The sequence below is a fragment of the Cinclus cinclus genome, chromosome 8 (genome assembly GCF_963662255.1).
Source record: "Cinclus cinclus chromosome 8, bCinCin1.1, whole genome shotgun sequence".
Taxonomy (NCBI): domain Eukaryota; kingdom Metazoa; phylum Chordata; class Aves; order Passeriformes; family Cinclidae; genus Cinclus; species Cinclus cinclus.
The window spans coordinates 22,537,367-22,676,492 of record NC_085053.1 but is presented as its reverse complement, the minus strand read 5'-3'; the positions used below and the strand labels follow the sequence as shown (position 1 = coordinate 22,676,492).

General features: G+C 46.1%; 7 protein-coding genes across 18 annotated transcripts; 4 read left to right on the top strand and 3 right to left on the bottom strand.

Annotated features, from left to right (window-relative positions):
• Nucleotides 1-22,577: 22,577 nt before the first annotated feature.
• On the bottom strand, nucleotides 22,578-37,145 carry CMPK1 (cytidine/uridine monophosphate kinase 1). Of its 2 annotated transcripts, XM_062497618.1 has the most exons (6): nucleotides 36,989-37,145; nucleotides 28,108-28,254; nucleotides 27,065-27,217; nucleotides 25,538-25,614; nucleotides 25,354-25,450; nucleotides 22,578-24,874 (listed from the first exon to the last, which is right to left on the bottom strand). In XM_062497618.1, the coding sequence occupies exons 1-6, from the start codon at nucleotides 37,061-37,063 to the stop codon at nucleotides 24,833-24,835; spliced, it is 591 nt and encodes a 196-aa protein (XP_062353602.1). In that variant the 5' UTR covers nucleotides 37,064-37,145; the 3' UTR covers nucleotides 22,578-24,832. The 2 variants fall into 2 exon arrangements, with proteins under 2 accessions (XP_062353602.1, XP_062353603.1); XM_062497619.1 differs by lacking the exon at nucleotides 28,108-28,254.
• A 620-nt stretch (nucleotides 37,146-37,765) lies between these two features.
• STIL (STIL centriolar assembly protein) lies at nucleotides 37,766-56,525 on the top strand. Its single transcript, XM_062497925.1, has 16 exons — nucleotides 37,766-37,851; nucleotides 38,906-39,013; nucleotides 39,364-39,479; nucleotides 39,609-39,796; nucleotides 40,801-41,048; nucleotides 41,861-41,944; nucleotides 42,059-42,145; nucleotides 43,756-43,903; nucleotides 45,042-45,151; nucleotides 45,952-46,066; nucleotides 46,841-47,893; nucleotides 49,188-49,353; nucleotides 50,094-50,319; nucleotides 52,172-52,364; nucleotides 52,958-53,211; nucleotides 55,031-56,525. Exons 2-16 carry the CDS (start codon nucleotides 38,922-38,924, stop codon nucleotides 55,839-55,841), a joined length of 3,891 nt encoding a protein of 1,296 aa, XP_062353909.1. The 5' UTR covers nucleotides 37,766-37,851; nucleotides 38,906-38,921; the 3' UTR covers nucleotides 55,842-56,525.
• Nucleotides 56,526-59,885: 3,360 nt separating this feature from the next.
• TAL1 (TAL bHLH transcription factor 1, erythroid differentiation factor) lies at nucleotides 59,886-69,855 on the top strand. Of its 3 annotated transcripts, XM_062497688.1 has the most exons (6): nucleotides 59,886-60,028; nucleotides 61,372-61,521; nucleotides 61,727-61,931; nucleotides 62,689-63,117; nucleotides 63,981-64,072; nucleotides 68,376-69,855. In XM_062497688.1, exons 3-6 carry the CDS (start codon nucleotides 61,900-61,902, stop codon nucleotides 68,792-68,794), a joined length of 972 nt encoding a protein of 323 aa, XP_062353672.1. In that variant the 5' UTR covers nucleotides 59,886-60,028; nucleotides 61,372-61,521; nucleotides 61,727-61,899; the 3' UTR covers nucleotides 68,795-69,855. The 3 variants fall into 3 exon arrangements, with proteins under 3 accessions (XP_062353672.1, XP_062353675.1, XP_062353674.1); XM_062497691.1 differs by lacking the exon at nucleotides 61,727-61,931; XM_062497690.1 differs by lacking the exons at nucleotides 61,372-61,521; nucleotides 61,727-61,931 and having other exon boundaries at nucleotides 59,901-60,028.
• Nucleotides 69,856-83,679: 13,824 nt separating this feature from the next.
• On the top strand, nucleotides 83,680-110,422 carry PDZK1IP1 (PDZK1 interacting protein 1). Of its 7 annotated transcripts, XR_009933370.1 has the most exons (8): nucleotides 83,680-83,948; nucleotides 84,710-85,298; nucleotides 85,363-85,441; nucleotides 89,121-89,229; nucleotides 91,106-91,204; nucleotides 91,749-91,915; nucleotides 94,275-94,387; nucleotides 94,739-95,258. XR_009933370.1 is itself a non-coding variant. In XM_062496994.1 (6 exons), the coding sequence occupies exons 2-6, from the start codon at nucleotides 84,939-84,941 to the stop codon at nucleotides 91,819-91,821; spliced, it is 720 nt and encodes a 239-aa protein (XP_062352978.1). In that variant the 5' UTR covers nucleotides 83,683-83,948; nucleotides 84,710-84,938; the 3' UTR covers nucleotides 91,822-92,331. The 7 variants fall into 7 exon arrangements, 3 of the variants coding, with proteins under 3 accessions (XP_062352978.1, XP_062352980.1, XP_062352979.1); XR_009933369.1 differs by lacking the exons at nucleotides 94,275-94,387; nucleotides 94,739-95,258 and adding an exon at nucleotides 110,202-110,422; XR_009933371.1 differs by lacking the exons at nucleotides 94,275-94,387; nucleotides 94,739-95,258 and adding an exon at nucleotides 104,598-104,616.
• LOC134046487 (cytochrome P450 4B1-like) lies at nucleotides 98,004-104,761 on the bottom strand. Of its 3 annotated transcripts, none has more exons than XM_062496992.1 (12): nucleotides 104,486-104,761; nucleotides 103,544-103,658; nucleotides 102,793-102,837; nucleotides 102,581-102,708; nucleotides 102,030-102,154; nucleotides 101,784-101,935; nucleotides 101,473-101,579; nucleotides 101,118-101,308; nucleotides 100,689-100,822; nucleotides 100,235-100,299; nucleotides 99,468-99,550; nucleotides 98,004-98,771 (listed from the first exon to the last, which is right to left on the bottom strand). In XM_062496992.1, exons 1-12 carry the CDS (start codon nucleotides 104,696-104,698, stop codon nucleotides 98,603-98,605), a joined length of 1,527 nt encoding a protein of 508 aa, XP_062352976.1. In that variant the 5' UTR covers nucleotides 104,699-104,761; the 3' UTR covers nucleotides 98,004-98,602. The 3 variants fall into 3 exon arrangements, with proteins under 3 accessions (XP_062352976.1, XP_062352977.1, XP_062352974.1); XM_062496993.1 differs by having other exon boundaries at nucleotides 104,492-104,761; XM_062496990.1 differs by having other exon boundaries at nucleotides 103,544-103,685; nucleotides 104,513-104,761.
• Nucleotides 110,423-110,816: 394 nt separating the features above from the next.
• LOC134046637 (cytochrome P450 4B1-like) lies at nucleotides 110,817-122,100 on the bottom strand. Its single transcript, XM_062497298.1, has 12 exons — nucleotides 121,921-122,100; nucleotides 117,892-118,036; nucleotides 117,188-117,232; nucleotides 116,536-116,663; nucleotides 114,904-115,028; nucleotides 114,637-114,788; nucleotides 113,969-114,075; nucleotides 113,286-113,476; nucleotides 112,704-112,837; nucleotides 112,492-112,556; nucleotides 112,203-112,285; nucleotides 110,817-111,552 (listed from the first exon to the last, which is right to left on the bottom strand). The coding sequence occupies exons 1-12, from the start codon at nucleotides 122,098-122,100 to the stop codon at nucleotides 111,384-111,386; spliced, it is 1,524 nt and encodes a 507-aa protein (XP_062353282.1). The 3' UTR covers nucleotides 110,817-111,383.
• An 826-nt stretch (nucleotides 122,101-122,926) lies between these two features.
• On the top strand, nucleotides 122,927-137,081 carry EFCAB14 (EF-hand calcium binding domain 14). Its single transcript, XM_062497540.1, has 11 exons — nucleotides 122,927-123,259; nucleotides 124,217-124,365; nucleotides 127,406-127,551; nucleotides 129,164-129,262; nucleotides 131,023-131,133; nucleotides 131,955-132,035; nucleotides 132,918-133,109; nucleotides 133,787-133,867; nucleotides 134,708-134,819; nucleotides 135,620-135,751; nucleotides 136,579-137,081. Exons 1-11 carry the CDS (start codon nucleotides 123,084-123,086, stop codon nucleotides 136,752-136,754), a joined length of 1,455 nt encoding a protein of 484 aa, XP_062353524.1. The 5' UTR covers nucleotides 122,927-123,083; the 3' UTR covers nucleotides 136,755-137,081.
• Nucleotides 137,082-139,126: the final 2,045 nt, after the last annotated feature.

The following is a 139,126-nucleotide window of genomic DNA, read 5'->3' as shown; positions in this document are numbered from 1 at the left end:
ATTTACACTGTGGAACAACGTGCCTGCTCCCACCATCCCACTGTACCCCATACTGAAACTGGAGATAAGTTTCATCACCTCAGAGGTGTGTACAAGGGTCCTCCCATTAATCTGTCCATCTAAAACAGCACATGAAGATGCCTGATGTCAGCAGTGTTTATTGAATCACACCCAAACATCTGGGCCAGGACTCTGGTAAACAACAGGAAAACACAGCAAGGAACCTCTGCCAGCCTACAGCAACAGCAGCAGAGCAGAAAGCAGCAGTCACATCCCCACCAGCCCTGGGCTTCACGTGTCACTGATTGACTCAAGTTTTAATTATGCCCCAATATCTCCATGTCTCCCAAAACACAAAGCTTACAGCCAGGCAGTTCCTGCCAGCCAAAATTTCATAAAGAGCAGCAAGTGACTAAGACAGCCCAACCTTCAAGTCAGATGCTAACAGCTTTGGACAAGTGTGGGATTTTTACACCCCTATCTGCAGGAAAATCTGATGTTTAGTGCCCTGACTGTGAGCAGGTCACTCTTAAACCCCTGAACATCCCAGGGAAAAAAAAAAAAAAAAAAAAAAAAAAAAAAAAAAGCAGAAAAAGAAAAAAGCGCCTGAGGGGAATTGTACTGGCTCTAATCCCTTCTGCCATTCTGCATATTCATGGAACATTGTCATAACACATCAGCAGGACAAAAGGTCTGTCGGCACCTCCTCCTCATTCCTTTGATAAACCACGAGACAAATGCTGAGTAAACACTTGGAATCCATTCACTGCACTATTCTCATCGGGATGAGAAAGGGCTCCTCTTTCTTGCAGGCCCAGAGCTGCTCAGCCTAATAAAGTACGGCCCACGGCCTGTGAAAAGAGAGGCCTATGGATGATGAAAACATGGATTATCTCATTTCACCCTCCTTGTATCAGACCCTGTTCACATTCTGAGTGCACTTGGTCTGACACGCAATTACACACATAAAAATAATAATAAAATCTTTTAAAAATTAAAAAAGCCAACTGAAGGGGGTGTTTAACAAGTGGGGGGAACTGTCCATGAAATTTCACAGATGACCTTTTCCTAACGGGAAAGTAATTTCTGTCCCAGCCATCACCAAGAGTTCTCGTTGATACCATGATTCCCCTGAATATTGCAGTTGGTGGGAGAAGAGACAATACTCAGGACAAGGCTTTGCAGGTCACTGTGGCCTGATTGACACTGGCACTGAGCACCCAGGAATGGCTCCCTGGCCATGTTGCTACCTCAGCTCTCTGCCTGGCAGTGGGAGCAGGCAAAGAGCCCCATTCTCCTCACACACCTGGAAATCAGGAGTACTGAGGTCAGACAAGCACCTGGAGAAAGAGGAATGACTTCTGTGCCCGAGGAGGGATAAAAGCACCTCGGTGCTTCGGGATCTCCAGGTGAAAACCACAGTGCCAGCCAAGCAGGCTGGGGCATGAGGTGTCCTGTGGTGGAAGACAAACTCCAGTCTGGAGTCCCTTCAGTCAAGCTTGGACCCCACGAGAGTCAAGAGCAGGCTGGTGAGACTGGGAGAAGCACAGCAACTTCAGCCTTTTTTCCATACCCCACAGGTAGACAGAGAGACCAAAGACTCAATGCCAGATAATTAATAATAGTCCTAAAATCAGCATAAAAATCCTCCTTACCTTTAGCCATTCAGTGACCTGACCCAGTTATGCAGGACATCGATGACCAAAGTTGACCCCAAGTGCTTTCCAACACCTACAGCTGCCTCCTCTGTTGCCCAGGTTTCCAGAGGCTGAGCTAAAAAAGCCTACAATAAAACAAATAAAATAATTTAATAACCTAAAACAGAACAAGAAACTGGTTCTTTTGAAAGCGATCATCTGAAATAAATATTTTCTATTTAAATATGGTCCTTTATTTAAGAACACGAGCAATTTTCAAAGGGAAAATAAAATTCAGAGATGGTACATGGGGAGCAAACACACTTAGTGCAATTGTGCCCATAATGAAAAACAAGACATAGTTATGAATTACTGCCAAATTATGACGAAACAATAAATAGACTGCTGATTAACTAGGGTCTCTTTGTTAAATAAATGGCTCATAATCCTGTCCACTAACTGCAGGGTGAGTATGTAAATAGTGTATTCAATGCTTTTGTCTCTGGAAAATCCTTAAGTTCACCCTTTAAGTCTCAAAACAACCAGTAAAAAGCACAAGCAGTTGTTCCTCGACCTGGCACATTAGCCGCGAACGTCGCTATTCAAATATTTGCGTTTTACAAGGTGTTTGTTACAAAACCTCCCGGAGAACTCAGGGCAGTCTCCAGGCGCTCGCTCCAGCCCGGCCAGGCAGGCGATGCTGGCTGTTTGTGCTCCCTGAGAGGGTGACTCGTCTCCCCAAGCAATCGAGCAGCAAAAAACAAGTGTGAAACTTGCAGGGCTTCCAAGAGGCTGCTTGCTCTGCTGCCCGACAGCAATTTCTGGGCTAAACGGCTTTTGCACGTGTGACAGCCACATTTCTCTGCCTGGGATGGGTGACGAGCAGGCTGCTGCCTGCCACCTACAAACACCTTCACCTAACCTGCAGAGCAGTAGTGCTTCGTTAAAATTTTGGGCTAATGCAGTGATTTCCTTTTTTAGATCATGCTTTTATTTCCCCAGCTGTTGCATTATTTAAAAAAAAAAATTAATTCAGCAATGCTGTTAAGCCCAGATCCTCTGAGATTACTTAGGCAAATAACTCCCATTCACATCCAAATGATCTCAGGCATCTTTGGGATATGAGCCCCAGAGAACTCATCACTTGATATCTCTCACACACCCAAGTCTCCAGGCAGTTTCTCTGACTGCCCAGCAGTGGCTCCAGCCTGCAGGACCTTGGGGCTCTGAACTCAATCCCGTGCGATAAACATTGGTTCCGAGCATGCCGAGATGCTGAGCAGTCTCCCTCTGCTCATGCAGCCACAGGTACCCAACACCCTCAGCTCCCTTCTCCACAAGTTGCACCAAGCTGGGGAACAGGTCAGTTTTGCAGAGCAACAGAAACAACCCTCAGCCTGTTCTGGGCAGCTTCCCAGGGACTCTCCTGTGCTTTGCACCCAGCCCCATGGCTCTTGCAGTAGGTTCCCCAGGGCTGGGATGTGGGCAGTGCTGCTACAAATGAGTTTTATTTAAAGCCCAAGCCAGGGATACTCTGTACTTCGCAGAGTAGGAGGCTTTGTGCATCTTACATTTGAACCCATTAACTCTGTTGCCCCTGAGAGCTGCTGGACCCTGGGGAAGAGCCAGAATTGGGCCCCAAAGATTGATGGGGAGTTTTTCCATCGATTCCTGCAGAAACAGCTTTGGTACCTATGGCATCCTGTCAGCAGCACTCAGGTTAGAGCATCCAGCCTTAAATCGACAGCGTTCCTCTCCAAACCCAATAAGCAATTGTGGGATTCATTAATAGGGCTTGTCAAAATCAATTGGGGTTAAACACCTTTAGCTACAATAACAGTCATCTGACCCCGGGCTCCAGAAACTGCCAGGCTCAGAGGAACCCCGAGGGGTTATTCCTGGCTTCCCATTGCTTTGAGACAGATAAAAGAGCAGACGATGCAGAGCTGGGTAATCCATTCAGCCCATCCCAGCCATGCACTGAAGTGACAGCTCCCAGAGTTTCTGCAGAGCTGGCTCCTCCTGGGAATTGTGTGTGCAGGGACCAATTTGTTCAACAAAACCTGGGCAACCAGAGTTTTCTTAAATTCAATTGCCTGAAGGAGAAGGCAAATAGCATTTAAGCGGAGGAAAGTGCATTAAAACCACATCTTTGATACAATGGCTGATACACCCCATGCTGCCAACGCCTGAAATGATAATATTTTTTTTCTTAAATAAATAGCTCAGCAGCAGGATCCCAGCCTCCCCCAGCATAGGGAGGCTTCACACTGCAGCAGCCACATTTCCAGCCCTCCAGGCCAAACTGCTGCTACGCTTCCCCTCCTTGCTGGACTCATTACTGAGGGTGCACTGGTTCAGGAGGGACCAACAGTGGTGCTCGTGCTGTGCTGAGGATCCACAGATCCAGAAGGCACTTCCAGCTTATGCTTCCCCACCAGTCCCCAGGAGCAACATGTAGGAACACCAGACGGTATGGACACCCTTCCCAGGTTGGTACAAAGGTCCCTTCCTGCTCATGTGAACTCTCTGCCTTTAGAGACCTACCAGAAACTTGACACAGAGGAAGGCCAAGCAGGGTGAGTCAGGAACAGAAATAAATATTCAGGATTTGGGGCACTTGCATAACCCAGTGAGCTTCTTGTTCTTTCTCCAGTTGTGAGGTGCACCACCATATCCTACCCCTCCTTGGCAGCTTTTCATCTGTGCCTTCCTCCCTTCTGTACCTGGGCACTGTCTATGACCATGGGGAGACCTCAGGAGAGGCTCCTTGGAGTCCTGAGACACCTGAGCTAGACAGAAACAACACAGGGAAAAGGTCTGTCATGGTGCACAGACAGGAGGCTCCACGGCTGTTGTACCTTAGAGAAGAAGCTGACTTTATACTCAAGCACATCATGTGATATTTGAATAAAATCAAGTGTGTAATGAGGGATTTCAAATTGTCCTATCTCTGCCTCAGAATTTTTGTCAAACTGTGACAGTCAAAGAAAAGCACCCCTTGCCTCCATAAACTTCAGAGGAATCTACTTTAAAGCCTTCCTCCCTGAAGACTTCAGTTTCTGCTGCTTACAGGGAATCCTGACAAGGTTGTCTCCTCTCACACTAGACAGGTATTTTAACTTCTTGCCTTGGGACCAAAAATCCAATGCCAAGCTGGAAATATGCAATACAGTGAGCAAACAATTAACCCAACATTCCCAAACAAGCATGTGTGTGGGGAGACGGAGGGCTGAGGTGAAACCTGAGCAGTAGAAATGCAGGGAATGATACCAGAGAATACCAGTAGGGAAAACAGGAAAGATACAACTAAATAAAATCTTCCCTACAAGACCAGGGAAGGGTTCCATCTGCAAGGGTTGTCACATCATGGGCACCTCTGTTGTTACCAAAAAATCAGCTCCAGATTTCACCCGAGCCACTTTCTGCCGTGAGCCCAACCCCATCCAGCTGAGATCAGGCACCCACGTGTGGGATTCCAGCACATGAAACTTTCACTCTTGTAAAGTTATTATGGTAAGAGAAAAAGAAACTTGTCAGAGGAATCTTCAAAGGAGGGATTGGTTGCGATTCATCAGAAAAAGCAGGAGAGGGAAACCTGGAGAATCTCAGCAGTGAAGGTGCCTGCCTGACCCCAGGGAGCAGCAATGTTCTGTGCCCCTGAAGGGTGGGACACAGCCAGGACCACCCATGTACACATTGAGGGCTGTTAGTTGCCTGCAAGCCCAAAGAAAACTTCTAAAAAATATAAATCCCAAGATATCCCTGCACCTAGAGTAATCTTGCCTGCAATATGCTTCAGGAACATCTGAAGTTGCTACAGGAGGGCTTTACCACCCGCCCAGAGCACACGTGTGCTGCTGGAAATCAAAGGCTGCAACCAGTGATACAGCAGATGGAATCATTCTGCTGGGATGGCTTAGTTCCCCAGGTGACATCAGCATGAGTCAGGCTTCAGGCAGCATCCCTTGGATGCTCCCAAATGTGTAGATAGGGGCAGACAGGGTAGAGCACCATCTCCAGGGTGCTCTTCTCCTGCCCATCCTTGGGGTGCAGGAAGAGGGCAGCTCCAGAGCTTGGTCCTCTCCTTCTGGGTCTACACAAGCACAGATGAAGAACTGCTGTCCTTATCTTTTTCCTGAGTCACTGCAGCAGGAGAAGCACACCCCCCTGCAAGGGAAGAAAGGAGCTGGGGGATACCAGGTAAAGGGGATAACAACCACAGGTGGGACAGATGCCAGCTCCCCACGTGTCATATTTTATAAAACAGAAGTGAGTCCTCACTGTCCAATGCATTTTTGGTGCCAGCTGCAAGACTCCTTTGCAGGAAAATCAACCTGCACCTTCACTTGGGTTCTGTTCTACCAAAACCCCAAAAATATTAACTGTGAAAGGAAATTCAGAGAAAACTGGAGGGCTCTGCATTGCTCCACTCTAAGCAGATTCCACTTTCTAAAGAAAATCCAAACCAACTGTCATCAGCCAGGGGGCACAGTGTCCCTCAGAGCAGTGGCTGGTGCCACATAGGAGGCATTCAGTCTAAATTAACTCTCCCCCTAATACCTGAGCAAACATTTTCAGCTTGAGACTTAATATCCCTGGACATGCCTGCTGTCTCCCAGGTGAATCCCCAGATAAACAAGGTCAGCTCAGCCCTAACACGGCTGTAAAAAGCTGTCAGTCAGCCCAGGAGATCTGGTTGCAAGGTCAAACCAGTTCTGAAGGTTGCTGGGGCCAAACCTGGCCTGTCACTCATTTTAAGTGCAGGAAGGTTTGTTTTCTCATTACCATGTCAGGTATTCCAAATTTAGGATTAGCTGTCAGCTGCCACAGCATTGTACTTTCAAAAAAAATAAATAAATAAATAAATAAACACATGTACACACACATCCTTGGCCCTAAATAAATCTGTGAGCTGAGCCTCCCTGCAGCTGGGAGGTGAAAAGAAACCTGTCCTTCAGGAAAAGGGAAAGGGGACTTTCCCACACATTGTGACAGATTCTGGCACAAAAGAACACCCCAAGCACAGAGAAACATCCTTCAGTTAAAACACCCAGTTGAATAAAGGCATCTCCACTGCTGAAAAGCCTCCTTATCCAGCAGATGAGGAGAAAGGCAGGGCACCCTCTGTTTCAAGGTTGAACATATGGAAGCTGTCCCAAGCCAGCTGCAGCAGAACAGTTTTATACAGGATGAGTCCTTGGTGCCACGTGCGAGATGAACACATCATCTTCCCCACATATCTCCAACTATTTTAGAGTGGGTAGCAGTTTGCATCCCTTCTCCCAGCTGCACATCCCTTGTGATCAGATGAAGCTCTGGGAACAAGATCCAAACCAAAGAAGCTGCCAGAGTCCAATCCAGCCTTGTCTTGGTCCTCCCACTGCCCTTGTGGTACCAGCAGCACAGCACAGGTACAACACTCACAGCCTGGGGGATGAAAGGGAATCTACAGACCTGGCAATGAGGGAAAAAGCCTCCCTGGTGCTCCCCTACCCACAACACTGTTTAAGGGGAAAAGTTGTCTGTGTGGGGTAGGTATTATGGAAATAATTCCACAGGGGAAGATATATTGAAGAGGCTCTTAAGGCAACTTTTCCCTTTCAGAAAAGCCCCAACTTCTACCATAAAACTCACTTGAGTTTCTGCCTCTCACCAGATCCTGCATTAATTTGCATCAGGGACGCTGTCTGCAGCTGAAGAGGAGGAAAATATTTCAGGCTGTGTCTCAGGAGGGGAGGATGGGGAGCAGGGAGTTGGTCCAGCCTCTCAGAAAGAAAAAGCAAAGATAAATAAACTCCTCACAGGAGGAATTACCAGACTGTGCACAAAGAGGCAAACCTGAAGAGACTTGTGCCAGGAATGCTTGGAGTGAGACAAGCTGATGACTGACAGCAGCACCCTCCCTCCGCAGCAGGCTGTGGCAAAGAGCAGGAGAGGTGGGTTCATCTCAGCCCCTGGTGTCGCCACACATCAGTGGAGGTTTGATGTCTTAGTCCCCAGCTTGCATTTGCATGTTCCAGCCATCCATGAAAACTAAGGAACCAGGCGGCCTTGGATGCGATACCACAAAGAGACATCAACCCTCACCCCCACACCAGTCAGATGCAGCAGAGATGTCCCAAACCCCACTGAAAAGCCAACCTGTGTCCCAAGGGTGGTGGAGGGGATAGGTTGCCTCTTTGGGGCACACATCTTTGCTCCCCAAGGCTGTCAAAAGACCCTCTTCACCTCTAGTTGTGCTAGTAAGTACTTATGCCAACACATCCATGACTGAGGATTGGTCAGCAGGATGATTTATGCAAAGAGATCATCTGAATGATGGAATATTAATATACAACTCTGCAAAGCCTTGGCTCCCAAAGCAGAACCAGACTGAGAAGTCACCATCCCAAATGCCTGCAGCTCCAGGCTACAGTTCACTGCCACACCCCCAAAAGGGATTCGTTTTTAACCCAGACCATTTGGGTATCCAGCTAAACACTCAGCCTTATAAAACACAACCACACAGCCTAAGGGATGGGGAACTAAGGCATAGCCAGAAGAGCAACTGGGCCAGGAAAAGCTGATTTTCCACCAAAGTGAGTGAATCATCTGTGACTTCAGCAAAATTGAGTTGACACCATCTGCTGCCCATCCTGGAGCAAACTTCTAAAATGATATCTCATGGCGAAGGAAACCTCCAGAAAGCAAAGACAACAAAAGCCTGTGGAATGCCAAGGGTGATCATCCATCACCTGCAGGGCTATGGCATTTCCCCAAGAATCTTCTCTTCCATGCTGGCCCTCAGAGGGATATCCCACAGCCAGTTAACAATATCCTAATTTGCAATTTTTATGTTCTTTCCATTTTCAAGGCACATTAATTTCAAAACAAAGACACAAGACACTGTCCTTAAACATCCCCAATATTTCAAGTTCAACTTAGTTTCAACATCCCTAAAATTGTGCTTTTTCAACAATTAAACAATTCATCTTTTTCAGATCCACTCAGGACCTCATCTAGATACACATTAATCTTCCTAATTTCAAAGCCAAGGAGAAAATAGGCATTTCTTTCCCCTGGTCCTACAAAACAATACTGTTACAGTATTTGCCACCACTTCCAACCCAGGCTATTAATGCATTCAGACACTAGGTTTTCCTCATGCTGCAACTCAACCTAAAAGACCTGATTCTCAGTCTCATCCCATTACATCATGCTCTCAACATCCTAAAAAACAAACAAACAAAAGGAAAAAAGAAAAACCCTCCAAACAAACCCCAACTTGGACACCTAATCAAAAATCTGCTTCTTGCTGCTGGCCTCAGAGAGGTCTCAGGAGCTGGTGTCTCTGCTGGGGATCAATGCATCCACTGAAGAAGGGGCATGATCCATTCATTCACCCATTCCTTTACTCCTGACCTTACTCATTCCTACACCATCTTGAAAGTAGGTGCTGCCCCCTCCTCTTCTTTCCTCACCTCACCACTCTTCAGGGGTTGCATCTGAATCAAGATCCACTCTCCAGCAATTGCTGGAGCTGGTCTGATATGCTGCAGTGGTAGAGAAGCTTTGGCCCAACACCAGCTCTCTTCCCTTTCCCCAGATGTCATTCCCATTCTGGAGCAGAGCATGATGGATATTTTCACCACTATCAACACAGACAACGTACAATGCAACACAAATACTCTCATGGTTTACAGGGCATCTTCCTTCCCTCTCCTCCTGCCTTGCCTGCTTGAATGCAGAGATGGCCAACAACTATTAAACACATCAATGTAAATGTTAGTAGATTCCTTCTAATAGGAAACAAAAATGTTTTGAGCAAAGCTAATTGGCGGGAAATAAGGTCATTCCAATATTTCAGCGGGGGGTTATAAATCTCATGGTTCCTGCCTCCTTCAGCATTAAGGTTTTACAGATGTTGCTGTCAGAAGGAGAAGAATGATTTCAGATGCTTGTTTTCACTGTACATGAAAAAAAAGGAAGGGCATAAATGTGTGCAGCAAATTGCTGGGCAAGTTCTCTCTACAAGAGAAAAAACTACACAAATCTCAGACAACAAAATATAGAAAATCTGTATTGGGACTCCTAAAAATCTTACAACAATGCAAAATGTTCAACACACTGACAACTGGCAAAACTTTAACACATAATTCAAGCCAGCCAGTTACACTGACTGCCAAATTGCTTGTTCCAGTCTTCTGCTGCTTTTTTACTCTTCTGCACCACCAAATATTCATTGTACAGGGAAGGATTCTCTAGACCCAAAACAAGAATGTGAACCATTCCTTTTTTTCCTGAGCTAGAATAGGAGGATTAGAAGGCTCAAAATGGCCAATAGAGAGGAGAGCTGTTTTCTTGAAAAGCTAGACCTAGACCCAAATTCAAATGCTAAGAGGGCAGGGAGAAGGAAGAAAGCTTATATTAAGTATAAGATGATGATTAGGGAAGAAAAGGAGATTTGATGGCTGTCTCCAAGCTGTCTTGCCAGGGTAGTTCATCATTTGCATCATTGCATGGGAAATATCCATGAAAGGGGCTGGCTCAGCTCCTTTCCCCTGGCATAGAGTGGCTGATGAGTTCTGGGGAGCACCCAGACAGCTCCAGAACTGGGGTGAATCTCCCCACCCCAGCCCCATGCTGACACCCCAAGGTATGTGCTGTACACAGTGTGATTTCTTAGGAAACTATTCCCCAAGCAAAAAGGTCTTGATAATTAGAGGATAAAAAAAAAATAGCAAGACCTACAAAAATAAAGCTCTCAGCTGCACAACCAATTTGCTTCCTGGAAAAACAGAGGGAGAAAGGAGAGGACCACAGACAAGGTTGATTCCTGCAGGAAGGTGCCTGTTGAGTTCCTCATCATTGTTTTAGTTGGGATAGTGTGGGCATTACATGGGACAATGCTCTGGCTCCCACTTAGCACCACCACAAGATCTGGGTTACATCCCCAATCAAGCAGGTGTCCACCCTGCCAGCAGTGCCTGCACCCAGCATCCAAGCCAGGCACCTGCCAAAGGGGGACCTGAGGGGGCTCTGCATGTCCACATCCAAAACTGCCACCACAAAAGCCAAGGGAGCTGAAGTCCTGATGGGGACACAAACACAAAAGCGCACAGCTTTGCTCAGCTTTAACTCAACGAGCCAATTTAGCTTTCACAGGTGTCACCATCACACATTGCAGTGTGTTAAAGTGACCTTTTTTTCCTTTTTTCCACCAAAGCACAATCCACTCATTCTCCTTCAGCTTCACTTCCTTTAACTCCTCGACACCATCCAAAGGAGGGGAGGGCTCTGCACCCTCCATGCCCAGCATCCCCAGTGGTCTCCTTGGGGCTCAGTGGCTTCCCCTTCAAGGCATCAGGTTTGGGCTCCAAATACACCCATCTCAAGTCAAGGGACCAGGACCTCTCACAAGAGGCATTTGGGATGCTTTTATTTTTCCAATTCAACAGAAACTGTGACTCTCCTGCTAAGAAGCCTGGAGCCCACTCTGAAGACTATGGGTCTGTTCCAGATTTACACTGTTTTTCCTTAAGCTCAAAGATCACCACTGAGCTGTCTCTCATTCTGCTTTTGGCACTTTCTGCCATTTTAAAATGCAATCCTACTCCCTCCCCCAAAATAAACCAACATATCCAGATCAGCTCCTTTCACATTCCCAGGACAGCAGTACAACTTCTTCAACCATGGTGGGATTACACTTTGGATATGATTTCCACTAGACACAAGTGGCACCGCTTAAAAAAAACAATAGTCCAAGCCAGAAATAAGCTGCAGGGACAGAAGAAGAGAAGTCCAGTATCTCTCTTACTCAAGTAGAGGGATTCATGTTTCCCTCAGAAACCAGGCAACCACCGTATATGAAGAAGCAGCTATGCATCCATATCAAAACTCTCAACATGGCTGGACCTCAGGGGCTATATTCATGTCTTCATTTTCTATCTCATGGCTACTCTACAGGACCCATGAGCAGGGTTATGTTTAGGCCAGCTGGACCTGGGACTGATACCTGCATCTGGAGAAGATAAGGATGCTGAGATGGCCCATGTCAGGATTAGCCTGTTTTATCACAGAGGTCAGCGTGGCACCCCCAGGCATGCCTGGGGGACAGGTCAGCACCTCCTGGGCCATGGGCTCAGGAAAGCCAGTGAGAAGGAGACACCCCAGCAACTCCAGGCAGGACATGGCCCCAGCCCCGTGCAGGGGGGTGGCACAGCTGCCAGGTGTGCACTCCAGGGTGCCCAGTTTGGGAAGGCTCCCCCACTCTGGCTGTAAATACCAGCCCTGACCACAGGATCCCAGCGGCTCCCTGCGTTCTTCCAGCAGATGTGCCAAGACAAGCTGAAGTGAGGCTCCGTAATCAGAGGTTTGTTGATCTCCTGGGACCAGTGAAAGCCCAGACTGGGGACTGAACCGCTGACTCGAGCACACAAGCAACCAAACTCTGTGAGGGCCACAAGCAACTGTGAAATGATTTAGGAGATGAGACCTTGAATTTGCCAATTATTTATCTTCTTGATGACTCAGACAAGCAGTTTTACTGTCCAATCCTTAGGGGAAGACATATGGAACTAATCAGGCTACGCCAAAATAAAAAAGAAAAAGATCAAATTAACATAATATAAATGGAACGACGCACACAATACCAAACCTGATTTTTCCTTCCAAATAGGCACTGTATCTGAGATGCTTGTTCTTGCTCATTTATAATTCTTTAGCTTTTAAAGGGCAATACATGGCAGCAGAAGTAATTTTTGCAAGAACAAAACAATCTCTTCACAAAGAAAGGCAATAGCTGTTTATTCAGCCGGCCCCTCCTATTCATGACATTACCATCTGAATATAAGAATGTCATTGAAAATAATAAACCAAGACATTTTAGTGATAACTTAGAAAGACAGTAATTTCAGTAATAAACCAGCCAATATGAGCAAGGTTTCATGCTAATAGGAACCATGAGTTTGTTCCCTGTTAATGCAGGCTAAGGAGGAGGCAAGATGCTTTGATACTTTAATGTTGGCTGGGACATGTGAAGACTTTTACCTTTTGTGCCCCAGAATCTTTGGCAAAGTCTCTTCAGTTCAGTTATCAGGAGCCTAGACGCTTAGTTCCTACTGAGGTCCACATTTTGGGATCTTGTAGAATTTGAGACCTGTGATGGGACACAGTGATATCCAGAGCCTCACCCTTTCCCAGCCAGGATCTATGGTATATAAATCTCTAGTTTCAAAAGTGTACATGCAGATAAAAATTAAAACTTCCCTTAAAAATTATAGATGTTGATGAAACTTCATTTTGGGGGAGAGAGATTCAAGTTACCAACCACATAAAAACAACATGCTTAGGAACAGAACTATTACACCCAGCTTCAGAAAGAATATAGATAAAGTTGAGCCAGCTTAAAGCAGACTCAGCCCAGCCAGCTCCTCTAAAGCCTTGTATCCCTTCCCAGCACAGGTGACTCAAATCCCCCCTCCCACCAGCATCACCCCTCCCTGGGACCTCGAGGCTTGACTTTGAGCCAGAGGCTCCTGCTTGCCTGCCTATTTCACTGCTTCCTCCTCAACACAGCCACCCAGATAACATCAACTCAAGGTGATTATGTCCTTCCCAGGCCAGCAAACCAGATTTTCTGAATGACCTGCCCAGATCACTTCTCATCAGCCTCATGCACTGGCTGGTGCCAGAGCTCTTCCTCTACACAAATCACCAGGTATTGTCCTGGAGCCAGACAGTTTTCCCTCCTTGTGTTCACAGAAAGACTGAGAATTTCATTGCTGGAGCCATTCATTTCACCCACGCTCCAATGATTTGTGTCCCCACCCCATCATCAGGTCACTCAAACTTGCCCTTCCCCTGTGCTCTTCCTGTTTGCCCTCTCTTCTCCACTGCACTTTGATTGACACAGTTAAAGATGGCCCTGACAAGTAGACTGGAGTCTGGGGCCAAAAAGGGAAAAGACCACACTTAGCAGGGAAAGGTACCTGCTGTGAGAGCTTATTTCATCCCTGTCAGAGGGATTATGTTTCACCTGGGATATATCATCTCCCCATTACATCAGCCTAATTCTCTCAAGACAGGCCTCAGCAGAGAACATCCCAGTGCTGGTCCATCCCCAAAAGCTTCCTGGAAGCTGCTGGTGCGTTTGTTACTTATGATGGGTATTTCAAGCAGTTTCATGGTTATGTTTCCTATCAGGGAGCAGCAAGAGCCAAATTACTGCCTGCCTCCCCCTTATCCACCCCAGAGCCATGGTGTCAGCCGTAAGGAGAGGGGTGACCCTCAGGGTTCCTGTCACCCACAGAGTGTGGGAGACCAGCAGCCACCCCGGGTGTCTGTCATTCCTCCCCTCCCTGCCAACAGCTGCCCACCCTGAGACACCACAGTGGCCTCAACAACAGGTCTGTTCATAGGACTGCAAGCCTTCCCACCTGCCCCACTTTAACTTAAACAAAGCTATCATCAAGAATGCACCTTCATTGGAGTCACAAGGCAGAGACCAGGTAAATTCCACAGAGCAAGTGACAGCCCACCTTAAAACAGAGCCACAGCCTCATGCAACATCCCAGACTCTTTCCTTTTAATAAAGAGAGACAATCAGCATTCAGGCTGACTTAAAAGATTGAGCAGAATGATGACAGCTCCCATTTCGGGGAGAAAGGCAGAGGGAGAAAGGATTTGGTTTCAGACTAAACCCTTGCAGCAGGCTCCCATCAACACACACCCAAGGTCACACGTGGGAGGCAGCTTATTTAAAATAATAGGAGAGCCTGGGGCTTTATTTACCTCCAGAAAGGCTTTTTAACTCTGCTAGTGGTGACTTCATCCCCAGGGACCTTGTGGGAAGCTGGAAATGTCACCCCTAAAGAAGCAGGTTTTGGGGACCAATATCTGTGTGAGGGGATGGGGTGAACAGAGCCCAGACAAGGGTCCCATGTCCTCCTGGACCCCCACCTGATGAACCCGTTCCCCAGACAGGGTTTCACACCTACAATACACAGCCCAGTACTGCTTGTCCACAGGTGCCCTGTCCCCTACACGGGGCAGGGTCAGGCTGACTGCCAGCAGCAGAATTCCTCCCTTCCACAGACCCACTAGACACAGTCATGTTTTAATGGACACCCAATTTTAGGCACACAAAGAATCCACCTCCTCTGCTCGCACCATCACAAGACAAAAGCACAAAAGCTCAAGGCCAGGAGTTTTCTGGGGAGCAGAGGGTCTGTCACTGCAGCAAGGCACAGCAACAGCCAGCAGGTCCACAGCAGCAGCTCAGCACTGGGACAAACAGTTCTCATTTGTCTCATGCCTCTGAGGTGTTACAAACATCTTTTTGCAGCAGGAAAGGGAAAATGGCATCAGCTGTACAGGAAACAGAGAACAGGACCAGTGGATCATGGCTGTTCTGCCTCACCTCTGTCACCTGCAGAGGAGGGGTCAGGGCTTACTCATGCAGCTCAATTAGCCTATTACTTAGAGCTGGCTCTGACATAAAATCAGCCAAAAAGTACACACCCCTCAGCATCACACATGCTGCTGATCGGTGGGCAGAGAAGATCAGGCAGACCTTACTAGCAGTCTGATAAACCAGGGCAGCTCCTCCAGCACGCAAGGTTCACTGACTTGCTACAGGTGTGTGATAACTCATTTAACCTTCAGAGTTCCTTTCACTTGTTATGCTCTACCGATTTTCTCCATTTAAATTTAAAGCCTACAGTAGAGGGACATTAAGGGAAGTTTTTCCACTGAATAGAGCTAGCTATGCTTCCTTAAAGCTTTCAATACTAGAGTCAGAGGGAGTAGGATAGGATTTTTTTCCCCCTTGAAATAATGCTCCAAGAGATGACACAGAAATCTGAGTCCACTTAAAAAGAGAAAAAAAAAAAAATCCCAAACCACCTTTCCTACTATCTATGGTTATTGAAAAGAAAGAATATATATATATATCAAACAACCAAAACCAAGCTTCAGATTACTTCTAACTGGATTTCATGCTCCCTGAGTGCCCGGCAGGCTTTCCAGTCACAAAGGTTTTGCAGCACCCAAGTCCCTTCCTTTAAGTAACTCCTCAGCAACTTAAGAGCTTTGGGGCATTTACTGGTGGGGAAAAGGGACCGAGAGCATGGGAAAGACCTGAGCTTGATAGGGAACTCTGCCTAAGGGATCCCAAAGTTTTGGGGCTCCAGTGACCATTCTACCTCCAATAATGCCCTATGAAAAGGGAGCTCCTCAGCCAAACGTCCTTGGCAGTGGTCAAAAACAGCCCAGCACCTTCCCCTCACACAGCCCAAAGGACCCAGCAACTTTACCCCTGAGCAAACGAATGCAGCAGCAACAACCAAACCGAGAGCTCTCACCTCTGCTCCTTCCCCGGATCCCAAAGCTGGGGCTGCAGGACCAGAGCTTTCCTCACTGTGTGGGATATCCTCTCAGCAATTCCACACTGACTTCTAGGGAGCAGCAGGAGCCCAGTTAGTAAATGCTGTCCTCACCCATCTGGGCTGGGTTCGCTGCTGGAACCAATTAGAACAATTAGCAGCACATCAGCGCCTGTGCTAAGGACTCTCACGTGTGGGTATTTGCCTAAGACCTTTCCTCGCCCGTCAGCATCTCCTCTGCTTTTTGTGGGGGCTCTTATCTCCCCACTTTTACCCCTTTCCCCCAGACCTCACATTGTTAAGGGACTGGGCAGTTCAGCGAGGGTACAGCGGCATAGATAAGGCAGGAATTAATGAATTGCTCATGGTGGAAGAATAACAACCGAGGTAATCAAGGGTCTTCATACGCCTCCTCCAACCTTCACGAGCTGCTGTGGTGACCCTGTGCCTGCTCAGACAGCAGAAACTTACTCGCTCTCCCAAAGAGACCCAAAATCTCCTTTATCTGGAGTAGTTTCTATCACAGTGTCAGTTAATGGATGCACCATTTTCCCCTAATTTTTGAAATTAAGGCCATGAGTTTTAATTACTATTATTAATGTTAATGTCACCTGTGCTTTATCATATTAATTATATGATATTCTTAACTTTTAAAAACATATTAATTAACTGATATTTTTAACTTTTAAAAACAGATGTAATCTGAAATAAAATTATCTATTCTTATTCTGCAGTGCAGATAGACTTCAGCAGGCTGGACATGGCTGCTGACAGATATCACGTCCTTCAAGGACAATGGGACATCCAAGCTAGTTTTGGTTCTCAGACTCTGCCCACAACTATGAAAAATTGTTCTTGAGGCACTTCTCTACCAGCTTCAGGGTCCTCTGAAAATTACATTGATGAATTTCCCAGAAAAAAAACCCTTTCCTCTCAGTCCTTTGGAAAAACAGCAGGATTAACATCCTGACTTAAGCACACCTGGACTAACTTTGAAGGCAAATTATTCCCAGTTCCTTGAAGAGATGCAGTGCATTCTCCTAAACCCTAGTAAGCCTCCCCTTCTTAAAGGACCTTGTCCTGTTAACTGTGGTGAGCTAGGAGCCAGTCTGGCCAAATTTGAGCAGTTGCTCTTTGCAAGGGCTATTTCTCCTTTTGCCAGACATGAATGATGTACTTCTGGCAAATTTGAGAGTCCCTCTCTTTGTACATTGATCTCCCTGTCTGTAATACAGGCTGCTTAGAAAATGGGAACACATATAAGCAGAGAAGAATAGATCTGCCACAAAGGGGCTACATATTCCTTAGTGCTGAGCCCCCAGCAGTGCTGCTCTGCTGTCTATCTGAGAAGTGTCACAAGACCCAGATGTCACTGGAACAGCAGAGATGTTGAGCCTACCCAGGGGATGGCTGCTGGTACCAGTCCTGCTCATGCCCCACAGCCAGAATAACTGGCCATGACCCAGCACAAACTGTTGTCAAAACAAAGTGTAACCCTGCTGGCATCTCCACACTTTTCATTACTGCCCAGCACCAGCCAAGATGCCAACACCATTCTGTCTCTTCCCATTCCCCTACCCTGAGGTCTTCTGGGGAAGCGTGGGCTTGTTATTGCTGAAGGATACTCAGGTAGCTTCTGCACAGCCATGCCTGAAGAGTAAACTAGTCCGTGCTTTTCCATCAGACTCATTTGGAAGGAATAACAGGATAGAAGGGCAACTAGAAGATTTTGACAAAAACCATCAATCAAAAGACAAAGCAATTAAGGTTTTGACTGTATTGCTACTGTCTTTTCTATCTAAAATTTTCCTGTGGAAGGAAATCAGATGCAATGCACCAGTGAAAGGGAATCAGGTGCTCACCATTCAGCTCTTCTCAGAGCTTCACTTTCAGTGTCCCCTCTGCCATCCCAGGGTAGACCTCACATCTGAGGCACTCTGGGATGGACAGACTCAAATACTTCTCTGCCATGGTACCAGGTATCAAACTTCTTTACTAGTGGCAAAGTCTCACTTAAGATTACTTCCAAAAGCTACCTTTTGGTCCATGCATGTCACAAATGTAGTTGCACAGAGCAGTTGAAATATTAAGTTATCTCCAGTAGTTGTCCTCATTAGACACAACTGAATAAAGTGACTACAAAAAAAAAAAAAAAAGAGGCATGGCAATGACTGTTGTTAAGTTACCAACATAGCAGATCCATCTCAGTGCAACAAAAAACTAATCAAAATATCCATTTCTTTATGAGGATTTAAAAAAAAAAAAAAAGTTAAGCCGTTAAAAATAGTCAGGCTTTTAAACTAAAATCAGGTCTTTCAATATAGGGGCAGTACTTCGCATCCCATGAATGCCACTTCCAAGCTGCATCCTGCTCTCCGCGAGCCTTGCACCCCTCCTTGTGGTGCACCGAAGCAACTGTCGCCTGAGCAAAATCCTCACTGCTGTGCTTTGGCTCCCAAAAAAGAACACAGAGACATCCATCATCTCTGGCACCAAGCACCACCTTCTTCCATGTTGTGAACGTCTTCGAGCTAGAGGTATAAACAACTTCTGCTTCTTACTAGAAGTCAACTCTAAGCACACGTTTCAAACATCATTAAACTGGAGGGAGTAGAAATGTGTGACATATTGAAACAGTTTCACTTCTCAATCTTAATGTTTGTTTAAAGGTTACTTTTGGATGAAAGCTGGTTAGAGAATAAATAACAGATGCTGAAAGCATCCATTATGTATTTTTGCAATTAGCAGAAAATCTTGGTACTTTTCTTAAAGAACACACATAATTTTGTGGGATGTTTATTGCTGGAAGCAATCTACTCTTACTGGCAAGAGCAGCACCCAAGAGCCCAGGGAAGCTTCACAAGGAGTCACACATAGTAAGCCAAAAGCAATGCTTGCTTCAGGAACAGCACTTAAACCCCTGTGCTTGCTGTTGCAAGGAAGTGGTCAGATGCGCTTTTTTTTCACAGAAAATTTTAAATTAGAAATAACATGGTGAAATTATCCCTGTTTCTTTTCCACAGATATTTTGATTACCCAGCAAAAAAAAGTGGTTCCTGATTATACTTTCATTTGAAAAATGCACCCAGGATGTTTCATGCTATTGTTGTCTTCTATGCCCAAAGGGCTTCTTCCATGGCCCAGCTACCACCTCCCCACTTGGGGTATTGAGGTACTGCTATACCTTGGGAACTCTTGTGCATGCATCATGCATGGCCTAAGGAAGCCACTACAGCTCCCAGAAAGTATCTCACTCTCATAAAAATCTGTGTGTGTGGAATATGAGGTGGAGCAGCAGCTTTAACTGTGCCAGTCCTCCCTCTCCCTGATGATTTCCATCACATCCAAATGAAGCTGGAGCAGGTATTCAGAAAGAACAGAGGTATTTGAGTTAGAACATATTACAGACCTCAGCACACTTGGTGACCATAGCTGGGAACTTCAGGAGGTTCTGGTTTAAGACAACAGTAGTAATGCCCTGAACAGAAACCTAAAGAGCTGCCCTCTGCTCAGTCAGGAGAGAGGACCAGCAGATAATACATCCTTCATACACACTGATGGATCCTCATAGTCCTGAACACCTCCACCATTGATTAAACTTTAATCCTAAGATTTGATCTAATTCTATCCCCAAACCTTTTTTTTTTATACCTCTTGGCACTAAATGAAAGTGCATGCTAAGAACACAAAAGTTGTCCAAGATACCATTTTGACTTACCATATCCAGCCCATCACACTTTGGTAGTCACACAGCAGTCTGTGCCATTTGTTACCACACAGAAACAGCATTGTGCTAAAAAGCCCTCCAGAGTAAAACAGATAATATCTTTTGGGATAGTGCCTTGTATTTTTAAAGAGTTGTTTGGCTGCAGCAGTTATTACAAGAAACTAAACTAAACCCTCCTATTTGCAAATTGGATAGAAAAAGCACAACTCCAACTGGTATTTGGTTTAGGACTGAAGGGTTCACACAGTGCTTAAGAAGCATTTTAGACAAAAGCAAACTTTCTGCCAAACATTTGAGGAGGAAGAGAAAATTTCTGCTTTGCTGTCTGAATGCAGTTATGACCCAGGATGACAAAACTGCTTGGCATTGCTACCCAGGGAGCAATACACTGTGTCTCACACTTCACATGCAAGGCTTATGTTGCCTTCATCCTGACCAGTTTAGTCTCTACAGTGCTATCCTGAAGAAAAAATTCTCTCCACATCCCCTGGCATTAAAGGTGGCAGACTCAATGAGGGGAGATGAGGAGCTTGTAGGCAGGGAGTGCTTTTGCATTGATTTCTATACAGCACAACCATGAAATAGCTGGAGCCCACAAGCATTGCTGCCCTCTAGAACAGATATTTAACTAAAGCTGAAGTTTTACAAGTGAAGCAGAATTCACTGAGCTTCTCTCAGCATCTTTCCTCCCTTCTTCAACCATCTCTTGCCTGCATTGATGCACAGCTGTTCACTGCTGGTTTAACACCTGGTGACTGAGGTTTTCTCATGCAACTGCTACTAAGCACTGTGCTGAAGCAAGGCAGACACAGCTGATCTGACTCACAGGAGAAAAGAGTAGAGCTACTACACAGAGATTTCCTGTAGCTGGGGAAAAAATGCAATGTGCTTTATGTCAGTTTTGTAACATATTGTAACATACCAAGTTCATCTCAGAAACAGGTTCAGATTGCTCCAGATGAAGGTTTAAAGGTTTTCCTTATTTAGGAGGGCACACAGAGTTGGCAAAAGCACCCCTTTCCCTATCCTGAAGAGCAGCTGCAATTCAGAAAGGTAAGGAAAAGACATTAAAAGGCAGAAAGCAAAGAGGATAGAGCATACCTCAGCTGAGCAGATTAGAAGACTCAATAAAGACACTTATTGTTACCAACAGAATTACTCTATAAATACACAGGCTTAAACCCACCATCTTAAACTAAGCAATCCATGAAAAATAGCAGAGAGATGCAAGATTAAATTCCTCCATGCTCCCCTATTTCCACTGGAAGGCTTATAAAGATCCGCAGATCAAAAGAGCATGCACACTGCTGCTATATGAAACCATATTAATATTTTTACATTATCTAATGTTTTGTCTCCTTTGTTACCTGATCGGGCAAATCCTCTTCACATTGTCTCGCAGTTTCCATTACCAGCCATTAACCCTGGGATGTTTGGACTCTGGCGAGGGCACAGCCCCCCATCTCCAAATCCTGCTTGCACCACAGCTTGAAGAAATAACCTGCTTGTGCCAAGGAGCCAACTGTTGGCCCCAGGAGCAGAAAGCCAGCAGAGCTGTCACAGACAGCCTTCAGAGACATCTGTGCCACAACAGGGACTGAACTGGTCCTGAACCTCACACCAGAGGAAAGTAATCCCCTAAGCTGCAACTTTGCTAAACGCTGGCAGCCAGAACCGCCAACCGGTAACAGCTGGCAGCTCTGAGCTGAACTGAGCATTTTTTCCATTTAACTCTCCCTTTCTCCCCAGTTCAGCCTGGGCAGAAGCACACAGATATCCCCACTGTTGTAAAACAGAATTTTCCACAAGACCTCGGAACTCCCTCGTGAGTCAGCTCTTCTTATTAAGGACAAATTGTTCCTAGTGGGGGATATCTTACACTGAGGCAATCCTCAAGTGCATGCTTACGGTCTTCTCTGATTGCTCCTACTCTCAAAGTGGGAGACTTAACTCAAAATCTCTGTCCAAAAGATGCAAATCCGATGGGTACTTTGACCCTTTCAGTCCATTCCTGAGGAGATGCTACAACTTCAGGGTGAGGTTTCAGCAAAAGTCTACTCTCTGCAGATTACCAACATAAAGGTACCTACCACTACTGAAAAATCCCCTGCTTTTCCCCACCCCTTTCAGACCAGCTCTGCAAATCTTTCCAGTGGAAAGTTTCAAGCTGGAAGGGATGGACTTAATGACCTAGCTTAGAGGTCTTTTCCAACCCAAATGATTCTATGATTTTAAGTTCAACAAGTTGTTTAACAGGAAGCTACATGTGACAAAACAACCTCTTTTGTAACAGACCTTTACAAAAAATGGGTTATTTTAAAATGAGCCTGGCAGCCTCTCAGTTTCTTTTATAGGGAATATTATGCTATGCGAATCTCCTTTAAGAACAGCCTGGAGTACAGCACGTAGGCATGTGCTGCAGAGCCAGAAGAATGGCAGTCAGGAGATCAATCAGCTGCTGACTGAGCAAGGAATCACGAGAAATCCAGACCAAAAATGTCTCCAACAGCAGGTGCACAACAGGTTTGTGTTCCCTAGAACACTCCAAATCACTTTCTTTCACGCAGGCGTCAAATGAATTTTCACTGCACATCTACATGAATTCAGTCATTTGACAAAGCTGTATAATCAAGAAAAGGTACCAATTCCACAGGCAATGGCCTGATCTTCTCCTGTGCCTAAAAGGATCTTCAGGACTTGAGTTTTGATTGTGAAAACTGAACTTTAATACACATATCTGTGCATGTGACTACATGAAGTATTTAACTGTAATAAATTCTCACTTTATATAGATGGATACACATGAAAACTATTCCTTGTGACAGATAACTGTAAGGCAAGCACTCATTAAGCCACAGAACAAAGTTTATTGGATCTCCTTAAATTCTTTATACAGTTTTGCTGCTAAATGGACACAACACATTGGCATATTACCTTTAATCTTTATTTCAATCATAAGTCCATAATCAAATAAGTGGTAACACATTTAATGGCATCTTTAATAAATAAAATGACAAAAAAATCTAGTCCTTGCACAGACACATTACAATCCACTCCAAATTCAATAGTGCCAAAACATCGTTGGATGTTTTTCTAGAATTTGCTTCAGAGGTTGGTTGGTTTTTTTTGTTTCGGCACTTATATACACAGAAAAGTATATGATGAGAGAAAATACTGAACAGAACTTGTAAAAACCAATAACCTAGAAGCAAGTGTTAATTAAATCTCACTAACTGGATTAAAGAATCCAGTTTGAAGTATTTTTTGAAAAACCCTGATTCTAACCTTCATATTAAAATATGCAGTTTCGCTGGATCCTATCCTTGTAAGCCTACTTATACAGTAAGAGCTAAATTCCAGGTTTTCTTTTTTTGTTTTTTAAAGGAGAAATTCATAAAGTGAGAGCATTGGTCTCCCACACTCACAAAAGCAGTCATGGTCCATATATTGTGCAGTAGTAAACAGCTATCTGTGCCAGTCCATTACCTGAACTCCTACCAGACTGGAAAAGCTACTGCAGTTTACCCTTGTTTCTGCACTCATCTCTTCCCCAGCCCAGGAGACTCAACAACTTCAGCAAGATGAGACTTCCTGAAAATTGAAATCTGACTGCAGGATGAGGACCAACACATCTGATTCTAACTAAAAGCTAAGCTTAATTTAAACCTTTTGCTAAATAGAGAAAGTCATGACTAAAGAAAAGCTGAGAGTCAGTATTTCCAAACTGCAATTCTGTGCACTTAGCATGTCACAAACCAATCAGAGCATCAGTTCATGTACGAACAACCACTCTAGCACTAAAATCAGTTCTAACTCTCATCTTGAGGCTGTCAGTGGAAGCTTAGGGCATGAAAGGAATGCATGGTTGGGTCCCCCCAGACCTATGCATACTGTACAGGGGACAGGAAAGCTTAAATAAAAGACAAAATTGCACCACATCTGTGCAAACATTTCAATCAGGTTGTTTCATCCAGTTCTCTGCTCACTCCAGCTCCTCCTGCTGACTGCACTTGGCTTATTCAAGAGAACATGGGGAGGCAGGACTCTCTTTCAGGGAATTAAAACTTTTTTATGCAATTATCTTCCCCTTAGCTGACCATATTGTTACAAAAGTGCAATAACTTACAAACTTCTCAAACAAACACCTATTACACATTTTCAGGGAAACATATTCACTAGTTTAACCATAAAAATATTTCCCCGGGTAACAAACCTTAAAGCATTTGGTAACACAGTATTTCAATAATAATAATAAAGAAAACCTCTTCCACTTGTTACAAAAGACAGAACTGTCAGAAGATCTTGCTTACTGTACACTATTTAACAGCTTTGCCATCTTGTGAAGACCATGCTGTAGTTAAGAACATAACTATCATTTAAGATAAATGAGTATTGAAATACTAAACTGAGTTTCTTAATCTTTTGCAAATGAAAACAAGGAAAAATCCAGGGCCATGTCATCCAAGAACTTGCAAGACAGTTTACATCCAGAGTCATAAGGAAGCACCACTTTCCATATAGTACTTTGTATGTCTGTTCCTGAAAAGCATATTTAATAGTTTTGTGAGAACTGCTAAAACAGATTCTCACACTTAACTGTAGCTTGACTAAGAGAATTCAGGTCTGGGGATATAAGGGAATTTGGGGCAAAATTATACTTTGAAAAAATAAAAAACAACCTGTAAAATTTGGTCCAAGCATCCAAAAAAACCAAGGTATATGGGTCCTTCGTTGCTTAATGCTGCTGTTCAGTTGATCCTTAAAAAGAAAGTAGGTGTACAGCATGAGGAAGAAGAAGGACTGCCCGTGACAGGCACAGAATTGTGACAAAATAAGAAGTTTCTTCAGAAAGATGTGATTCTGCCATGTGAGTAACTGAACTTGCACTAACGGAGAACTCTGAAACTTGTATACAATAGCCACAAGAAATCATTTCCTATTTAAAAAACAGATCCATTTCTAATCAACTGTTTTACCAATCATCATTAGATATGTGAAAAAAATAAAAAAAATCTTTTAAAAGAATTACAAAGAGTGGACTGCAGTAGCAGCTATTCAAGCAAGATTCAAGCACAAGTTTAAATGAAGTTTCAAGCTGGGAATTAGCCTTCTTTGTCGAAAATTTGTACAACTTTTTCAAAAACCTAAAAAGATAAAGAAGAATTCTATGAAGTATTCATCAAACAATTACTCCAAGTTAAACCAACATAAACAGTATTTGACAGTGCTTTTGGAAATATATGGGTATTTTTAAAACATTCACAGTAATTCTTTAACAGTGAATTTGGTATCAATTTTGGAAAGCAGACAGAAGAGCAACACTACTTCAGAAGAGCAAAAGCTCATGAAAATGAAAAAGGCAAGACCTTGTTAAACACAGAAACACTGGAAATGTGTTTAGTCCAGCTCACACTCAAGCAGAACAAATCAATTTCCTCAAGTTATTCACATCTTACTCGGTCCTTCAAGAGTCAAATCAAGAGTTCCACAATATCTCTGAGTAATAACATCAGTGCTTAATTAGCAGGCTAATCACACACACACACACAAATCTCAGAAGAATGCCAAAAATATTCACCCTGCCACCCTGTCATTCCCATGGCTTTTCATCTTAGATACTTACTTCATCAACAGATTTAGAGGCATCCACTTTTCTGACTTTCCCCATTCTCTCATACAAATCTATGATAGGCTTAGTAGACTGCAGATATGTATGAATTCTAAGAGAAAGCACAGGGAGAAAAAAAACCCCACGTTACATAGTAAAACATAAAGAGAAGGGAACTGAAAAGTTTTGAAGACAGTACCTCTTCTCCAGGCTCTCCCGGTTATCATCACTCCTACCACTGCTCTTGCCTCTTTCAAGGCAGCGGCCGATACATATCTACAAAAAAAACACCAAAAGGGTGACTACAGCCAGCAACACAAGCTGTCATCTTCAGAGCAGGAACAAACAAAAATCCTGTAAATCTAAACCGTCCTGGCACACAAAATCCAGTCCAGATCTGATGGATGTAACCAGAACTCACATGGGAAGTTAGTTTCTTTTAGAGAAGAAAGATGATGGTTTACAGTCCAGTTTATGAAAATGGGATTGGGGTCAGAGGAAGTAAAAGCAGCATCAAGCTCTGTGATTTGACTGGATCTCTGACCTGAGACAATAAAAAAGAAAATTGCCTGATTTTCAAGGATGTGTTCAGGCTTTCTGAAAGGCAGCATGTCAAATGGGACTATTAATTTATGTCTGCACTAAAGGAAAGTCACTGTACATTCTCTTGAGAATTTTGTAAGGCAAACTGACTAAGTTATTGTCAGTAGAAATGTTCTTGCCTAACTTTGCTATAATGAAGACTTCAAAGTCTAAGTAAAAAATTAAGAACTAACTATAAGTGTCTCGATGAATTTTGTCAAACCTTTAGTTAAATAAGCAAAGCTGACACATGTACACTCCATGAATACATTTATCCTAGTCATGCAAGAAGACAATGATTCAAAAATATTTTTTCCTAAATTGTACAATCATGGTAAAGATCATTTAGGCATTGTGTATTTTTAGATCTAGTAAAAAATATCAGAATCATAAAATTTAACACCTCACCAAGTGAAAAAAAATTAGTTTTATTTAAGGTTTTAATAGAAAAATACTAATCACTCACCTGCTCTTTAAGATTACAGAATAATTGCAAATAAGTAAAAAAAAAATCTCAGGAAGCTGGGGAAAGGGGTAAAAGGAGAAAAAGTCAGCTTAAGTTGCTGGGATACTCATAGCAGTTTTCATGCTCAAGGGCACTGACAAATTAAAAAGACAGCACATCATGGCACTTTTTAAATGAATGTAATGCATCACTGTCAATATGTCCTTGTAATTTAATGACTTGCTGAATGAAATGTTGATTACTGACTATCCTACAGCACAGCTCATAGCTATGAAAATACAGACTGCTTCTGCACTTCAGAATTAAAGCAGACGTACCAAGTTCATTTTGGACTAAACAACAAATTACTAAGAGTAAACAGAAAAGTAACCAACTAATTTTGTAAAATGTGTTTAAAGTTTTGATAAATTTTCTTTAAGAGTGCAATTGCCTGGAGTATTTCCTCAATATAATACATTCACATGTGATTATACTAAGTGTCATTAACTGTCTATTTCAATAAACAGGCAGCTTTTCATCTGCTAAAACAAGTTGCCAAAAAATCCTCCTAACACCCGGGCCAAGTTTTCCTTCTATTCTTGCATTAGTCCATTCTCCCTGTCAGAGTTTAATTGTTCTTCTTGAATGATTCCCACAATATTGCAAGAAAGGAAGTTACAGAATTACACACTTCATTACCTCATTGTCACAATCAAAAAAGAGAACAAAGGAAACATCCGCTTTTCCATCCATAGTCTTATTCCAGCCTTGAAGATTATCTTCATTCCTGGGAAATCCATCAATCAAAAACTTGTTCTTCTGGGAATTGGCAGCCATTGTTTGATCCATAGCCTGATAAAAGATAATTCAATTCACAATCTCCTCCACATACACTGATTTATCTACTTATTAATTTACCCCCAAGATGTTGACAGGGTAAGTTGAGAAGCATTTTTTTTAGGATTATTACAGATTTACAAAATGTGCTTTTGTTTCACTTTCAATGCATGCTGGTTAATTCACTGATGCACCAACACAGCTATTGTTCAAATTGAATTAATTATTTCACAAAGCTCAAAAATCTCATAACAAACAAATCTTGTAATAAATCCCAGCTTTAAAGCTTATTTTCTACAAGATACTGGGAAGTGTCTTTACACAAAAAGACATCAGAAGATCCCTGATCTAGAGTTAATTTGAAGGGAAAAGCTCCAGATAAATTTAGTGCCATGAATAGCAGCCTTTTTTTGACTTGAAAGAGATACTCCCATTGTTATCATGACAAAAGATATACTCCTATTGTTTTCAGGGACATCCAATAGAGGTTGAAGCTTTTCCTTTCACAAGAACATCAGTAGGTGCTCTTCTCCTTCACCTGACTATCTATTTTGATAAAACTAACAAATCTTAGTGCCAATCAAATACGACTGAATAGACCAAGAGGTCAAAAAGCTAGTGCAGAGAAATAAGAAATACAGTTCCACTAATTTTCCCAGAACTACTAAAAAATAAAGGAAAATAAAAAGAACACATTTTCACAGATCCCCAGCTATGAGAGGCCATCAGCTCTCCAGCAGTCAGAAAGGAACACAGGTGATTGCTGAAAGAAGCAGCTCCCATGGGCAGTGTCTGCCCATTCATACCGCTCACTCTGGAGGAAAGGCAGTTCTGTCAGAACACAGCCACTGCTTTGTTGCTTAGCCTGCAGGAGTGACCCTGCAAGGAAATAGCCTCTTCCTTACCCTCTTCAGCAAGCTGATTGTTATTTCAACTGGCACGATCTCCCCCTCCTTAATGTAGTTCTCAATGAGTTCTCCATACTGGGAGCCCGGCCTTTTCCGCTCATCCCGGAGAAGGTCACCGGCAGAAAGGTGCGTGTAGCCGTACTTCTGCAACAGGCAAAACAAACACAGGCTCCCTTCAGACACAGCATTTGTGCAAACCTAACATCAGTCAACAGTATGAGCCCGATTTATCCTTGTATTGCAACAGAAAAACACAGGGAACAGCATCTTGCTAGTGATGGATCTGCTTCATCTTCAGTGTGCAAGCTGTCAATAGAGCACACTCGGCACAACACACACAGTAGGAATCACTCATTAAGGATGGAAAAGACCTCCAGGATCATCAGATCTAGCCTTTGACCAAACACTATTGTGACAAGTAAAACAAAGCTTTAAGTGCTACATGCAGCCGTTTCTTGAATGCTTCCATGAATGGTGATTCCATCACCACCCTGAGCAGCCTGTTCCAGTATCTGACACCCATTTCAGTGAGGAAATTCTTCCAGATGTCCAGCCTGAACCTCCCCTGGCGCACCTTGAGGCCATTTCCTCTTGTCTTGCTCCTGGTTGCCTGGGAGAAGAGGCTGACTCTTGTCTTAGTCTTGTCTTTCAGGGAGTTGTGAATGACAAGGTTTCCTCTAAGCCTCCTTTTCTTCAGGCTAAACACCCTCAGCTCCCTCAGCTGCTGCTCACAGCACTTACTCTCCAGACCCTTCACCATCTCCATTCCCCTTCTCTGTACACACTCCATCTTTTTGAGGTGAGGAACCCAGAACTGGATATCCTTGGGTGAAATGCTCAACAGGGCTTTGGTCATGTATCTATGTACAGTTTTCAAAAGCACTATTGCTACATTTGGAAACAAGACAAGACAAAAATTTTGTTTAATTACCTACTTAAATAAAATACACAGGGTGATTGCAGGTCCTTTGGAGCTGCAGGAATGTCCCAAGAACAGGATAAGTCAGAAATCCCTGTGGTCATGTTGTGCTTCTGGCACCAACTTCCTCCCCTACCTTGGTGCAATCACCTATAACACAGCAGCTGCACAAACAGTCCTCCTGCCCCTGCTACCTCCTTCCCTGGGATGACCACCCCTTGGGAAAAGCCAGTGACTTCTCCCAAGGATGACGTGATAGATGAAGGTAAATAGCTACATTGGTGCCACCCTCTGTCACACCATGTAGAGTAAACAGAGAGAACAGAGAGATCAGGTTCAGATCTAGCAATCTGATAGCAGTGTGCAGGAGAACAGCACACACCATGGCTCTTTCACCTCAAACTACGGCTAAAATAGTCACTTATGAAAAATACTGATGGGAGTATTTATTACACGTGAATTTCTCAGGCATTTATCATTGTAAATAGATAGTAGAACAGAACAGAACCTAGTGCAAGCACACACACCACATTTTTACCAAGAGAAATGTATCGTTATACAGGAAATTTCACAGCTCAAAATTATCACTTTCTCAGCTCACTTAACACTGCAAGAAAACTAACAAAGTGCACTATGCCTATGCTCCTCGACCAAATACTCGTCCATCAAAACAGGCAATAAAGACATCTCCTTGGTGATTACCTAAGGCTAGATATACATCCAAAACACAGCACACACACACATTCCCATCTGAAAGTTTTTAAACAAAATAAAAGCAGCACCAAAAAAACCTTCAGTGTTATCAGTTTGGCTGCAGCACCATCCAAAGCAAATTTGAAACAAGGTGTCTGAGCGGCATAATAATGTGACTACACACTTGGTGCGGCTGTGAACTTAGGATTTAAAAACTTGGCTACTGAACTAAGTACAACAGACATATTACACAACCCACTAAGTGACTTTAAAACATTTTAGTTCTTTCCAATTTCACCCACAGAAGCATGGAAAGTTAGTTCTGCCATAGTCATAATTTAAGAAGGGATATAATTACCTAAATCTCCAAAACTGTTCACAGCTGGCAAAAAACAAGCAACATTTTTCTCTATGTGTGAAGGAAAAGCTTCACAGATATCCCCTGTAAGCTCACTGTACTCTTGCTTTAATGTACATTGCATCTGGATATGCCTAACTAATTGCAAATCTAAATATTTATAACCTACAGAAACCATAAACCAGAATAAATTGTTCCTTATAAGCAAGAAACATTATTCTGCTGTATGCTAAATTAACACATAGTTCTTCCTGCTAAAGTTACAGAATGATGATTTTTTAACATCAGGTTTCTACAAAGGAGAAAACAGGAGGAAAATATAATCCCTTAGGTTTTAGAGGATTACCAAACCATTTAATTTTGCTTGGCCTTTCCCTTTTCATGCATGAAAACAAAATTGAGTCAGACAATTTTTGGAATTCTCTGTCTTTTGCAACAGCAAACTAAAGTAGTTTTTAACAGCTGAACTGGAAAGTAAAAGACAGAAGTGTTTTAAAGTGCTGTTGTACAAATAGACTTGTTTGAGATAATAATAAATTATATTCAAGACTAACCCTCAGAATGGCTTAACCAGGCAATAAGAAAAACAAACCTTTCCTTCAGGGGCAAAACATCTATTTGTTAACTGTACTGAGCCAAGAGCCAAAGAAAACACATGGGTTTAAACAATGCAAACAAGGGGAAAGAAGGGCTTGGCTGCTGCTCCACACACAGAAAGCTTCAGAGATGTGGTGATAGTGCTACCCTTGCCAGTTTTAATCAAGGCGTTCAGGGCACAAAGTTTTCTTTCATTTTAGGTCATAGAAACCCTCAGCAAGCATCCTGAACTGGAGCAAGAGGAGAACACACAAAACACGGGTGAAAACACTCTTGGGTCTTGACAAGGTCTGCCTTGTGGCAGCAGGACTTGCCAGGAGTGCCAAACACATCTTGATGCAATCCCAGAATGTGACTCGTTGCCACTCCCACCTAATTCTTCTCTGCAATCAAAAAGGGATCAGGACTGTGGTTGTCAAACAATGAAAAAGCAGTTTCCCCAGCTCTTAGGAGGCACATAATGTCAGACTGAAAGGACAACTTGAAAAAAAAATTGCTAAAAAAAAAAAAAATCCAAATATTTAGATGCCAAGCACCTAAAATCTGGAGAGATTTTGGTATTACAAAGAAGGAAAAAGAAAATATAGAATTAACTATTCTAAAATATATTTCAGAGATAATGTTTTCTGCTATGCAGTCAGATTGGTGTGATCTAGGAGAAGAAAAAAATATTAAATCCGTAAGTTACTATTACACAAGTTCTCATCATTACACAAGCAGTGCAAGCCCTTGGTGCTGTGATGATCTGCTCCAGTTCAGGACATTTGCTGAGGGTTTCTCTCACCCAAAATAAAAGAAAATTTTGTGCCTCAAACACCTTTATTAAAACTGGTAAGAGTAGTGTGAGTACCACATCTACTTATTACACAAGTTATCATAGTTTTTAAAACCATTTTTTTTAAGTATAGGCCTCCAAATATAACTTACTGTGAATGAAAAACGTGCTGCACCACTTGAGACATTGCCCTCTTTTGCTTTAAAAAGATAATTTTTTTTTTTAAATCCCAGTGAAGTAGAAAGGCAAGCTCAAGTTTCCATCCATCCCATCACAGGAGCAGGGATAGAGCAGACCAGAACACCACTTGCATTTGCCTCTGCCTGGTCAGTCAGCCCCGTCACAGCAGGACAAACTGGGACACACAAGCTGTGTGCTCCACATCTCCAAATTCCAACCCGAGACTGCGCCTCCCCGGGACGCCCTTCCCTCGCCAGCCCTTCCAGCTCCCTTCTGTCAGTCGGGATTTGCAACTTTCACTCTGCAGACAGAACACGCTTTGTTTTCAGTACAGACAATAAACAGATGCACAGAACTGGAAATCCACGAGTCACATCAGTGTCACGCTGGAAGCAGGCACAGTCTGCCCCAGCAATCTCGGGCTTTCAGGGAGGATCAGAGGGGTCAGGAAGGAGTGGTGGTGGTGTGCAGCACTGGGACTCCTTCCACAGCCCTTTCCAAGGGGCACGGGCTTTATTTCTGATTCAGCCCTGGTGGTCCTACAACACATATCCCCACTAAACACACAGCTTGAGACTTCCTTAAGAGAGCAGAAGCCAAGAAGCAAGAGAAACACAAATTACTGCCTTGACCTTGACTCCTATCTTGGTTTATCATTGTTAGCTTGAAAATGAAAGTCACAGGGCTTAAGATTTAAACAAATAAAATACAAACTTTTATTGCCCCAGTTCTGACCTGTCATATTTTGGGCAACTTAATAAACAGCCCAAATTTGCTACATATACCATTCAAGAACTAGTTAAAGTAAAAACAGAACTGGGCAAAGCCGGCAGCCTTTGGGATTTTTTTAACCTAGAAAGCTTTTGTCTGTCCTACTGGCACATGGAATTAAATCTTTGGGGTACAGACTACAATGCAGTAACAGAACTTCTGTCTGTTTATTCCAATTAAAAAATTGAAGAAATTTTCTTAGTTTGAAATATATTCTTGTCTCTGGGAAATAAAACCAAACAAAACTCCACATTAACAAACCAAAACACACAATGGATACCCCACTGCCAGTGCCTCCAAGGGAGAAGAGGGCAAACAGAGCACCCTGGGTGCTTCAGGAGCACAAGCCCAATACAAGGCACTCAGTATGTTTAGGAAAATCTGAAATTTAATGCCTAGTGTTCTGCAAAATGGAAATGTTCAGGGATAAATCTTCAGGGGGTAGATTTAAACACTTTCCATGTTGTTTAAAAAACCTTCAAAGTTCAGAAATATAAATTTATATTCTAAAAATCAACTCTGAGAACTTAAGGCTAAGTAGAATACTAATACATGACACTCATTAAAGAGATTTCAGAAGCTGAGTTTAAAGCTAACATTTTAAACCCTGTTTTTATTTCAAGGAAGTTTACGCTGTATCTCAGCGGACTTCTAGAAGACAATTAACACATGACAGCAAAACCTAAATCCTCTGCTACTTTCAGAGGAGCATTTCTGATACAATGAATTCTTCTTTGCATTGTTTCCTTCACCCTAGGAAATCTCCTTATCATATATCCCAAAGCAACTTAACAGCTTTTTCCATTTGGATATTAACTTACACTCTTACAAAAACGAGAAGGCTCAGCATCCCACTTTGTGGAATTAATTTTAGATTTAACCACAAACATACAGGATAGGGCTATGGTGGAGGTGAATTATATTTTAGGGACACAGAGAGCAATGTCTTGCATATCCCAAATCTCTACAGATCACCTTGCCAAAACAAATAGACAAGAAAGTACAACTCAAATCTTGCTTGGAATAAAGACAACTGATTTAGTTATTATTCTTCCCACCAACCTAAGAGCTTTGCATCTCAGGCAGAGGTTATAAGGATTTAAAATTTAAGCACAAGAAAAACCTATTTTGTGCAGATTTGCTGAATGCTTTCTTTTTCCCTTGACTTTACTGTAATGATTTTATATGCGATGTTCAGAAGTCAGCAATAAAGCACATTTCATTATCTCACAGTCACTGTGGAAAGCATGAAGGTTATTGCAAGAACCTGCATTCAAATGACATCATTCAACTATAATTCAAATATTCTGCCTCACATGACAGCTATGCAACAGTCCCAGATGATGGCAAGCTCCACCTAACAAAGCTGAGGAAGGTTTCAGGAGTTAATCTGCAGAGCTGGAAGGGAGAGGATAAGAACTTAAGAGGGAATTCTGCTTCATCCCTCTCTAAATAGGAGGAACTGCTCCAGAACTGCAGCAGTTCTGCTGCATTAGCATTTCCCTGACAATTCTGTGTCTGTGGAACGTACAGGAGTCGAGTCTTCCCTCCCTATCAGGGAAAACCAGCCTGGTTTAGCTGTCTCATCCAACCTTATCTGTGAAGATAAAGAATCCTAATCACTTACCCACTGTTGCCTTTCTTACATTGTGTCAATACCCATTTCCACTTGTTATTAGGTCTTCTTCCCTCAAATAATTTCTCCATTTGTGTCCAAATCTGGCATGAATACATGCCTTCTCCACATTCAGGGACTCCAGCACACACATATTGAGCATTTATGATTTAGGCTAGTCGTTAACAAATACATATTTTGCCCACAACATGGGATACCCACTTCCCTTTTTTGGGAGCATAAAGCAAAGTCAGCAAAAAAAAAAATTACAACACTTCTTTGAGGAATCATTCCCAGGTAAGAAGTACATAATATCCCCTTTACTCTACAAAACACAGACACCCTTGGTTTTTAATAAAAATAGTTTGATGCTAAATTCATACGAGAGCTCACCTCAGCCAAAGGAGACTTCTTCCACATGTGATGTGTTCTGTCCCAAATCTCCAGTATGAATAGCAACTAAGACATATTTATAGTTCATACTGACTTTTTGTTCAGCACAACCTTCAGCTCTACAGCAAGATACTGGGTCAGATTCATTCCAAATGTAAACTAATATTATTTCATCCATTTACAACAAGGATGAATGAGGTTTATTATTACTCAGCTACTTGCCTTTTCTCGGTGGCAAACTGCCAACAGGGTTTAAAATACAAATAAAAATATACTTTCAACCTGAAGGCAGCATTGACTGCACACAGGCTGCTCACTTGCCTGCAGCAGAGCTCTCTGTGGGCTGCCAGGGGCCACACTGAGGATTTGTGCTTAGAAAAGCTGCTGCTCTCCAGTACCTCTGCTGTGTTTCACCCACACTTCCCTGTTCATGTGCCGTTTTTCTGAAGTTTTCCAGCACACTTGCATTGTTCCAACTGTTCTTTAAAATGCCTCTACCTCCCAGTTTGGCCAGTGACTCTTGTGGAGGTGTCTGAGCAGTAAGGTTGTCCTTTGCATTCAACAGGTCTTAGTGCCTTCTACTATCAGCTCACAGACTTCAATAAACTTCTTTTCATGTAGTGAACAGGATTAGAAGAATGAAAGCAAATTTTCATTTATTCAAATTCGGATTTCCCTTTCCAGGCTTAGAGAAGAAAATAAATATGGCACAGGCAAGGTTTTTCTTTTTCTCTTTCTAGCTGGAAATACGATTTGAGTAGCAATGGCTCATTTGAACTCCTCCTAATAAAGTGGTCTTTACCCAATTATATCATCCTATCCAGCCATGGGCATTTATCCTCCTAAACACAGGCCAGCAGCCACACAAGGTACTTCAGCCCTGAGGCTACACTAATGGCTTGCTGAAAGCCATTAATGACAGACTACAAGGTTCCCCTATAGTTTGAGTTCATTTGTTTGCTACGTGCCAGGGGCTGAATTTGACCTTACCAAAAAGGCTTTATGAACCTTGCATCCCACAATCTAATTTAATGAATAGGCTGGTTTGAATGCTAGTCTGTAATTTGAGGTTTAAATCCTTCAGAACTAAAGTCATAACGGCATTTTTTAGTCTGGACCAAATTCACTTAACTTAGTTATACAACACTGAGGTCTGGGATGTAACAGCAGCGTGGATAAACTGTAACAGCACTCCCAGGGCACCACCAGAACACAGGACACACACAACGTGTCTGTTCCAGGAGTTTTTGGGTTCTTTCCCACCAAAAGTTTCAGGAACATGGGCATCACCACAGTTCTTAGCCATTTCTTTCAGTAACGCTTTGGATAAGCTTTGATCCTATACAGCTTTTAATAAGTAAAGTACATATAACTGCTCGGGGAAAAAATAAATAAAAAGAGCTGTTTCAAATCCAACATACACACATATTTGGAAGCATTCAGCCCTAACTACTTCTGTAATTATCCACCTGGATACACTGCAATTACCCCTGCAGTTTTTGGTGTTGAAAAGGACAGTACTACACCATGTATCATCCACCATTCTTTCTTAGATATTTGTTGTCTCAAAAGGCTGGAAAAAATGTATTTGGAAGGCTGAAAATTCGATAGTATAACTGAAAGTTTAGTCAAAATATAATGTCAGTTTTAGGCTCTATAAAAAGAAGGAACAAGATGAACGAGATATGGATTCAGGATATCCTTTGACCTCTATCATATTGTGTCACAGAAAAAAAAATAAAAATTTGCTCTATTTTTAACATACTACTTCCACAACTTACTGAGATGGCACTGGGTAAAAAAGCCAACACCCTGCAAAGTCTCCTGTGCCGGCTGCAACATTTATGGGACAGGCCTCAGGAGACGCGGACCTTGATCCATTTGAAGTGCATGTATTCCCAATGGCTATCAGATACCTCACCTCCTCTCCCAGCTGCCTGAGCATCCGGGTGGCAGCCCCGCAGCCACCTACGTGGCCGTGCAGACGTGTACGGAGCCACCCACTACAGTCGGGACGGGCTGCGGGACTGGCCTGACAAGGCAGCGTCCCCGGGAGCCCTGCAGGGCCGCTGTCCTGCCCCTCCGCCAAGGCACAGCGGCACACCGGTGCTCCCGGCCCACACCGGGGCAACCTCCAGACCACCAACAGGTGTCCTCAAAGCGGATGCAAAAACCCCCAGTGGTGTCCTCAAGGTGGACGCCGGCGCAGGCAGACCCACCAGTGGACTGTGATCCCGCGGGGCTGAGGGAAAACGCAGGAGAAGGGAAAAGCCAGGCGGACTGACAGGGGCTGGAAGGGGGGCTGCCCCAGCACTTCGCCCACCAAAGGGGAGATGTGGGACAGTTATTTTTATTTATCGCCTCGAAGGGGCGAGGAATAGGTGCAGGCTCGACAAGAGACCGGACCGAAAGGCAAATGGGGGTCGCGCCAGAGCGCAGACCGGGACACAACCTCCAGGCGAGCACCCCAAAGAGGGAAACGGACCCCACACGGGGGATCCTACAACTCCCAGGGCCCCGCGCGGCCCGGGCGCCGCGGTCGCCAGGCCGCGCAGTCCCGTGCCCCCTCCAGCTCACCTCCACGATGCGAGCGCACTGCGTCCCCTTGCCCGCCCCGGGCCCGCCGAGGACGAATACAACGACGGGCTTCATGAGGAGAAGGAGGCGGCGGCGTTGCAGCAGCAGGACAGCGGTGGCGGGGCGGCGGCCGTGGGGCGGCCGAAGGGCGGACGGGGAGCGGCGGGGCCGAGGCCGGGACTGTGACCGAGGCTGTGACTGTGGCACCGCTGCCGCCGCGCTGTCGCCGCGGAGGGAAAGTGCTTCCGGGTCCCGGACGGGGCGGGGCGGGCACGTGAACGCGGGGCTGGCGGCGGCGGCGGCTCCGCCGGGACTCACGGTCCCGTTTCCCGGCTGGGGAAGACCGAGGCCGGCGCGACGCTCCAGCGGGACTGGGCGCGTCCGTTCATTGTTCGCCCCGCCACAGCCATTTCCGGCCCGGCCCGGCCCGGCCCGGCCCGGCCCGGCGGCAGCGGCGGCGCCCCGGCTGCTATGGCAACGACGCCGCATCGCCACAGTGCGCCTGCGCGCTCCCCGCCCCCTGGCATTTTTAAACCCCCTGCGCGCGCGCTGGCGGTTGGTTTTCCCGGGGCTCGCTCTGACTGGCCGAGCGAGCCATTTCTCACCGCGCGCTGATTGGGTCAGGACGGGCGGAGGGGGCGGGTTCTGCGCTCCGATTGGTCGGCGTGCACAGAGGGCCGGCCGGGACCGCAGAAGGCGCCGGGGCGGGCGGGAGTGGCGGTCCCGGAGTTGGAGTCCGCGGCGGTCCCGGCGCCGCTCCTCCCTCACGGCCGCCGCCCGGCCGAGCCGGGAAAAAGGAGAAGAGGAGAGAGAGCGGAGTTGCGACCGTGCCCGGACTCCGTTCGGCCCGGCGCGGATCTGAGGTACCCGCTGGCACCGGCAGGGCCCGCATCGCCCCAGCCCGCCGGACACTCCGCGCCCGGCGCCCCTCTGCGAGTGCGGCTCTGGGTATAAAGAGCTGTGGGAGGAAGATGAGGGGTGGGCTTCTGCTTCATGCTTGTCGGGTTGAAGTAGTGGGGTTTTAAAAAAATTTCACCTTTTTATAAACTGAAGTTTGAGGCTTCTTTGGGCGTTTGGCTTTTAAGGGGAGCTAATTAACTGTCGCTAGAAGCATCGTAGGTGGCTGAGTTCCTTGGAGGACAGCCTTAAAAATAAAGTTCTTTCCTGGCAAGTTGAAATGCAGAGGAAACACCTTTGCTTGGCACGGTTTCATGCTTGAAATAACTACAAAGAGACTTCTTGCTTATTTGTTAAAAGTTATTGAGGTATTTGCCAAATGATATAGGCTGTCAGTTGTTCTGTATGTTGCTCTGTTTAGGAACCAAAAAAAAAAAAAAATCTAATCCTGCTCGTGTAAGTAAGCTAATGTGATTACATACTAATTTCTTCAGGTCTCTTTGAAGTCTGCAAGTTTTGCACTATACTATTTGAGTTAAGCCAAGGCTTTATTTCAGAAATTTTCAAAGTTTAAGTGATTTGAATGCTCACTTGAAATATGAAGACTAAAATAGGGCTTTGGGAAGCTGATCTTGTGTTAAATTTGCTAAATCAGTTTTTTTTTGTGCTATGGGAGTTTCTAATTAGTGATAATTCTTTTTCTCCCTAAACTTTATCCGAGCAGCTTTTCCTTCAGCTTTATCTGCAAGCTTATGTTTTGCTCTACACATCTTCCAAGATTCCACAGAGAAACTGTTGGGTGGGCAATAAAGGTTTTGTGTTGACTTTGTAACTCTGACAACTTCAGAGGACAAAGTTGCTGCTTTGTTGGCCTGGACTGGAAACAAAAAAAAAGTGCCAACAGTTTATGTATCCTGTTTCTTGGTTTTCTTACAGTGTCATACCTTTCATCCTTCTTTTAAGTATTGTAAGATAATGATTTATCTTAATCCATTGCTTTTATATCTGTGATCTTCCCAGATTTGTTCCCAAAAGGATGGTCCCTTTCAGTTTCCCTCTGTCCAAGTCTGCACTTTGGGACCCAGTCCCCATGGGTGATGTCATTGGCGGACATGTCACCTATTACAGGTATCAGTAAACTTTTCAGGGAAGCTAAAGGTTAAAATAAATTACAGATTGTGTGATGCGAAGCCTCATTTTGTCTTTTGAGTCTGTTGTGTGACAAGGCCCAAAGGAAAAGGAAGCAGTGTGTTTGTGATGTGTATATACACACCTGTAAGTATATAGGTATTTTCATTGTAAAGATTCAGCTTCCATTCCTTTCCTTTGTGTAACACAGTCCAGTGGCTTGAAGGTGCATCAGTCTAAAGTAACTTAAAATTTCTTTCAATTTTATTCCCATATGGATAAATGATACTTTTTAAAAACAAGCACTAAAAAGAATTTGTGACTTAAACTTGCTTATTGTTTACTTTTAGAAACCCCAGACTATCTCTGGTGGAGAAAACCTTGCGCCTTGCCTATCGCCATGCTAAGCAGAATGAAATGAAATCATTTTCCTGTTTTTTGCTTGGGACCCTGGCAGTAGATGAAGGTAATTTAGAATTAATTAATTTAGAATTGCCTCTACATGAGGTAGACAGGCAGTATTGGTTGGTTAAGCTGTTGTTAAGGAGCCTGAGTTGTTGCTCTTGGACTCTAACTTTATTTATTTGTTTTGAAGATGGGGAAGGCATAAGGATAACAATAGATCGTTTTGATCCTGGCCGAGAAGTTGCTGGTGGATCGGGCAAAATTCCAACTGCATCCCTTCCTGGAGACTTTTTGGTTCCATGTACAGTTAATGCCTGGGGACCTTGTTCAGATAATATAATAGTGCACAGTGTTGAAGATATCAGCTTGGCTTTCAAGGTAGGCAGCTCTTAGCAACTTTTGTGTCTCTTCAACAGTGAACTGTCTGCCAGGCAGGACACTAGACAATGCACAGAGCTTGATTTCCAGCACAGCAAAGTTATGGCTGGAGCAAGACTATGCAGTAAATCATGTGAAATGAACTGCTTGAGTGTCACTGAGAAGTGTCTTGGAACTGTTAAAATAAGTTCACCCTCACAGGTGTTTAAGGATCACACAGTCTTTTATCCTGGACAAAAATCATGCCGACTGACCAAAATTCTTCAGCTGGTCTAACCAGCAAAACAAAAGTGATTGCAGCAAACTTACTTAAACAAGAGAAAGCAGCTTTTTTTGGTGTTTTTTTCCCTCAAAACTGGCGTTCATCAGTTGCAGTATTTGGGCAGTTGTTGCTGAAGCGTTGCTAGGCAAGTCACCCGCCCAAAACATGTAAAGCCCTATGTAGGTTAGCAGCCATAGGTGAAATGTGTGCTCTGCTGTAGACATGTAATCTACTAAATACGTTTTCAATTTCTGTAGACTTCTCCCCATGGTTGTTCTAGTGTGTGTTTTGTTGTACAAGTTAAGCCTCTTTTACATATGAACTTTTTCATGATGACACATAATGTGATAACATACTATCATGATGATATGTTAAATTGCATGCTTCTTGAATGCAAGTAAGAAAACTGACAAATCAGCTTGAGCCTTTTAGTTGTCTGTTACGATATTAATTTTTATGTAACTGAAGTAGCCCTGGGTTTTCTAATGCATCATAAAACAGTGTGGTGTCTGTAGCTAATTTTCAAGTGTATTCTGAATTAGTCATTATATTCAGTAGAGCGGTGATCTTTGGCTTTGGAGACCTGGGTTAATAGCATTTTGTATAGTACCTACTGCAATAACAGCTGTGATGAATGATTTGAGTTCCTAATGTAACACATCTTGAATCATGCTAATCATATGAAAATAATTTTGTGTATTGAACTTTTTTTTTCTTTTTGTTTTCCTTTCCTTACTTCTAGGGTCTGCAGCAGAGTCTGTGCAGTAAAGAATCTCTGGATCTTTCTAAACTGCTCACTGTTAGAGCTCACATTGTTTTCACAGAAAACCTGGATAATCTCCACTTTAATTTTCGCTGGGCTTCTCTTACTGTGGCAAATATTTTGGAATACACCCCTGTGAAGTCTGTCCCAATTATTCCAACAGCCCTGGCAAGAAATTTGAACAGTCCTATGAATATTGCACAAGTTCAAGGAACTTACAAATGTGGGTGAGTAAAGAGTGGTGCTAAAGCTGTCAAAGCTGCCTGTCAGTTTCTTGCCTTTCCTAAAGGAGGTGGGCTGGAGAGATCTCATCTGTACTTTGGTTTTTACTAAAAATAACTGGCATAAAAATAGCATGTTTTCTGGCTTTGGAAATATGTAAAAAGTTATGAGCAAGAAACGGGAAATGGGATGGAAAAAAAACCATTAACTAGTTGAGTAGTATCTCTTTTTCTTTTGGCTTCAGTGACCGGATCTTCCTACTGGGGCAGGAGAACACACCTCTCATTAACATAATAAATATAAACAGCTTCTGGCTTTTTAAACATCATCAGTGCTTGCCCTCCAATGAAAATCAGATGAATGCAAGCCAAAGCTTTTTTGTTAATTGTGCTTCTGAGATGTGTTGGGGAGTAATCATTCTGACTGGTAACTATTTTAGTAGGATGAACTAAGGATAGATCAGGGAAATAATTTGAAGCGACTGAATGCCTCTCTGAAAGTTACTCATCAAATTTAAATGACTTGTACTTCAGGGTTTGTTATAAATACTAATTCTAGTATTCACTAAAATACTACAGATAGTACTAAGTAAATTTTGTCCTTGAAAACCCTTTCATACACAAGGGAATTGCTGAAATGCTGGGGAGTTGCTGTTAAGCATGTGGAGTAAGAGTAGTTTAGTTATTTCTTTTTTCTTCATTGAATTTCTTTTCTTACAGTATTTTCTAAACTTGTACTTGTCTCTTCCGGAATTTTTTTCCAAAAATACAGTCTGCCTTCCAAAATACAATCAAACCCAATTTTTACTTTCTTTCAGCTACCTCACTATGGACCAAACACGGAAATTGCTTTTGCTGCTTGAGTCTGATCCCAAAGCTTATGCTCTGCCATTAGTTGGAGTGTAAGTGTTTGTCCAGATTAATATACACATTGATTTGAGATGTATCTGGGGGATTACACAGCAAAAAATGTGGTAGCACAGCTGTCTCTAATGAGAATTTTTTCTTGTTTCTAGTTGGCTGAGTGGAGTTACTCATATCTGCAGTCCTCAAGTCTGGGCTTGTTGCTTGCGATATTTGTTCAGTTCTTCAATTCAAGAAAGGCAAGTCACTTTTATAGGTAAAACATAGAAGCTATTGGCTGCCTAAAAATATGTTCCCCAGGAATGCATGACAGCATGGGCACTTTTCAAAGATACTTGAGGAAATTCTGTGATTTGTATGTTGTATAGAACTAAGGCTGTCTGGTTTAAATGTTCTTTTTGGTTTTGGCTTCTGCACAAAAATTTTCTGTGACTGAAATGTTGAAAATCTGAGCTGGTATCTCAAAGTCAGAGGAGGGTAAACATTAATCTCATTCAGGTCACTGCATTTTAGTTTAAATAAGAAGCCACAAGCAGGAAACAGTAGTTTAAACAGGGGTGGGGTTTTGGTTTTGAACTTTTTTGGGGGGTATTTTCTTTGAGATGGGTTTTCTTCCTGCTTGTGCCTGACCAGCATATTGAAGCATATTGATTTGCAGCCTATGCTGTCCTGTTATGACTTCCTGTTAAATGCTCAGGTTTAAGAGTGTTTGCATTCTGGGGTATTTTTTCATTGTGATGTTAGTGGATAGTCATTCCTCATTGTGTATATCTTTTCACTTGTAACATTTGTTGGGTTCTATTTGTATGGAGCTGGGAGAGAGTTCAGGTGTTCATAGTTTGAAACTGCCCCTCAGGTAAATGAGACTCTAAAATATGCTGTATGCATAAACACTTCTTCTGATTGACCACACTTACTTTTAAATTATGGAATACAATCATGTTTGGTGAACAGATGTCTGCAATTACAAAATAGACTTCTTTCCCTTAACAACTGAAATGTGTCCAAACACAGATAAGAGACCAATTAGATTATTAGATAGGCAAGTTTGATCCTTGACTCTCTTAACTTTCACTGATGCCATCATGGAAGTAGATTAGGGAGACTTGATGAACCATGTAAACAGCATTAACCTCTGCAGGCTAACTGCTTAATCTGTGCATCATACATTTTTAACTCTTTAAGTTGCAGGTATGATTTTGTAGGGTTTTTCAAGCATCCTGTTTCTACTGCTTTTTCTATTGCATGTATTATTTAATGAAAAAAATAAACACATAAAAAAACCCCACAAACAAGCATGCTACAAGTGCTATAAAAAGAAAAACTGTCTGAAAGGAGTACTACCTTTTCCTGGAAACACCATTTGACATTATCCTTGAACTTGTGTTAAATGCTCATTGTGTTACTTACTGTTCTCAACTTGTAGGGAAAAACCCTTGAATATAATATTCCTTAAAAAAATCTTTTCCCTAATGAATGTTTAGGGATAACCAGATCACTAAGTGTCTTTATCATGCATCTTCAACTGAAAATTAAAAAGAAAATAAAACACAATATCATTCTTACAGATGTTTTCTTCTGTGTTATGTTACAACTCTTCCAGGAATTCAGTTAAAGTACGAAGTGATTGTAAAGGTTTGAAATACAAAGGAGATGAATTATTCTAATTTCTTTATTTTTGATTCTTGCATGTGGCTACAGTCATAAATCCATCTGCACTATCTATAGCTCAGCACCACTCAATGCTGTGATTCACCAGTTTGCTAAATTGTGTGAAAATTTGCTCACTGTATTGAAAAATGGAAGGGCATTCGAGTTATTTAAAGATGTGTTTTTTCTTCTGTTTTAGGGTTTTTTCAGAATCTGGGAGTTTTCTTATTGTTCTGTATTCATTGACACACAAGGAACCAGAGTTTTATGAGTGTGTTCCATGCAGTGGGCAGACTGAGCTGGGGTTTCAGATCCTAACCTGTCATGAAACAGTTCACCTCTTCAAAGTAAGTGTCTTGTCTGTCCTCCTACATTGTGGTACTTGAAATTTTGGCTTAAAAGAGCCATCATGATGTGGCTCAAATGGATCTGCAGTGTTTGAGAATGATGTAGCTCCATAAAGCTGCTTTTTCCTAGGGACTACTGTAGATTCAGTTTGTCCCTCACATTGAGAAATTACTTCCACAGTCAGCACTGCTCATTTTTCTAATAGCATTAAGCATCTGTCTTTTAAGTACACTGTGCTATGTTGTGCTTGGCTAGTGTTCCTTCCTTCTAGTGACCCTCTGGCCTTATGAGCAGAGACTCAGACTTCCTACAGCGTTTGTTACTCTGGTGTGCTGTGTTCACCTTGGCCATATCTAAAAGCTTCTCTGGGTGATCCTTGCTGAAAAGAAAAGCTGAGTGTTGTGCTTAGCTTGAAGTTGAGTGCAAAAAGGAATTCAGACGTTGCCAATTTCAGAGTTTTATCACTGGCAAATTTTATCTTTGTGCCAAGTCACTCTCTGAAATAATTTGAAGATACAAGTCTAGGAGATGGCTAGTAAGGCTTGAGGAAGTTCTAGGAAATCTCAGTTCCTTGTGTTTTTCTAGGCTTGTGCAGAACCTGAAGCTGAGTTGTTAAATTTGCTCAGTAAGTGCTGCTATGCTCTGTCAGAGAAGCAGTGAGTGTAATGTGTGTGCTATGTTGTGTACTGTTCCCACCCAATTGAATTTCCTTGTTCAAGGCTGCCTTTTACCTTTTGCCTAGGGACAGCTTAGCTTTCTGAAGATGACAGATCTTTCCACAGAATCTCACTTCTGTTGTCTTGAGGAATTGCCCAGTTGTGGTGTGCAAAACAGTACAGGAACGTTTGCTGTTTCCTGTAGTGGTCACAGCCCTGGAGGAGTATGTGAGCAGTTAGAGTGAGGAAGCATCTGCTCATGACTATAATTAGCCCAACTTCTTTACAGAGTATCAGGGGAACAGTGTTAAACAGGAAGGGAAGTTGCCTGCTTCCTTGTAATGGTGAAAAAATTGAAAGTAGAGGACAAGCAGCAAATAATCATATAGATGTCCTTAAAGCTGTTTCTTTGGGAGTAGTACCTCAGTGATTGGAGGTTTGAAGTTTTTATGCTTCACAAATATGGAACATTTCATTCCAGAATGTTGAACCATCAGACAAGAGTCCTATCCAGTTTGAGTTGAGTGGAGAAAACCAAAATGCAGAAACTGAGTTCTTCAGCAGAATTTGCAAGAGAGTTCCAATCAAAAGGTAAATCTCTCAGATGCTGTTTATGTGGAAAAATTAAATATTTATTGGATGAGGTTTTTGTGTTCTGTTATGTGTTAGTTTAACTGTGCATACATTCTCTTGCATTAAAATCAGTGTATGTGCTTTTGTTTATTCCTAGAGTTAATATTTTTCAAGTAAGATGGTCAAGATGACTGTATTCCATAAAAACCTACTTGGTACTGGTGGTTTTAATTTATACAGTGGATGTTTCTAAAAGAGCTTCCTCACTGATGAGGCTTAGTTTTCTGTATTAAAGCTTTAAGTGAGATTTGTCCTTTGAAGCAAATCTCTAATTGAAATCTACTTAAGTCGGAAAAAAATTCCTTTTTTTCTTCCTGCTTTTCAGAGCTCCAAGACCTCAGTAGGTGGAAACTTGATGATTTTTAAGAACCTGGCTTATCCATCAAAGTTTTATCTATGACTAGAAGTTGGCTTTTATTTTCCTTCAAACATTGCAATCTTTACTGTAGCACCTCCTGTCTTTTTACTATGAATCAGTGCTTTGCTGTTAGAATGTAATTTAAAAGGTGTATTTGTGTGATGCTGTGGAGAGGGTGGGTTTAACTTCTTGCCCAAAAGCAGCATTTGTGTTTTCATTGCTTGGTATTAGGACTGTTTGCTGGGTGAATTCCCCAGCTAACCAGGGAGAAGATGGATAGCAACTGCTTATTAGAAAAAATGATGCACTGTAGATGGCACAATGAAAAACATGAAGCTTCATGTTACTGCTGCCAGATCTGACAAGCAAACACCTCTGCTTTGATTTATTTTGGTTTTAGTCCTCCCCAAGGCTCTTCACCCAGCAAGTTGTCAGCAAGTGATCATGACTCTGGGGTGGAAGATGAGGATTTATCCCCCAGACCAATTCCAAGTCCTCACCCAGTGAGTCAACAGGTAACTAAATGAATAGCTGTTCTGGGTGTCTCAGATGTGACACTTAGAGCAGCAAAACTCATGGTAAGGAAAGTGAAGAGTGTAAAGTTTCTCTCAAAATAGCAGGGGAAAGCAGAATTGAAGAAATGAACCAAGACTCCCACTCCTTCTCTAGTTAACCTGCCAGTGTTCCAGGATTCTAGACTCTTTAATTGCTGTACATGCTATGATTTGGGAGCAAAGCGTAGTTTCTACTTCAGGAATCTCACTGTTGTTGAATGGAAGAGCTGTAGTGTCTGAGACAGAGACAGCAAGCTCTTGTGTGTTTTTATTTCATTTACCCAAAAGATCTGCTGCTCTGTCCTCTTAAGTGAAGACACTTTACTCACTCTTTAAGTGAGTACAAATGCAATAAATAGCAGTCCTTGTGCAGCATAGATATAGAAGAATGTGATAATTGTGTAGTAAATATGTTCTATTGCAGCTATCTCCTGGATCTAAGAATAGTAAGAGGAATGTAATCCACCTCTAGAAGGACAATATCCATGTTCTGAAATGTACTCCCAAATGATGTGGAGCATTCATTTGTCAGACATGGCTGCTAGGCTATATGAAAACAATTTTCCTTTTAAGAATGATCCTAGAGGTCTTTTAGGAATGCATTTAACACGTGGTTGGTTTGGAGCTGGTAATCATATAGATTTTAAATTGAAACATGTTCTTTGAGCAAATTCTGCATTCAAGGAGCAGACAATATTTTAAAACTATCATATGTGTGTGTAATTGTCCCTTCAGGTTACCAGAATTTTTCCATCTGTGCCGGAGCTGTCACTTATTTTGGATGGGAGTTTGATAGAATCAGGACAATCACCTAAGCCTGTGGGGACTTCAGGTGCTAAAAGTCTACCCACAGTGCCAAATCAGACTATTAAGAAGAAGTGGTGTATGAGATCTGTGTGTCACCCCAGCCAGCGCTCTGAAGACAGGCAGAACTTTCCTGCTAATACAGGAGATCCCTCTTTGAGACTATTACCAAATACTATAAACCAGAAAATTCCAGCTTCAATGCCTTGCAGAGGAAATCAAGCTCTACTACAGCAGCAGGTGCAGTGTAAGAAGGCTTCCCCTCAATCAAGAAAAAGTTCAGGATCATCTTCTCCTTCAGCCCCTTGTAGTGGGCCTTCCCCAGATACATCTGTGCCCCACTCCAGAAAGCCACTGGAGAAACTTGTATTAAATCCTGAAAGTGTCACATCACAGGGAGAGCCTCCTGTTAGGAGAACATCAGTATCTGGTCCCAAGCAGCTTCCTGCTGCTACACAGCCAGTCCTCCACAACTCTGCTTTGTCACCACAGAGCTACAGACAACCACCAGACCTGCAGGTTCCAGTTCAAGTGCCGCCTTCCTGTCCAGCATGCAGCTGTCAGTGTCCTGCTTCACTCCAGTATAATCCCATAAACTCATGGCAAGGAGTTGGTAAAATGAGCCCCAAACACGGAGCGGAAATCCAGTCGGAGATGGCTCAGCAAAATCCTTGTGCTGTGTTCCATCAAAATATCATTTGCCCAAATGTTTGCTGCAACTCAGGATATGCCACAAGCAGCCCTATAAACATGAGATATCCTGGGAAAACAGGGAGCTGTTCTCTTGACAGTGGCTTATCACCTGGAATAAGGATGCCATCGAGTGGGAGCCCCTCGAGTCCGCAGTGCTGTGCAGCCCACTCGCCGTGCCTGCACACTCCTGCTCCTGCAGCAGCATCAGATAATGGAATGATGGGATTATCTCCAGATGCATACCAGCTTCTTACAGAACAGGACAGACAACTCAAATTACTTCAAGCTCAGGTTTGTGGAAATGTCAGCTTTCTCTTCTGCCCTCTCAGTGATTAAGCTTTGATAGTTCCCCTGCCCAAAGATTTAAATTAACTGTTGTGTATCAGTGTTGGAACAAGGGAGCTTGTCTTACCAGCTGCAGTCTGAGCATGGAGAGGGGGCTCAATAGCTCTACCAGTTGTTGTCCCTTTAAAAATTGATTTGTATCTAATTAAATTTTACATTTATTTTTGTGGTATTTCCATAATGTGAAGTTTTCTTTTTAGTAGACTATTTGCAATGCAAACTGATGCGCTTTCTGTATAAATGCTTTTCTACTTACACGCTTATCTGTGTAAAAAAGAAAAAGAATATTGCACAGGCTATAGGCTTTAGAATTATTGTAAATATACAGATGAAGCGCAGAATGTTCTCATGTGTTGTTTTTTCCACCTTCAAGCCTGTGGTTCCCTGAGCTGTTCTTGTGAAAACTTCAGTTGTCTGCATTGATTCCTGATTCATCTGGTCTTTGCTGTGCTATGAAACAGGACTTGAGGGGCCTTGCTGTTTTGTTGCCTCACCAGGTTAAGTTTCTTCAAAAAAATATCAGTCCCTTAATTAACCTGCAGGCCCTATATTTTGCAGGGTATGATTTGGGGCTGAAGAACCAGAGTTTAAATTTTGCTGCTGGTGATGAACAGTGCAAACAGGAAAGTTTTCAGTACTTGAATGAGAAAATTACAGCTGGAATTTGTTTTTGGTACAGTTCGTGTATGTATTGTCAAGCTCCCAAAGCAGGGGTTGTGCATGGGGGAAACCCCTCCTTACTGCAGCTTTCACTGGTACTGCATTTCCCCCTGGAGCTGCGAGCTAATTGGTGAACAGGGTGGATGAAATCCTAGAGAGAAGATTGCCTGGCAACCTAAATTTTATAATTTAATAGCTTAGCTTTGTAAATAATACAAAGTTGGTGTAGGGACAGTTGGCATATAAATGCTTGGCTGGTAAGTCAGTTAATGGGCTTTGTATGTGAATGGAAGGGAAGGAATACTTCCAGCAAGTGTGGTGCAAATAGGCTTTACCCAAGTTGTCTTGGTGCTGCCTCTGCCAATGTACTTAAAGATCTTATTTGCTAGCTCTGCCAACATCAAAATTGGTGTTTTGATTTATGCTGTGTGCACTGCTGAGAACTGGAAGGTGTTCAGACTGCCGTGGCAGCGCAGCCTGTATTTGAATCCAGATCTTAGCAGAAACCAATTAATTCATTTTTGCCTGTTGTAGCTTATATTTTATTGTGCAGATCCCAACTTTGTGATGACTGTTACAGATCCAGCGCTTACTGGAAGCCCAGGCTCGCCAGGCGGGTTCCTGGGAGGTGGCTGCAGCCGGCCAGGCAGCGCAGCTGGAGAAGCCAGGGGACCTTGTTTCCATGGAAACACAGACCTCACCGCCATCACACGAGAGGAAAAGTGTCAGCGTTGCCGTGAGCACAGGTAACACTTCATTCTTTTAAAACAGGCTGGCACCACTTCTTCCGGATGTTCCTGTGGTCTCTTTGGGCATAGAGGAGACCTTGGCAGAAATGCTGAAGCTGTGCAAACGTGCACCTAGATCAAAAAAACACCTAAGTTGTTGAGGTGTTACTTGCTAGTTTAGGCTGGAGTTACTTTTGTCTTTGATTGCCATCACTGAAATAATTGTTTTTCCAATAGCTTTAGAAAGGTGTTCTGTTTAAAGTAGTTTTGTGTTGGAACATGTATTAAAAAAGATGTGGCGTTATGGTTTTGAAAATTAATAGCTTCCATGCTGTATAGTGTTCCAATAAATTTATTATTGATGTTTTTTGTAAATCATGCATGAAGAGGAGATTGTATTTGCTTTAATTTAGGCATATTATGCAGCTGTATCTGTGCAGCTGCATATTAACATATTGGTTCCTGTTTAATCCGTGGAAATATTTTAGTTAGTCTGGAGGAAACTTTGAAATGGGCTCAAGGTCAATGCATTAAAATGATTTAATGCAACCATTTTCTTCATCAAGTATACTTGGAAAGAAGCTAGAACTTGAATGATGTTTTGGCAACTTCTAGCTGATTTGAACTGTAAATCACTTTTTAAATGGTGAAAGAAACATGAATGAGAGAAAATTATTCCTCTAGCTATACAAAGCCAAAGGGTCTCAGAAGAAAATAATGACTCTTCCTAAATAGTTAAATCTCTAATTTTGTCCTAGGTGCTAGTTTATTTTGGAATATGGCCTCAGAAAAACAAGGCAACTCGATACCACAAGGGAAAAAAGGAGATGGAGAGATTTCTAAGGAGGACATAAGCATTTCAATTCATGCTGAACAAGATGCAAGTAATGCAAGTATTGCTTCTTCCTTGAGGGTGGTTGACATGCCCAGCTTTGTAGAGAGTATTCATCTTGTGGAAGAAGGAACTGATCAGAACACTCCCCAGTAAGTAACAGAAACACCCTGTGCTCGCATAATGTCCTGAACTGCCTTATGTAAGTTCTTCAAGAGTTATGAATAGTCTAACCTCAGCTGTTGTGTTCTCTTCCTTCTTTATTTTTTAATTATGCTTTGAATTGTACAGCTCACCAACACACAGCAACCTTTAGAGCATGCTTTTATCAGTCATGCAGGTTTAGCTTGCCTACCTATCAGCAGCAGCTGATGGCAAAAGCCTTTAACTTGCAGAAGCATGCACTGTTCTGGCAGCATTCATTTTCTTACCTTAAATCCTGAATGGAAAAGATGATGCTGCTATACAAAGTTGTTTTTCTATAGTGGCTTTTCCTTGTCAGCATTCACAACCCTTCCAGTTCTGAGGGGCTTGGGTTGAGGAGTTTATGATTATGTTGGTGTTCCCTGAATTTCTCTTTATTTTATGCCTGATTATTTTGTGTGTGGTGCATGCAGATACTGACTTCACTGCTGTTAATTCAATTATTTTTAAGCTCAGTTTCTTTAATAGTGCGGTGAGTAATCTCAGAATAATTTGGGAAATGGTTTTTAAAACATTTTTACTTATTTATATAGATGCTGTTTCTATGTAGGAATAGCTCAACAATTTAGCACTTCAGTGATCTAATATTGCCGAAGTTTAAAAAGCTAAAGGAGGGGGAATACCCTTCCACTTAAATTAGCTTCCTGAAATACTGATATTGGGACAAATGATGGCAATTGGGCTACAACTTAATCATTCATAATCCTTGATTAAAGTACTTTCTGCAAACATGTGCTGTTACCAAAAAATGTAATGGGTTGAGATCAATCTTATGAACACTGTATTTTATGACAATGCTATCTTAAAGTTCTCTTCAATTTGGATTCATATATTGGTAAAAAACTGTAAGTATCTTATAGTGAGAATGTAGACCATCACCCAGATTTCTTTGAGGAGGAGGAGGGGAACATTTTTTGGGAATGATGAATAATTGCTAGTGTAACAGTAGCTGATAACCTACATTGACTATCTGGTATGTCACGTGGTTTAAATCTTATCACTTTCAACACAGGCAATTGATCAGTTGAGTTCTGAAATTCCCTTATCTTACACTCCTCTCCTCAGGAGGAACAGGAAGGGGGAGGAGGGTCACTTGAGGATCTTCTTGGGATGATAGTAGTATTGATATGTCTGATCTCCAAAGGCTTATGCAATGCACACACCAGCCAAGAGGGCTGCAGAGCACTCTTATAACTCCTTCAGTGTTTACCCTTTTTAGCCTTTATAGTTCCTCTTCCACATCTCTTACTGAAAAGTATTTAAACTAGGTGTTTGTTCTCAGTTTATGATACTCAGTGTGCATCGTAATTGTCTTTGAGAAGTTTTTAAACTCCCACAGGAATCCCATGATAAGTTATGTATGTTGGTAAAAGCAGCTTTTTGAATAAATTACATGTCAGAGAATACAGAAGATATTTGCTCCTAAAAGGTTATAAGTGAAACGCTGAAAATATAAATTCTGAATTGTTTATAACTTTCATCAGGTTAAAGTCCAAGTGTCACTGAGTTTTGACTAGTCCAGAGATGCCATTGCTACTTTCAAATAATCTTTGGTAAAACTAATTGGGCTGCTGTAGTTGCATACTTGGAGGTGTATTTCCTCAGTCCTCAGATGACTATTGTGACTGCAGAAAGGAGCAAAGACTTGAGCAGCAGGCAAAAGTAAAACCTGTTGGGATCCATTTGCGGTACTCGATTGTTCTCCTCCTGTGATGTTCATGAAAAAATAAAATACATATAGTGATAATGATGCTTTTGCTGTTTCAAGGAAGTATGCAGCTATTTGGTGTTCTCTTCCAGAACTGGAAACTCTTCCCAAGCACTTGTTCGTGGTTCATCCTTGGAAGAAAGTGTCAGTGTGTCTTTACAGAAAGAGCCATCGGAGGGAGCCAGGAGCCAGGTGGTGGTAACAAGCGAGCAGAGCTCGGAGCCACCCACCTCACTGCTGCCTCAGCAGCCCTCAGAGGAGCAGAAGCTTTACCAGGACTTACTGGTAACTCATGCACATTTTATATTCTGACTGCAGCAGTCAGTACAGCACGCTGCTCTAGTTATGATGTGGCATGAATGAAAACTGTGTGTGGTTTGCAAATTTACATTGTTCTCTGCAGAAGGCTCCAAGTCTGTGGTTGTTCAATTTTTTTTTAAATGCTTTAGTGATTTTGTACTTCTTTTTCGTGCATAGATAAACTAAATTCTATTATCTAATAACTAAAAAAATATTTAAATCAAGGACATCAGCTGATAACTTCTCAAAATAGTGGCCTATAAAATAACACAGCATTTTACCTTAAAGTGCCTTAAAGGGCAAATATTTTAATCTTGAAGAATATCAGTATGTGATGTGTTTAAATTCAGAACAGACTCTTACAGAAAGCTTGAAGTGTAAGATGTTCCAGTGTTTGACTACACTGCTGTGAGTGAGAGAGATTGCATCTGAACTGTATCTGAATTTGCCTTCTTTGTCAGAATAAGCTATTAATCCATTAAGTTGTATTTGAAGTTGTGTAAGAATAAGTCAGGATTTTGCTATTTGACACTCCCTGTATGTCATGAAGTTTTTCTATGTGCTCCCTTTTTCTGTAGGGCCAAGTAAACCACCTCTTAAAGACCTCAGAAGAGCAAAATCACTTGCCTTTAAAATCAGGATTTGCTCTTGATGATGGTCCTACATATCGGGATGTTGATGATACAGCAGAAGTGGCTTCAGAGACTGACAGAGGATGGGTGGACAAAGAGAGTGTCATTAGTGCCACACTCAAACAGTTGAGGAGTCTTGGAGTGACAGTGGACTCACCTGGCAGTATGAAGGAAAATACACACAGAGTGGAGAGTGCCAGGTAAAATGCTGATGGTTTTGAGCAGTAATGTGTAAATACAACTGAAAATGAAGATTTGATTCAGTGAGGCAAGAGAAGACTGTTCACTGCCAGTGGGATTTGGGTGCACCTTGATCTATAGTTTCAGTTTCCTGCAAAACTGATGTGCTGACTCATGCTATATGGGCATTTCAGAGAGGTTTAAGAGCTCTGTGAGCAAAACTCCAATCATTTAAGTATAACACAAGTAGCTTTTGCTGTTAGAACATATGGTGACTCTTAAAGCACTGTGCTTGCAATTCCCCTAGAATAACAAGGAAGCTATGGGCAATTCCTTGGTCTGTGTCAAAGTATTCCAGAGTAACTCTGGACTTGGGAGACTGAACATTAAACAGCTGCGTATTTTGTCATTGCTTCTTAACTTTGTCTTGCACTTTACCAGTATATGTGAAATGGTTATTGCGGCTTTGGTATCTAATCAAAATTGGTTCTGTCCTAATTGCTTGTTATTGTGGATACTGTGCCTTGAGCAGAGAAAGTGCTGGAGGGGGAAACAACCTTGTTGAAACAGAGGAAGGAACAGAGAAGTAACTTCTGAAGGAAGGTTTTTAGGCACAGGAATTTACTTGTGTAGCTGCGTAGGCATAGGCTGACTGCCTGGTACAGCTTCACTTTCATCCTTATTGTCTTCTTGATCCTAGTGTGTAGCTGCTAAGTAAACAAAAAATTTAACCACCTCCTAATTAATCTTCTCTTCAGCCATGTGTCAAAGCTGTTTCCAGTCATACAGTTTCTAACCTGTTTTCTCTCCTTTTTACTTGTATTTTTATGGGTGTTTTTCTGGAATTTCTGGACTACCTTCCTGGCTGGAGTCTGTCAGTGTCTTTTTTTTTTTAATGTAAATAACATGCTAACATGTGAACCCATAAGGCAAAACTGGAATTCTTGGGGGTTTTTTTTCTTCAAACTTGGGGAGTGGGGTGGAGTTCTTCCTTCTGCCGCTTTCAAGACTGATAAACAATTCTGAGAAAAGGTCTACAGCTCAGTAGAGAAGGAAAAAACAGTGCAGCTTCATAGCATAATAAGTAGTGGTTGTTGTTCTGAGCCAGTTTATTCTCCCTGGGCAAACTTCAGAATTTGTGCTCAGTGAAATAGGAAGCCTCTTAATTCTTAATATATGAGGAGCTTGGGTTTGTAAACTAGTATATGATGAGTGAACTAAATGCAATAGTTTACTGCCATTGCTGGTGTATCAGAGCTTGTTCTTTCAATCTTGAAACACTTGATATAGATACAAGAAATTGCTGCACCAGGCAAGAGAACAAATGAACATTGCCCATTTGAAAATACTGCAAAAATGAGAACCTTGTAGGCTCCTGGAAACAGATTCTATGTTACGAGTTTCTGTAAAAATCCTGGAATTACCCTGCACTGACAAAGATGTTCTTGGTCTCAGTCATTGGGCCTTTATTTCTAGCTATAAAATTTGGGCCGAATGGTAGAATTTGGAGTTGTAGGATCAGATACACATAATGTCACATTCTCTGGTGAGAAGACCAAGAGGTCAAACCTGCATTAAAACTAGAACCAGCTCTGTAACTTGCTAGAGATGAGTGGCTCATCATATGAGTGTACTGTGTATTGAAGGAGAAGGGAATATATCATCCATCCTCTGATAGTGTTTGGGTACTGTGGCTGGTTTTCAGTATGTGCAGATAGCATGATCTCAGTCCTGATGGAGCTGTGTTCAGAAGAAAGGAGAAATCAGTGCAGTGAGCAAAATTGTGAAATTGATGCTTTTCCTGTAATGCTAAGGTAATTTTTTGATGCTTTGTTTCAGCATTTTGGCGTGCATAAGTCCTGAAGCAGTGGTGCCTGGATTGAATTCCATGTCACTTGCCAACGTCAGCATGTGTCCCAACATTGTTGATCTGAGCATGGAAGCAAATGCCATAGCACTCAAGTATCTCAGTGAAAATCAGTTATCCCGACTGTCTCTCAGTCGCTCAGGACAAAATCCTCCCACAGATTTCTCCTTCCAGGACATCTTGCAAACAAATACGGACAAGAGCATGGTGGGTCTGAGTTTAATTTCACCCAGCAATATGTCCTTTGCAACCAAGAAGTACATGAAGCGATATGGGCTGATACAGAACGATGATAGCAGTGAAGATGAACTGCAGGTGCAAGATGGCAATTTTGGCACTATCAAAAGCAAAAGCATGCCAGACAAAAACTGTACCCCTACATTGGACAGTGTCGGCCACCAGACTGAATTACCCAAAAGAATGGATGGAAGACTTCCCATTCATCTAAAAAGTCATAGCAAAGGGTTGAATACTGATGCTTCTCCACCAGAATTAAACAGCCCTGTGTTAAGAAATATTACAAATGAAATTTTTCCTCCCAGAACAAATCAAGCGGATGAAAACTCACTTCACTTCCTAAAGGATTTAAAATTAAAAACCAGATTGTTACCTGGGAGGGTTGAATTCACTGAACAGCCTGTCAGCAAAGATGGAGATACTCAGGCCTTCTGTGGAAATCTCCATCGTCCAACTCTTGAAATGTTAAACCAGTCAAACAGCATAAATTCTGTTGGCACCATTCTTGATGTGAAACAGCTCAGGCAATTACCAAAGCTGTTCTGAACATCCCCTGAGATGGCTGCAACCACTGCTTCAAATCAGAGGGAACTCTCTGTGAAAGACTACAGGAAACCACGGATTGAGCTGTCTTTGAAGAGGTCACTCTGTTGTAGCAATGTAAAACTTGCAGAACGGAGTTTTCAGCCCAGCTCAGGGACAACCACCTCAAAGTGCCTGGCTGAGGCAGTGCTGATCAGCACAGACAAGTGTGTGCACTTTTGTTTACAGTTAGGTGTGATTTTAAAGCATATTGAAGGTGAATCAACCTGAGTCTGATATGTACTTTTAATATAATTTTAACAGTGGTGATTACTTAACTGTTCCTCTGACTTTTTAAAAACAGACTTTTCCATGCTTGTGCCAACTGTGAGCCACTGATAACGTGTGTGGCAGAGCAGGAGTAACAGAGCTAAAGCACTAAATTTTAGAAGTTTGCTCAAATGGTTGGATTACTCTGTGTGGGTTGTGTCTGTGGGGAAGGGAAGTATAACTTTGGCTTTATTTTCTGTAAAATTATTTTGAATTCAGCCAAAATGGCACATGTATCGCTGTATCATGAAATCTTTGAAGGAAAGGGAGGAAAGCTGGCACTTTTAAAACTTATAGGTTTTTTTCACTTCTATGTTTTCTATTTATTTAAAATTACATCTTAAAAGTCAAAGGTTCCATTAAAAAAAATAATCTTCACTTGTCTAATGCTGCCTTTATTTAAGACACGTGTGACTTCCCAGTCATTGTTAGAATGGTTAACCTGAAGTTCGCTGGTTCACCTGCTACTGAACTCCTCAGGAATCTGGTATTGGGTGGTGAGGTAAGCAGAAATAATTCAAAACAAAGTAAATTATTAACACATCAATGTTCTGTCACTAAGCACTCCATTCTATTAATGAAGCAGCTCTTTTCCATAACCTTGTGATGATAATATTGCACAAGGTGAAGAATTTGGCTGGAAGTGATGATTCATTCCCATTCCCACCATTGCTGGTGGGAGCACAGTGGACTGATGGTGGAGCCATGTGTTTTTTCACAGGCCTTTTAGTGCATCAGCATTCTCACAGGCACTGGAACAAACTTTGTTTTAGTGATGGCATTGTCTCAACAGCAGTTCAGCCAGTGGTGCTGACCTTGCCTTTCCTGTTCTGAGTGTTAAACCAGTGATTAAAACACCCCACACTGAAATCCTGGGCCTTTCCCAGTCAAATCCTAGAGGCTGCAGTGCTGGCTCTTGGTATGTGTGAGTGGGCACTATTGCTAATTAATTTATTACAGAATTGGGCTGAGATAAAGCATGTATGGTTTGAAGCCAGTACGGAGAGAGGAAGGCAGCAGCTCCTTTTAAGCCAGAATTTCTCCTCTCACGCAGCCTCTTCCATCAACAAGGATATTTGCTTCCTTTCAGGAAAGGTGCTACTTTGCTGTGCTGAAAAATAAAACCGTTCTCAGTCCCTGAATCTCCCCTGGATCAGGCATAAAATTATAATCTGCCAGCACATTTTCTGCTGAATCAGTCAAAAAATAGTTAATGTTTTTGAACATTCCAGTGAGATGAATGAGGCAATTCATACCTCTGAGCTATTGTTGCAGGGTTTTGTTCTTTGTTTCCCATTGTAAAATGTCTGGAAACACAGGAAGATGACAGTTGTATTGGTTAATATTTTAAAGACTTTCTTCAAATGCTTAAGGGCTAGAAACAATTTGAAAACAAAAGCCAAACTACTTGCACACAGCTCAGGACAAGGGTGTGGTGTTATAATAAGTTACACAAAGCATAGAATCCTGGACAGCAGCCTCAGAGCAAGTAAAATGTTAATTTACTGGACCAAAACAATAAAAAACACCCTTCCCTTTAAGCAGCGTTTTCCTTTCATAGTGTGGTGCTGAGTAATTCCAAGATGTCTGGCTTTTTTTTTTTTTTTCCCTGAAGCCTGTACTGCAATTTGAGGTTTCAAAAAAAAAAAAAAAAAACAAAAAAACACGTGAAGCCAGGTCTGGCTTTGTTAACTGAGCACTGAGGCCCAACCTCTCCTGCAGGCTTCTCAGGTGATGACAGGGGTAGTGGGGCAACAGTAAGGCTTTATTGATTGTTTTTTGGGGGCTTTTTTTTTTTCTTCTGTTGTTTCTAGCTCTTCTTTATTGCAGTCGAGGGCAGATAGTTATAGCGCTATCTGAAAAGGTGCTGGGCCTGCTCGGAACATCACTGGGCTGCTTTACTTTGGATCATTTTGGTGCTTCCCACTCTGTTTGATCACGCTTCAGTAAAGTAAAAATTCGGGCCGGAGGTGGATTGAGCATAGCCCCGGCTCCCACCGCAGCGAGCACGGGCACGGCTGGGAATGGCCCCGCAGCAGCCCTCGGTGCTCAGAAGATGCTCGGCTTCCTAATCTCCCCCGCCCAGCCCCGGCTGTTCTATCTTTAACGCTTCCTGTTGGTGAGACGAGCCGGCTCGAAAATGGTCGTGTTTCCTGATGGGAGGCACGGCGGGTTCTCCGGCGCGTCGTGACCGTCCCTGCCCCGCCGCCCCACGCACGCTGCCGGCATCGTGCGGGCTCCTGCCGCCGGGGACACGGCCCCGGCCCCGGCCGTGCCGGGGAGCAGCGCCCGGGGCTTGTGGAAGCCTCTCCCACGGCCGCGTCCAGAGCGGGAAGGAGTGAAAGGAAGAATAACAGCTCCGGCATTTCCCCCTGCGGGAGGGCGCGCAGGTGGCGGGGAGACAATAGCGACCCCAGCACCCCGACCCCGCCGCTTGTCCCCCGCCCCACGGCAGGTGCGCCCGGGCCTCGCCGCCGCTTGTCCCCCGAGCCCCGGGGGCCGCCGCCTGGGCCAAGCCCCGCAGAGGGGACCGGGGGTGTCCCGCGAGGGGCTCGGCCCGGGCCCCTTCCCTCCCGCCCCACGCCGGGGCTGATTTCGTTGATTTTCGGGTTCCCGCGCGGGCCGATCCCCGAGCTGCCCAAACCCGCTCCCCGCCGCTGCCTTTAGGGCCGCGCTCCCCGTGGGTGTCCGGAGGAGCGGATCTGGGACCCTCCAGTGGCTTCTGCCTCTCCCTTTCCATGCCGGGAGCCTCTGGCATTTCGGGGAGGGTTTCACCCGTCCCGTCGCTTTGCGGTCGCCTCGCGGGGCACCGAGACCCCCGCCCCGGCCGCTGCCGCCCCCACGAGCCGCTCCGGGGGCAGGAGGCTCCGGCCAGGCTGGGGGTCCCCGTCCGCCCGGGCCCGGAGCTCGCCGCCGCCTGACTGAGCCCCTGCCCCGACGGGGCGCGCAGCCGGTCCCGAGCTCCGGCCCCGCCGGCTGCCCCGCACTGCTACAGGGAGAGCCTGGGCCCTTTTGATCCTTTCCCCAAGCCCCTCTCCTCCAGGATCCGCCGTTCACATCCCAGATTTCTCGAGCGGCTCGGTACCCGCTCTGCTCACGGTCCCCAGCATCCCCCAGCTCGGCAGGGATCCTCGGCCTCCTCCCAGCCCAAAACGGGAGACGACGCAGGGTGCGTGCCCCAGTTCAGCCCTTCAACAAAAATACACAGTGTGGGGGGAGGAAGGCTGGGGATGGGGTCGCTTTTCTCCAAAACATCTCCTTTTGATGTGCTTTATTTACCTCCTCTTGTCCCAAAGCAGCCCACACCCTTTCCCCCCCTCTCAACATCTCCAACAATTTATTTTGGCTCATTAAATTTAATTAAGAACGGAGTAGGTGTTCCATATTTAATAATAATAAAAAAAAAGAAAAAAAAAAAACAGGGGCATAATAACCTCCAAGAGGACTAAAATAAAGAATCGCTATTCAGATGCAAGCAGCCACAGTGCAATTTTTTATTACTTTTTTTTTTTCCCAGTGTCTTTTTAAGAGCATCTAAGCACACACACATAAAAAGCTAGAAGGCATGCATTCCGGAGTTATTCCTATGCATATCCCTGCAATAATTTTCCGCTTTCCTTCGATAAAATTGCCAAATAATAATGAATCATTTCATAAATAATGGGTTTAGAAGCTTATCAGGGCAGGCGGGCCACTGCTGGGGTTTTATCTCTCTCGGCCACATTGCAGTAGTGTTCCGCTCTCCATACTAAATAGGAAACTGGACGTGATGTGGAATTAGAGCCTACCCAGCTGAAGCCACCCAACACTTACTACAAATATAGCCGCGATGCGTAGGCCACAAAATGGCTCCACTCACTTTTCCCAATGAAAAGCAAATGGTGAGTAAAGAGGAATCGGCTCTGCAGAAGTCTGGGCGCTGGGGACGGCGGGATGTGGTTTTGGGGGGCTCCGGAGAGCAGCAAGCGAGCTTCGGGGGGGCTTCTACCCCACATGAGAGACAGGGGAAGAAACACAAAATATTTTCCGCGGTTGGGTTTTAATCTCTTATTCTTTGATGCGGGGTCGGTGAGGAGGAGAATACACTTTCCCCTTTGAAACTGTGGGGCGCGGCACCCCCACCGCCCCTGACCCTCGGGCTGCGGCGGCTCGGAAGGGCTGGGGGCGCTGGGGGCGAAGCACCCACCGGGTCCCGCTCCCCCCAGCCCCTCCCCAGGGACAAACACCGGGACACGGCCCGGCCGACAGCCAGAACCTGAGCTTCTCCCCGAGACGGGTGTCCCCGATATCCCGCTCCCTCCTGTCCCTTCGCTTTGGGGCGATTTCCCTACAAAGGGCCGGCGGGAAAGGTGCGCTTTTGGGTTGGAAATTTCCTACCGATCGGCTGCTGGAAAACAGAAAGATTTTTCGGAGCAGAAACCAGCGGGCGGTGATTTAATGCCTCCCCCCTCCATTTTTTTCTAAACGAAACCACCCCAACTTTAGGCAAAATTTTGCTGATATCTTTGCGGTTTTGCCTATTTCGTTTTTTAACAAATACGGCGACAGACACCATCTGGATTATTTTTTTATTTACGAAGGGGAAAATCTAATTTTTCGTGATTTCGTTGGCGGGGTGAACCGGCCTCACCTTCCCGTCGCCGGGCGGCGGGGAGCGGGCTCGCTCCGCCGCCGGCCCGGTGCCGCTGTCGCGGTTCCTCGGCCGGGAGCGCGGCCGGTAACCGGCCCCTTGAGGAATTTAATTTGCCCCTTTAGGAATTAAAAATTTTCCAGCCGGACGTGGGAGAAACGCCGCCGCCGTCACCGCTTCGTGCGAGCCCATCGGGAGAAAAACAACCCCGTGTCCGGCCCCGTCTGTGATTTCCTCTCGGGAAGACCGGGCTTGCAATGTGTCCAAAAAAACACCCAATTCGCCCCAAATATAGGGCGCTTTTTTTCACGCCTTTTTTTTTTTTTCTGTTTATTTTCTTTTTTCCACGCCAGGCCATGGCAGTCGCTCGTTTGCGGCCCCGTGTGCGAGGCGGCGGCTCCCGGCGGCGGCGGGGGGGGACCAGGGGGTGGCCGCTGTCCCCTCTCACAGGGGCATTCCCGGGGTGCTGTCCCCTCCTTCCCTCTCCCCTGCAGCTTTCTCCCTCCACTGATCTCTGGCAATCCGGACCCACGAGATCCACCCTCTCTCTTTTTTTTTTTTTTTTTTTCTCTCCCCCCCTTCTCTTCCTCCCAGGATTTAGCTGTTTTATCCCGATGCGGGTGTCCTTCCTCTCTGTAAAGTCGTAAGTACCTTGAGGTGGGAGGAGTAAATTCAGCCTGACACTGAGAGCGCTTTTGTTGAAACAGGAGAGACTTGCGGTGTCCCTACTTAAATATGACACATGTGAGTAATCTCTTCCTATACAATATCGGAATAGGCAATTAGATTTTTCTTTCTAGAGGGCTGGCGGGAAGGGGGCAGGAGAGAAGGCAGAGAACTTTTGCTTTAGGTTGGGTGGTTGTATTTTTTTTAAATTTTATTTTCCAGCGAGATAGTGATATATGGCCCCCAAATATGTTGTTGTTTTTTTTTTTTTCTGGCGACTCAGCCTATCAGAAACGAAATAAAAAATCACCCGAGGCAAAGGAGCGAGAAGGATGGGTGGCAGCTCTCTGCTCCGTGAAGCTCCTTATTTATATCGAAAACAAATATCAATCAACCAAAAAAAAGAAAAATCCGAAAACGAACGCGGGTATATGTGGGAGATAAAGCAGAGAAATAATGGCGATATCGCAGTCTGCCCTCGGCTCGAGGTGCTCTGTCGCGACAACATTTGTTCTGTGGGAGAAGGGGACAATGCTGTGTGCGGCCGTGGCCGGGCCCCTTCCTCCTTCCTGCGGTAGCGAGTGCGCGGGGGGATTGACTCCGCTAGGGGCTGGTTTAACCCCCTCTCCCCCAAAAAGTGGTTTCAGAGAGCTTATAAATAACAATAAAAAATAATCATAGGAGGAGAAGGGACCTCCGGTGAGGCTAAGGCCGCTACAGGCAGGCCGGGCCGCGACAGGGCTGGCTCCGCAGGACAGCGAACACCACCGGGGACCCCAAAAAGGGGAGAAATACCCCCAGAAAAGCGGGGATGTGTGCCGAGCCTCCGCCGTGTTTCGGCCGCATGATGTAACCCGCACCCCCGGCGGCTCTGCTCGGCCGTCCCGATGGTGCCGGTGTGAATCCCCGCGGGGCTCCGGCCCGTCCCCACCGAGCGGGGCCGGAGCGCTGCCAGACGTCAAAGCGCCGCTCCGCCGGGCTCCGTGACGTCACGGCAGGGCCCGGGCGCCCCGTGACGTCACGGCACCGCACGGCTCGGCGGGGTGGACCCACAGACCCACCCCGGTCCCGCCAGCGAACTCTAAATTATTCGGGGTGGTCAGGAACTCCCCCGTTATCACTGACGAGGTCTAAGCCCCGAAGCGCCCCCCGCTCCCCCCCGCCGTCGGACGGCGCTCCTGGAGGGGTGAAACCCCCCCTGGGTCCCCGTGCGGTGTCCCCCCTGACCGCTGCCTCTCTCCGCAGGACGATGGACCGGCCGCCCGCCCCGCCGCCCCCCAGTGACCCCCGCGATGCCCGCCCCCCCCGGCGGCACGACTCGGAAGCGGAGACCACGAGCGAGCCGGAGAGCAGCCGCGGGGGCATGGAGGCGCCGGCGGACCCCCAGCTGCTGCTCAACGGGGCGGCCAAGGAGGCGGGCCGGCCCTCCCCCGGGCCCCCCGCCGCCCCTGTGCCCGTCATCGAGCTGGTGCGCCGGGGGGGCTCCCTGGACATAAAAAGCCGTGAGGCGGTGGGGGAAGCGATGCAGAGAGCGCCGGGAGCCGAGCCGTGCCGCGCCGCCGAGGCCGCCTGCGAGGCCCGCATGGTGCAGCTGAGCCCCCCCGCGCTCCCGCTGCAGCCCCCCGCCAGGGCCATGCTCTACAACCTCGGCCAGCCGCTGGCCACCATCAACAGGTCCGTGTCTCCCCATCCCATCCCATCCCATCCCATCCCATCCCATCCCATCCCATCCCATCCCATCCCATCCCATCCCATCCCATCCCATCCCATCCCATCCCATCCCATCCCATCCCATCCCATCCCATCCCGGAGCAGCTCTCCCAGGGCCGTCCCGCGCGGTGGCAGATTTGGGGCCAGAAGCAGCAGCATCTTTTCCTCTGTGCGGGGCTCGTCTCTTAATCATCGCAGGTTTTTGCACGCAACTTTGCAAAGACAGAAAGGGAAAGGGGGAGTGGGGGAAGTAAAAAAAAAGAAACGATAAAACTCGTTCCTCCAATTAAAAAAAATATTTGCGGTGGTAAAGTCCTGGTCAGAGAGAAGGGGTCCGTCAATAACCGAACGAGAACCGGTTCAGCTCTTCCGAGCTCCCCGGGCTCTCTATTCTCCGACGAGTCCCGCAAATTAGCGAAAGGGACAGCAGAGGCTCGGACAGGGGCTGAGCCAGCCCGGGGGTGTGCGGGGACGGACCCGCCTCGCCTCCCAGGGAAAGCTGCGGTGCAGACCCGGCCCATGCCCGCCCGTGGGGATCACAAAGTCGAGGGAATGGGGGAGATTTTGCCCTAAGCCGCAAGCCTGGACTCCCCACGCCGCTCACATCCACCTGCCCACGCAGGGCTGGCGGCTCTTGCTGCGTGTCCCCGCCTGGCCGCGTGTGGTGTCACCGCACGACCCCGGCTGGGCTTCGTGAGCCGTGAGCTCGCTGCGAGGTCACAGAGCAGCTCCGCTTCCCGCCGGCCCCGGACGCAGCCCCCATCACGGGCAGGGCCGGGGGGATGTCGGTGTGTCCTCACGGCCTGTCTGCCTTCCTTTCTTTGCAGCGGGTTTTTCGGCGAACCGGACTCCTTCTCCATGTACGGCAGCAACCGGGTGAAGCGGAGACCCTCTCCATACGAGATGGAGATCACCGACGGTGAGAGAATTTCCCCTCTGCGCAGCCTTTTTTTTTTTTATTTGGAGGTGGGGGGGGGCTTGTCTCCATCTGCCGAGGGGGGAGAATTCCTGCGCGATGCCACACTCTGGGACTAAACCTCCAAATAATAAAATCACTAAACCCCCAAACAGTAAGACGCAAGTAGGATGCTCAGGGAGTCAGGGTGGCTCACACCCAGCAGTCCCCAGCAGCGTGCTCGGTGAGTTTGCCTTCACCCAGCACCCAGAGATGCAGTTCAGCCTGTGGCTAATTACATCCCTATTCTGCAAATTACTTAGAGATTAAATCTGAAAGAAGACAATAAATGTAAGTCTTCGTTGAAGTGCACATCAGGGCCACTGCAGTGAGATGTCGCATCTATCTATAAACCCTTTCAGCCAGGAGGCGATCGCGCTGCAGACCACAGCCTTGGGCAGGAAGGATAACCTGGCTTTAAACCGCCTGGCGGCAAAGAGCTAACCCTGTGCTGAGGTCTGCAGCGGCACGGTGGGATCGTGGCGGGTCCCTTAATTCAGTATGCAGCCATACACTGTTCCCGTCTGTCCTGGAGAAATATCCCGTGGCAGAGCCGGGAAGGAGATGTGGAAGGCGGCATTCAGTCGCTCGGGCAGAGATCCCAGGTGCGGGCATCCCTGTTGGAGATGATTTCTGAGAATGGAAGGCAGGGAGAGGGCAGGGCAGGATCTGCTGCTGCCTGTTCCTGGCAGCAGGCTTGGGGTGTGGGATGCTGGGTGCAAGGGGATATTTGCCCATGGGATGCTGCCCACGCAAAGGGACACTTGCAAGAACAATTTGCACATGGAAGGCCGGCCTGTTTGTCTCTGGAGTGAATAGCCAGTACACATGAGATTCACTGAAATGTGTTTTGAGTAATTGTAAACACTGTATTTCAGTTGCTGCACAATTAATTTTCCTAGCTGTCCCTATCCTTTACCCGGATAATCTAAGATCAAATCATAACCTGAATCAGTCTAAAATAGTGCATCCTGAAATGACAGGCTCAGGGTGTTATCTGCATTAATCAGTCCTTCTCTCCCCACTCTCTGTCCTCCTGGTCCTTTCAGACTGCAGCCCCATGGGACAGGGGATGTTACAGTCCCGGCACAAGAAGGGCTTTTTGTCTGGGTTTTGATTCTGAGGTTTAGAGGTTACAGGGAAAAGTCCATCCAACCTCAGTGTCTGACTAAAGCTTTGGACTTGCTATTAAATTAAGCATCAAAGATTACATCAAAGAAATACTTGGTTGCAACCAAGTTTTTGAACATGTGGTTTGAGGCAGGTGTTGAGGCTCAATCGTGCAGGTTCTGATTCATGTGAATTTCCAAGATTGGGCTCCACATTTTTTTGGGGGGGGAAAGGGTATCAGATTTTGTTGTCTAAAGAGAAACAATTTGAAGGGGTGTACATCCTATGCTGAGGCATCTGTGTGGTATGAGGGACTTATTTCTCTGAATGTCACCTGCTGGGTGACATCCATGGCACGCAGGAGCCTCACTCTTGAGGGGTCTCAGCCCTTGGGGGCTACAGAAGGGCAGGAAAGTCTTGTCAGACACTTTGTGTTTGTATTTTTTTCTGCGAGAGAATAAGTGGCGGGGTTTTTGCAAGTAGTTCTTTATCTAATTTATGGAAAATTTGTTCCATTTAATATCCTTTAAAATATCATTTAAAATAGCTAAAAGTGAAGATATAAATGCAAAAAAAAATCTCTAAAAAAGTATATCCTGGAACTTTGGAAGAACATATTTTTTATTAATTTTCCTCATATTTCTAATTACAATTTTAAAAAGCATCAGTCAATCCATTAGAATAAAATCTAGTAAAACATTCTCATCCGATTGCTTGAATTAATTATGACACAAGTATTTTTATGAGAAATAGATTTTCTATTATAACACAGCTATGGGGCATTTTAATTTCCTCCATTGCTTGACATGTTTTGGCCAAAGCCTGATCTCTTTCTAAAAGACACATTTAATTCATTTGGTGCAGGAATCAAGAATTTGAGTGGTGTCAGAATTTGTTTTATATACTGAAGCTTAATTTGGGTGCCCTGGATGAAAATTAACAGGTCTTTTATATAGATTTTTTTTTAAATTTCTGACCAATTTATGAATAGATGCCTTTTAGTCATCAACTTTCAGTGAACAGAGACACATGTTCGAAGACTTAAAGTCCCTTGAAGATTTTTTTTTTAATGAGCAGTATCCAAGATGGGGTTATTTCTCATACTCTTATGGGTGTAAATAGCTCTTAAGCTCCACCTCTCTCTGGATTCAAGACTAGTTGCTTTGTCTTGTCTGGAAAGAGCAGTAAAGTGTAAAAAATATCATATTATTTTAGTAGGATGAAGTACATTCTTCACTGCTTAATTAGCAGTGTTGCTGAGGTCCATTTGGTCCCTGTCACCTTCCCCACAATCTTTGGCATAGCAGGCTGTGCACATCAGGGACAAGAAACCTTCCCTTTCCATGAGTTCTTGCACATTAATTCATACAAAAGGAATTAGGTGCTGTTTGGGGATGAATATTGCCTTTATTAAAACATCGCACTGGAATCTTAGAGGTCAGAGAGGTGCCATTTCTACATCCCTCAGCTTGTCCCAGGGGCTGTTTGTGGTTTTAGGGGACTCCCAGCTCTGAGCACACGGTGAGGAGGAGTGAGTTGTGTGGCTGCTCACACACTGGAGAAGCTGGCAGCTTTAATCTGGCTGCTTGGGAGCGCGTCCCGAGAGTGTCCCAGTGTGACCCATGCAAACCCTGCAGTGTAGGGTGTTCTGTGTGGTGTGCTGGCCTGAAGGGACTCAGCTTCCCCTGAAGAAGGAGAGCTTGATGGTATTTGATCAGCTGGAACAAGGGATTCCACTTCTCCTGTTGTGCAAGGTGGGATTTGCTGAGGTATAGCCTGACTAGGGTACTTACAAAAAGTCACAGCTGTTTGGTTCCTGTGCCACAGCCAAGGCAGCCAAGAGTTTTTCTAGAAAAGAATAAAGGTGTTTAAAGGTGCCCTGGGGTGCTGGTTCCACTGAGTGATGTCAGATTTACACTGCTCACCAAGGCCAGGACTTGTTTCCAACAGGAGGGAGAAGTTAGGAGGTGTCTCAGAGTGGAGAACACAGGGGAGAGATGGGGGAAATGGGAATTCCACAGTCCTTTGGGGTAAATCTCACCAGTGTGTTACCTGCAAGTCTTTGCTTCCCATCCTGTGATAGTTTTCATTGTATGTGATGCTTTCTATCCCATGGGAGTTTCTACCCTAGTCATTCTTTCAGATTTTCATGAGATTGATGTGACCTTCCATTATTGATGTCTCCTGGAGGAGATGATGGGAAGGATGTAATAATAAAAGCTTTCTTTGGATCTCTTCTAGCATGAGTCAAAGCTTTTCTAATGTACACCAGGAACTGCCCTGATGTGCTGAAAGGAGAATTGGTGTGTTTTGTGCCTTCATCCAGCGTAGTATCCCCTGTCAGAAACTGTAAAATTTCAAGGCTGTAAAATTTCAAGGTGTAATTGGAGATTACATGTAATTAGGTCAAATGGACACCTCCAGCAAGTTGGAGTCCCCTCTTCAATTAGTGTCAGAGGGAGTTTTTGCCCTGTGGCAGTGATGAGGAGAGAGAGCCGGCAGCCCTCAGGTCGACTGTGAAACTGTTCCATCCTCACCTGTGATCAACCTTCCAGCAGGACACTGCCTTCACTCTGTGGGTCAGTCCTGTCCTCATTGCTATGGGACAAATCCCACCACCCTGTTTAATTCAGAGGGCTGGTAGCAATCCTGTGGTCCCTCTAAGCAGGGAAGACCTCTGGATCTCAGAGTTGTCAATGCCTCTGCTCGAGCTAATTTCCTTCTGTCCCAATGGTGTGTCCTTTAGACAATTTTTGGGGTAGAAAATAAAGCCACCTGGTGGGATAAACTTTTAATAGGACCATTGTTGCTGAGTTACCCTTGTTGATGAGCTGAGATACCCTAAAATTATAGCAGCCTTATGCACACATATCACATATAAGCTTTCTTCCTTGGAGAGGTAAATTTACATATCTGAGGAGACATCCAAAGAAATGCAACTCCATTTTTCCCTTCCAATAGATTGAACAGAAGTTGCGACTTTCTCAGCTCATGGGGTCACCTTCCACTTAGCTGGAGACTCTTGTTTCACTACCTTACTGATTAAACCTCGCTAAAATTAGTCAGTTAGTTAATCTGCAAGGTGGTGACGTATTCAGCAAAGTAATACCTGGCCTGTGTAAGCCCAGCTCCTAATTCTGCGTGGTTGGAATTCCAGGTCCTCACACCAAAGTGGTTCGTCGCATTTTCACCAACAGCCGGGAGAGATGGAGGCAGCAGAACGTCAACGGGGCCTTCGCAGAGCTGCGCAAGCTCATCCCCACCCACCCACCCGACAAAAAACTGAGCAAGAACGAGATTTTGCGCCTGGCTATGAAATACATCAACTTCCTGGCCAAGCTGCTCAACGACCAGGAGGAAGAAGGAAACCAAAGGGGCAAAGTGAACAAAGACTCGGGGATAGTCCAGGAAGACCTCCTGCAGGACATGTTGTCTCCCAACTCTAGCTGTGGAAGCTCTTTGGACGGAGCGGCGAGCCCGGACAGCTTCACGGAAGAGCACGAGGCGCTGGATTCGAAGCACACGCGGAGCCTGCACCACGCCATCCTCCCCGTAGAAGGCAACGCGCAGCGGTGATGACCCTCACACACTGCTCCCAAAGCGCCACGGGGCAGAGGCCAGGCCTGGCTGTGCAGTTGCTGGAACTTGTGCTCGTGGGATTTGTGACTCTGTCTTTCCCTGGGAGCTCGGGCTGCCCGCTCTCCCCAGCCCCGGGCGGAGCGGCCGGCACGTTGGCCGAGGACAAGACCGACCCAGATGAACGTTCGGGGTTTAGGTACGTGACCGTACAAAGAAGAAAAGCATTGAAGTCATCTTCGTTGTACAGAACTGCTCGGGATGGGACTCTGAGGAGGGGAAGGAGACGTGGCTGGCGCCTCTCCAGCGTTTAGAGGGTTTTCAGACCACTTGGTGACCGTCTCTTTTCAAACAGTCATCTGGGTGAGGCGTGGAACTCCTCTTTCACTGCCCACAGAGGCCACCGGCGCTTTCCAGTTCCACGTGGTGCTGGAAACTGCTGAATCACACCACTGCTGCAGCCCTTCTCCAGCCTGTGGCACATCCAGCTGGTCTGAGCAGGAGCTTGGCCACTTATTCCTGTTGTCCGAGAGCTTTGGACTGTATCTTTTTAAAGAGGTGAAAAAAATACCCTCAGCAAAAGAACTATTAAAAGGATTTAGACGATTTCTTTTTCTCTCCTTTTTTTCTTTTTCTTCCCCCCCCCCCCCCCCTTCCTTTCTCTTCTATCTAATTTTGGATTGTTTTGGCTTGTTGTATTTATGACATGGGATTACTTCTGTTTAACACTGTCATGCAGTATCCACTGAATGAAAAGGTACATAGGTGTTTTCTGCCACCCTCCCAGTCCCTGATCCTTCTGCTGGTAACACTCAGCAGCTGAATTTCAAACCTGCTATGGTCTAGAGGTTTTCCAGTGATTTCTGTGGGGCCACAGCATCTCTCAACAAAGATGAATCTCAGAGTTGGTAAGGGAAGAAAATATTTGCTAGTGAAGTATCTCTTTGGACTGGGGGATTTTTAAATTAAAAAAAAAAAACCAAAAAAAAAGGGCAAAAGGAGTCAATGATGTATCAACAGTGTGCGTGTACATAGGGTTATAAAAAGGTTTTTTGATGGTATGCTTTGAAATTTTTGTTTTATTGTGTGAAAATGATGGTTCAGCTGTGCCAATGCCCACAGTGTGGACAATAGTGCTGGATTTATTCTGGTGTTAGGAAGATCCTCACCTGTCAAGGCTGGTGGGAGTCCACAGTCTCTCTGAATCTTGTGGGGAAGCAGTAAAAACAGGGGTGGGATTAGCTGCCATTCCTGTGTATTCAAACCTCTGCATAACTGAACTCTGTGACCGAGCTGGTGCTCTGATCCTGCTGCCCCCCAGGAGGATGTTTGGCAAACATGAGGACAGGGGAGCAGGAGGAGGCTGCTGCTGTGGTGGCTGGGAGCTGAGAACCACACTGTGCCATCACTGCTGCATCAAACCCACCTCCCACCCACCCATCTCCTGAGGCCTGATGGAGCAATTGCCCCAAACCCATCCTCTCCCTCTGCAGAGACGTCAAGGCACAGAAATCTCTACCATGATACAGTAGAAAAAAACCCACACACAAACATCCTTTGGAAGGGAATAAATCTTTCTGAGTGGGGGCATCTTCCACCACACTCGTGCCTTCCCAAGGATGCTGAGGTACAAGGGAACACAGAGAATTTGAGTGGGTGTCTGCAAGCCCTTCCAGGCTTAATTCAGAGCCCTGTCATTTCCATCCCTGCTTGGTTTTGATGCCTCTTTGTAAATATTAGGTAAGAGTCCGGCATGTGGCTTGGCATGTTAGGCAGAATTAGTTGCCTGGAAAGGGATCCTGGCCCATGCAAGGATTTCCAGCATAGCCCCCAAATTTTTGGAAAGCACCAATCTCCCCCATCTTAAACTGGGGAAAAGGAGGAAAATTCTTGAGTCTGGATTGCCCGTGCATGGGGGTTTTTACTAGAGGGGGTTACCTGCAGGGCTGGGCCAGGGAAGGAGCTGGAGGCTGAGGAAGCAACGCTGAGGAAGAGGTTTGGACTGGTACTGGTGCCAGGGGTAGGAGAGGCAAGCAGGGGGAGCTGCCAGGGGGGCTAGGGGGGCCCTAGGGGGGTGCTGTGACACAGGTAAAGCCGTTCCTGATTCCCAAATAACCCTGGGTAGGGTATGTGGGGGTTTTACACCCTTGCTATTAAAAAAAAAAATTAAAAAATCACCAATATTCAGAAATCCCTCATTCCACACAAATCCATTACTTCTTGTTTGTATCTTCTCAGTAGCTGAACAGCTGGGAAAACGGTACAACCTTGTCAGCACCCCCAAACGCCCCCAGGCACACCCACTCCTGCAGGGAGTGCTGCAGGTCCCCCGGGCCATGTACAGTTGTACTTTAATTGTGATTTGAATGGTACATTTCCTCTGCCCACCTCTCCTCCTGCCTGCTTCATCTCTCGCTGTGTGGACCATCACCCCCATTCCTGTTGGAAGCAGAGCTCTGGGGCAATGTCGTACTGTGTGAGTGAATTCCCACCTTACGAATTTTGTTTTTTTCAGCCCCGTCCCTTTCTCTGCCACCCTCCCCTTGGATTTCTGCATTTTTTCTGCAGAAATGAAGTAACCAGACCTGGTACCCTGAGTCTCAACCCACTGTGGATGTGCTATTTAGAAAACACATTTGTTGTAATGTGTGTGTATATATAAATATATATATATAATGAATATATCAATAATATTTCTAAATAAAGTTTTACAAAGCAGCCTCCACTCACTGTCTGCCTCTGTCCCACCTCACCACTTGAATCCATCATTAGCTTGGTGTTCCAGCCCTGAGCGTTGTGGGGTCAAGATACCAGGGTGGCCCTTTCCCAGCCAGCCAAAGACATAAACGGGCAGCAAAAAACGTTGCAAAAGGATCCGCAATTTTTACTTTTTCTTTTTTTTTTTTTTTTTTTTTCCCTTGCTTGACTCACACCGTCCAGCCTGGGCGGGAGGAAGAGCGCGGGGCTGGCAGGAAGGAAGGCGGGTGATGAAGCAATGCCCCGCCACAGGCGAGCGTTACCAGCCACCCCCACCTTACCCCCCGTGCCATTTGCAGGTCCCCCAAAGGCTCCAGTGGCCTTTTCCCTTCTTTTGGCAAGGCTGGCTGTGCAAGGAAGGGGTTGCTGGGGGCCATGCTACTTCCCTTTGCACCATGGCAGGCATTTGGCCATGATTTAACAGGCAGCGAGAGTAATTCCTCTTTTTTAAAGAAAAATTATCACAGCCACGTGAGTGTTTTCAAAAATATACAGCACTAATTAGGGGGTGTTTACATGCCAAGTGGTTCACTGAACACGTGTGTGTTTATAAATATAAATATAAATATAAATATAAATATAAATATAAATATAAATATCTATAAATATCTATAAATATCTATAAATATCTATAAATATCTATAATATCTATAATATATCTATTATATATATATATATAACACAGCACTATGCTGCTGATGGTGGCTGACACCATATTGGAGCATGGAGCAGATGAGCAGGAATGGTACCACAAGTATTTTCTTGTCTTTAATTTCTAGGAATTACACAGTCATTGTCGATTTAAATAAAACCTTTCAAGCATCCCCTGCTTTTTTAAAGCCTACCCACAAGAGTTTAGCTGCTAACCCCTCCTTCCCAGCAGTCTGGGAGCCAGTGCTTTTAAAGTTTCTAGGTGAAATTTCCCCCAGATGGAAGAGGGAACCCTTTCTCAGGTTCCACACTGGGGGTGCAGGGAGCCCTGTCCACCCCAGAGGAGGGACATGGGGGTGTCCCCTCCACAGCCAGGCTCAGCAAAGCCCTGGCAGCCAGGACTGGGCTGGTTTCATCCCAGGCACTGGGACAAGGCGTGGGGCAGGTGTGGGCAGTGGGTGGATGCTGGGTGTTTATCTGGAGCTGGGAGATCATGGCTGTACATCTGGTTTAACCCCTGTCTCCTGTTCTGCTGCCAGCCCAGCAAGAGCTGATAGCTCACCCACCCGTTATCTCTGCCTCCCACCTCCTGCCTCCCTCCCTCCTTCCATTGCCTGGACAATTCTCCTTTCATCTCCCCCTTCTGCTTTTCTTGCTTTCTTCAAGTAAAATATCCTTGATGGCCACAACCAGCGAAGGAAAAAACATCCTTAAGGGGAAAAGCACCTGCAGGGTCACCTGCAGGGTGAAGGCTTCAAAGAACTCTGTGCACATTTATAGGTTCTATACCTTTGGAAAGGGCTGAGAGGCTTCCAGTGCCACCTGCTCCATGGTGGAATGATCAATGTGCATCATTCTTGATTGACCCTGGTGGTGGAGAGACCCTGGGTGCTGCTCTGCTGGGACAGGCTCCAGGGTTGTGTCCTCAGGTGGTGGCTTCATGTTGGCCATGCTGGAAGAAATATCTCTCTCCCAATGTCTTTTTCTCCTGAGCATATGGACCTTGTTGCTTCTTGGCCACCAAAATTCAAACGTCACAGAAGTTAGCAGATATTCCCCTGCCTTTGTGTTTGTTTTTAAAAGTAATTTTTGAAAGCCCTTCCTATTCTTGTCTTCCAATGCAAAATGTAATTCATTTCTCATCAAATGGTAATTTCTTTTTACAATCGTGTTGCAAAGGGTGATGTGCAATGCTGTTTGGATTCAGACATGTGGGGAAAAAAACACAACCCAAACCATTTTGTTTTTCTGTTCATGCAAAAAAGAAGAAAAAGTTGGGGAAAGCACCCTAAGGTTCTGGTTGCCACTGCACTGAAGGGATTGGTGCAGTAGGAGGGAAATAGCCTGTGTGTCATGGGTGGCATTGCCCTCAGCTGGGACAGTTCTGGGGCTCAGCTCTCACTGGTGGCACCACAAGGTGTTGGGGGTTCTGGTCTGTAGGGCAGGAATTTTCCTGGCAAATAGCAGTTTCTTCATAAACCTGAAACGGATGCATTTAAAGGTGTTTTGTTCATCCAGTTTTGTAATGTGTTCCAGGAACTCAGTGACATTCAGGCTTCCAGTGGCAGAAAATTTCCCTAAATAGTGCATGGATGACACCGGGGAGTGAGAATGGCAGGGACCTGACATTGAGATAAAATTGAATTAAAAACCAGAGAGAAGGTGGGAGGACTGCATATCTCCAAAATGATGAAACAAGAAACACGAAGCCCCAGAACCACTCCAAATTTGAGCAGCTACTATTTTCCAGCCTCATTATCTGTTTTTAATTACAACGTTTCTGGCAAAGCCATGTTGAGGGCAGCCTGCACTGGCAGCCCTGCCTGGGAACACCGCCGAAGCCAGGAGCAAGGACCTGCTTCATTAAGGGAATTCCCACATAATCGAATCAAATATGCTCAGGGAAACGACAGGATCCAAACATTCCCACCCCGGCAGCCGATGAGAAAGCTTCTCCTCTTTGCTGTGACAGGCGAAGTGACAACAGGAGGGAGTAATTTATGGCTCTCTGGGACTGCTCGATCTGCTCTTCATCCCGGGGCTCATCCCTGACATTCCCACCGCCACACAAAGGCTGCAGCCGGCCAGCGGTGCCCAGGGGACGCAGGGCTGTCACATGCAGCAAGGAGATGAGCAGCGAGCAGGATCCTCTCTCTCTCCTCCCAGTCTCGTTTTTTTTCTCTCTGGTCCTCCTTGCCTCTCCTTTCACCTTATTCCTCACCACCCACTCCCCACCCCTTTTTTTTTTTCTTAGTTTCCATCGAAAAGTGGGATGGGAGAGCATTAGGATGCTTTGAGACCACAAGGGCCACAGCGGGGACCTGCACCACTGATGGGGATGCAGGAAACCTCCTGGGGGTGGGTCCAACAAGCACTTTTCAAACTTGTCCCCCCGGCAGACATTCCTTTTTCCCCTGCTCTTGGAGCTATTCTCAGCCGCCCCAGTGACCTTTCCGGGGAACAATTTACTATTGTGTTTTGGTGAAGCCCAGCCTCTATTTTTACACTCTGTTTTGCTGATGCGGGCACAGGGAGCGAGACGGGAATCCAGCAGGAAATGGGAGGGAGCGTCTGGAGCATGGTTAAAACTGCCCCGGAGCTTTGATGTGCCGTGGCCGAACCCGGCCGGCAGCACGTGGTGGGGCCGGGGGCTTCTCTCCCTGCCCATCCCTCTGTAAATCCCGCATGGCACCAGCTCAATCTGGCCGCGCCAAGGTGGCAACTAGTCCTGCAGCAAAGGGCTTTTGGCAAAGAGGCCGGCAAAGCTGCAGTGGTACCTTGCTCCTCAGTGCAGGCACGGCGAAATGAAAGGCAGCTTTCTGCTGGCGTTGTGGAGCTCAAGGAATGCTGGAAAGAAGGGAAGGAGATGACTGGGCTAGGAGAGGTTTGAGGATATGCCCAAGGATGTCCAGGAAAGGCACGGCGGAGCATCTTGGCTTGCATCACGTGAAATAAGCAGGTCTTCATGTGAGGGGCTGCCAAGCCGTGGTCCTTCCTGATGTGGGACCTGGAGCTGGGCTTGTTGGGAATGAATGTCTCCAAAAATGCCAAGCATCACAGCCTAGAGTGGCTAGGGAATGTGGCTATCTGCACGCCCTGTGTTTGTGGCAGGGAACAACAGAGTCCCGCTCCAGATGTATATGTGGAAAGCTGGCCAAAGCCCAGGGAAGGGAAGGGAATGTGTCCAGTCCTGCAGCTGTTCTGCTTCTATCACTGTCACCACCTGCAGCACAGTCCCTGTGGCAGGAATAGGACCTTGCTGCCCAGGGCTTGCCCAGAGCCCACAGAAAGCAGAGGTGAAATCATCCTGCATGTCTGAAAGGTCCAGCCATGGTCTCACCTACTGCTCATCCAAGGCTGCCTGGGGGGGATTGGGAGCACGGGGATGCTTTACAGCAGTTGTCCCAGCTCTAGAGCACTTTGCTTGCCGTGAAATATCCCTTAACACATCGCTGTAGCTGAAACAAAACACATAAACACCATCCCAGTGGTGTCTTGCAACCATCCAGCGTCACAGCACCACTGCTCTGAGCATCCCCAGGAATGGCATTGCCACAGGAGCTGGAGGCTGGCGGGCTGTCCTGGATGGAGTCAGCACCGTGCCATTGCGGATGCTGTGCGTGCGGAAGGCTCTGCGCTTGCCAGGGGTGCAGGCGGTGAGCTGGTTCCCTGTGCATGCTGGGTCAGGGAGCAGCTGAGGAACAAGCCTGGATGAGGCTCCAGTGTGGGACATTGCTGAGGTGGGTGAGCAGTCACACATTGGCACAGCCACCTGTGTGACAAGGACTCCCAGACAATCCCTCCACAAATACCTGCCCATGCACAGGACAGCTGAGTGTGCACTGAGTTGCTCACAAACGCACAGCACTGTAATGGTGCACAAACACAAACACTCCTTTTTGCACGTCCCATTCCTGTGGGCACATCCATGATTGCACATTTGCAGACAGTCCTAAACACACATTGGGATGGATGTGGACATGCAGTCCCGCACGTGTCTTCAAGCCACTTAAGCCTGTGACATGCTCACAAATGTGCCCCCGCCTTGCACGCTGCCCTGCTTGCTGTCCCCACCAGACAAAACTCCAGGGTGGTTTTGCTTTTGGCTGCCATCAGCAGAAATCACTCACAAGTTGCTCCCTGCCTCATCCTTGCAAACCCTGAGGTTTTTTTTTCTTTTCTGGGTCAGGTGGCACCAAACCACCCAAAGCAGGTACCGGATGTTTTTCCCGGGGTGTTTCCAGGGCGGCAGGAAGGCTGAGCTGAGCCGTGGCACCCGTTGCTCCTATCTCGGCTCTCTGCCCGTCCCTGGGACCACCCTCCAGCTGGCTCCATTCTGCTCCGAGCTGCTCCCCTCTATCGCTGCGTGCAGGTGCCGCGGGATGGGGATAAGGCCCTACACCCACACACCCCAAAGGACGGCAGAAAGGCGGTGTGAGTCTGTCCCCTCCAGCGGGGACACTGTCCCCTCGCTGGCAACGCCAACGCCACCGCCCTGCCCGCTGCCCGCTCTCCAGCGGGAGCTCGCAGTCGACGCCTTCCCGGTGCCGTGTCCGGGGGGGAACCTCCAGGAACCCCCAGGGAACCCCCAACCCCAGCTGGCCCTGGGCCGCGTCCTCCGGGCGGGCGCCTCCTTTGAACAGCTCCGGGGGAAGCCCCGCTCGCAGATAAACGGCGCATCAAACCCACCGCAGCACCAGCGCTTCCTGCCCGCGGGCCGGGGCCGGGGCCGGGCCGGGGCGGAACCGGAGCGGCTCTCAAGAGGAGCCGCGGCCGGAGTCGAACAGGAGCGGTCCCGAATCGGAGCCTCAGCAGGAGCAGAACCGGGGCGGTCCCGAATCGGAACCGGGGCACCGGACGCACCCCGGCCGTCCCCGCCGCTGCCGCCAGAGGGCGCCGCCCCCCGCCCCGAGCTCCCCGCGGGAGCGCAGCGCCCGCACCGGGGCTCGTCAATAACGGGGGTTAATGTTTGCATTTGTTTAATGTTTGCGTTTGTTTAATGTTTGCATTTGTTTAATGTTTTCGGGGTTTAATGTTTTCATTTATTTAATGTTTTCGGGGTTTAATGTTTTATCGGTGTTTTCCAAATAAAATGTGTTTGAGACTGTCCTCTCCCCTTTTCCCTTTCCTTGTCCTTTTCTTTTCTCCCCTCTCCTATCCCCACTCTCCCTTTCTCTCCTCCTCCCTTTCTCCATTCTTCCCTCTCCTTTTCCCCTCTTCCACCCTCTACAGATCTTCTTGGCGTTACCGCTGACCGACAATCGCTGTGTTAAGCCGGCTATATTTGAACACCGGGGCCACTTTCCTGAAGAACTTTGTATTCTGGTGTAGAAAGGTAGAGAGACAGCTCGGGACAGCTGCTGTTCCCCTCAGCTCAGCCAGGCCCTGGAGGTCTCAGTGCTGTTTGCAGGTTCCCACCCCCTGGAATGTGAGGGCAGTGGGTTCTGTGCCTGTGGTCACCAGTGGCTCTGCCAGAGGAGCACAGGCAGCCGAATCTCCTGGGATTCCAGCAGAGGTGAGGTGACCCTGTGAAGGCTCACACTTCCCAGTGGGAGCACTGGTGGCTGTGCTGATGCCCTGCTATTTATTGAGTTCTTATTAATGTCCCACCAGTCCTGGAAACAACCTCTCCTCCTCATTCCCAGGCAAAGCCATCTCTCAAGGGTCTTCACCTTTTGTCCTCAAAACCTGTTCAGGGCTGGATCCCAGAGGAGCCTGTTCTGACCTGTTGTGGCACATCGGCACAGTTTGGAATGGTTCAGCCCTTTCTTATCAATCCTGTCCCTCCTGCCAGAGCCCTGTATTCCTGTCCCCACCTCTCGGTACTCAGCATGTCTGCCGCAGCATCCTGGGGGACCCAGCAGCCTCCAAAGCTTCAAGAATTTGTTAAGGTTCCCAAAAAACTCTCCTAACTTCAATATACCCTGAGAAATGCCTTTTTCAGGTCTTGGACTCACATGAAATCCCTCTGGCCTTTCCATGTCGCTCCCACTCCCTTCCCCAGCAACAGAAGTCACTGCTCTGAAGACATGAGGACATGATTTTCCCTTTCTCCTCCAGTACCTGCATCTGTTTGCTTGGGTGGCAGCCAGAAAAGTGACGTCATGCATTCAATCTTTTTTTCCCTGCCCTTTATTTTTCATTTTATTTTTCTACCGGCCCAAGGCTCCCGCCTGTTGTAGAGTCGAGGGGGAAGCATCCCGGCCAAATCCTACCCCTGTGTTATGGTAATCACGGCTGCCACCAGCAGATGCAGCTCGCTGAAATAAAAAAGGCTGTTTAACAGGCAGGGAGAAGGAGAGGGGAGCTTTTGTTTGGCACTTGCCAGGGTTGGAGTACACTTGTAAAGCAACAACTGGAGCTCGTTGAAAAGAAGTGGAGGTTATTAGATTTGTTTCACTTACTGCTGATGGTCGTGTTACTTCATTCAGGGGTGCCCTACTGAATGCAGGCTCTTCTCTACCTCTTGGGGACCTAGACAGTCATGCAGGGACATCTTACTCATGGGACATAGCCTTTCCTGATGCTCCTCTACCTTCCAGGATGCTTGGTCCTGCCTGTTATGAGACTGCAAAGTTAAGAAGACTCAACAGCACACTTAATTGTGCTTGGAGCTATCAAAACCCAGGGCTTGTCAGCAGCAAAGGTAGTCCAGAATTTGTCAGAGCTTGGACAGCAATGGGTTGCTGATGGAGAGAAAAAAAATTCAAGTCACTGCAGAAGCTGGGATGATAATAAAACCACATCCTTGGGGCTTATAGTCTTGTTTTGAAGTGTTGCAGTTTTGGATGGGAGAATGGCATAAAGTAATGCCATAGGGCTTTTATTTTCCCCCAGGTAAGTGGGGACAAGAAACTGATTAGATGAGTTGGACTTCTGTTCCTGGTTCCCTCTACCTACCTAACTATCCCTCTGTCTTGATGCATGTCTCACCAGCTCTCTTTGCTCTGAAAAACAGCAGCAATCCCCTTCAGATGCCAGGAATAAAAACAATACATTCCCTCTCCAATTCAGGTAGCTCTCCATAAATCTTCCCAGCTTCAGGCTGGTCTCCTAGGACTCCCACATCAGCTGTGAACCTATTTAATCAACTGAGATGATCTGTGCTCTTTGTTGCCAAAAGGCCCTCTGAACTCTTTGTCTCCCCCCTGAATGATGCTTGAATCCCATGAGGGTTTAGCCAGACTGGCCCATTCTGTGTGACAAGCCTCAGGTGAATAATGCCTGGAGCTGGCAGTGCCTCCTGAAGTCCAGCTGCAAGCCCAGGGTGCTGAGAAGAGTCACAGCCCCTCTGCCAAGGCTTTATCACCACATCTTCCCATGGCCCCTCACTTGGCTCTCTGCAAAGCTCCATAAACCCACACCAGCATGAAGAGCTCCCAGCCTGGTGCCAGAGGAAGAGAATTATAGCTCTTTTTGGGAAGGCTTGGCAAGGGCTGGAGGGGGTGTATGAAACCACAGCCTCCCTCTCCTGGGACTGCAGGCTTGATTTTGAGCATATTTTAGTGCATTTTAGGTTTTAGCTGATTGGGAATCAGACCCACGTATCAGCTTTGTTGAGGAACTTCTGGAAGAGGTTTTCCATACTGGTCCAGCCCTTGGAAACACAGAACTCAGCATCACTCAAGATATCACCCTCAGGAAACAAATCTAAAGCTGTCCCAAAGCAGCAGGACTCTTGGATCAATTTTCAAGCAGGGAAATGCTTTAATGGCTGAGATTCTCTTCCAGGCTGTGCTGAAGTGGTGCTGAAGGTGACTTTCCCTACCTCCCAACAGCCCCCAAGCACCTGGTGAGATCCAGCCAGCTCCCTGCCCCAGCTCCATCCTGCTCTGGCCCGAGGGGTCAGTGTTTCCAAAGGCTTCTGCACTCCATAAATTACAATTTAGCATGGGCCGCCATCAAGACAGACAAAGTAACCTAATCTGCCCTCATATTAGGGTGTTGGAAAACAATAATCCAAGAAGAAAACACATTATCTGGCCTTGTTACTTTACAAAGTAATTTAAATTAATTTTTCCCTAGAGTGGTTAGGGAGCACTGCAACTTGCCCTTGTCTATTCTCTCTGGCTAATGAAGCTTTACCAGAGACTGCTCGTGAATTCCTATTAAGACCTCATCTTAGAGGTTACAGGGCAAAGCAATTTCTGCTCCTGGGAAAAATGCCTATGAATTTGTAATTGTAAGTCCATGTTTGATAGGGATTAGCATCTGAAAGGGGTAGAGTGGTGGGTAGCAGAGAAAACATTATTTCAATTAGCTGAAAAAAAGCAATTTAACATCTGATTATAGTATCTGATTATATTAAATTTTTAATTTTCTCCTATTTCTCCTATATTTTCCCTTATTTTCTGGCATCTGAGGTAATAATTTCCTGAAACTTTCCACCATCACCAAACCAGCCACCTTTCCTTTCTCCTCCTTTTGTCCATCATAGTTGAGATTCACATGTAAATGGTTGGTGAGCTGGGTTTTTTCCTCTCCCCTCTTCTCTCCAGATTCACTGAATTTGGGTATGGTGTAGAGGATGCTGTATCAAAATCACACTGAAATGGGACGGGATATTTCTCTTCATGCCAAGGAGGTGAAAAATGAGGAGGAGGAGGAGGAGGAGGCTTTGCTCCACATCTAGGCTCATGGTCAGGCTTGTGCCCAGCAGCTTGACACGGTGCCAGTGCCTAAAGACTCTCCTAGGCAGAGCCCCAGTCCCTAAAGGTTCTCCCTCTGCTTGGAAATTACTTCCAATTGCCTCTTTTCCTCCTACCCCTTGGCCTTAACCTTGAGTTCAGCTGTGCTCCATCTATTTTTTTGTGGCTTCTTGGTCTCCTGTTTCCTAATGACGATGCAATCAGTTTTCGGGTGGGAGATTCCTCGTGAGAAGGCTTGTTGTTATTTAAGGAAGATCATGAAATCCATCCCTAATGAAAGGACAGGAGAAAACCCTTCCACCAAGTTACACTGAAGCCTGAGATTATCATTTTTATGGGCTCCCAATCTTTCCTGCCTCATGTCTTATCAGCAAATGCAGCTGGAGGCTTCAAAAACCCTCCCAGCTTGCTGCTGATTTTATGGGATGAAGATTAGAGATGATCGGATAGCAAATTATTCATTCCATTCGATATCTCCAGGCAGGAGGGGATATCCAGAGCGAAGTCAGCTCCTTTCTCCCTTTCTGAGCATCACACATTGGGAACCTTCCTATCTGCCACTCCAGCAACACAGCAGTGCTTTCCCCCCACACTCAGAGGCGATTAGGGGTGCAGTATTCCCTCTGAACAGATGGAAAAGCCAGGGGGAATCACAGATGCAGGCTCATCCCCCAACAATAAGGCAAAGAAGAGGCAGGTGGGGTTTTTCTTGTTTCAGGGATTTTCACTTTGATTCCACCCAGCCCAGGGCAAGGCAGGGCAGATCATGTAGGTGTTTTCTCAGCTTAATTTTCCAAGTCTGTGGGGCCCGAGGCTGATGTGAACGTGCTGTCAGAGCCCTGGCAGCTCTTGATGTCAGGGACAGAGGAGCAGGGAGCTCAGAGGGGACAATGGGAGGAGGAGAGACCCCAGAGCTGCCCTTAGATGTAGGAGCAGCAGGATCAGAGAGTGGAGGGCATGAATGCTGCCCAGAGATCCATCCCAAAATCAACTGGTGTAAAACATATCATCCAGAATGTCCCACAAAATACTCATGGGCCACAGTGGTGCTGCTGAGCAGACCTTAAGGGCAAATGAAGGCCATGGATGCCTTTTGCCAAACAGTCGTCACTGGTGTTTTCAACAGCACATAAATAAGAAAATATATGGCAGTTCAAAGGCATTTTTAAAGAGGAAAAGTGGGGCACAGAGCTGTGAGAGATGAAAACCCAGAGCAGGAGCTGCCTTTTTCTGCTGCCTTTTACCCACATTGGCACACTGAGCAAAGAAATGCCCTTTTCACAGTGGTTGTAGCTCCTGGTTCTCTCCTGGCAGCATCCAGAACAGGCAGGATTTGAAAGAAAAGTATCAACAGGAAATGAGAGAACTCTGGCACAAGCCAAGAATATTTGTTTTGGATGGTAGATGTCAAGAGAAACAAGAAATTATAAATTTGATTTATGGGGTTTTTGGGTTTTTGTTTGTTTGTTCAGTTTTCTTTTTGTGTGTGGGGGGGGGTTTTTTGGTGTGGATTTTTTAAATGTTTCTTAGCAGCTATTGAAATGTAATAAATTTATAATTACTTTTCTACAAAAAATACAGTCTCTTCCCTAGGGAATGCTCAGGTTTGCTCTCATATAGTATTTTTTATTTTTATGGCTCTGTCTGGGAGACAGGGAGGAAATGGAGAGGATGAAAGAAGGAAGGAAGGAGGGAGGAAGGAAGGAAATGAAGGAAGTGAAGAAGAAAGAAAAGAATTTCCATTAAAACACAGAGTCCCACAACGTTTTTCGAAGAGGAACTGGCATCTGTGCTTTGAGATGTATCATCCAGGAATGTTGCTTTGAGCAAACACTAATTTTTCCTAACATTTATGTATTTTTTAGGGGAAATAATCACCAATTTTTGGAGTGTATGAGTGAGAAGTCTGAAATTCCAATCCCTGCTTTGTGTAAAATCTGTTATACAGGCAACTGCTCACATGGGTCCTTGAAAGAGCATTGAGCTGGCTCTGGCTCCACTTGGCTTTGACTAAATGCTGCCAGGGTGATTTGTCCTTCTATGCCTCAGTTTCCCTCAGCTCTAAAATGGACCAGTAGGGCTTTGTCTTACCATGGCTGGGTGATGCTGGAGGCTTAAATGAGAGAGACAGCAAGATTTCCAGCAGACTGCAGCAGAAACACACAGTTTTTTTTTTTTTGTTTATTTATAAACAAACATATATAGTTTCTACATAAAATATAGATTTTATTTATATATATGAAAAGGTATAAATTATAAATATTATATAAATATAATATAATATAATATAAATTTTTATATATAAAACATAGTTTGTTATTGCAGGTCCCAAGCCACAGCCAGGATGACAAAAGGAAAACCTGACTAGCAAATAATTTGCTGAAATTTCAGACTTTGCCCCTGCAGTGAGGCTGCTACAGTGACTTGCAGCTTCTCACCCCCCAGGCCAGACCCAGGGATATGCAACCAAGGAGGTGCCAGGAGAGCTTTGTCACAAATGCAGGTACCTTCCTAATAGCTGCAGGGGTTAAGCATGCTTGGAGCACAGGGGAGCTTTGAGATAAGCACTGAGTGATTCCCTGGCCTCATCAGTGAGCCCAGAACGATTAAGTCATTGAATTGTCATAAATTTCATATAAGTGAGGGAACACACAATTGGTAAAGTATTATTTACTTCTCGGGATGGAGCTGAGGGCAAGACCACTGTGTGAAAGGCACAGAACCCTGCCTTCATCCCAGGGCCTGGTCTGTCATGTCCTATCACCCCAACACACCATAGGACGTGGGTGGGTCCTTGAGACCTCCCCGTCTTAGGGACTTCAGCTCAAAGTCCCTGGAGCTATGCTGGGCAGAGCCCTGGGGTGATAACACAGCCCAGAGTAGCGAGAAGGAAGATCAGGACCCAGCCCCAGGCGTGACAGGGGAGTGGACAGCAATAGCAGAATGTCTCAGACCTTGAATTTCCCAGGGGCAGCAGTAGGACAGGCTTCTGTAGGACTTCTGATCTGCTGATAAAGCCTTCTGCTCCAAACACCCAGGCTGCTTTGGCTGGGTTTTTGCAAAGAGAAAAGCAGCAGGCAGGCAGCAAATATGGCCAGGTCTGCATGCATTTCCAGAGAATGTGGAAGCAGTCTTGGGGAACACAAAGTTCACTCCAGCTTTTACTTATCCACAGCCATTCCTTTTCCTCTGAATTATGATTAGATTGTTTTACAGGACCTAATTATAGGCCCCTGTTTTGACACTTCCTTACTGGGTGCAGTAGCAAAGTCCCTGCCCCACTAATTTCACCAGCAAAAATTAGCAGGGTTGGTAGTGGCATTATCCCACATTGCAGATGGGGGCCTGGCCATAGAAAGAAATTTGGGAAAGAGTTGGGAACTGGCCTTTGATCTTGTACAGCTCCAAGTCAGATCTGCTTTGTCTTCAGGATAAATGATATTACTGTAAATGCAGGGTAAAGAGTTGAGATGAAGGAGGGCAGTCCTCCTCCGGTGGGTGTGCATTCCTGAGGGCGCTGTACATTCCTGAACATGGGTCCCATGGGGATAAAGTGTCATTTGCTTCTCAGGACAGAGCACCCAGGCAGGGTCCCTGGAGGGGAAATCACCACACCCGGAGGCCAGGGGCTCAGATGCTGCTGAGGGGTTACAAAGATGCTGTGACACATTACAAGAAGAGCGACAATGGAACCCCTGGCTCACAGTTTTATAATTTCCCTCAGGAGCAGCTCAAGTTTCTCAGCTGTGAAGCCAAATGTCTTTTCTTCTTTTTGTGGGGTGGGTTTGCCAGTCATCCAAATGTAACATGGGCTAGAAAACTGCTTAACTCAGGACCTGCAACATTCTCTGTCTTTCAGCATCTGTGCAGCTTTTGTGAAGGACAAGCCTTGCGGCCTGCTGCAGCTCTTCGGCTGTTTCTATCTCTTCTGGTATTGAAGAAATTTTGGGAACAGCCCTGATGACTCAATAAAATGAGGTCTGGGTTTGCTCTGCTAAATAAGTGTCACCATTAAACAAGGTGTGGGAGGTGAGAGGCAGTATCCAGCACCGAGCCTGGTCTAGCAATTGGGTGTTTTAAAGTCACAAATGTGTTTTGCTGGGTTGTTAGTGACACTCGTCGAAAAGAAAAAGCAAGGAAGAGCAAGGAAGCGAGTGGGGATCCCAGAGGATGGGAAGGAAAGTCAGAGCTGGGGCATTGCTGGGCTCCCCCTGTGGGAGGGGACTTGGGGTGCGCCACAGCTTCACTGGGGAAGAGTTTTACCCATCTGGGTCTTGTTTTTTCCTCCTGGTCCGATGCAAATATTTTGTGCCCGAGCTCCCTTCCACGCCCCGCCCGAGGAGACCGTCAGGTTCAAGTCGCCGTGCCCCAACTTCCCCTCCGGCTTCCGCGGGAGAAGGCGAAGACGAGGAGGCACCTCCTTCCCGCAGCAGGATTTGAATAAGCAGGTGAGAGCATCGCCTCCCTCATTAAGGTGTTTGATAATTGACCCGGCGCTCATTCCTGCCGCAGCCCCGTTCCACCATGCCCGCCCGCTGCCTGCTCCTCCTGGGACTGCTGCTCCAGCTGGAACCTGCCCTCTGCCAGCAGGGTGAGTGCGCCCGGCTGCCCGACATCCCGGGCAAAGAGGGACGAGGGAACGGCAGGCAGGTGCGCCGAGCTCCGGGCAGGTGGAGCTGCTGGTGGGACAGCTGTGGGCGAGTCTCTTGGGAAGGGAAAATACATCCCAGCCCCTGCCTGAGCTTTGAAAGACGAGCTGAGCTTTAGCTCCAGCTTCGCATCACGACGGCTGGGTGCCCGGTGGGTTGAGGGGTTTTGCTGGAGATGGGATATAAAGACTTTCTATCTGTTTTGCTGAAGGCTGAAACTGCCACCTGAGGTTTATCTGAGCTGCTCGCACAGAGATAAACTGCTCTGATTTACCTCTGGCAGGACTGTGCGCCGAGATGAGTGATCTGTTTTCTTAAGGCTATTTTTCCCCTTTCTTTCTTTTTTCTCACTCTTATCCTTCAGCAAGTGTTGTTCTGGGTTGCTCCCCAGGCTCTCAGATCCTCCTGTTAATCTGTAATTTTGATCATTGCTGAGGAGAGGGAGCAAATATTTTCCTCAGCAGATTGACCTCCTCTTTTCCTCCCAAAGATTTAACAGAGAAACTTCCTGTGCTAGGGTATTATTTTTAGGAAATTCACTGAAGGGCTTCTCTAGTCCTAGAAATAATGAGGAGTAATTAAAACTCATCTGGTGCTGCCAAAGTCCTGGAAAATTCCCTCCCCCTTTCTCCTCATGATGCCCCAGCCCTGACCACTCTTCCTGTGTTTGTTTACCAACTTGCTGAGGATTTAACAGTCTGGGGTGTCCATTGTCAGCGGGGTTGAAAGTTTTGCTGTTGCTTGGAAAGAGAAAAAAAGAAATCCTTTAATGAGGATCCAGAGGCTGGTACAGCTTCCTTAGAGAGTGGAAAAGACAGGGCAGCCAAAGCTTTCCAAACACTCTGATAAGGTGTAGTAAAAAGCAGGTCTGTGTCTTCAAATTAGTTGTTGAGTATGGAAATGGAATTGCAACAATTTCTCTGGCACCAGCACTTCCCTTGGTCTGCTTTGTAGCTGCAGATGTGTGGAGACACAGCTGCCAGGGCTGCAGATTCCACACTGCTTAGTTTGGCATTGGAGAACTTCTTTCTGGGGAAAACCCCATCATTGCCATAGGGCAACACAGGGAGGAGGTGGCAGAGCCTGAGAGACAGGCTGACCCAGGAGGGGCATCCCCAGCGAAGCATTTTTCCAGGAACACAGTGCTGTTTGCACAGGTGAGACTCGTCCTTTCAGCCATCCCTCCTGGCAGGGCAGCAAGGTGTGCTCCGTGGGGCTCCAGCCAGGGCTGGGACCCAAACATTTACTCCCTGAATAGATCCTATCAAGCCCTTGCTTCTGCCTGATCCCCATTCCTCCTTTCTTATGCCCCTGCAAATTTCCCAGTGGGTATTTCAGCCCAATGCAGAGGCATTTACCATTCCCTTACCACCCTTATCTCCCCTTGCAGCCAGGCCCTACGTGGTCTCTCAAAGCCAGAATCCCTTGATTTTGGTTTGGTGTTTTCCCTTTTGGCTTTGGATGCTCTGAAATCTGGTGGAAAAAGCCACATGAGTGAGATTTCACTTCAAAAACATCCAGTACCTCCTGAGCATGGTTGCTCCAAGGAAGTTTGCTATCACTTCTTATCTTCCCCACTCCTTTGCTGGAAGATCACAAAATGCAAATTTGGCAGTTTAAGTTATTGCTGACTTAATTCCCTGGTTGACCTTGAGCTCCCTTAACCCCAGCAGGAACCTCACGAAGGGCTGGACCTGACCACCCTCACTAGGTTTAGGATGGAAACCTGGTCCTGGCAGGAAAAACAAACTACACCTAATAAATAAATGTGACCAACAGCCAAGGGCAGAGTGAGGGATGAGCCAAAATTCAGCCAGGAGCCAATAGGTGTGTTTGGGGCTGTATTCACAGAGGGGGTGGGCAGCAGGGCAGGAGCATCCTTGGCCAGCCCCTGCTCTTCCCCACTGTCACCACAGTATTTCAGTCAATATATGCTGACACAAGAGGGAATTTCCATCTGAATTCCTCCTGCCTGAGTTTCTGCCCTAGGACCTTGCAGAAACATGACAAATGTCTCTGTGGGGAGAGGGGGGGGTGAGAGATGTTACTCAGGGCTGTTCTCACAGCCCCTTGCCCGGGAGTGCCACTGCTTTCCAGACTGGTACTGCTGGTGAGTCAGCTGGCCAGGCTGATTTCACTTCAGAGGAAAAAAGAGCTCTGTTTTGGGGTTTGAGGCTTTGTTATTGTTTTATTTATTATTTTTTAAATAAAAGTCTCTTGCAGTAAGGAGGGTGTTACCAAAGGACAGTCCCCCCTCGAGGAGAGGAGAGCTGCTAGCAGCAGAGCCTGTGTGAAGCTGACTGTGAGTTAGGAGTTGGCACGTGTGGGGCATTCAGCCTTCTCTTACTACTGCTAGTAAAGATTATTTTTTGTTTATAGCGGAGGCTTGTGAGAAAAAGGAAGTGTTCAATGTAAAGTTCCTGAGGGAGACTGAAGTATCCACTGCTTGTCCTGGAGCAGCTCAGCCTTGCAGGTGTCCCTGGCTGGGTCTGGGTGTGCTGGGGCTGATGCTGGGCTGGCAGGTGTCACCCTCCACCTGCCCCATCTGTCCATGCAGAGGATCCACATTGTGTGAAAGGGTCGGGGATTTGATCAGCAGATGAGGAAAAGTGGGGTCTGAGTAAGCAGTAATTAAATCTCAAAGGGATGTGGCTGTATGGACGTGGTGTCCCTTAGTGCTGATGTGAGATCACTTAAGGATGAATTTAACTATGTCTGAATGCTCCAAAATCCACTGGGAGGCAAGGAGCAGCCATCCCAGCAAAGGCTGGGACAAGGTTGCCTCTTCTCACTGCCTGTCCTTGCATCCTGCCCACTTCCAGGAATGTGTCTCAGCCTTCCCACCCATGACTGGATTCCTGCTTAGGTCTGGATAGAGAAAAACAAACTTGTCAGTCTGTTCCATCCCTGGGGGAAATGGGGATACCCCAGTCAGACCCCCACCCTCTACCCCAGTGCTGCTTGGACCCCACACCAGCCCTGCCTGGACTTTGTGCTGAGGTTATTCCTCTGAATGCATCCGCCTTCAATTCCTGTCATAAATTGTTTGCTGCTCTGGAAACTTGTTGAATGGTGCATCTTACTAGAATTCACAATGACAGCTTTTTGCTGTGAGAATGACAAATAAATTTTACACTCACCCTGTTATGGAGTCCTTATTTTACCAGTTATTATTTGGGAAATATCCTTAGAATGATGTCTGTGACATCTGGGGATGGAGAATAAGCAGTTTGCTGAAATGCCTCTGCCTTCCTTCCTTTTGGAAAATTCTCCATCACTCCCTTCCTCCATGTCCCCTAGGCCTTTCTCCCCCATCACAAACTCACCAAGGAGCCCCCCAAGGTACATGTTTATGTATTTGTATGTGTGTGTCACTGAATATGGGGCCCCAAAGCTGCAAGGCACCACACTTCACATGCAAACACCAGTGAAAACGTTGTTAATCGTACTTTATTTCATTGCTATCACCCAGGTAAGCCTGTCTTAATTGACAGCAACGTGTTCTCCTCAGATTTGCAGGATCAAGCTCTCATCTAGACCTTGCTGAAGTTGGATGAGACAAGCTCTGTGGATAAAGCCTGAGGATGAATTTCTAACACATGTTCTCTTCTTTCCCTGCAGCCCGGGGCAGCCTCCAGCCGTGGGCACAGGGTGTCATCGCAGTGGTTGTATTTCTAGTCCTGGTGGCCATCGCTTTCGTGGTCAACAGGTTCTGGTGTAAGGATAAAGTGTAAGTGTGGGAGGCTGGTCTGGGTTGGGCTTAGCTGCCTTGGCATAGGTCACTTCCAGCAACCTCTGTGCCTGTGCCAGGGCTGGGAACACTGTGCTTGTTGTGCTGGGAGATGGGCTGGGAGAGCAAAGACTCCCTGTCCTTTTATCCCTGTCCTGGTCTCTGATCCCTGTTACTGATTGTTAGGTGAGAGCTTGCACCACACAAATGCTGCCATGAGAAAGCGCTGTGCTGGGAATGGTAAAGCCACATCATCATGGCTGTGTTACATGGGCATGTGTTCAGGGGGCTGGCCCAGACTGGTTTTCTATGGCTTTTGGGGGTGCAGTTCCCATGTGCCTTATATCCATTGGATAATAAACCTGAACCAGCTTTTTTTTGCAAAGCAGACAGAGCCAAGCCACGAGAACACACTGAGAGGAGCTGGGAGAAGGGAGGTAGCCAAGCAGTGGCAGTACTCTCCACCTGGAGCCCATGGCATAGGCAAAGGTGGTGTCTTTATTCATCGGATAAAGGCTCTGTGGGGTGGATTGCCTCTTGCCTGATGCTGGCCAAGCAGAGTCATAGTCTGCTGCTCCTGCTCAGCTGAGCAAGGCCAACTGGCTAAGTTGCAGTAATGTGACTTTGACCCCGAGCCCGAAGGCAAGAGGGGATGAAGACCAAAAAGCACCCCATATCTGTTTCCCAGTTCCTCTGCACTGGTGGGGTTGCTTTAGTCTGGAGTATTCTTGTACCTTTGCATTCCTGGAGCCTCTCAAGGCTGAGGAGGTGGGGAGCTGGTATATACTCTGATGATCATCTTTAGCCCCAGAGGCATTTTAACCGGGTCCCTTTGGGATGCATCCCGGGCCAATGCATAATGCAATGTGTGTGTATATATATTTATATGGTCTGATTTGCCACTTCTGTCTTTGTTTCCCAAACCTCTGTTCTCAAACTGAAGGAACCCCCAGCCCGTGGAGGGGCAGGCAGGGACAGTGTTTCCCACTGCTGCTGGTGCCTAGCTGCCTTTTCCCAGCATGGGTGCAGAGGATGCTGAGGCAGGCTCGAAGGGGGATGGTGCCTTGTTTTAATTAATCTGTCCTTTCTTCAGAAGAGCGGGAGTGAGGCTCGGCAGCCTGGAGCCCTGCCAGCTCTGCGCTGTCACTGTGACAGCAGCTATCAGCTCCAGACACTGCCTGTTTATGCCAGGCTGTTCCTTGGAGAAGCCTCTGAAACTGCCCTTGGGCAAGTGCTGGAGAGGGCAGGGACGTGCATGCAGGGTGGACCTGCACCCAGCCTCTGCAGCTAAATCTCCCTGGCACTGCTCAGGCTACATGCTTGCTCCAGAGCTGAGGTTTTGGAGTCTGGCTGAGGTTTAACACCCCATCCCTGCCCAATGGTTCCTTCTGCAAGAGATCCAGACTCGCTTTTGAGGGAGAGCAGCTTGGCTTTGCTCACATGGATGTGCACAAGGACAGCCCTGTGCCAGGGCTGAGGCACCAGCAGAGCCTTGACTGCTCTCTCCTTGTCCCTCAGGATCCACAGGGGACTATTTTGTAACAGATTACATAGAAATAGACTGGAAAAACCAGTTAGCAGGAGAAAACAATCCCATGTATTGACAGTGAGTCCTGCTGACTGCCAGCACGGTGCTGGGAGTCACCGCTGCCGAGACCGGGGTTGGGACTTGGCGCAGCCTCTGCTAACCTGCAGAGAGGGTGTTTCTCCTTCTCCTTGTCCTTTTCCTGCTGGGAAGGAGGCTGAGCAGTGTGTCCAAGGACAGAATCACGTCCAGGTCCTTTATTGTCTCTGTAGTGTCATCACCAGTAAGAGGCTGCTCTCCTGCACGGCTCCTTTGTTGCTCTCCCTCAGCTCCTCTCTTCTTTGCCTCCAGGGAAAATGTCGAGAACGTGGTGAGTGTGGAGGACAAGCCAGATGCTGTCACATCCAACGGCCGTGAAGTGAGATGTGTATCAGCTGCAGCTGACTTCAGGTGAAGGACCTGCTCAGACTTCTTCCCCATGGCTCCCAGGCTCTGTTCTGTCCCCCTGGGGACAGCTCAGACATACAGAGCTGTGGTCTCACCCCCTCAGGGTCTTACATGTCCCATGCACCTATTTTGGGGGCTTTTAACATTTCCAGGGGCTAAGCACAAGGCAGTGAGGGAGTATTTCCTTCTTCCTTATCTCTCTCCATCCCTGCAGCTGAGCTCCACAATCCATCCACCACCTCACAGCCTGCTACACCATATTTTTCTTATGCTACATCATAACTTTCCAACAGTGGAAACCACCAAAAGTGACCACAGGTCACCATGTAGATTGTGACCGTCAAAACAGCCCTCACTAAAAATTATAGCAATTCCCACTCTAGACGTGGCTCTGGTGCCTTCAGGGTTCATCCCTCCTGTGGTCCCCATCTCGCCCCTCACTCAGTGCACAGCTGGCACCAGCAAGGTCAGGATGCCAGTGGTGGCTTTGGGGATGCTGGTCTGGCTGGGACTGAGCTCAGCATTGTGCTTGTTCCTCCTGATGCAGGTCCAAAGAGAACCAGCACGCCTATGAGAACTCTGTGGAGCCTGAGGAGAAGGTGATCACCACGGCCATGTAGCAGCACCCACCCGCCAACCTCCTCTTCCTCTCAACTTGCTTCCCGCTGTTGCGGTGGGCATTTCCACAGAGACCCCTCTGCACTGGCACCCCCTGTGAGTGATGGGGCCCTGGCCTTTCCTCAACACCACCGCCTGATCTTTCCCTTTTCCACCCATGGGACATGCTCTTGTCCCTCTGGGACTGGTGTCCACATGGGCATTGGTCCCCAGGAGAGGTCTGGAGAGGTGCCACCTCTCCTGCCTGGTGGTCACCCCACCTGGTTGGCGAGGTTGATGTCCCAAGTCCCAGGAGCGTGTTGACTTGTTGAAGACACAGAGGGGATCCCGCTGGGTGCCTGGGACCTCTCGGTGCTCCCAGCTGCCCTCCAGGGAGCTGCTGATGGAAAACCTGCTCTTTTCTCCCCAGTTCACCCCCCTTTTTATGACCTACACCATGCATTTTAATGTCAGAACAAACCTCCCTCTCTGTACATATCTTCCCGGTGAGCAATAAAGAGAATTGTTGCCTATGGCAGCAAAGAGGGTCGTTCTGCTAATCAGCCAAAGGACTTTCTGGCATTTCCCAGCCTTTAGGCAGTTGGGAGAATGAAAGACATCAGGGAATGCTCAGCATTTGGACTGCCCCAGAGCCTCAAAGGGATGTATAGGGAGGTGAGAGCATCATCCCACTCCACTTGTCAGGTGGGATTACTGAGGCACTGAAACAATCCAGCACTTCCCAGTGCTGCTTAATGGGAGAAAGGCAGCACCCCCTGAATCCTACTGACCTCAGTGTGCAACCCTACAGCCAACTGGGAGCCATTTCCAGGGCTGGAGGCTGTGGATGGCAGTCATTCATCAATGCTGCCAGGAAGTGGCTGGGAGATGCTCTGGGCAGTGCTGGCTATGCAGGGGCAGCTGGCCATAGTGCAGCCTGCTCCTGCCAGGCTGTTCATTAACCAGGATCTGTCTTTTGCTGTGGTGGGGACAGTGCCAGGGCCACCACGGGAACAATGAGCATTCCTAAGCTGTGGCATTTGTAGAGTGAAGTGAGAGACCTCTGATGCTTTGGCCATTCCTGGAAAGTGAGTTACCCCACTGGGTAGGAGATTTATAAGAGGGACATTTTTGGCAGCCTCTGGTTTTGGGGGAAGAAGGGTGTTTCTAGGGCTCTGCTGTGCACTTCTCACAGCTGAAGATGCTGATGTCTCTGTCAAGTGGAGACACAAAAATTCAGGCAGGTGTCTTCCAGTAACAGACCCGCCTCGAAAAGCATTTTCCCTAGAGCCAGAGCAGATGAGTATTTAAAAAATGCCCTCAAAGTCTTGGCATTGAGAAATCACAACTCCCCTTGAGAAATTGCATGGGAGTGGAAGAAAACAGGCGGAAGGGTTAGAGGGTTCAAGCCCTCAGATGTGGAGGTGGGATGGCTGCATCCCCAGCATCACGTCAGAGCTGTTTCCATTTGCCACCCTCCCTTGGGTAGCTGGAGGCTGAGCCAGCCCCAGGCTGCCTTCTGGCCCACCCCACTCATGCCCCTGATGGATGCTGCTCCCCTGACTTTCCTCTCACGGGTGCCAAACATCACGTGCATTTGGAAAAAACAAGGTTCAGTGGCACTGCTGCACTCAGCAGGGTTTAAGGATTAGTCATTGCCTGTTCCTGCCATGTCAGCACTTGGGCTGGGGGTGTGGCAAGAGGAAGGGAACCCATTAATTTTTTACTTCTCAGTTGCAAAAGAAGTCAACAATGTCATCCTTGTAATGAGTAACAGGAGGAGTTTATTCCCTGCCCTGTGTGCACAGTGAATGTGTGACAGATGCCTGAGCTGTTCACCCTGCAATGCTTGGATGTGGGTTTGGAGTAGAGGTGTACTGAGGGCTCAGTGGGTCTCACTGTCTCTTTTCCCCTGGATCCCTCCCAGGGCTGTGAGTCTGAGCAAGGACAAAGTTTTACTGCTGGGTTTGCCCAGGAACATCTATGCTTGGTCTTGGTCACAACCAGTGCCCTTTGGAGTTCATTTCCCTGGAGAAAGCACCTTATGCAGGAGCCAGTGCTATGTCCCAGCAGGGTCTCATCTCTGCACTGTCCAGGGTGCTGTCCTGCCTCAGTTTCCCTTGTCTGTGAAGCAGTAACTGAGGCTGACTGAAGCTTCCTTCCCACGAGCTGTGCAGTCGCTTGCAGATGCTTCTCGGTGTGATCCTAAAAAGAACAAAAGGGAGCGAGCATAAATGAAATTTATTGTTGGAAAATCTTAATTAGATTTTAAGCCCCAAAGGGAGAAAAGTGAGGTATTATCTGACACAGCTAATGAGTGTTAAGGGTCCATTGTTATATTTCTTGTTTACCTTTCTGTACTGGCTGATACAGCCCAGATCCTCGCCTGTACTGCCATAATTAGGATATCTCATCTCTTGCTGATAGGCTCACGATGCTCTTTAAAGCACAATGCTGTCTCATCCCTCCCTGGCAGGATGAGCGTGATTGGGAAGACAACTTCTGGCATGGCAGTGCTCATTCCTTCCACACTGCCCTGAAGAGTTGGGGAATGTCCTCCAGAGTCAGGGCTGGACATGAGACCTCCAGGTGAGGGGCACCTCCCACAGCCTCAGCAACCTCTCTGAAGGGCCCCGAGCCAACTTGCCCGAGGGCCAAATCCTCCCCAACACCTTTTTCCACGCAGCACACAGGGATGAAGGAGTCCTTCACAAACCTTCCCATGCCCACTAGTGAAGCGTGAGGACACCATGAGTGTTCTCTCCTACCCTCCATTCCTTAATGTCATAATCTCTGAAGCCCTGGGCTTCAGGAAGATGTCTAGGGTTGTGTTCTGCTGCGGACATGATAGTATCCTTTGGGGCAGAAGATATTCGGGGTGGGTTTTTTTGCATCCCTACTTTGTTACAAGTTGTATCATAACTTTTCTTTGTGACCTAGGAGGGTGCAATCCATCTCTTGGAACCCCAGATAATTCATCCAGTGGGATATCCTGTTGAAAGTCACTGTTACTCCAATGCTTCCCCAGTCTGTCCTGAGGCTCTTTAGCTGTGAAGGTTTGAGATGTTTCTGTTCCAGCTGTAACTGGAGCAGTTTGGGCAGCTGGACACCTATGATATAAATTATCCCAAGGTAGTTTAATTCCAGTCTTGCTGTATTCAGGTAAACTGCTGCTGGAAGCAGCACCAGCTCTCTCCCTGCACCTGAACAGAGTTGGGGTTTATATCCTGGCATTGGGCACCTTGACACCCGAGAGGTGTGATTTGGATCTCCAGAGGAAAAAAGGGAGCCTTTCCCACCCTCGTGGTCCTTTGGGTGAGGACGAAGCCCAGGCACCCAGGTGGAAGCCAGGAGCATGCCATGGAGGGGTGGCTGTGTGTGGGCAAGGGGGCTGAAAAGTTTTTGGTCTCGATTCAAGCCACTGAAAGCCAGAAGTAAAACACCATCCATTGTTGGTTTATACACCCGTAGTAGCCAAACAAACATCCCCGGAGCCTGTCCTTATCACTTTATTACACCTGCTAGAGTGAATAGATTAAAGAGGATGGGGGAGGGGGGAGAAAGCTGAAGAATCCAGCAGAAAAACTGGGTTTTGGGATTGTTAATTATTCTCTGGGGTCTCTAATCTTTAACTGGCAAACAGCATCGCTAACTGTCTTAAAGCCCCTCCTGGAACATCCTGATAATAAGCCATCTGCATGAAGGCACCCCGTTATCTGCCCTCCTCCAGCCGCCTGTGACATGGCTGGAGTGGGAGATAATGAATGTGTGGTGTGTAATAACGACACGTCATTCATGATTATCGGCCCGATACCCAACCTTTTAGCTCCATTGTTTGTGCTTCAAAAAGAAAGGGGGGGGGGGGGGGGGAAGGAAAAGAAGAAGAGAAAATAAAAAGGAGAAGGGAAAGAAGACAAAGGGGACTTATTGGTGCTATGCATTGTCCCAGGGTCCCCGAAGTGTCTCCCTGCCAAAGGGGCTGGCTCTCGTAGCATCTCCCAGAGGGTTTGGTGGTCCTCGGGAAGGACTCGCCCGTGGATTGGCGGCTGCTGTAGCCATGGTGATGGAGGAGCGAGCTGAGACAGCGCAGACATGTCACTGCCTGGCAGGGAGATATTTGGGGCAAATGCACAGGCGATTAGATCTGTGTCACTGGCTGCTGCCCGGCTCCTCACGCAGCTCCTTTGCTGCTCTCCCAACTGTCTGGTGGTGGCTTGGCAGGGGAGGTTATCTTGTACAAGCTGCTGTCCCGAAACTGCCACCGTTTGAAGGTGGGGAGATGTTTGTGCTGCTCAGTTTGACCTGGCTAAGCTGAAAACTGGAAGAATTTTCTCCAGGTTGCTGCTGCATTAGGGCTTCACGGAGCATCGGTGCTGCGAGACCTTCCCTCAAAAGATTTGGCCCTTCAAACTGCACACCTAGTTTAAGCATGGTTCTTAACAGGAAGAGATTTTGAAGTGTTTGGCTCTGCTTACCTCAATTACTGTCATAGCTGCCTGGAATAACAATCCAATTTTTGCATAAAAAAAATGGCAGCAGTTTGTCCTCTCTTTCCCAGAGAGGAAAGCAGATTACCAAGAGCAGTTTCCCTGGAGAGAGTCTCTGCTGGAAGTGGTTGGGGTTTGGCCATTCATAACAATCTAGCAATCAGAAGGACTCTTGGAAGCCAAATGGGCAGCTTTGGTCATGGCAATGAATGGGAGGATGGCCCCAAAACAGAGGGCACTGTACAGGTCATGGGGTGGGCAGCAGCTGGGGGTCCTACCCCCCATTCCCAAACCAGAATATGTTGTAGTAACAGCTTTCAGTGCCACTGGATTTCTTTTGGAGCCCATCCCCAAGGAGACTGGGATGGGTCTTTGTGGCCAAGCCCACCCAAAGCTTGTTTTTTGGCCCACCTGCTGGAAAGCAGATGAGCAGAGCTTCAGGGTGGTTTGCCTCTTCCCAGGTGGGTGGCTGAAATGTCTGACAAATAGGATTTTCTCAGTAACCAAAGGGTGTTTTTAAACCTCTGCCCTCTGAAGGCCCTGGTGTGCTGGAGCTGGGGAGGAGGACAGCAGGAGTCTGACCTTCCAGACCTGAGTCCACCAGTGGAGCCAGGGCGGTGGCACTGGCATCTGCACAGCCTGCACCCTGTCTCCTTCTGCCCAGATTCTGACATCTGTCCAGGCAGACAGGCAGACATACAGACAGACATGGTTTGGATATGTTGGTTTCTGCAGTGATTCTGGTGATGCCAGTGCTGTGGGTGAAAGCTGCTCAGCCTTGTCTGTCACCATGGCATGACACACATTCAGGCCTTCGTGCCTTAGTTTCCCCTGATGCCTGCTGAGTGCCCGGGCCCTTCCAGGGACAAACTCCCCCTGGGCTTTGGGTAATGCCACAGACACACTGGGGACTCTGACAGAGCAGCGGCTGCTCCGCTGAGGGTGGGGACAGGGATGTCCCCAGGCATAAGACATGTCATCTGCCTTACTGGGCTCACCAAACCCAAGGGGTTTTACCAGCGACCAGTAGACTTTTTCTGGGTCTCCCACTGGCCACCTAGTGATCCATTTCACACCCTGGACCTGCAGCTCATCCAGAAGGTCCACCTGGACTGGGGCTGGGGAAAGGCTCCCTGTGCCCTCACAACAAGCCCAGTTCCAGGGCCAGTGTTCACCTGCACCCCTTGGGCAGCCACTCTTGAACTGAGCAGTCAGTTCTCAGCCTCTGCAGGACAGGCTTTGAGCCAGACCCACATCTCCTCTCATTTATTCTGCAAGCTTAATTTGTTCTTACCACCAGCACCTTTGTGCGTGCAGCATGTAATTCTGTTTTGCTTTGTTTGACCACAGATCATTTCAGTTGTTTCCTTACCATTGAAACCTCTGGATCAAATGTGAGGTGGTGGATGGTGTGGGATATGTGGAAACAGGCTCAACAGGATGCATGGAAACAGTGCCTGTGGCTTGAGAAAACACTGACAGTGCTTCACAGTTTGGGCACAGCCTTGCCTCTGGCCTGGTGGGACTCCTCTTGTACCCTGCTGGGCCCCCAAATGCAAAGGAAGCCAGAGCCAAGCTTGGAGATCCTCCCCACAAGGCTTTATTCTCATTTCAGAGAGGAGAACAATGCTGATCACATGCTGTTTCCACTGTGCCAAGTGCTTCCTTAGGTTAGCTGGTGGCATTTTCTGTGCTGGCTCCTGAGCACCCTCTGCTCAAGGAAGTTCATAGCCGGGGCAGAAAAGAGCCACAGGCATTCATCTCCATAATGGTGGGCACAGTGCCAGCCCCAGAACAGGACTCATTGGGAGGGTGGTGGATGCAGTGAGGCTGCTGGGAGGAGCCCTCCTGACCCAGGATGGAGGCAGGGCAGGGACTCTGTGCTGGGGCAGCACCCAGGCTTTACCCATGCAAACCATGCCAGGTGTTGTTCACTGCCAAGCCCAAGCGGGGAACTGACAATGGGACAAATCCACGGGCAGGCGGCAGAAGTCCTGTCAGGGAGCATATGAGGGCAGGCTGGAGATGAGGAGATGAGCAGGGCATGGAGGATGCTTGTGGAGGTGAAGGATGAGCCACAGCCATGCTGTGGAGCCCCCTTAGCAGTGCTGCTGCCCTGCAGGGAGGGGAACTGGACCTGCTGGGTTTGGTGTCTGTGGGCTCAGTGAGCCCCTCTGGACAGCAGTGGGACAGGGGTTAATATGGGAGAGGTCCAGTGTGACCACTGTGGGCTTGTTTGATGATCCTCTCTTAAATCTCAGGGTGGAGGGTGTCCCTTAGGAGAGCTCTTGCCCCCCTGCCATGGTACCCTGTGGGATTACAAAATCTTCTTCAAATGCAGATATATCCCATTTTTGGACTTGAGGACCAGCTGTGGTACCATTATGGGAATCTTGGATGGGTCCGGGTAGAGCTCGAAGTGAAGCAGGGTCAAGGCCAGCGCCACCTTCATCTCATTCATGGCAAACTGCTGCCCAATGCAGTTCCTGGGGAGAGGGTGACAAGTGCTCTGATTGCTGCCTTTGTCCCCAGCCACCCCCGAGCTGGGCTCACCCCATGTCTAAGCTGGGGGACCTCCAGCTGCTGCAGGCTGAGCTTATCTAGTAAGCCCCTGATGCACCCAGCTCTCTGGTGGGGTATTGCTGTTTATTTTATTATTAAACATTGAGAAAAGATATGAGATTGAGAGAACAAGGGCTTACTTCACTAGGAAGTGCAGCCAGGATCCAGCTAAAAGCACAGACACCTCCAAAAGGTTATTTTTGTCTCTGTGTGGTGATCGTCTTGCAAGCTACTGAGACATTAGTATCCTATATCTGTCTATTGGTACAGCATGGGAGCCATGGAGACTTGGCCCCCCTTAGCTTTGAGGGGCACTGGGATTCACCCCAAAATAAGGGAGTGGTGTTCCCAACACAGGCAACACAAAATGTAAACATCTACACAAAGCCACAAGAAAAATGTGTGCAATCCTTCAGTGACCACAGAGCTGATGAAGTATGGAAATCCTATTACAGGAGATGTTGTAATACGAGATCCTGTTACAGAAAGCCTGCTTGAGTTGGCCAAGCCAACTTGGATTGTGGAGGTTGAGGGAGGATTAGCCTTAGGAGCTCGCATCTGAGCTAGGTCTCACATGCAAGGCAGCCTGATAGCAAGGAAAGGGATGAAGGATCTCCCACCTGGATCCAGCAGAGAAAGGCAAGAAAGCGTGGGAGTGCCTCTGTGCTGAGTTCTCTGGAGAAAACCTCAGGGGATCATAAACCTGTGGGAGCAACAAAGACCATTTGATCATTGTTTGGTCTAATGTGAACAGCACCAGGTTCTTCCCTGGTCCCCAGGTTAGGGCTGGAAGTGGCCTCTGCTCTTCCTGGGGGAGCTGCAGATGACATCTCTCTATGAAGCTGCTGAGTGGATCGTCCCCTTGGAGATACCCACGTCACCCACTACAATGCCCAAGATCCCTGCAGGTGTTTTCTCACCCATGGCAGCAAGGACCAAGTCAGGATCCCTCCATTCCAGAGATGCCTGATCCTTGCTCTCCAGACAGCCACTGGAGAGAGGCAGCTATGCACCCTTTTCTTCAAACTTTCCAGTTATTTCTTGAAGCCTCTAAAATATCATCTTCAAATCACACATTGTCTTGGGGGGTTTGGGACTTCTCATACCTTTCTAAGTGTGTGCAGGGCAGCTGAGAGCAGTCAGAGCATATCTGTGTCACCATGCACAAAGCAAGATTATTGAACACCCTTTCCCAGCCCTTTGTCCTGTTCAAAGCCTCTGGGGTGTTTGGTAACCCCACTGAACTTTAAATTTAGATGTGGACTGCTAGAATGACAAGGGTTAAAAAAAAAAAACATAGCAGGTAGGCACAGGCTGCCTTCTTCAAGGGGAATGGATGTCTGGGCTCAGAGACCATCTTCCCTCTCTTGTTATAAAGGTGAAATACCTCAGGGTCCTCCCACACATCCCGGTTCCTGTGAATACCAAATATATTCAGTCCAACCTGGCAGCCTGTAAAAGAAAAGTGAGAAATAGCTCATGACACCTCAGAGTGAAAATGCAGGAGAGGTGTTTTTGGGATGCTCTCCCTTCCTGGGCTCTGCAGAGACTATTGCAAGAGACCTGGCAGGGATCTCCTGAAAACCTCACACATCAAAAGCATAGACCTCAGAGCCGGGTCTCTTTTTTCTATCAGTGTATCTCTTCCACTTGGCCAGGAGCAGCACTCCACAAGTTCCCTCTCACCACCCTTTCCAGGCTCATTGTGGTGGCAAAGCTGTGGTAACTCCATACAGCTACAGGAGAAAGGAGTCTGGAAGACCCTCCAGCCCCTCCATACAGAACGAGGAAGCCACTCTTGTCACAGAGAGCAGCATGAAGGATGAACAAACTCGACAGACCTGCTGGCAAACTGCGTCCATCAGGAAATGTGACGGGTTTGGAGAGCTGTCGGGACACAGCAGGAACTGGTGGGAACAGGCGTAAGCTCTCTTTGATGCACATCGTGGTGTAGGTCATCTTCCCAAGGTCCTCCCTGAAAACAAGCTTGCTGAGGATGCCCTCAATCCCTTTGTCTATGTCATTGACAAAGATGTTACTGGTGTGTCCCAGTACAGACCCCTGAGGGAAACCACTTGTTACTGATCTGGACAATTGACCACTACCCACTGGATGCCACCTTCCAAACAACTCCTCAACCACTGAAGATTCCATCCATCAAATCCTTATCTCTCCAATTTAGGGAGAAGAATGTTGGGAAGGACTATGTCAAAGACCTTCAAGGATAAATTAAAGTGTTCAAGGTAAAGGAATAAGAAGTCCTAGCTCACCACTCAATGGAATCTCGGTCCCCCAGGATGCCCTGGATCTCTTCCCTGCACCGTTGCTGGTGCTCAGGGTGTATTGCCATGCAGTAGAAGAGCCAGGAGATGCCACTGGCTGTTGTGTCGTGGCCCTCAAACATGAAGGTGTCCACCTCAGCACGCAGGTCTTCATCAGACATTCCAACTCCATTTGCATCCTAAGAAAGAGAAGAGCATGTCATTCCCATGCACACTTTTATTTTTATACTCAAAGGACTTGTATGATTTGGTGTCTCTTGTGCTTCCCTTCTTGTCCTGATGTACCTTCAGTGCCACACAGTTCTGTTCTTTGGAATTTGGTACAATCATTTCAAACATTCACCTGGCTACAAAGAAGAATGTCCAGAAAATCCAGATGCCTCTTCTTCTGGATCTTTTCACGTTCCTTCTCATTGGAGAGCATCATCTTTCTTTCTTGTATTACCTGGTCTGCATAGAGGAGAGATCAGCTCTGTGCATCCTGCCCCTCCAGAGTACCCTCATGTACTCGATGGCTCAGTCATCAGCTTGGACTCTGTTTAATGTGTAAGCCTCTGGCCAGTCCATGCTGTAACCTCTCTCTGAGCCATTCCAGGGCAAGTGGGGGAGAGGTTCAGCTGGGAAACAGGACTGGGGAGAAAGGGGCAGGAATACCTGTGTGGGTATGGGCCAGCTTGCAGGCATGCTGAAACTCACGGCCATTGCTAGTCAGATCATAGAAGACATCCTTGAAGGACAAGGTCTGGATTCTATGGCTCAGGAGGTAGCTCAGGTCAAAAACAGCTTTAATATAATAGTGGGAGTTGCTGTAAGGAGGCCGAGGTCAAAACTGGTGTTAGAAAAATGAGTGGTGAAACAGGAGCACTAGCTTTCCCAGGGTTTGGAAATTCAGGTACTGACCTCTGAGTCTGACAGTTGGAATCAAAACTGAAGGCACATTTCATGATGCTGTCTAGTGTCATCAAGCTGATATCTTGAAAGAGCTCCACTGACCTCCTCTCTGTGATCTTCTTGTCCCATTTATCCTAGAGGGAGAGCCATGGGTAAGGACAGACAGACCACCATCTGTGGTCAGATTATATTTTCCTGTCCCTCTTCCTAGATCCACTCTGCTGATTGCTTTATTTTCTGGAAGCAGAGGCCGTAGTTCATGATCTATTCAGTGAACCTAAACTAACTTTTCTGCACATTTCTTTTCCCAGGTGTAAAAGAATACACATCAGGGTATGAAAAAATATTCTTGCAGTATCTGACTGTATTGGCAAACAAAGAGAAAGAATAAGTAGAATGGTCAAAATAAGGTGAGGGGAGCAATTTTAGAACTCCAAAACTGCTGCAAAAAATCAGTGAAAGTACAAGCTCTCTAAGTGCTGTCTCTTTCTCTCACTCATTTTTTTATTTTCACTGTTTCAGAGCTGAAAGGTAAAAGTAGCAGGAGAGGGGATTCTTACCAGCATCACTTTGACTGAGTCTGACATCAGGGTCACGTAAGATTTCAGCACATCATAATGAAAGGCTGGGGTGAGCATCTTCCTGTGCTGGAACCATTTGCTTCCATCTAAGACCAGCAGCCCCTTCCCTGAAGCATGAACAGCAAAGGCACAGTCAGTTCCTGCAGGCTCTGATCACAGCTCTGACAGCATTACTACTACTTTTGACTTACCAATCCAGGGAACTAGGAATTTGTAGGTTACACTAGCCTTGGGATCTGTAAAATGGAACAGATATAGGAAATGTATGAATAACTAATGAATTCAACACAACAAAAGAGAAAATTCAGGATAAATTTGCATTAGATTTTGACCTCTAAATCACATGATAAAATTTATCTCATTTCAATACTTAAAATACTGTACCACCAGAGGTAGAGTTTAAAAGTGATCATCTACAATTGTGACTACAGTGGACTTGACAAAACAGAGGAAGTTAGAAGAAAAAAGAAGTGTGTAAAAAAGAACCAGCCATGGCAAATTCCAAAACTGAGAACAATGAATGGGAATCACTGGGGATGACCATGTACATACCACTCATGTGCTCCACAGAAGGGAGCAGAGGAGAAGACTTAAAGTGCCTTCTGAGAGTCATTGCCATGACAGCTCACACTTTTTACTGGGTTTACTGGGAAGCACAAATATTGTGGTGGTAGAAGCCATAGAAGATAATAAGATAGATGACCTCTAAACTGGGAACTGAGAGGAAACTGGAAGGCACAGGCACCTGGTCTCTGTTTTGCACAGGAATACAGACTGCTTCATGAAACCTGGGGCAGCCTGGGAGTTTGTAAAGAGGAGCAAAACAAGAATTGCAATAGCTGTGAAGGAAGCTGGCAGAGGGGATAACTCCAGGCAAGTTTCCCAGTATTTTCTTGGTAGGAAATTGTCAAAGACTTCTCAAAACCAATGGTAGAGACTCACCTGTTCGGCCAAGTATGCTTTTGGCATATTCAGGATGGTGGATGATTAGAGAAGGCAGGACTGGTCCAAACCATCTGGGAAAGGCATAGGGATATTCTTCTCCCCAGGACACCAACTTGTGTAAAATGTTTTCAGAATGTATCTGCAATGAGAGTTCATCAGGGATTAATAAAGGCAGAAAGAGAGGGACATACCAGGGAGAGCAGAGGTCAAACCTGCAGTCTTATGGAAAGCACATGCAAGACATTGTCCCTTGGGAAATGAAGAGTGGGCAGACTTGCCACACAGGGGCTCTTATGCTGCAGGAGGAGGAGAGGATGAGTGTTGCAAAGGGACCATGCACAAGAGGCAAAGCTGCCTGAGGCACCAAATCCCAGCAGCACAAGACAGATCCATGGAGGGTCCCTTGCTGGGCTGGTGGCAGCTGAGACACCTTAGGGATGGCCTGGGCTTGGCTGGCATGGGCAACACCAGGATGCCTGGTGGACAGGCCACGAGGACCAAGACTGTCACACCCCTGTCCCCCAGTTTCAGCAGTGCAAGGTGGGCATGAAGTGTGAAAGCAAAACACCTTCACTACAGAATGGTGAAAATGGCTTCATTAAAACACCCTGCTTTTGTGGCCATGTCTCCTTCAGGGTAAGACACTCCTATTGGTAGAAGGTTTCATGTAGCAAAGAGACATTTTATGATTACTCATATTTAAATAACTTCATGGAAGTCCCATAACTCCTTGTTTAAGGACATGATTGAAAAGAGCATGACTCTTTTTTGTCAAATTGTGCACACCACATATCCAGCACCCATTCCTCGTGCCCTGCAGAAGCCTTGGCACTCCCTGTGCAGAAGTCTCTCCTGTAGGAGACAGGATCAGGGGATATGCACACCCCATCTAGTCCTTCTCATCCTGACTGATACCTTGCACAGGTGGAAGAAACCCACCCTGGCTGTGCCCAGCTCACTCCTTACCAGGTGATTGTGGCCATGGAGCCAGTGTTTTGGGGGCCCAGGGAATGCCTCCAGAGCTTTGATGAGTTTCTTCCTCCCCCGGTAGAACTGGAGCACCTTCAGCAGCACAAAGATTACACCAAGCAGCACAGACAGCTGCAGGACGACAGCAGAAGGTCTGGCTATGTTGTCTAGCAGAGATGCCATGCTGGTCTGGGACACTGCCTTTTCCTGCCTGTTTCTCTCCTGCTCTTCTCACGCCAGAGCCAGGTGGGCAGCTCAGTGCAGGTAAAAACCCTCTCCTTCCTCTGCAGGAGATGTGTTAGGTGAAGTGGTTCTGACAGCAATTTATAGCTGCTGGATTATCACAGCAAACACTGCGTCAGCTCAGCCAGTAACCTGCACTCCCACTCACCCTTGACCTGCTTTCCACAGCCTATCGCTGCAACCTGGAGAGTAAACAGCCTCTGAATAATTCCTGCTTTCTCTGAAGTCCCAGCAGTGCTGTCACACAGTACTCCATGCCCAGGTGGATGAAGCCAGAGGAGGGAGGAGGTGAGATGTAGGCAGGCTGAGGTTCTAGCTGAGCTCCATGCTGTCCACTGAGAGTTCAGGTGTAGAAGCCTTTCATATGCCCACAGGAAATGAGGAACACACAGGCCAGCTCTTCTCAATGAGTGGGGTGCATGGATTTAGCCACCTTCACCTGTAAAAGCAGTGCCCTGGGTGGCTGCAGCATCACCCAGTTCTGCTGGGCTGTAATCCAGAGAATGGACATAACTCCAGCAGCACACAAGGGATGGGGCACTGTTCCCCAAGGGCTCCTTCCACAGGCAAGCCAGGGGACAAAACTGCTGTCCAGAGGAGTTACCATGGCCAGTAGATGAGACAAGGAGAGGAAAAGCTGCAGAGCAGTGAAGTGAGCTGCAGCAAGGTTGAGAGCACATGATGGGGAGGTGTGATGGCAAGGCATGTTCCCTCTGCAGGCCTGGTGAGCCCTCCTTCTTCTCTCCACATAACATCTCAACTTCTCCAAAAAAGCTCTGAATCTCTGCATTTTACTCTCTAATGCAGTGCTTGGTTGGGTACCAGGTGGGACCCTCCTTGCAATCCCACTGCAGATCCTGGATTCACATCTCATAAGCCCAGAAACCTGGAATGGCAATGTGGAGTTGGTGAGGAACTGGGGCTGGAAGTCTGATGTGTGTGGGGGACTTTCATGAACATTGTAAAAAGCAGGATACCCAGATGGGCTGAAATAATGTCCCATTTGTGTCTTGGGATATTATGAGGATCAAATGGGTTATCAGCTGTGGAGGCTGAGTCCAATAGACTACAATAAAAGGGCTGCTGAACTTTGTGAGTGCTTCTTTTCACTGTAACACATCTCTGAGACAGAGGACTTCTGATGTTTGGGCACTTCCCTTCAGTTTTTAGTCTAAAACATGCCATGTCTCACATTTTCTGCTTGTAGAGTCACTTTGTTGAAAAAACCCAGTTTATCTGATGTTCATTGTCATTGCCTTGGAGAACATCCCTGGCAGACACTACACAGAGCAGAGTTACCTTTTCACACACTTGGCTACCTTCACTGAAAATTAGTGTATCATTTTATACTGAGCCAGCTGTGTGAAAGTTCAGGTGAGAGATAAAGTTTGATCATCATGAGGCAGGAAGTTGTAATCAGGTTAGGCATTTCTTAGGGGGGGCTTTGGCTGTAACCAGAGCATAAGGGATCCAGCTTGACATGACAAACTCTCTTGTGAGGACTTGCAGAACTTTCATAAATATTATGTTGCTGTGTAGCTGGGTCCCTCACAAGGCCTGCACAAAGAAAAGAGGGAGGTCTGATGATTGAGCCTTTGTTCAGTGCCAGAGGAGCTGTTTGGAATATCCTGTGGTACCTACATCATCACCAGACTGACCAATCCAGATTTGGCTGGCACCTCTCAGCAATCCCCTACAAAATAACCCATAAATACCACCAAACCCACAGCTGGAGGGGCCAGGCCAGTGGATGGCATTTCTGGTGCAGCTGCAGATGAAACTTTTATAACAACACAGAAATTCTCAGTGGTGACAAAGTCCCTGGAGAGTGGGCCAATGAACAGGGTCAATTTTTACCAAATTAACTTCCTTATAGTTATAAAATAACCAGTAGCCACTGTTGAGCATGAAGCCAAGGAATATGTGATGTCTTGTAGGTCAAGTGAGATGTCAAACGCTGAGCTGATGCATAGAGAAGGGAGAGAACATAGGGGACAGGGTGGCTAAATCCACATTTGTGGAGATTTGGAGCAAGAATCTGATTTTGGCTGATAGCAAAACTGGGTGCTTAATCCAGCCTCCAGCCTCTGCATTCTATATTTCACTGGTGGAGGGGAGAGAAAAACTTTTCTCATGTATTTTAGAGGTTTCACAGCATGAAAAGCCATGAACACTCACAGCCTGGGGAAGAAAACTCAGGAGGTTTTGCATGGGAAGAAACGATGAAAGTTCAAAAGGAAAAGTGAAGTTGCTGCAGAGCTGCAAGTGGAGAAAAATGAAAAGGGACAGTATTGGTTTAATCACTGTAAGGGCTGGGGACAAGGCTAGAACAATCTGATAGCACCTGAAGAATCTACAGCCCTGGTCATAGAGGACTCCAGAAGAAGATCTCAGCATGAAAAAGCAGGTACAAGGGTCTTCTGACAGCCACAGCAGTCTGGGGAGGCTGGCAGGGGGAGCAGAAGCTTGGCTTGACCTTCTGGACATTTAAAACCAGTGAAACTGCAGTTGGGTGTTAAAGGACACTTAGAAAGTTGTCAAAGATTTGCAGAGAGCCTCTGGAGGGTTGACTCAATGCTGTGGATGTCCATGTGATGGCAGTGGGGCCACAAGAGTTCAGGCCATCAGCATAAAACAACCCACTTACACTGAAGAATTTCCATCCCATACCACAACCACGGACAAAGCAGGCTGTGGAATTTGCTTTCTGGGTCTTGGGAATTTTTCCACCCACTACAGACACCCAAGCAGAAGAAGAAGAGGAACTTCGTCACTGATTTAACTCATGCTTGTTGGAATTTATTGCAAAAAAAAAAAAAATTGCAAAAAAATACTGAGCAGGTGAAATTTAGGTGGCAAATGGGTACTTTGCCCCAGAGCATGACCTTGCAGCAGCTGCTCTCCCTGGTTGTGCCTGTGTTTATTCAGATAGGAAGAAGAGTCCAGGCCCATCTGTCCCTGTGTGTTCCTGCAGCACTTAGTGATGACAAATGAAATGTAGCAGTAATGCCAAAAAAAAAAAAAAACCCACAAAAAACAAAAACCAAAACAATAACATTTCAAACTTCCAAACACATGATAGATGAGAAAATCATGTCAAGAGCCCAGCAAGTGTTGCAGAGTAATGCAAGCTGCCTGGATCCCATCTGACCACACATGTCTCAAGGGTGAATGTATATCTGGAATCATTTAATACAGCCGTCTTACAAATACGTTGCAATACTTATTAAATTTACAGGCTGCTTCCAGTGTAAAATCCCAGCAGAGTTTAGATGGAAACTGCTGGTGCCATCTGACAGTAAATTTGCCTGGAGAGTGGCGTGGGTCCTGTGCTGGGACTGCATTGCCGGTGCTGTGAGCCAGCTGCTCTCCCTGCCAGTCCTGCTGCTTCCAACATGCCTGGCAGCATCCAAAAAAAGTGCCAGCACTGAACTGAGATAGACAGACACCCTTCATGTGACTGGGATGTGGCTGTACAGCTCTGGTGACAATCTGAGGGGAAAGGAATAACTGTGGGGTAGGTGGCATCTTTGCCCTGCTTCTGTGAGAAAAATCCAAGACATTTTTAACTGAAACAAAGACTTACCTTTGTTTTACCTGGCACAGCCACTTCCATGAGTTCATGCCAAAATAGTTATCTGAAGGTCTGAATCACGCAGTCCAAGGTCAGCCCATAATCATCTTTGCAGTTACCCTTTCTTCAGAATGTAGGGAAGGATTAAAGAAGGAGGTAAATTATCTGCAGCAGGTGCTTGGCTGTCTTTATTGCTGTGAGCAGTACATCCCACATGACCTGGTCTTTTTATTATTACCATGTCTCTAATACCTAGAAGGGGAAAGGTAAAAGAGGGGAATGGATCTCAGGAATCAGTTCTGGAAAGACCTGGCTCAGTTTGACACTGGGGTACTGTAGCTCCAGAGCCCTGCTGCAGCTTCAGCCCTGCTCTTCAGTTCAGAAGCAGGGCAGCCATGGGGAATCTGTGATGCAGGACATGAGATGATGCAAGATGTGGGATGATGCAGATGCAGAATATGGGGTGTGGGATGCAGGCTGGCCGGCCTGGCATGCAGTGCTGGCCCATGTGGCTCAGGGAAATTGTGAGCTGGGCTGCCATGTGTGGTGTTATTTGGCAGATTGTCTCCAGTTCCTGGCCTCGGGGGGTGATAACACCAAGGAGAGATTTGTGAGCAGATTTTATGCTGGGTTTGGGTGGCTGCAGGGGAAACCAGGTTCTGCTGCCTTCTCATGTGAAGAAACCACGAGCACAACTCTGAGAGGACAGTAAGAATGCTGTGGGGCATCTTCCCTTTTCCTCTTCAAACATGAAGAGGCAGCTTTTTAGTGAATCCTAAAAGTCGTGAGGGAGACAATGACTAAATAGGATGAAGACAGGAGCAGTCAGGATTTTCCATTCCAAGGCCAGGAACATTCATGTGTTGGATGGTTTGGCTGGGACGGCAGCAGTGCAGATTTTCCTCTACCCCCAATTCCGTCTACTCACAAAAACCAAACCAAACCAAACCTGCCCCAGCCTTCTACCATATTCATTACCTCCTCTGGACTTCTAGAGTATTTGGTAAAACAGGTCACCAACTTTTAAAACTTCTGCAGATTCCCCAAATAACCCATGCCGTGGCTTTAGAAATCTCAGGGAGTGCTTGAGGTTGTGCAATCTCTATCTACCCAAATGCAATTTAGCAGCTGCCATTTACTTACCTGAGGACTGGTATATCAAGTTCCCCTATTGTGATCCCCTTTAACCTACTTTCTTTCAGTGGGTACACCATGATTTCAGCCTTTGCTCTTGCTCATTAAATGCTCATGCTTTAATCTTCCACATTGGAATGCCAAGGTTCATCCAGTCCTCTTTATATAGTATTTTTTTTTCAAATCTTGTCTTTATAAGAAAATTGCATCCAATACAGAGATTTATGTAATTTACTTCTGGTAACTTCAGTTATTTTGATAAAAAATTTTCTCATTTTGCACTTTAGAGAAATAAGCTTGGAGTGAATGCTGTTGCTTTTATACTTAAATCTCCAAACAGGGTTGAAGGACACTGTCTCATTTCATCTGTTGAAAGAGATACAAGTGAAAAATTTTTGAGAAATATTTGTATTTATGTATCCAAGTATGATATTTGTTGTGATTGCAACAGCAGTATATTATTGATCCATATTACCTTTTCCATCTCTCCATGTACAAAACATCCACTGAAGATTGCTGCTTGTCAGTAATCTTTTCTCTTGGTTTTGTGCAATGCCTGTGCCTGCTCTTGTGCTTACGGACTAGCATCCCATTCACTGCAGCAGTTTTTCAATTTATCAAGATAATTTTGTATCCTAACATGGCCCTCCAAAGAGCTTGTGGTGTCTCATAGTTTCATAACTCTTGACATTTTGATAAGCATACTCTGTCTCCACTGTATAATTCTGGTTTCAGCTTGAGAGCTGCACCTTGTGTCTCAAGAGGGGACAGGCAGCTGGAGCAAGTGGATTTTCTCCTGGGCTGTTCCAACACATCCCTGCAAACCAGACTCTGCAGGTGAAGGCTGTATGAAGTCAGCTGCTGTCTAACTGCACAGAAGCCTTCTCACAGTCCTGGAACCACAGCTGACATCACTGTGATGATAATTGCAACAGCAACTTTTTGTTTTTTCACAGTTTGATGTGTGATAGTCTATCCCAGTAATGATTCCTGCAGAGGCAGAAGACAGCTTGCTAGTGTCCTCCAGTGTACCAACTCTCCTAATTTTATCAGTTTAATAAAATAAAACAATACTATAAAAAAGAGGGTCCCCCCTCCCTGACCACCAGACACACTTTCTAACTATCAGAACTTTGATGACTGATTATTGATCCCTGTTTAAGAGTTGCCCATGGAAGGAGATGCTGTGCTGGCTGGAGACCCACAGGCAGTTTCCTGGCCTGTCCAGGGTGGCCTCTTGCTACTCATGGGCTTCGTCGCCATCTTCCATTTCTAAAGGGGTTTTACACTGCATTTATGATGAAGCAGGCAAGCACCAACAATATAACAGCACCAGCTACTGTTGCAGGAAAAATTATTGGTTTATTAAGACAAAAATTACAGAACATTTTGATGTTTGGGCACGATTTCAGAGCCCAAACTGGAATCAGTGCTTTCAACAAAACAGAGACCCACTGAGTATGAGAAGTAAGACAGAGGTCTGTCACAGGCTGTCCCCACTGCAGGAGAGGAGGGCTGACCTCTAGGCACTGAGGAAGGTGCTGATGACGGAGCAGGGCTGGAAATGGTCACGGATTGGCCAGGGCATGAGTGTGAAGGCAGGATTTGGTAAGAAGGAAACTGGTGGGACCTGCAGACGTTCCCAGACCAGGCCAGGCCAGCGCTCATGGCAGTGCAAGGGGACAGACAGCATGGCCATGCCTGGCTGCTCTCATCTCTGGAGCAGATGATGGTGGTCTGTGCAATGTCATCCCAGCCATCTGGACCTAGCCTGAAAAGGGCTTTCAGGTGTTGGACAATGCACAGCAATCAGGAATCCTCATCCCCAAATCCTGCCCTGCACTTCTGCCCCAGATAAACGTTGTCCCATCATCTGCTTGGTCCCTCCCTCTGGTGAAGGCAGGATGTTTCCCAGCATCAGTGGATTTTCTTTAAATACAGGTGAATCCCATTCTTGGAGCGAAGGATGATCCGAGGTATTTTGAGGGGAGGCATGGCAGGGTCAGGCAAGAGCTCAAAGCGCAGCAGGGTCAGAGCCAGTGCCACCTTCATCTCGTTCATGGCAAACTGCTGCCCAATGCAATTCCTGCAGAGAAACGCAGCAGCTCAGCCAACTCCACCCCAGTGCTGGGCACAGCAAACCTGCAGAGCCCATCCCAGCCCTCCCACATCAGCACATCCTCCCCTCTGCAGCTCAGGGGCCCCAGGCAGTGCTTTGGGCAGGGGCATGGGCTGAGCAGGAGGAATTGAGAGGAATGTTGGGAGCTTGGGATGTGAGGTCAGTGAGAATGAAGGAGGGAGATGGGGAAGCCAAAGGACAGGCCAGCAAGGATGAGGTGCTGGGTCTCCAAGCAGGGAAGGTCTGCAAGGTGTTTGCCTTGAAGGAGTCAGCACAGGGTAAAGGGAAGGATTGGGAGGAGGGGGGAAGGGGGGAATCAAAGGGAAGGAGGGTGGAGTGAGGTCTCTGCATCAAGGAGAGGAGAGCAGGTGAGCTCAGAATGTTGCAGGCTCCCTGCAGGATGCCAACAGGATGTTCCACAGCTTTGGCACCCAGTTCCCTGTCCCCAGAAGGGATTTGGCAATGCTGGTTTCCCATTTTGCCTGCGGGTATCAGAACCCCTCTGTTGCACAAACACTTATATCCTCATTTAACTATTTAACTATGAAATTCTGCAGGACCGGGACTGCAGGTGGTGGTCTCTGCCCACTACTCCTTTAGTGTTCAATTCCCTTTACCTCATTCCAGCAGAAAAAGGCAGAAAGGCATGAGAGTGCCTGCCAGAGACATTCTCTGGGGAAAAACGCAAAGGGTCAAACACCTGGAAATGAAGAATATGCAGCAAGAAAAAAGTGGTTATTTGAAGAACGTAGTACTGACTGGTATCTTGAGAAATGTGACACCCCTTAATTTATGAAGAACCCCAGCAGAGAGAGAATTCTTCTCTCCTGCTAACAGGTGAAGGGTACATGGGAAGAGGCACACCATAAAGGAAAAAAATCATTAGGAGATCAGAAGAAAACTCACCAAAGGATCTTTCCATACTTCAGGGTTTCTGTGAATGAGGTAAATGCTTATTGCAGTGATGCTGCCTGGAAAACAATTGAGGAGGAGAAAAGGGCTCACTGACAAAGGAACAAGCCAGCATCTGCACAGCTCTGCCTGAACATCTGTGCCAGGGAGGATGCAGCTGGTGCCTGAGAGTAGAGTTCTGTGTTGCAGGAATGGGATTTACAGACCTTCAGGCAAAGCACGTCCGTCAGGGAAGGTGATGGGTTTGCTGAGCTGCCGGGACACGCCAGGCACTGGGGGGTAAAGGCGCAGGCTCTCCTTGATGCACATGGTGCTGTAAGTCATCTTGCCCAGGTCCTCCCTGTTGGGACAGGCAGGCTGAGCCCCACACTCCCCACTGCTGTAAGTGCTGGGAGGTCCCTTCACCCACAGCCATCCAGCCCCTGAGCAGATCCCTCTGCTACAGAAGGACCCACAGTTCCCAGCCACGGGCTGCTGAGGCTGGGGATGCCAGGACACCTCTGAACAACCTGAACAACCACTGAACAAGCTCAAGTGCAAAGAGCGAAAAGCACATCTATGATGTCCTGTGGTGAGAAGACAGGAGAGAACAAAGAGCAGTGCTGGTGGCCCAGGACTTGAGATGGCATCCAGAATGTCCCTTCCAGGGTGGCTAAAGGATCTGTTCCCTCCTGTGAAGCATGTAGCAACCTTTAGCACCCCAGCTTTTGAGCCTTGAAGCCACTGCTCACTTAGAAATGGCAGTGATAGGAAAAGAGTTACCAGCAGAGGAAATGCTGCAACCTTACCACTGGATTGTCTCCCGGTCCCCCAGGATGCCCTGGATCTCTTCCCTGCACAGTTGCTGGTGCTCAGGGTGTATTGCCAGGCAGTAGAAGAGCCAGGAGATGCCACTGGCTGTTGTGTCGTGGCCCTCAAACATGAAGGTGTCCACCTCAGCTCGCAGGTCTTCATCGGACAGTGCAGCTCCATTCTCATCCTAACAGCCCAGAGACACTCTCAGTGGCCCATATATATAAAATGTATATATATATATATATATATATATTACAGTAACACACACACATATATATAAATATGTAAATATCCCAGTAGGGGCCATTATATTCTCTCAGCTATTGCAAAAGGGGAGTGATGATTCCTGCAGGATACACATAAACAAAATCAATGTCTGTTTACACTGAATTCAGGGCCTCTTTCCCTTCACTTTTAAATCTCTTTATGCTCCCATACTAAACCACCAGGACTATGAAGTCTCTCTGCATGTTGTATACCCAAAAAGACACTGCCAACACTTCAACAATGGAAAACTGGATCACCTTGACCTCTCTTCAAGTGGGTGGGACTGGGCTAATTTTTTTTTAATGGCTTGTGCAGTCCTGAGGGTCTCTGGAGGTTTGTGGCACCCCTGCAAAGACTGACTGGCTTTTGCACTGTGTGCCCTGCCACACATACACTCCTTGCCACTCACTTTGGCACACAGCAGAATGTCCAGGAAGTCTAAATGTCTCTTCTTCTGGATCTTTTCAAATTCCCGTTCATCTTTAAGGGATTCCTTTCGCTCGTGGATCACCTTGTCTGAGGGAGAAAGGGTTAAAGGTTCAGCAGGGTCAGGAGATACCAAGCTGCAAAACTGTCCCTCCTTTACATGCAAACCTCACCCAAGGAGGTGAGCACTGCTCAGCCCACGATGCATTTGGCCTTGTACTTCTGCATCCCAGGCACCCTGGCTTTTTCAGCAGCATGGCAAAAAGTGCCATGGATATTGTCATCCTTTTCTTTTTTCACCTTGCACTTCTCAGCCTACTTTACACACCCTTCATGTATTAAAATCACACCTGGCTTGGAATGGAAAAATCACACCTTCCTTGCACTGGTGTTGCCCGTAGTGCCCATTCCTGGTCTCACTCTGGCCATTTTACCAGAGCCTTTCCAGAGGGCAATTCTTCCTTTAGTCCAGTTTAATGACCCAGGAGCTGTGAGACCCCTTTGCTTCATGCCTAGATCAGATCACTACTGCAAGCTGATGCCCTGCTTGGATCTCAGCTCTGAGCCTCTGGGCAGGATCACTGCACAGGCAAGGAGAAAACCTGACTGCCTCTGTCCAAAGTTTTGGGAGAGGACAACAGCAGGGAATACCTGTGTGGTCATGAGCGATCCTGCAGGTCTTCCTGAACTGAAATCCATGGGGGCTGAGCCAGTAAATGATGTCATTGTGGTAGGGGAAGATGCGGAGGCGCTGGTGCACCATGTGGCAGAGGTCATAAACAGCCTGGATGTAGGTGTTTTTCCTGGAGAGAAGGGAATAGGAAGCTTGTAAATTTGGGAGCACGGTGACAAGCAATTTGCCCACTTCCCTTCTGAGCTGCAAACTTCCTGCCAGGGTTTTGGGTAGCTAGCACTGACCTGTTGATCTGGCAGTTGCTGTGACAACTGAAGGCACATTTCATGATGCTATCGAGAGTCATCAAGCTGACGTGCTCAAAGAGCTCCACTGGCTTCCCATCTGCTGTCAGCTTTTCCCACTTATCCTAGGGCACAAAGGAGACAGGAATGAGAAGAAAAAGGTCAGCTCTGCATGATCTGCAGTCACCCCCTGGTTAAATGAGTGCTCAGATGGAGATACATCCCAGAGAAATGGAAAAAAAAAGGAGATCTCTTAGTTGCCAGAAAAATCCCTGAGAAGAGAAGCCAAGAGTGGCATAGTTTATATAAGAACTGCCTCAGGCAGCTGCTATTCTTGTATCCTGCTGATGGCGAGCCCTGCTACATCCTATCCTGAGGCAAGGGCACCCGGAGAAGCCCAGGACAGGTGCATTTCTGGGTGAAGGGGAGTTACCCAAGTCTTTCTTAGCATATAGTGTGTTTTTCTCTACTGGAACAGCATATGCTGGCATTGGGCTTCGCGGCATGTGTTCTTGAGCACATTTGAGCTTGGTGCCCAAAATGCAAACTTCGGAGCAAGGTTTTTTCTCTGTCACATAACCTCTGTGCCAGTGTGTTTTGCCAGCAAGTAATACAGGAGCCCTTGCTCAATTCTTCGCACAAGGGAGTCCTACAGAAACTATAAATCCTGTCTCTCCCAGCAGACATGAAGTGATAATGAATCCTCTTTCCCCTCGTGGCTGCAAGGAGTGGACTTAAATGCTGAGAAAGGAAGGGGAGGGAGGAACACGGTCACATCCCAGCTCCACAGCACCAAAACAGGCTTATGGGGACAGATGCACGTCCCTAGCACGTGCAATGATTGCCACCTGGTGGCACAGGCTCACACAACTGGCGTTGTGCTCAAGGAATTTAAAATTCCCAGGCAGTTCTGAGCCTTGTAAAAGTTCTCCTGGCTGCTCCCTGGGTGCATAGGAGGAACCCAGACAGGATCTAGCTGAAGCTGGTGGGGGGGTTGGAGTGAGGGAGGTGAAGGAGAAAGAACAGATCCAGCATCCAGACTCCTCCAGTCCACATGCACAAAGCCTGGTGCCCTTCTCCTGTAACTCCTACTGGTTTCCATCCTGCCCAGCACCAGTAGATTGAAGAACAGTGCATTTTCACTGTTTATGAGGCATGGAGGGGATTACAGACAAGACATGGGTACGTTGACAGCAAATAATACCCCTTAATCTTAGCTCACAGTATAGCTCTGCTCCAACCTTTATTTTGGCAGACTTATTACGAACATTTATTTACCTCAATTTTTTATTTAGACAAACACCTTGTTAAGAAGTTGCTGTTGGAACTGAGATCATGCACAGCTTGGGGATGGCAGTAACATTAATCCTGAAATCTCAGCCACAGATCCCAAGGCAGTACTAGAGACATTGTCATTGCAGGGAGGATCAACCTGCTCATCCCCTCTAAGGGATGCTCATTCCTTCCAGCTCAAGGGCAGGGATTTGGGGTGACTCAGAAAGATTGACCACCAGGACACAGAGTGTGCTTACGACTACCACATAAAGAAAACCCTGCTCCAGCATTTACCTCCTAACCAGACAGGACGGGGAAAAGAAAACAGGGCAGAGAGAGGAGCATCATGAGTCCTACCAGCATCACATTTGTAGACTCTGCCATCAGGCCCACATATGGCTTCAAGACATCGTAATGAAACCCTGGAGTCAGGAGTTTTCGGTGTTGGTGCCATTTGGGCCCATGTAAGATCAGCAACCCGTTCCCTGGGGAAACACAGGCAAGGCATGTTTTGCTGGGCACAAGCAGGCTGCTCTCAGCTGCCTCCAGACACAGCCTCAGCCTGCACGGAGTGTGACTGAATATCTATCTGAGCTGCTGTGAGAGGGTATTTCCAAATGCTGCCACCAGCCCCAGGGTTCCCAGAGCTAAGCAAAGCCTTGCTCATCAAAATGGCACAATGGTGTTTCTGAAAAGAAACACCAACGCTACTGGAAAAGTTCAGAACAGCAGACATATTTTTCACCAGTCCTTCAATGAATTTAAGCTTCTCCCATCACTAGTCTTTGCTATCTATGGACATGTAAACATTTGTACATATGTTATGTCTGAACTTTCCTTTCTTGAAAATAAATGGAACTACTTAACACCTTTTTCAGTAAATGTAATAATTTCAGGAAGCTTTTAGCTCTAAATCCATCAAGGAACAGGTACAACGCTGTTTATTTACAGAGTGGGTTTGACTAACTTCAGAATCACTCCTTGTAGGCAAAGCCCTGGGAATACATACCAATCCATGGGACAAGGTGTTTATAGCTGATGTTATCCTTGGGATCTGTCATAAAAAAAACAAAAACATAAAGAAAAATAAAATGGTAAATGTTTCAATAGCATTAACCCAGGTTTGCAGCTGGAAACTCCCTCTGGGTTCTCACTTTTGGTTGGGTATGAAACAAAATCAGTGGCATCCTTGCAAAACCCCCAGTATTTCAACACAAAACAACTTTGTCTCTGCCAGCTGTAATAAACACATATAAAAGCAGAATGCTCACAGTGGAAAAAAAAAAAAGAATATTGGTAGTCCAAAGTCTGTGCAGTGTGATAAATGATTAACCCTCTCAGACACCACTGCTCAGCATTTTTTTTTCTTGATACTACAGATACTTCCCTGCAGTAGGAGCTAGAACTTGGAACCTAGAAAAAAGCTCCCAGGTGTCTTCTCCTTGCTGGGATAACACACTGAGTAATTAAATTTTCAAGGAGCACTTGAGGAAGTCTGATTTTCTAGCAATGGATTTGGAGTCAGGTCAGCCCTGCAGCCCTGAGCCTGAAGTACCCAGGGCATAACATGAAGGAGGGGTATCTCTCCGTGCCTTTAGATGATTTCTGCAAGAAAACCTCCCTGTGAAACCCAGCCTTGCTGTAAATTTTGAGGCTGGCATGGGAAATCTGCAGGCTGGGGTTGCTGATCCCCAGCTGAAGCCATAATCTCACCTCCTCTGCCCAACAGAACCTTGGCGTAGTCGGGATCAGTGATAACAAGGACTGCTGAGAAACTCCCAAACCACACAGGGTGAGCATGTGGGTATTTCTGTGTCCAGATCTCTTCCTTGTCCAGTGCCTCTTCCTCCTTGAGAAACTATTTGAGGAGAAGTAAAAAGAGAAAGAATACACAGATTTGGGGGGAAAAAAACCAAAACAACAAAACCCAAAAAACCCCCAAAATGATAATCTCCCAATGCACTGTCTTAAAAGTTCAATGCCTTTCTGAGCACAAAACCACATGAGGGCAAGCAAGGTATTTTCCCTCTGTGTTTGCAGAGCATGGGAAGCAGAGATGTTTGCTACTTTTAAAGATCCTATAAAGTAATTCTTCCTTATCACTTGACCTTAAGCTAGAGAACATCCTTAGGGACGTGCTGGTACCTGTCAGCTCATATGTGTTATTTGCTTTTTCCATGGCCACCCCATAGAAGACTCACATTTGCCCCAGAGAGCATCTGCATATTGTGGCATGCAACTACATTCTCACTTGCACAACATGGCTGAGCGATTAGCACCCTGCAGCTGGGCGAAAATACTGCAGCCAACAGCACCACTGCTGGTCTGCCCCAGTGCAGATGTGGGAAACCACATCCTCCTCCAGACATTTAGTTGGAGAAGGCCAGTGTCCAGGAAAAAAAACAACAGAATTAGTCCAAAGACACCAGTGGATTGTACAGAGAAGGGAACGCTGGTTAATAACATAACATTAAGAATTCATTGATTTCTGGGAATTGAATTTTACAGGCAGTGAAGAGCTGGTACTCATAGCAAGATTTATCTCGTGCCCTTGGAAGCTGCAATCTGAGGAGCAGCACGAGCACCAGCTTTCACATCAGCAGCAGTGGCAGGTTCACTCTGAAGTAATCACTGCTTTATTGCTTTTACAGCCTGTGTTGTTATGTACAGGCAATAGATAAAGAACAAGTGACAAGATACACAGTCACAGGCAGAGGAAAAAAAATTACAGAGACAAAACCATGTAAGATTCTTTTTTCTTTGAAGAGAAACTACTCTGAGCCAATATGCAGGGAGAAGGATTTTGGTAAGCTAGGTCTGACATAGATGCTTGAAGCTTTGCATTTTGAAGATTAATTAAATCAGCATACTGGTACAGAAATCAGCCTCAAAGTGACCCTATTGACTGTATCAAGTGAATATTTGCTCAGTTGCTTTAGCGCTGAGTTAGCTCAGCTTTTAGTCTGGCTGGTGTTTCTCGACCTAGAACACAGCTCATACTCAAATAATCACCCACATCAAATAATCAGCCACATCTGATTATTGTCTTGGAGACGATACTCGTGAGTCATGGGGTGTCTGCCAGGGCCATGTCCAGGTTCAGCTCCAAGACCAAGCCCTTCCTCACAAGCTGGGGCATCCCTGCAGCACATCCCATGTGTCTCCCACATTCAGCAGAATTATGAACTACAACCAGTTATTATTTACTACAGAAAGCTCAACTTTGCTTACTCAAGTTCAAGATTTTGAACTTAACAAATAAAACCATCAATTTCTCTGACTCAGGGATCAAGTTTTTGGGCAAAAGGAAGCATCCCTCCTCAGCACCCACCTCTTCAGCAAATGCCAGCAGAAGCTGGGCTTGGCACAATGCTTTTAGCTAAATGACACCTGACATAGCTAAGTGACAGTCTCGTTGATACAGCTGCCCGTGCTTCTCCTGTCATGAATCACAAAAACCAGAATGGAAGTAACTGGGAGATGCTGAGCAAGTCTTGCTGGCAGAAGTCCTAATCCTAGAAGCCTTTGCATCCAACCTTGCTTTGGAGCACCACCCTTGGGTTTTATTATCAAGAACCATCCCTGTGCTGGCAGAGGGTTGAATGGGTTTATTTGAGAGGAGAGGTTACCCTCAAGGTGAGTAACCTGCTGCACCAAGGACTCCTAGAGCAGAGGAAAAGTGTAAAGTTCTGTGAGCTGCAGAGGAATAGAAAGCTCTCATGCCTTAATGAAGGGCTCCAGCTACTCGGCTCTGAATGAAAGACCATTACTACTTCTTCCCTTGGGGGTCTGAAAAGTATAAACGCCACTTGGTCTAAGAAAGAAAAGTAATTGCCTGATCTCATGCTGAAATGCAAGTTTTGAAATGGATCCAACACTAAAAGCATCTGGGAAGAAACTTAAGGGCACTTTTAGTAACTACACACTGATAGCAAATGAAAGAGAAAACACAGGAGCCGAAATCTGAGCATGAGGGTGCGCTGTGTGCAGACACAGCCGGGCTGGCTCCTCCCGAACAGGGCAGAAGTGGACAAAGGGACTGACCCTCCCTGTGCCAGCAGGGCAGAGACCCTGCTCTCCTCTGCTGCCCACCAACCCCAGCCATGGGGAGTCCATTTGGTCAGCTCAGGGCTGGCACTCTGGGTTTTAACTAAGCCATGCTCCGGCAGTGAGACTGAACAGCTCTACACAACCTCTTCCTGATATTTCAATGTCATTTCTACTGAGTGATTTGGATAAGCAGAGACTGATACCCAGAGAATGCTTTAAAACAAAGTGATGTACTCCTAGGAGGTCCACCCAGAGCATGACAAATGGTTTGAGATTCTAAACTGGCATGGATCAAAACTGGGAAGCTATCAGTTAAATCAGCAGAACTGGAAATGTCAGTGTTCTCCCTGAATACAGCTCACAGGTGCTCCTCAAGGTGTGTGTCCAGAGCATTGCCACCCTCTTTGCTGGCTCGATGAACTGTCAGGCTTTAGGGAATTCAGCAGCATCAATCAGCAAATTATTAAATTTTTAAAAAAGGGATTCTCAAACAAACATTGTCTGAGGTAAAAGTTGAGCCATGAACAACCTTGCCACGATTGGCACAAATGGTTAAATTCCCTTCCAGGACATATAGTGACAGCTAACAAACAGAAGAACATACTTTACTTAATTGCAGTTTTGAAGTCTAACTGGCAGTGTAACAAAGCCCTGAACTGGCCCATCTTCATGCTTACATTGCCAAAAGACTGTTTGTCCCGTCCAGCACAGCAAAGCTGGCGCTGCCATAGCACATAGACGAGCCGTGGGAGGTCTCCCTCTGATTTCCCAGACACATTTCAGAGGGCCAGTTATTTAATGTGCCACAGAGGTGGCCACGGCAGGGTATCAGCAGAACCCAGCGGAGGGCAAGGTGATTTTAAGCTGCCTTTAGCACGTATGGAAAAGCCTTTTGCACCAGGCAGGCTCAGTTACACCTCGTGAGGCTGCTGATGAGTTGTGAAAATCTGTTTGCCAAGGCAGCCGCGGTGATCTGTGTGGGCAAGCGCATACCTCGGGGAATAGTCATCCCTGCCACCAGTGACCAGAACAAGGCTCGCCTATGCACGTGGGTTTAGTTATTCATGACCTTAACACAGCTGTAAGATCCACGGCCCCCGCGCTGGATGCAATGCCTGTGATGTGTTTTGGGGCTGAAACGTGGCTCAGAATGATCAGTTGTCAGGTTCACCCAGCCATGAGGTCGACTCAAGCTGGCGGGGGAGAGAAAGTGCTTCTGGATGCCGGCAGCAGCATCTGCTCAGCATCTCATCAGCTCAGCGCCGCAGGGAGAGCTGCAGCGGCCCTGCCCTGGCTGCCAGAGGAGCAGAGAGGTGACAGCGGGGCCTGCCCCGGGACAGAGCGGCTCTGCTGCCTCCAGCACCGATGCCGGCTCACACGCCGGGATGACCTTGCCTATGTCACACTGTGTTACCGCTCTCTTCACTTGCGAGCCAGCCGCCACCCTTTTCCACCGCGCACTCTGCAGCAGGCTGCGGGAGCTCTGCGCGAGCCATGCCCTCGCTAAGCACTACAGACAGGGAAAGCACATTGGTCTGGCTGGGAAAAGGGATGCCCACCTCTCACCCACCCAGCAGTTCTCCCGGACCACGGGGATAAAGTGCCACTAGCATCGTTCCCACACGCCCCTCGGGAATGCTGCTCCCCGCACTCCCCCCCCGCTCTCGGCAGCGCAGACCCGGCTCTCCCCACCTCGTGGACGTGGCCGAAGAGCCAGTGGGTCGGGTGCCCGGGGAAGTCGGCCAGCGCTCGGAGCAGCTCCCTCCGCCGGTGGAACAGCTGGATGGCTTTCAGCAGCACGCACGTCAGGCAGAACACGGCGGCCAGGTGCAGCACCCTGGAGACATCCACGCCCAGCCACAGGAGCTTCATCGTCCCCGTCAGAGCCGCCGGCGGCTGCCCCCGGTGTCCCGCAGCGCCCCGGCGGCACCGGCGGCGGCAGCCAATGCGGGGCGGAGAGGCAGGTCCAGAGTCCGAGCGGCTGCCAAATCACGGCAGCGCTTGTTGGGAGGGAAGGGAAATGAAGGGAAGGAGAGCATCCCGCGGGAACGCTCCGCTGGCCGCTGCACCGGCTGAAGAGAGAGGGAAAGACCGTACCCTGGGATTCCTCCTCCTGAGGTCTTCATCACATATTCCTGCCTTACGAGGTTTCACCCTCATCTCCAGCCATTCCCATCCCGCATCCCGGCTGACAGTTCCCGCTCTCCTTCCTGTCTCCCTCCCCGCTGCCGCCACTGCGAGCCGCATCCCAGCGCCGACCGGGACAGCATCTCCCGGCAGCGAGCGCGAGGAATCCCGCACCGCGCCGGGCTGGCGATGCCGTGCGTCTGCCCAGGGCCGGGTATACCGCGGCAGCTTTAGTACGGCTTTGGCGCGGGTTGGTGGCAGGTAGAAGGCAGGCAGCCACTGGGCAACACCGCTTCCTTGCCACCGCTATCTCTGCGAGCAGCAACCCCCGCCGAGCCCGGTGGGCCAGCGGAGCCGCGACGGGCGGCACCAACCGGGCCGTGCCCCGCTACCTCCGTCCCGCCCGGGGCGGGACTCGAACCCGGGGCTTTGCCCGCGCGGGGCGGTCCCGCGGCGGCCAGTGGGAGCGCGGTTTGCTGGCAGGCGGGCGCGGCGCGGCCCGGGCGGCCATGGCGCGGGCGGGGCGGGCGGCGGCCGCGGGGCCGGGCGAGCCGCCGCGGGGCCGGCGGGGGAGCAACAGCCGCGGCCCCGCGGAGCGCCTGTAGCCGCCGCCGGGCCGCAGGCTGGCGACCCGGAGCGCGCTGGCGGCGGCGGCCGAGGAGAAAGAGGAGGAGGAGGAGGCGGCAGGCGGGAGCCAGCAGCCCGCCGCGCCGCCGCCCCACAAGAGGATGAAGAAGCGGAAGGAGCTGAACGCCCTCATCGGCCTGGCCGCCGACGGCCGCAGGAAGAAGCCCGCCAAGAAGGGCTCGGGCCACCGGCTGCTGCGCACCGAGCCGCCCGCCTCCGACTCCGAGTCCAGCTCCGACGAGGACGAGTTCGCGGGGGCGCGGGGCCGCTGCGGAAAGTGAGTCCAGGGCGCTGCGCGGGGCCCGGCTCGGATGGTCCCGCTCGGACGGGCCCTGCGGGGACACGTCCCTTCCCCGGGGCTGCGCTGCCTTCGGCGGGTCAGGCCGGCAGCTGGGGGATAAGCGCGGTGTGTGAGGCCGGGGACTGCCAGGGGACACCCAGAGCTGCACTGAGCGTGTCCCGCCCAGCAGGTCGCCTGTCTGGGAATGGAAGTATCATCGAGTGGCAGAACAGCTTGGGTTGGAAGGGACCTTAAAGATCATCTAGTTCCAACCCCCAGCCATGGCCAGGGCCAGCTCCCACTGGACCATGCCGTCGCTTTTTTCTTTTTTTTTTCTTTTTTGTGCTCACTGCAGCACAAGTCCCTGTGAACTAAACTTGGGGGCAGCTCCTGGAGATGCTGGGCGCAGTTACCCGTGTGTGTGCTCAGCATCCTGTGAGCTGGCGCAGTGCTGCTTTTCTCAGGGACGTGCTGTGCTTTTGCCAGTAAATAAGCTTTTCAGTTAAGTAACAGCATTAACAATGGTCCTCTGTGCATACCTGAAAATAACCATGTCTCAATGAAACCTGGGCTTTCACAATTTAGAATGCTCTAGAAGTACATGTCTTAACGTTATGATAATACCTTGTCTTGAAACGTGTTTTTGAAGCTATCAAGGAGATGTGCCTGACATAAGTTTATGTCGGCAGAGCAGGATATTTTAGTAAAGGAAACCTGACAGCTGCTTTTAAATATGCTAGGTGTGCCTACTGAGGATAAACTGAATAGAGAGTAACTGCCCTGACCTGGCTTTAGAGCCTTATTTATTCCTGAAAATGCTCTTGTAAATACTTGTCATTCAAAACGTGTGCTGCTTCTACTCTGTCCCTTCCTTTGCTGGATGGAACAGCATTTAAATTAACGCTTTTCTAGGCACTGCTGTATATTTACCAGCTGTTACTTTGTTTTCTGCAGGGGAGACTACCTGCGGTGCTGCAGGTTCTGTTACCCTTTGTGTGCGTTCGTCATTCTTGCTGCTTGTGTGGTCGCGTGTGTTGGCTTAGTCTGGATGCAGGTAGCTCTCAAGGAGGATTTGGATGCAATAAAGGAGAAGTTTCGAACTAGTAAGTATGAATGTAACTACTATTTCACATTTTCTTTGGGCAGTGTGAAGAGCTTTAGTTTCTTGCCTGCTTAGTCAAAGTCTGAAACTACGGAGTCTTTTAATTAACATTTGAATTGAGGAGTCCTCTGAGCCAAGAACACAGAGACTTGGTGAATCTAAGGTGAATGTTACATATTCTTGCCTGCTCTGTGTCTTTAGAGGAGCAGGGACACGACTGGGTGGGCCTGTAGTTGCTTGTATGTACGTTTCTAAAATTCCTGACTTTGGTCTTCAGAGTGCTCTCTTCCAAAGAATGACTCTATTTTAAAAGTTTTGATCAGACCTGTCAAAGCAGTCTAGAGAATTTTGGAAAAAAAAAAAGTTAAGAAAAAAACTATTCTTGTCTTGAACTCTTTTAAAACCTCTGATACTTGCTGTGGAATTTCTGGAATTTGAATGTTGCTTCAGTACTGTATTTTCTCTCTGTGTCCTCTAAATATTTATCTTGTTTGCACTGACCTGTTCTTGTTCAACTTTTATGTCAGGTTACGTGTGGTGTAGATTTAATATGTTTAATACTTTGAAGTGTGGAGTTAAGATATGAAGTGTTTTGCTTGTGAAGCTCAGGTTTTCTCCATCCATGTCAAGATTCCCATTCCAAGATTTTCAATATAATAACTTCTCTAGGCTGAGGTATAACAAATGGTGATATGTGCATGTAAGGTATGTTCTTGGCTCTCTGTACTTCACCTCTGGGCACAAGATGTGTTTTGGTACCTTAAATTAGTAGTGTTTCAAATCCTGTGTAGATTGAAAAAGGAAACAAAGGTGTTGTCTTGCTTGTGGTAAAAGAGATATTGAGGAAGTGGATGTAGAAATTCTTTGCTGTTGGTGTTTAGGTATTCCTGTTCTGCCAAGGTGGAACAGGCTGGCTGGGTGTGAGACAGTTGCTGATAGATTTGCTTTTGTATTAACTGATACTAAACTCTGAAAGTTAGCTGTAGTTGCTGTCCATCAGTTCTGGAAGATACCTTCAGTTCCAGGTGCTGCTCTGTGGCTCTGAGTGTTCCCAGCAGTTCTGCAGTGGCTGTTTCTGTGTTCTGGGTCAGCAACTGTTGCTCTTGGTGGACTGCTCCCCTTTAAGGGTGTGCTGGTGGTAAAAGTTTTGCACAGGGGCAACATTTGTTGGCTTTGGTGTAGTTAAGTTTCATCATTCCTGTTCAACACAGACCTCTTTGTTGGAGCAGCTGTTCTCCCTGAGCATGTTCTCTCTGTCTGGCAGTTACAGATGGGTTTGTTTTCTTCTTAATTACTCTAATAGAAAAGCTGTGCATGTAATGCTTTGCCTGGTGATAAACGTGTCAGATTTCCTTGCTATCATAATACCATGCCTAGGAGTTGGATGGAAGCCTCATATCAAGGCACAGCATTTAAATACAACAACAACAACAAAAAAAAGCAGGCAGCAAGAACAGCCTGGTTTTCAGAGGTAACATTTTACCTTGGTGAAATGTGTGGGTGAACAGAGAAACAAAGGCAGGTGACCCATCTGTCATATAGCAAGTTTGGAAAAGGAACCTTTCTCTGAATCTTCATCCAAACTTTTTTCCCCATAAGAGCAGATGTTTGTGGCAGTATTTGATATGTTCTGTCGTTCTTTGCACAAGTGAGCGTGGGATGAGTGCTTTTTATAAACAAGACATCTTTGCATCAAGTATGTTTGGAATGGGAGGAAGTCATGTAGTGTTTTCCCTTCAGTTGTCAGCAGTGATGCTAAGAATGTGGCATTTAACCTTCCTAGTGCTGCAAAAAACTCTTCAGGTGGAGTCCTACTGTTCACAGTGAGAGTGGCAAAATGGAAAATAATTTGCCTACTACTGTCAAAAGCCTATGAAAACATGAGATTTAGTGTGAGATGCTTGTGTCAAATGCACAAATTAGTTCCCAGTCTGTTTTGGCTAAAATACACCTTTCTAGATCTTACCCAGAAGTGTTGTTTAGACCTTGGGTGATCCAGAGCAGATTTATTTGCACCTAGAAAGTAAAAAGTATTTTTAGAACTTTCTTAAAGAGAAGTGAGGTGGGTTTCTGAATATGCACAGCTTTCCAGTTTTGTGTGTTTGGGCATCCACTCCACAGGCCTCTCCTTTTGTCTGGATGGGTCACACATGGAAATCTGTTCTGGGGTGTGCCAGCTGCACATCACACAGGTCCCACTGCTCTTGGCAGTCTGGTCTGAACAATGGCTGTTTGTTGTGGAGCTTTTCAGTGCTGCCTTACGGGGTGGATGTGCAGATTTCAGAGAACCCTGTCATCTTCATCTCAAAACCTTTGCTTATTTGTTTCTCAGACCTAGGGATTTAGGATTGCCTCACAGTGCAGCTAAACAGCTTAGTCACTGCAGATCTGGAAGAGCTGCATTTCTGAGGCTCACTGGAATTGCTTTGAGCTGCCCCTTCCTGTAGTATTAATTGCAGTAATAACTGACTTAATTTCCAAGGACCTTGTTTACTGATTTGTTTACCAACAGGCATTCGTGTATAAGCTTATACATTATTTTTTCAGTTGTCTTTCTGTCACACAGAGCACCTAATTACATTCATCTCCTTGGAATTTAATTCATCAGCAGCAGCCCCTCTGCAGGCTTGAAAAGGGCACTGAGGTTTATTTCACCTGCCTCCTTTGCCCTGGGACTGTTGGCAACTCTTATTCACAGGCCCATTACTATTTCATATTCCCCTGTGGAGGTAATGCAAAATAACTGCACTAAATAAAGACCTACTGAGGCTTGCCAGAATGACAGGACTGTGCAAAGTGTTAAATTTAGAACAGTCTCTCTGGGTTCTCTCTGCAGGTATTGGTACTCTTAAAACAAAAAAGAGCTGTCATTCTAGCAAACACCAAATCCAGACTGGCAATAAACCTGTTTGTAGAAACAGTTATTGCCTTCTTTCACTGTTGTAGATGTTGCTGTTTGTAATTTGTTTTATGCCTTTTAGTGTTGTTTACCTGGATTTTTGTTTTGGTTTGCTTCTAATTATTTTTTTTCATTCTTTTAGTGGAATCTAATCAAAAGACATCATTCCAAGAAATTCCTAAATTGAATGAAGATTTGGTGCAGAACCAAAAGCAGCTAGAACAAATTGAAACTGGAGAACTGGGGCTGAGTAAAATTTGGATAAATATCACAGAGATCAATAAACAGGTGAGAGGGGATCAGTCCTTGGTTTTGAAAAATAATAAAATATTCCATTCAATTCTTTTTAATGGAAAATAATTTTATTTAAGGACTTCTGTGACCATATATGTAGCTTTTATTTTTAAAGCTCAAATAAAGTATAAACATCATTATAAACAAAAAACAGCTTGAGCATCCAGCTGGGCTGGAGACTGATCTCAGGAGGAGAAATTGCATAACTGGTGGAAGGAGTTCAGGCAGAATTTAAAAGAACCCAAGAACTGTGCAATTCTTAATTTTCCTTCCAAATAGTTGTGATGTTTATGATGAGAGATTTGACATTTCAAATTTCTGAGAGCATTTTGTAAGTGTGGGAGAGTTACCTGACTCAGAGCAAATTCCTGTTGCTACAAACTAAGGCCTGGTGTCCTGTGAATATAAAACCTGCTAACACACACTGAGCCTCTGAGCTGGTGTAAACCTTGGCACTGTTGATGGGGCTAGAATAAGCCTCTTACCAGAGAGCTCTTTGCTCTATTAACTTACACTTCAAATGAAGCATCCAGCAAGGCTTTTACTGAAATTTCTGCCCTGGAGGGTAAAAGTTCAGAGCTGCTCACAGTGAATGGTATTGAAAGGTGTGTGTGGGGAACTCTTCTTGACCTAGGTGCTCTGATTTAATTTGTTAGAGTACTGAGGTGCCTGCATGGATTGATTTTTCTTCAGTCCCGTGTGGTGGTTAAGTGCTTGCTGGGGCACATATGAAAATTTGATTTGTTTTCTTCAGCATCTCACTGTTTCAGCCACAGTTATTCAGGCTCTTCTTGAGACTTTTAAAATGCTCTTATCTGCACCTGGCTGTTAAAGATACTTGCACGTGGTTCTTGCAGGCCTTCAGGTTACTGCAAGGTCTGGTTACAGTCTGAGCCAGATCCTCTGGGGAACAAAATTTTCTTGCTGTTTATTTTTTGTCTGTGAAATGTTGGGATGTGCTGCTGGGAGTAATCTCAGCCAGTGTTCACAGCTGTGAGCCAGAGAGTCTGCATGCCAGCTGATTAACACTGACCTAATGTAAAATTAGGATCTTTTCCTCAGCTTGCAAAACAGCTTTGTTTTTTAACCAGAGGAAAGTGAATTTTAGTCTCTGTTCCACTTGTGTAGCAGAGAATTTGGGTGATAGGTGCAAATTCTTTGCCCATCACTCAGCTGGACAGGTTGCATGGCTTTGCTGGGTTTTGCCAGGCAGGTTTCGTTGCTAAATACAAAAGTTGGGTGATGGTTTCCTTCACATGAAAACTTCTTGCACAATTTTTTAAGTCTTTCTTGGACAACAGCCTCTCTCTAAGGGAATTAATACAAAACTGGCAGAGGGTACCTTACTGAGAAGAAGGGTTTTCTGTGGCTTTCATTCAGTTTTAAAAAATAGTTAAAATAAAAACTTGCTCTTCTGCAAGAGACGGAATATTTTTAATGTAGTGTAGGCAGGAACTCTAACCTAGAGACAGGAGTGATTTTTGTGTGTACATGTAAGATTTTGTATTACCTTATGTTTGAATATTGCACATTAAGCCATCAGTATTTGGGGAGGACAGAATCAGGATTATGTTGCCTAATTCTAAGTACTCCTTTTTGGCTTTAGATATCACTATTGACTTCAACAGTTAATCATCTCAAAAACAATATAAAATCTGCTGCTGACCTGATTTCTCTTCCTCTCACAGTAGAGAAACTTCAGAAGGTAAGTACTGTAAGTGTGGCTATCACTAAATATGTTGTGTGTTAAGCTGCAGCTGGGCTCTTGGAGACAGCAGTGACAGCAGGAGCTACCTGAGTTGCAAGGAATATTTGCTTCTCTTGTCTTTAAAAATTGACTTCATGAATTGTGTGGTTCTGTGATTATGTGTGGTAGGTAAAAAATTTAAAGGCCTTATTTTATCCCTTTTGGAGATGCATTTGTTTGTATTAGGCTGTCCCATGTGTACTTTGGAGCTGATCTTTCTGTTAAATTGCTAATCTTAGTATCATGTGAGACACTTGGAAAAAGCCTGTCTTCAGTTTTATAACTGCATGGGAATAGGTGGTTAGTTCAGGTTTTGTAATTGGAAAAGGAAATGTAGTGCTTTTTGTTAATACGGTGTCTTACTGTGTGCCTTACTGAGCATTCTTCACCAGAGAACTGTCCTGTTTATTTTAGTGTAAAGAATGGCTTGTTGAAACTTGCCTGGTTCTTCCATGGCACTTCTGTTTATTTAGCAATAAAGATTTATATTGGGCTAACACCTAATGTTAGCAATAAACATTTATGTTGTGCTAACACCTAATGTTAGTCCAGTGTTCGTGGCATTATGGGTTTCCACATCTCATTTCCTATCCCTACAAAATTAATGTATGATCAACAAGCTAGTGATATGTAAAGCAATGAGTGTGGTTTGGCTGATGGGGCTGCCAGGATTTCTTTTTCTGGGGGGAGTACAAAGCTGTTTCCCAAGCTCCTTATTTGCTGCTGCAAGCAGGCTGGATTTTCACTGTATCCTAGTCAGAAGCAAGTCTGAAGGAATGTTGTCATCAGGATGAGTGTGGCCAGCAGGACCAGGGCAGTGATTGTCCCCCTGTACTGGGGACTGGTGTGGCCACACCTCAAATCCTGTGTCCAGTTCTGGGCTCCTCAATGCAGGAAGGACATTGAGGGGCTGGAGAGTGTCCAGAGAAGGGCAGTGGAGCTGGGGAAGGGTCTGGAGCACAAGTCTGAGGAGGAGCAGCTGGGGGGTGTTCCTGGAGAAAAAGAGACTCAGGGGACCTTACCCCTCTCTAGAACCCCCTGAAAGGAGGTTGGAGCCAGCCTGGGGGTCGGGCTGTTCTCTCAAGTGACAAGTGATAGGACAAGAGGAAATAACCTAAAGCTGTGCCAGTGGAGGTTTAGATGGGATAATAGGAAAAGCTTCTTCACTGAACAGGCTGTCAAACAGTGGAGCAGGCTGCACAGGGAGCTGCTGTAGTTGCCATCCCTGAAGGCATTTAAAGGATGTGGATTGGAGCTTAGGGACATGGATTAATGGTAGACTTGGCAGTGCTGAGTTAACAGCTGAACTCAGAGGTCCTTGCCAACCTAAATGATCCTATAGACAACACTGTGTTTCTTATGTGGGATTTGGTTTTCTTGAGGCTTTTTCCTTGTAGGTGCCATCCCTGGAAATAAGGATGCCTGCTGGTGTTAAAATCCTAAGGATTACTGAGAGAATTCCTCTTGGGTAGTGGCTTTTGTTCCTACTGGTGAAGGGTGCTAGAGGTGTCCTGAGGTCCTTCAGGGCAGAGATTGCTTTGGGTATAACTTGAGGTTTTGAGTGAAAAAAGTCTTCCAAATTCCTCAAAATTGTATGCATATTTTTGTGGCAGTCTGCTTACAGTTTCACTAACAAAGCATTGTGTTTAGCTCATTGTTACTTTGGGACAGTACAGTTTGGGGAAAGCCTGAGATTTCTGTCATCTTTTTTATTGCAGACTGTAGCCAACATAGGTAGCACCCTTACCAGTGTGGCTCATGATGTTGAAAATATACAGACAGCTATTGAGGAATACAAGAAATCCATAGAAACACTCCAGAATGATGTGGTAAGAAAAAATGCACTGCTTTAACACTGCCTGATATGAAGCAAGTTAAAGAAATGCTTGGAATTCTGCCTTTTACCTTTGAATTACTTCTGAGATTTCAGTAGGCTGGTACATCAGTTAGTTAATATTCTAATCCCTGTGTGACATCTGTGTGGTACCAAGTACTTGTTTCTCTAGAGCCAGAATTGTTACTTTCTACAGTTGCTATCCTGCATATTTTTGCTTCCTATTCCACGGATATGTAGGCCTGGGAAATGCTCATGTGTGGGCAGGGTATTGCTTATGGTAACTGTCTGCACTCTTTTAGGTTTGGGGATGTCAGGAAATTGGTATAGTTTGTTGGCTGAATTGAGAATCTGTACAAGGTTGAATTTACTGACTGTCTCTAGCAGAAACTACTCACTGTATTTATCCTGGCCTCTCACTTGGGGTTAACAAACTGAGCCAATAATTACAGTTTCTCAGCTAAACTGCAACACAAGAATTCGTGCAGATAAATTCTAAATTAGACACATAATAAAGCTTAATTCAGTTAGTGGGTGCTCTAAAAACATTGCAGGTATGGCAGTGTGTATGGTAGCAGTGAAATGTGTATCATAATTCTTCATTAAATGGAGAAGAGTTAGCTAGCTGGGTTTAATGAAAATAAATTTGGACCTTACGTGTTTGAAAGAGAAAACTATTAGCCTGGTTAAAACACTGCATGCACAGCAGACCTGAGTGACTGTAATTGTAGCAGAACATCCTTAGCTACAGTCTTTCAGTTTTTAAACACTTCTTCACAGGGATTTTGTAACACAATTTTCTGTTTCTTTCCTTAGAGGGAATTAAAACAGCTGCCTTCACTTCCCTCCACTGTTGTGCCAAGGACTGAGGGAAATCAGACAGAATACTGCCAAAAGGTATTTTTCTCCCTTGCATAATGAATTTTGGTACAAGTGTCATGGAAATGTAACTTACCCGTGTGTTTTGCAGTATTGTAGTATGCTTAAAGTATGTTTTTGATCAAGACAATGCAAGATAGCATGCTTTAAAGCAAATCATAAGATAATTTTCCTGTAGTTTGTTCCTGTGTGTGTGCAAACAGGAAAGTGCCCTGATCTGTGAGTCGGGTTTTTTTGTGTTCTGCCTGGGTGAAGAGTTGAAAGAGTGAAACCAATATCTGACAAATTATAGGTCTGCTTTGCTAAAGTAAATGGAAATAAGTTAAAGGCTTTTAGTGGAATGGATTTTATGGCAGGTACTTGCTAACCTGAGCAAATTTGGGAGTGGCATGTACTGAGTCAGCCTCACTGTAATGAGGTGTGGAAAACAGTAATACAGCAACACAAAAAAAAAAAAAAAAGAAAAAAGGTTAATATGTAGGTGTTTAGCTGAATGGGTTGGGACAGAATGACTGCACTTACATTTAATACAGCCAATATCTTCCTCAAAAATGAATCCTATATATAAATATGCCCATTACATGCTTTCTTGGGAAAAATCATTGTTGTGCTTACAAAACTAGACCTGGAAAACGAGATTAATAGGCTTTCTGTGTTCACTTCAGCACAGCTGAAGTGATTATATTAGCAACAAAGAGGTTAGCCCTGGGGAAGAATCTCAGTTTCAGACTTTCAGAAAGTTGGAATAACTTTCTGGAAGCTTCCAGTTGGATGCTTTCAGTGGTGTCAGTGGAGAACCAGCCTGAAGTCTGCCCAGTTAAACTGGGTCAGTGGTGTTGTTAATATCAGGAGTTGCTGCAGAGGTTGGGTAAACTGACACATGCTTTGTTTATATTTCAGGAAAGCCAGGCACTGCATGCAGCTTTGGAGCAGCTAAATAATACTGTAGTGGTGTACCAAAAGTTCAATGACATCAAGCTTCTAAATGTGGATTCAGCCATTGGCAACCTCAGCTGGAAAGTTACACTGTTGGAAAACTCTCCCCTGGTTGTGAAAAATCTGGACAAAAGAGAGAACTCATCTACCATTGTGGTAAGTGTTTGATGGCTCAGGGTGTCTCCTCAGGCTACTACTTCCCTTACACTGCAGAAACAACTTTTCAGACCGAACTGAAGAAAATGTCAGAGTGAACATAAGTTGAGATACTTAGGAGTTCATTTATCAAAGGCTGGAATTTGTTCCTGAACAAATAACCAGCATTGAGAGTGTCTCAGAAGCGGTATTTCATTTCTTTCCTGCAGTATCCACAGGAAAGTGTCCAAATACTGACATTTAAGAGTTGAGTGGTTGCTTTATGTGGCAGGATTCACAAACTAAGCTATGTTTTAGGAATCACTCTGGCACAGATCTGTTAAGACCCACTGATGACCTAAGTAGGACTCTGTATTTGTTCAACAGTGGTTAAATTCTAAAAAAAAAAAACAAAACCAATAACAAAAACCCCTCCTAAATAAGTTCATAAATTCTTCCAGTGCTTTCTGTTTGCCACACTGGGGCCCATCTGTGAGAACATGTTCTGTATGTTTAACAATAAAGGAACATGCTGACGTTACTGTGGGAAATTATATAATCCATTTTTATGACTTCATGTTTATTCTACAGTGTATCTGCCCTGGTTTATCTCTGCTTAATGTTTGTGAAATTTGAAGGAAAGAAACGGCTGTAGTAGATAAAAAGCAAGTGAATAAACTGCTGTTTTTTTTCTGTAGGGAAATAATGCAACTACCTCTCTAAAAGTGGAAAATGAAGATCAACTCGACACTAAAAGTCAGTCAAATAAAGAACTGAAGGTAAAGTAAGGAAATACAAATTACACTGGATTAGTAGAGCATGTAATTGTCATTCTAAAGATGTTTTAAATGGACCTTAATTGAGCAGAGGTCTGCAAAGAGTCACTAATGGAGTCAAGGACTTAGTGGAAGCCCCTCTCAGTAGTGGTCTATCACTGGCTGGGAGTGAGTTTAACTGAACGGCCAAATTGTGGGCTGGGGATTGGAAGGGATGCTGCTGAGTTCAGTTTTCATCTGCTGGAAAGAAGATGGGTAAGTGAACAGGCTGCACTGTCAGTTTGTACTGATGTGAGCTCAACCTGTCATCTGGAGTGTATCAATGAATAGAGTAAGGGTGCTGCAGATTAAAAAGTATGGTGGTTTTAATTTAACAGAAATGGAGTGGCTCTTGCACAAAGGTATTCACTACTGCAGACAAACCTTTGGAACAATGAAGCAGTTTAATTAATGTATAAGTGTTCACTCCAAGTATGCTTGACTGTTTTATATTACAGCTTTCCAGTGTCTTGCTCTTTTCTGTAGGAAATTCAGCAAGTAAACATCAGATTCTTTTGAAATTAGTGTATGCAAAATAATTTAATAAAGCCTGTTTTTCAGGTTGAGATACTGCTTCTGTTGTTTTACTACAGACTGTGTGAATTTATTCATTACATCTTCCCATAGATTTTTTTTTTAAATTTATGTTTTTAAATCTTGTTTATAATTTTAAACTTGATCAGTTTGGATACCTCTAAGTCAGTCAAAAGTGCTTACATATTTTAAATTACTACTTTTTCTATCTTCTACATCTACTGAAGGGGTGCATTTTAAGATTTTTTTTTTCCTTCTGTACATATGCAGGAAGCAGGAACTAGAGATTCTCAGGTATCAAAACTAAAAGAGACTCTTCAGCTGATCAGTGCTCTCGCAGGCAAGTCAGAAAATGACAGACCCATTGAGGCATCAAGGAATGGTAAGAATGTCTGGTAACAGTAATCCATAAACCTGGAGTTCCCTGTGTAATTCAAAGAATAACTAATTAAGGTGGATAAATTAGACTCCTCCTTAAGATTTTAATGAAGGGTTTTTTAAGTTAAAGCATCAGGAAACTGCTGTTTCTAAAACAGAAAACTGTGTATGACTTCAAAAGTTTGAAGGTGATTTAAAATCTCTGTGGCAGTGTTCACAATCAATAACTAGTGTTTGAAGGCATGCACTGATTAACTATATAACTTTATACCCAGTAACATCTGGTTTTGCTTTTTCAAAATGTAAGTGTAACAGAGAGGAAAGGGCTCTGCCTCTGCTGACTTAAGTTCTCCACTTCTGCTGAACATCAGATTTTTGAATACTTCATTACAATAGGACTGTGCTGCTTGTTCATTCCAAGCAGGTGCTTGGAAATGTATACCTTGTTGTTGAGGAATATTGGTATTGATAAGGGGGGCAGATGTAATTTACTTAATGAAGCTTCTTCAGCACCCTCAAGAGTGTGGAGCAGGAAACGCTCCCAAATCTTTCTTTGTGTGGGAGTTTATAAATGCACACCTCCTAGTACAGACTGGAAGATTAAAGCTGTGTGACTGTCCAAAAACTGTTCTTGCAATTAAAGTAAAAAGGAACAACACTGGTACATTCTGAAACATTGCAGCATTCTTATTCCATACAGCTACTGTGATCAAAATAAAATCAGTTTTACTGGATTTTTGTTTGGTTTTTGCTAGCTGTAATTCTGTGGAATTAGTAAGACTAATGGAAACTGTTTTGTAACAGTTGAAAGTAGTCAGAGTACTACAGCAAAGCCCACAGACCTTTCAAGGGTGGCTTCAAGGTCAGCTGGTGACAGCACACAGAGAAACGGGCAGCTGAGCCATCTGTCCTTACCAGGAATTTCCAGCATTGAAGGTATGTCCTTTTAAGGCTGACCTTTTCTTCTGAGTATTTAATGTAAATTTTTAGGAGAGGATGAGTATAAACATTCTGGGAGATGTGATATCAAATTCAAAAGCTTGAGGACTATTTTTTTTTTTAAAAAAGGCAATTAAGAAAAAAACTGAAAGGAAAGCATAGCATGTAAAGGAAAAGAAACTGAGATTTAAGCAGGAGTGTGCATTATTAGTGAATTTTAATTGTTTTGAGTACATCAGTACTACATCAAGTGCCCCAGAGACTGGGAGAGAAATCAAGGGCAGAATTAACATGCTGAAGGAAAAAGAAGTAACTATGAGTATGTATGTTCTGGGGCTTTTTTCTGTTCTGTATATTTTTGTCCCCAAAGAGAACACTCTGGTCAGATGAATGGTTTCTGGATCTTGCTGTTCAGTCTCTTCAGATCCTGAAAGGGCAACTCTTTGCATCAGGAAGTGAATAGACACTTTTCCCTTTATATCATCTGTCCTGTTGGTATAGCAACAGTCATTCAGAGCTTGCTTTTGTGGGGGATAGCTGCATCTGTATGCAGTTAGTGGTTGTAAAATGGGCTGGTAGTTGTGGCTAGAAATAGGGATTACTTTCTTCAGATTTAGTGTAATTTAATCCAGAAACGTTCATGCTTTTTTCTCCTAAAGTGTTATCAGCATCTTGTGACAACATAGGAGACAAACTCTTCACTCGGGGATGCTGTATGTAATTATTGGGTAGTAAGAGACTGTGCTGTAAAATTAGGAGAGCAGCTTCTAGGATATTCCTATGCACTTAAAGAAGCTGGTTTTCAATCCTTGTTCTCTTTGCAGATCTTCAGAAACTGTTTGAAAAAGCACCTGAGGATGCTGATGGAAAGCTCTCTTATAGAGATCTTCAAAAGCTGCTTGGCTCCACAGCCCAGGAATCAGAGAGCTTTAAGGAGTTTGACACAGATGGAGATGAGAAATATACACTAAAAGAACTGAGATTAGCATTAGGTGTATAGGGTATATGTTTAGAAATGTGATATTGGTGGATGTTACTGTAGCTAAAGGAAGCTACAGGATATGAAAAACCACGGCTGCACTTTCCCAGTGTTTTACTGATCGTTGGAGCTAAATTACTGTACACATTGTCACCTCTCTTTTTCAGTTGCATTTATTGAAAAGAAATTTACAAATTTATATGTCGATAGGACATAATATTGGGACTTTGTTAAAATCCAGAAAATTCCCAAACTTGGAAACATTTTCCTCTCGTTATTTCCTTTTCAAGGGAGTTACTGATTATAATTTAAAATGTGTACATACTAAAATAAAACTATGGTTTTATATTTCACTGAAATTTGCCTTAAATTAGAGAGCTGCACTTTATATAGAGCAGAAGGAAAATCAGTCTTATGAAGATGGGCTGCTTCTGCTTGTAAATATTTGAGATGGAGTAAATTATGCATATTTAAGGAGAAGTTGTGTCGGGGGCTGTGTTGGTAGTAAGCTGTTTATAATGAGAAGACTGAGCCTGGAATGGGGGTTTAAAGCTTTGGCTAAATTTCTGATTTTACTAAGTATATCCATGAATAAATCTGGCCTCAGTCAGAGGAAGGCAGGAGGGGTAAGTCATGCCCATCTATAGCAGGATGTATTTTTAAAGGGAAGAGTTGAAAGTGTTTTTATATATATCATGAGCCTACAGGAGCAATTAACTTGCCAAGTGCTTGGGTTTTCACTTCAGCGTTCTTTAGGCTTTGCTGTGTTGCATTCAGATTATATTTTGTGAGATGAGCCTATTTATTTTTTTTAAATGAGCATATTTAATAGCTTTAATAGATGCTTAAGAGGTAAAAGCCTTCAGTGCAGCCTGCTGAGCAGCACCTGAGCAGTTCATGCCTCAGCAGTGCTCTGATACACTCCAGGAGTGTGAGCAGGTGGGAAGGCCCAGAGAAGACCCTCGAGCTCTTTCCTTACTGTTGTGACAGTGATCCCTTCTTGGTACCTTTATTTGCTGTCTCCTTGCCAACAGAAGGATGTAAAAAGCTGTGTAGGCGTGTGCAATGGCATCATTATTCTGTACTGATACATGGTTTGCAAGTGAGGTTTCCTTACTAGGAGAACTAAAGATCTGTTGTTCATAGTAGTGGATGATCTAAACAGAGAGTGTATTTATTACCTTCTGCAACGTAGGAAAAAGTAGTTTTGCAGAGGGGATTCTCTCTTGCAGGCTAGATCAGGGCCAAGTTGGGTGATTTTGCTCACAAATATCACTGATCTTGTTAAGAGTTTTTTGCATGATTAGTGAGTTGAAGTTGCCCACCTCACTGAAACGGTTTATGAGGAAGTCAGTTCATAATTGTTGATTTTTATATAACTTTAGACTGGATGTTTTATCAATAATTGTATTTTGGAAGTACGATTCAGCAAAGGAATGTACAAAATGGAGCCCTGCTACCCATTTCCTAGGCTTCTTTCACTGTTGCTCTTCTGTCCTGTTTGGGTAATGACGTGACATTTGAAAATGCCCTATTTAAGAACAAAGCAAAACCAGCCCACCTTGGCTTTAGAGAGGACAAGAAGCCAACACTTGCTTCTTGCCACTTCCCATACCCTTTTATACACTACTGTATAATTCCTTAACCAAATAAAGAAAAAAAGCAATAAAATGTAACCATTCTGATATTTTATTTGTACATACTGTATCATAGCCATATGCCAGAGTTTGCAAAATATTTTTGGAAGTTTATTTGTATGAAATTTAATTTTACCTTAAAATTTTAAAAGATTATGGTACTACCTTGTGAATCTTTCAGTGTTTTGTTTTGTTGCAGTCTGCTTTACTTTTAGAAGGCTCTTCAGCAGCAGTAGTGAAAATGCCAGCTAGACCTGAGTGCTGTTCCACTGCCCATGTCCTCTGCCTGTGCCCGGGGAGCTCAGCTGGTCACTGCTGGGGCACGGCTGCCCAGGGCTGCATTTTAACTTGCATGTCAGGGCACAGTCCATGCTAACTGCTGTGGTCACTTGTAGGATGGGCTTGTGCTGTCAATTAGACAAAATCCGAGCATCCGTAAGTACAGTGGTCTCTTCTGTGCCGCAGGCTGGGAGCACCTGTCTGCTCAGTCACCGCTCTCCACCCCGCACGCTTCCCAAAGCCCTGACGCCAGGTGTGGGCTCCGTGTGTTCGTTCACAGTGCAGATGGAAAGCCGTGTGTAGTAAATACACTCGTACAGATCATCTTCCCTGCCCGAACTCGTGCAGCTGCTGGTGGCTGCCACAGGGGCGGCTGGAGGCTTTGGGCAGCGACTCCTTCAGAAAAAAAGTGATATCCGAGTGAAATCAAAGCAGTTAAGTTGTGAGGGCAAACTGTAACAGGAAAGTATCTATGCC

Excerpts from the sequence above, each read along its gene's own strand:
- PDZK1IP1 (XM_062496994.1), top strand. The coding sequence starts at position 84,939 with ATGTGTTTTGCTGGGTTGTTAGTGACACTCGTCGAAAAGAAAAAGCAA. Across the intron at positions 85,442-89,120 it reads ACCTGCCCTCTGCCAGCAGG|CCCGGGGCAGCCTCCAGCCG; the intron begins GTGAGTGCGCCC and ends CTTTCCCTGCAG. Across the intron at positions 91,205-91,748 it reads TCAGCTGCAGCTGACTTCAG|GTCCAAAGAGAACCAGCACG; the intron begins GTGAAGGACCTG and ends CTCCTGATGCAG.
- EFCAB14 (XM_062497540.1), top strand. The coding sequence starts at position 123,084 with ATGAAGAAGCGGAAGGAGCTGAACGCCCTCATCGGCCTGGCCGCCGAC. Across the intron at positions 133,110-133,786 it reads AGAACTCATCTACCATTGTG|GGAAATAATGCAACTACCTC; the intron begins GTAAGTGTTTGA and ends TTTTTTCTGTAG. Across the intron at positions 135,752-136,578 it reads AGGAATTTCCAGCATTGAAG|ATCTTCAGAAACTGTTTGAA; the intron begins GTATGTCCTTTT and ends TTCTCTTTGCAG.
- CMPK1 (XM_062497618.1), bottom strand. The coding sequence starts at position 37,063 with ATGAAGCCCGTCGTTGTATTCGTCCTCGGCGGGCCCGGGGCGGGCAAG. Across the intron at positions 27,218-28,107 it reads CAATCAGCTTGCTGAAGAGG|GCTATGGATCAAACAATGGC; the intron begins GTAAGGAAGAGG and ends ATCTTTTATCAG. Across the intron at positions 24,875-25,353 it reads CCTCTAAATCTGTTGATGAA|GTTTTTGAAAAAGTTGTACA; the intron begins GTAAGTATCTAA and ends TTATCTTTTTAG.
- LOC134046487 (XM_062496992.1), bottom strand. The coding sequence starts at position 104,698 with ATGGCATCTCTGCTAGACAACATAGCCAGACCTTCTGCTGTCGTCCTG. Across the intron at positions 102,155-102,580 it reads ACTCAGTCAAAGTGATGCTG|GATAAATGGGACAAGAAGAT; the intron begins GTAAGAATCCCC and ends CTCTCCCTCTAG. Across the intron at positions 101,580-101,783 it reads GCTGGCCCATACCCACACAG|ACCAGGTAATACAAGAAAGA; the intron begins GTATTCCTGCCC and ends TCCTCTATGCAG.
- TAL1 (XM_062497688.1), top strand. The coding sequence starts at position 61,900 with ATGGCGATATCGCAGTCTGCCCTCGGCTCGAG. Across the intron at positions 61,932-62,688 it reads CAGTCTGCCCTCGGCTCGAG|GACGATGGACCGGCCGCCCG; the intron begins GTGCTCTGTCGC and ends CTCTCTCCGCAG. Across the intron at positions 64,073-68,375 it reads CGAGATGGAGATCACCGACG|GTCCTCACACCAAAGTGGTT; the intron begins GTGAGAGAATTT and ends TTGGAATTCCAG.
- STIL (XM_062497925.1), top strand. The coding sequence starts at position 38,922 with ATGGTCCCTTTCAGTTTCCCTCTGTCCAAGTCTGCACTTTGGGACCCA. Across the intron at positions 39,014-39,363 it reads GGACATGTCACCTATTACAG|AAACCCCAGACTATCTCTGG; the intron begins GTATCAGTAAAC and ends GTTTACTTTTAG. Across the intron at positions 46,067-46,840 it reads CTCACCCAGTGAGTCAACAG|GTTACCAGAATTTTTCCATC; the intron begins GTAACTAAATGA and ends TTGTCCCTTCAG.
- LOC134046637 (XM_062497298.1), bottom strand. The coding sequence starts at position 122,100 with ATGAAGCTCCTGTGGCTGGGCGTGGATGTCTCCAGGGTGCTGCACCTG. Across the intron at positions 114,789-114,903 it reads AGCAACTGCCAGATCAACAG|GAAAAACACCTACATCCAGG; the intron begins GTCAGTGCTAGC and ends CCTTCTCTCCAG. Across the intron at positions 114,076-114,636 it reads GATCGCTCATGACCACACAG|ACAAGGTGATCCACGAGCGA; the intron begins GTATTCCCTGCT and ends TTTCTCCCTCAG.